Source organism: Antennarius striatus, chromosome 24 (assembly GCF_040054535.1).
Source record: "Antennarius striatus isolate MH-2024 chromosome 24, ASM4005453v1, whole genome shotgun sequence".
Taxonomy (NCBI): domain Eukaryota; kingdom Metazoa; phylum Chordata; class Actinopteri; order Lophiiformes; family Antennariidae; genus Antennarius; species Antennarius striatus.
In genome coordinates, this window is record NC_090799.1 from 5953592 (window position 1) to 6078053 (window position 124462).

At 46.8% G+C, this 124462-nt stretch overlaps 9 protein-coding genes across 15 annotated transcripts; 4 read left to right on the forward strand and 5 right to left on the reverse strand.

Moving 5' to 3' along the window:
* Window positions 1–9322: 9322 nt before the first annotated feature.
* Window positions 9323–37760, forward strand: LOC137591176 (activin receptor type-2A-like). The gene is made up of 11 exons (XM_068308998.1): window positions 9323–10257; window positions 25488–25695; window positions 26302–26435; window positions 27507–27661; window positions 32280–32423; window positions 32507–32650; window positions 33649–33794; window positions 33881–33995; window positions 34147–34285; window positions 34373–34503; window positions 34606–37760. Exons 1-11 carry the CDS (start codon window positions 10203–10205, stop codon window positions 34798–34800), a joined length of 1566 nt encoding a protein of 521 aa, XP_068165099.1. The 5' UTR covers window positions 9323–10202; the 3' UTR covers window positions 34801–37760.
* Window positions 37761–39602: 1842 nt separating this feature from the next.
* orc4 (origin recognition complex, subunit 4) lies at window positions 39603–44999 on the reverse strand. Of its 4 annotated transcripts, XM_068308999.1 has the most exons (15): window positions 44859–44999; window positions 42995–43100; window positions 42347–42420; window positions 42058–42134; window positions 41530–41620; window positions 41343–41418; window positions 41173–41258; window positions 41040–41088; window positions 40802–40953; window positions 40546–40719; window positions 40380–40466; window positions 40200–40308; window positions 40039–40134; window positions 39901–39965; window positions 39603–39826 (listed from the first exon to the last, which is right to left on the reverse strand). In XM_068308999.1, exons 3-15 carry the CDS (start codon window positions 42401–42403, stop codon window positions 39647–39649), a joined length of 1299 nt encoding a protein of 432 aa, XP_068165100.1. In that variant the 5' UTR covers window positions 42404–42420; window positions 42995–43100; window positions 44859–44999; the 3' UTR covers window positions 39603–39646. The 4 variants fall into 4 exon arrangements, with proteins under 4 accessions (XP_068165100.1, XP_068165101.1, XP_068165103.1 ...); XM_068309000.1 differs by lacking the exon at window positions 44859–44999 and having other exon boundaries at window positions 42995–43106; XM_068309002.1 differs by lacking the exons at window positions 42995–43100; window positions 44859–44999 and having other exon boundaries at window positions 41343–41453; window positions 41530–41862; window positions 42347–42390.
* mbd5 (methyl-CpG binding domain protein 5) lies at window positions 44980–62355 on the forward strand. Of its 2 annotated transcripts, none has more exons than XM_068308997.1 (10): window positions 44980–45016; window positions 49303–49910; window positions 51132–51234; window positions 52734–52905; window positions 52991–55396; window positions 57740–57966; window positions 58044–59165; window positions 59296–59369; window positions 59467–59542; window positions 59637–62355. In XM_068308997.1, exons 2-10 carry the CDS (start codon window positions 49798–49800, stop codon window positions 59697–59699), a joined length of 4356 nt encoding a protein of 1451 aa, XP_068165098.1. In that variant the 5' UTR covers window positions 44980–45016; window positions 49303–49797; the 3' UTR covers window positions 59700–62355. The 2 variants fall into 2 exon arrangements, with proteins under 2 accessions (XP_068165098.1, XP_068165097.1); XM_068308996.1 differs by having other exon boundaries at window positions 44981–45016; window positions 58041–59165.
* Window positions 62356–63545: 1190 nt separating this feature from the next.
* On the forward strand, window positions 63546–70863 carry LOC137591289 (kinesin heavy chain-like). The gene is made up of 25 exons (XM_068309190.1): window positions 63546–64220; window positions 64989–65076; window positions 65157–65230; window positions 65557–65661; window positions 65783–65831; window positions 65917–65972; window positions 66059–66146; window positions 66242–66366; window positions 66451–66555; window positions 66630–66778; window positions 66857–67005; window positions 67076–67275; window positions 67350–67418; window positions 67496–67702; window positions 67820–67972; window positions 68045–68242; window positions 68312–68423; window positions 68505–68563; window positions 68645–68754; window positions 68838–68939; window positions 69011–69071; window positions 69157–69228; window positions 69301–69622; window positions 69706–69807; window positions 69892–70863. The coding sequence occupies exons 1-24, from the start codon at window positions 64095–64097 to the stop codon at window positions 69789–69791; spliced, it is 2865 nt and encodes a 954-aa protein (XP_068165291.1). The 5' UTR covers window positions 63546–64094; the 3' UTR covers window positions 69792–69807; window positions 69892–70863.
* Window positions 70864–70954: 91 nt separating this feature from the next.
* LOC137591288 (plakophilin-4-like) lies at window positions 70955–87947 on the reverse strand. Of its 2 annotated transcripts, none has more exons than XM_068309189.1 (22): window positions 87741–87947; window positions 86919–87132; window positions 83235–83347; window positions 82996–83030; window positions 82322–82438; window positions 81892–82040; window positions 80952–81393; window positions 78141–78311; window positions 77380–77581; window positions 77176–77308; window positions 76550–76763; window positions 75435–75618; window positions 74572–74689; window positions 73727–73921; window positions 73467–73640; window positions 73224–73374; window positions 72940–73132; window positions 72786–72870; window positions 72585–72702; window positions 72370–72501; window positions 72166–72239; window positions 70955–72093 (listed from the first exon to the last, which is right to left on the reverse strand). In XM_068309189.1, the coding sequence occupies exons 2-22, from the start codon at window positions 87072–87074 to the stop codon at window positions 71836–71838; spliced, it is 3414 nt and encodes a 1137-aa protein (XP_068165290.1). In that variant the 5' UTR covers window positions 87075–87132; window positions 87741–87947; the 3' UTR covers window positions 70955–71835. The 2 variants fall into 2 exon arrangements, with proteins under 2 accessions (XP_068165290.1, XP_068165289.1); XM_068309188.1 differs by having other exon boundaries at window positions 82322–82450.
* An 884-nt stretch (window positions 87948–88831) lies between these two features.
* On the reverse strand, window positions 88832–93967 carry c24h7orf57 (chromosome 24 C7orf57 homolog). Of its 2 annotated transcripts, none has more exons than XM_068309392.1 (8): window positions 93880–93967; window positions 93072–93144; window positions 92746–92919; window positions 92170–92260; window positions 91775–91898; window positions 91300–91364; window positions 91124–91221; window positions 88832–91030 (listed from the first exon to the last, which is right to left on the reverse strand). In XM_068309392.1, exons 2-8 carry the CDS (start codon window positions 93112–93114, stop codon window positions 90972–90974), a joined length of 654 nt encoding a protein of 217 aa, XP_068165493.1. In that variant the 5' UTR covers window positions 93115–93144; window positions 93880–93967; the 3' UTR covers window positions 88832–90971. The 2 variants fall into 2 exon arrangements, with proteins under 2 accessions (XP_068165493.1, XP_068165494.1); XM_068309393.1 differs by having other exon boundaries at window positions 93072–93119; window positions 93880–93959.
* A 330-nt stretch (window positions 93968–94297) lies between these two features.
* On the reverse strand, window positions 94298–98286 carry LOC137591662 (four and a half LIM domains protein 2-like). Its single transcript, XM_068309797.1, has 6 exons — window positions 98184–98286; window positions 96948–97122; window positions 96650–96824; window positions 96375–96544; window positions 95821–96007; window positions 94298–94971 (listed from the first exon to the last, which is right to left on the reverse strand). Exons 2-6 carry the CDS (start codon window positions 97101–97103, stop codon window positions 94820–94822), a joined length of 840 nt encoding a protein of 279 aa, XP_068165898.1. The 5' UTR covers window positions 97104–97122; window positions 98184–98286; the 3' UTR covers window positions 94298–94819.
* Window positions 98287–99765: 1479 nt separating this feature from the next.
* LOC137591661 (PI-PLC X domain-containing protein 1-like) lies at window positions 99766–102175 on the forward strand. The gene is made up of 7 exons (XM_068309796.1): window positions 99766–100008; window positions 100209–100345; window positions 100527–100652; window positions 100778–100933; window positions 101078–101190; window positions 101285–101355; window positions 101666–102175. The coding sequence occupies exons 1-7, from the start codon at window positions 99906–99908 to the stop codon at window positions 102001–102003; spliced, it is 1044 nt and encodes a 347-aa protein (XP_068165897.1). The 5' UTR covers window positions 99766–99905; the 3' UTR covers window positions 102004–102175.
* Window positions 102176–102326: 151 nt separating this feature from the next.
* LOC137591660 (collagen alpha-1(XVIII) chain-like) lies at window positions 102327–117973 on the reverse strand. The gene is made up of 42 exons (XM_068309795.1): window positions 117426–117973; window positions 112527–113068; window positions 111468–111548; window positions 111334–111393; window positions 111136–111211; window positions 110329–110459; window positions 110214–110231; window positions 110038–110055; window positions 109670–109876; window positions 109576–109602; window positions 109431–109493; window positions 109272–109355; window positions 109138–109188; window positions 108918–109058; window positions 108796–108849; window positions 108669–108713; window positions 108521–108577; window positions 108116–108247; window positions 107981–108037; window positions 107871–107897; window positions 107695–107793; window positions 107579–107614; window positions 107391–107477; window positions 107085–107114; window positions 106936–106995; window positions 106793–106870; window positions 106616–106651; window positions 106484–106537; window positions 106339–106410; window positions 106208–106258; window positions 106074–106095; window positions 105906–105959; window positions 105783–105817; window positions 105579–105695; window positions 105341–105497; window positions 105180–105244; window positions 104977–105105; window positions 104863–104895; window positions 104351–104782; window positions 104063–104260; window positions 103766–103875; window positions 102327–103680 (listed from the first exon to the last, which is right to left on the reverse strand). The coding sequence occupies exons 1-42, from the start codon at window positions 117925–117927 to the stop codon at window positions 103467–103469; spliced, it is 4542 nt and encodes a 1513-aa protein (XP_068165896.1). The 5' UTR covers window positions 117928–117973; the 3' UTR covers window positions 102327–103466.
* Window positions 117974–124462: the final 6489 nt, after the last annotated feature.

The window sequence follows — 124462 nt, forward strand, 5'->3', positions numbered from 1 at the left end:
AAGCAGCAGCTCCTACCAGAGCGGACATGCTGGTAAGATATGAAGAGGATGATTGGAAGATAAGAAGATAAACAAAAAGAAAGAACGAGGGTATAACATTAAAGAGAGGAAGAGGAGAGGGAGAGAGGAGAGAGTCAAAGAGCTTTTGTGCAGCAAAAGAAAGTAGATGAAAGCCGGCATCCATCAACAAAGGAAGAAAACACGCCGGACAAAAAGCAGCACAAAACACACAAAAGAGACGTCATGAAGAAAGAGCGATAATTAACTCAAAGGATGGGGAGGAAAGAGAAGGGGAGGTGAGAAAGCGTTTCTGAAAGAGTCTCAGGTAAATGCTAAAATGGAGCGGGAAATAGACGTTTGCATCCAAACAACATGCAAATGGAGGAGACGGATTGAAAATCGGAGGGAGATCGAGACGGAGAGCATAAATAGGGGAAGAGAATGAAAAATGGAGACATCGTTGTTTTACACCAGTGATGCTTCATTCCTGAATTAGTTTTGGAAAAACGGGTCTTCAAGATCGAAGCAGCTGTACGGAAGGTCCTGAGAGACGGGAAGCAAAAAGGAAAAGCTGTTTTCTGAGTTTAAAGGAGCAGTCCGCCAACGTTTCCTAGAAATACTTGCTAGAAAATAAACCAGGACAGGAAAAAGACTAAGAAAGAGGGAGTGAAGTACATTTTGTAACCTCGGCACACGTGATCCTGTCTCTGCGGCTGATGTTACATCACATCCTTTATATTCTGCAGAAAGCATCCAACATATCGCTCAGCTTCAAGGAGGAGAAGAAGGAGGAGGAGGAGGAGGAGGCCTTCAGGTGCATCTGAATAGGTTTGTCCTGATTTATCGAACAATGGTCGCGTCCTGCGTTTGCATTATTTTTTTATACCAGCCATCATCATTAAAAGCTACTTTTGTTAATAGATGAATATTGATAGGTGGAAGCTATTCCTAACATTCCTGCCAGAGGAATAAAAACCCATCACAGTCATCATTTCCTGGAAATTAATGGTAAATGTTATTGATGTTAATAAGCTATTACGTTTGGACATCTATTATGTTAATGGTGCTTTGTTTTCAGCGTCCTGTCTGCAGCGTTTTATTGATTATGGAGGTTTTCTTGCTTCAGACTCCCTCCCCTCAAGATCTGCATCACCATCCTGAAAATTACAGCAATTTTTTTTTATTTTAAACACAGGATCTCGGACGATGGCGACTCCGCTGGGAGCAAAAGAGATTTTCACGACCCCGGAGTTTTCACACCTCCACACAAGATGCCCAGCATCGTAGGGAGGAAGAGGAGGAGGAGGGAGGAGAGGCTTCCTCCTCTCTGTAGCGCCGTGGCGACGAGCAGATGGTACAAGAGATTGGAAACATCATCTGGAGTCGGACGACCCTGGGCTAATGGCAAGCTGTGCTGCCAACGCCGTGAGGAGCTGGAGGAGTGTGACGGCGCCGCCGGCCCGCCGCTTCATGTTTGTGTACACGTGTGAAGCTCCGCCCACCCCAAAGGTGTGTCCAAGTGTGTAAAGAGTGTTACCTGCAGCAGAAGGTGATCGCCACCAGATTGAATGCAGGATGTTTCTGGACCAGAACAGAACCTTTAAATGTTGGACCAGGTCGGGTCAAGATCCACCAGATTTAAATGAGTCTCCACCATCGGGGCCCCGTCAGCTCCAGAATGAGGCCCTCAGCAGTTTAAAACATTCTTAAGTCCTATGATGTCATCACAGCAAATAAATCCTGAAGTGTTTTAAGAAGGAAAACCTCAGATGAGAGTAATCATCAAGTGTCTTGTGTGCGACTGTAAACACATGTAAACAAACACGTCAACATCGAAGTGTCACATAAACAAACATCTGAAAGAGCTTAACAGCAGCTGGCCCTTGAACGCTCACCGGTTCACCCAGGAGACAAAGAGCAGGTGTTTACACCTGTGAACAACACAAACGCAACGAAACATAAACAACACAAACAACACAAAACCAAAAACACAAACACAGCAACATGAACAGCACAAACATAAACATACCAACACAAACACAAATAACACAAATGCAACAAAACAAACACAACACGAACACAACAACACAAAAATAAATACAACACAAACATGAATACAACAACACAAACATAAACACAAATAACACAAACAGAACAGCACAAACATAAATACAACACAAACATAAACACGTCAACACAAACACAACAAAACATAAACAACACAAACATAAACACATCAACACAAACACAACAACACAAACACATCAACACAAACACATCAACACGAACATAACAGCAAAAATACAACAACACAAAAACAACAACACAAAAATGACAACACAAACACAACAACACAAAAACAACAACGCAAACACAACGCAAACACAACACAAACACCGATGGACATGTGGGCCCAGTCAGTCCAATGCTGTCAGCCACACACACACACACACACACACACACACACACACACACACACACACACACACACACACACACACACACACACACACACACACACACACACACACACACACACACACACGTGTGCGATATCTCTGTTAGTTTACACACCTCATGTCAGAACAGGACGCCTGCAGACATCCGTCATCCATCCGTCATCATCCATCCTTCATCCATCATCCCTCCTCTTCTCCGGCGTGGAGCTGCGGCGGCCTCAGGCGACTCATGAACGCTTCCCGTCTCCTCTGAGCTGAAGCCGAGGCGTTCCGGGCCGCATGTGGATCTGCTCCGGAGCCTCTCCCAGCTGGCATCCAGACCAGAACCAGGAAACCAGTTCAGCTGCCACCGATCCATTCCTGATCACGTCTTTATGACCAGTATTGATTAGTAATTACACCATAAAACACCAACAACATCAAAGAGCTTGTGGTTCTGAGCCCACCTCCTCCTGGTTCACTGAATCTTTTAGCTTCAGAGTGTGTGGCAAGTTTCAGGAAATGCCAGGGCTGCTGGGAGATCCTGTGGAGATAAGTGGCGCCAAAGGCAGCGCTGACGTAACGGTCTCTAGACCGACACCCCCCCACCGCCTTCACCTGTCTGACAGGAAGACGCAACACGACGACGAGTTGTTTACTCCTAACACGACAAGGAGGAGCGAAGCGGGACGCGAACCATTCACAGGACGGAGGACACTTCCTCTAGCACACGTGTAAACGCCGAGGCCCGTGGGCCAAATGTGGCCCCCCACATCATTTTATCTGGCCCTCGAGAGTATGAAAGGTCACAATGTGCTGTGACCAAAAACTACACGTCCCACAATGCAGTAATTAAACCCATTTTAACTGTGACTTAGATAGATAAAAATAATAAAATAATACAAAAAATATATAAAAATAAATAAAAATATTAACAATACTAACAATAATATTATTATTATTATTAGATTGACAAATATTTATTAGATTACAAATATTTATGTTATAGCAGAGAAACAGACAGATTTTTGCCCAATTTTCTGCCCAACTGTAACGTTTGTAAGTTGAATAAGTTCTAAATTCAGTTATTTAACATTTAGGAGTTGTTACATTTATTTTACAATTATTTTACATTACATCGACTGACATTTAGTTACATTTATTAGTTACATCTGGCCCTTTGAGGACAGCCGTTACGCTGATGTGTAACCTCGGTGACGATGAGTTTGACACCCCTGATTTAGCAGAACAACAAGGAAAGCACCCGGATGCATTTATAAAGTTGTTTAAACAATAATCTATTGAGAAAAACGCAGCGTTCATGTTCCCCAGAGGATGAATCCTGCTGTTATTGTATTAACTGGATGTTATCAGACGTTATTTTACCAAAGCGGGCTGTGATGGAGATCAAGAACCCACCGGAGGAAGTCATTTCTCCGCCTCAGAGCTAAAATACAGCTGGCTGGTGGAGCCACTTTACTTCTGATGGCGTTTAGACTTAAGTGAAAGCACTAAATTGTACTCAGTGGTTTCATTATCCAAAAGTAATGAATTTTAAAAAGCTTATTAGCATTTTAGCGGACTTGTACTCTCCTGAATGGAAAAGGCTGTGAGGTGAAGTGGCTGACAGAGATTCAGACTGAGGGAGACAGGAGAGGTCCTTGGCAAGCGGCTCTTACAGCTGTTGAGTGTTGTCACATGGTTCAGGAAGGCCAGAACAATTATCTATGACTGCACACACACACACACACACAATCACACACACACACAGAAACGGCGGGGATTAAGCGAGCGAGGACCCTGGTAATAGGCCTCGGTACCGTCTGATTAAACACAAACAGGAGGCAGTAATTCGTACCCTTTCATTCGTGCAAACATGTGTTCGATGCATGATGAGCGGCTGTAAGCGCAGAACGCTGCACACACACACACACACACACACAACACACAGACACGCCATATGCCTGAAAAGATGCGTGAACCTGGTTCACCGGGGTCAGAACTCGGCTGTAAAGGTTTGTCGGCGGTAAAATCCGGAGCATCTGTGATCTTCCAAACCGAGGGAGGGGTCCACAGGAGCGGCAGCCAATCAGCAAAGGTTCTGACACCTGGAGACAGTTGTCACGTGAACGGCGTCTAAGCGCGAAGGGGGCGGAGGACGACCTCCTTGAACTCGACCCGATGTGTCTGTATACTTTCGGCCATGTAGGGCCCATTCTCTCGGGTGTCGTTTCTGTTTCACATCAAAGTCCACGGACAGGAAGCGGCGTCCAAACCCCCGTTGGACGCGTCGCCAAGCCGACATGACGTGATTCCTAATTCCAGACGCCTCATGTCACGTCAGCCGCTTTTAGAAAACGCTGCTGCGGCACGGAGCTAAAATAACAGAAGAAGAAGAAGAAGAAGAGCTGCTGTTAGGTAATCATCGGTGTCACGAAGGACAAGACCATATAAACGACATGACGTCCCCCTCAGGATGGCGTCAGCGGGTAAATATAGTGCAACCACCTGGAGGGATGACACACAATCACAGGCTAACATGCTAACATGCTAATATGACAGTACCAACAGAATGACGCTCAGCAGATTCCTCCTGAGTCCAAATCAGACGACGGAATCTTTTGGTTTTCCTCCTGTTTTTACGACGTTTTTATGAACCGAGGAGCCGATCGGCTTCGCTCGACGTTTTGCGTTCTGCTCTTAACATAATATTATTTCAAACCTGAATCTGATGTGAATGTAACACTGAACCTGAGCGCCTTCATTCACAGTGTCAGGAAAAGGGATTATTAAACCGCCGGAAAACAGAGACGACCTTCACTCAGACGGTTTAACCATGAGACGGCTTTTATTCCCGCCGCCGCCTCTCAGAAAACGATTGAAACTGATTAACGTTTGAAATTGTTTTTGGATTATTTCATAACGGTCTGGATATAATTGATTAAATTCTAGCGACGGTTCAGAGAAGCCACTGGGGCGGCTGCACGCTGCCGGTGCAGTTGGCCTGATCGGTGGCAACAAGTCGTCTATAAACGTCGGGCGGTTTAGCGTTACATACCCCCAGCGTCGGGCTCTCATTGTGTGATTGCATAACGCCTGCTTCATGCTCCAAGCATGAGCTAACGCGGTGTTATTTTCAGACTAGCCTGGTCATGCCAACGCGCATTTTTTTGGGGCTGCTTGCATATAAAATTTAGAGCCGTCAGCGCCCGCGTCACTCATCCGTGTTCAGCCTGAGGATCTGCTTCTGCTGGGAGCCTCGAACGACTAAACCGAGATCTTCCTCCAGTGTTTAGCAGGTGGAAAGTGGAGGGGGGAGGGGGGAAACCACAGAGAATACAATATCTAGCTAAAACTTAAGCAAAGGTCGCCATTTGCATATAAATGCGGCGGCGGCAGGCCTTCGCTGTGACAGCATCCACCGCTGAGTTCTGAGCGGAATAAATGAAAAGCATCTGAGACCGCAGCTTTAAGCTCGCACAATAGATTCGCCCTTCGTTGGGTTTATATGATATAATCTGCACTTCTGCTCCGTGCGTCATCGTCTGGTCTTGTTCAATACTTGCATCTAAAAATATTCCCTCCCAACACAGGATATAGTGTTTATCTGACCTTTTCTTCCAGCAGAAGCATTTACATGTCTATTTGTCAGCACCTACATTGTTTCACATGCACATGCATTATCCTGGAAACCGTTGGAACCCATTCCATCCTCCTTGCTTCCGCTGATGCCGCGGTTCTCCCTGACCTTGAAGCTTTTGCGTTTGAGGGTTTTTTCAGCCGTTCTCATGCAGCACCAAGGCTCATTTTTAACATCGCTAATACCTCTTTCTTCTGTTCTGCTGCACGGTTCGTGCAAGGACACGGGCAGGCAGCTGGCTGCCAGATGAGAACTGTAATTAGGCGGGTATCCACCGGGCTTTGGTTACAGGTGTAGATCCGCCTACAGGGATGAACAAAGCTGTCAATGGAAAAGATCATTCATGCTGAAACAACAGAAAAAAGGGGAGCAAGAGGTTGGCTGGCTCTTGCTACAGAGAGCTGGAGTCAAGACAAGATAAATCGCCCTGAGTGGCATCGCGACAAGCTGAAAGCAGGCGTATAAATCATTTTCCCGGGCGCGTTTGGGGGGAAAAGAGAGGCTTTGATTTGAGCTGGAGAGCCTCTGTATAGGATGAGCAGCGCCGTGAGAGCGTTGTTGTTGGTCACGTCTCCCATCTGACACGTGATGTTCGTACGACGCAAACCTGATGCTGCACGATCACCTGAAACCACTTTCAACACGTTTGGACCTCAAGGCGGCAGCTGGAAACGCTATGTCACTGTTCTTTAACGTGAATTTGATTCTATTTTTACCTCTGACGAAATTTCAACGTGATTACGCCAAAAAAACCCAAAACAAAACACCCGAACTGGAGTTTGGATGAGAAGCTCCATCCTTCACGTTGAGGTGTCCGCTCGCCCTTCGAACGTTTCACTATGTACGCCTGCATTTTCAATGTATTTATCCCTTGTTGCACTGCAATGCACTCTGAGAGCAACCTGCTTTTTGTTAAAAGCACTTTGTCGATAAATTTGACCTCCCTCGACACTCAATACTGAGTCCATTAAGCCGCAGAGCCATGGGGCTGCTCTGTACGCCAGGGCCACTGGTTCCAGTAAGGTATATCTCCTGAGCGCTCATTAGCAAGCATCATCATATGTAATTCTGGCACGTGTAATGCCATTAGAGGGGATTTGGCATCTGATAGTTGAGTAATGGGATTAGCTGGACAGTAAATCTCCAGAACAGAACTGAAGGTCTTCCCCTGCTTCGGAGCAGGACGGACACATACCCCATCGCAGCCGTCTCACTTGGGTGTAAAAGGCCTCTTCATCACGGCTGAAGGCTCCTCGATGTGTTCCCTACATTTTAAACAGGTCGCTTTGCGAAGTTAACCCTGATGTCTTTGGAATACGCGGATGAAGGCACACAAAGCCTCTCGTATCAAGGATGAAAAAGTATATTTTGGCTACTTTCTCACTTGTAAGTTAACTCGTGACACAATTTTATTTTTTTTTAAATGTGTGAATCCTGCAGGAGGTGAAGCTTGAGTTCATGCACGCATCATGCCAAAGGCCTGTAATCAAAATAAGTTAATTATTTGTGACGCATGACCAAGAATACGGAGCGTAACCTGATTAGAAGTTGATTTAGTGACCATAAATCTGTCCATGTGTAATAAGAAATTACGATTCAGCGCGTAATCTGTCAAACGATAACCATCCCCCACTTTCCCTGAGTCACCCTTTGCAGAGAGAGTACCTTTGTGGTGAAAGTTCAGGAGTCACCTACAAAATGTACAAGGAACCCCTTCACGCCTCAGGCTCCGACCATTCAGCTCCACACAAGACACACGATGAAACGCTCTGATATAGAACAGGTGACTCAGCTTCCAACTTGGCAAAGGAATCCAGTGAGACCTTTGACCTCCTAATCGCTCAGCAGCGCTTACGGTTGGAGATCTGTTCCGGGTTATTAGAGAGATTACTGACATGCAGATCTGGGACCAGGCCAAGCCTATATCTGTACTTCATGGTATTCTCAGCATTTATTATGGAGGACCCAAGCCATGCTGACATCTGACACCAGCCAGTATAGTACATACATATAGTAGGCTATATGTAGGTGGGATATGTGGTGACCTACATGCAGTGACAAGCTATACGTACGAGTGTGCTGTTAATTTAAAATAGGAAGTATATTATGGTTCCAGCCTCATGAAATATCACTATATCTGTCTTTGGTTATCTTTGACCTCCCGCATGGGTTTTCTTGACATTTGGGGTAATTAAAGGACAGGAAATAGTCTGTTGTTTAAGAATCAAAGATATGTTGTGAACACATTTTTTTTACCAATAAAGTTGTTATTATTATTCATGCAAAAGCAGCAGTAATATTTAACTGATTCGGACCGCCCCTCTTTTCTGCCAACGGCACCCGTTTATGGAATAAAACGCGCAGCCTTTCCGAGTTAAAAACAATCCCCTGCTCGCAAAAAAGCTCTCTTCAAGTTGACTGAAGCAGACCAGGCGGACACCGGAAATTAATGTTTCTGCCTTCAAAATAAAGGGAATATTAAAGAGGCGTCGAGGAAGACATCACTGTAACAAGTACCGGTAATTCAATAAAAGATGTTTTATATCAATGATTACGTTTTCAGATCAGACCTAAAACATAAATATACTATAAACCCAAATTATTGAGCGTAATAAATACATTTCGACATGGAGCTTTATAACGACAGGGCTAAATTTGACGCAAATTGATAAAAAACAAACACCAACATAACAAAAAAACCTCCGCTTTGTCCTGTCTAGAATACAGCTTTGTCAAGTTTGTTTGCTGATTTGTGGACTACAGCTGATTTTAATTTAATTAACCTCAAAGAAGTATAGTCTGTTATGCTTATATATAGACACAATCAGTACACACACACACACACACGCAAACACACACACACACACATATTTACACTATATATATATATATATATATATATATATATATATATATATATATATATATATATATATATATATATATACACATAAATGTGTGTATGTGTATGCATGTATTTTTAGCAGTAACAGTTGTATTGTTGGCAATATTAGTATTTTTACCATATTGTTATTGTTGATTACAGTAGCAGTAGTAATAATAGTGGTAGTAACAGTTGTAGTAACAGTTGTATACAATAATATTGTTATTATAACAATAAAAGTCAAAAATCTATGGGTTATGTTACCTCACATTTTAATTTGAAAATTTTTACCGGATGCTATCAACGTGAGTTCGTCGAGCTTCACGCGCGTCAGTTACGCCATCTTGAAATTGTCCCGACTAGAGAAGGCGAGGAGGAGACGAATTTGGGAACAGCAGCTCGTCTAAAACTCACTGGCTGCCGTGTCGGTGCAGATTAACGGTACCCGTAGATGTTTTCGCCGTCGTTTGACGGTGTTTACGCTTCTTGGTTCTAGACGGTTCGACGGGGGAGGCTGTTCGGGGCACTTTGGAGCGGAGCTACGCGGCGGCGGAGCCTCCTTATCGGTTGTTTCCTTGTGGGAGCGGACGGAGCTCTGGTGGTGGTGGTCGGCATCCGCGCCGGACAGGCGGCCGAAACTGGGGCTTCAGCCCCGGACACAACAAATGCATTTGACGCTTTAAATTCGGAGATTCGAAATGCAAATTTCCAGGAGTTGTTTTTTTTGTTTGTTTTTTTTTTCTCTTTAACTCCTAAAGATGTGTAGCTGAGCTCCGTCCGGGAGAAGTTTGATCGGGGAGCCGAGTGCACTTGATTTCCAGTCCGATGGATGTTCGCCCTGCGCGGCTTGGGCTCGGCTGTCTGCACCGCTGGTCCGAACACACCGAGAGGTACCGGTGAACCCTGTCCGGGTACAAGAATGCTACAAGGACACCACAGCCCGGGCTTGAATGCCAACAAGTCGGTGTTGTAAACCTGGAAATACCTCCGACCACCTCCTTCCTTCCTTCCCTTCCTTCCTCCCCTCCTTTTCGGACTAAGAGGCTGGCGTTCCCTGGGATATATTCCGGATTAAGACCGATCTTGACATTTCAGAAATGTCATTTCTGCAGAGACATTTAATTTGACTCATTTGTTGTGAAGGTTTTTTTTTTTTTTCTGGGGAGGGGTGGGTTTTGTTTTTTTTTTGTTGTTTTTTTTTTTTATTCTTTCAAGCCTGAGGTTCGGATTCGGATGGAAAATGGGAGACGCTACCAAACTGGCCTTCGCCGTTTTCCTCATTACCTGCTCTTCAGGTGAGTGTGGGGGGGGGGTTTCTGCCGGCTAAATGCAGTGCTTATTGTTCCCTTCATTTGTCACAGTGCTTAGCTTGTTGTTATGTATGGAGAATGCGGTGCTATGCTAACCTCCCGGGAGGTAGGGAACACCGCTGCCGTCCCTCCCGACGCCGGTAAGCAAATGCATCGCACCCTGGAGGGGCTCCAGGTGGGACCAGCAAACCTTTAGAATATTATTCTGAGTATTTTCTGCACCATAAGGCGCATCTAAAAGGCTTTCATTTTCTCAAAAGCCAACAGTGCGCCTTATATATGTAAAAAAGTTTCATTTAGGCCATTCATTGAAGGTGAGCCTTATAGTATGGAAAATACAGTATATCTGACAGCAACACGTGGGAATACCCGACCCACCAGATGGAACCAATCGTAAAAGCCTGTTCTGTTCTGCTCTGTTGGGTCTTTACACGTAAAGATCTTCATCACACACGTTTGATTTAGGGGTCCATTGGGGGATTCCACTGTCTATCAGAGGAGGGCCCAGTCAGGGGTCATTGGTATTCCAGGTGTTCTTTTTGGACTTAAAAGGTTCTGATCTTCTCCGATGAGGTCAATTCCTCCAGATTGTAAATCAAAATGTTTTTTTTTTTTTTTTTTGAGCATTCAGGACTGAATCCACCGGGTCAGGACTGAGTCCCGTCTGGATTGACCTGATTGGGGTCGAGTCTCACCCTGGAGGAGCTCTGTCAGTTGGAAGCATGTTCCGTTAACAATCACTGTTTGTTTTGGTTTAAGTAGATAGACGTCTCCCATGACAACCAGAACCTAAAGGAAGTTCCACCGTTTGCTCCTCATGTTAACGGGTGGTCGTTGTGTTTTCCTTCTGTTCAGAGAGTCCAGCCCTGTTGGGGATGGCATGGAACCACACAGCTTAATGAAAGATCACAGGATTGTGAGCCGAGATCGTATTCCTGGATGAACACGGGTTTCTCCAACATTATCGGGATGCTCCGCGGCGTGGAATTAAAAGGAAGTGATGGCCCTGCCCTTATGAAACATTAGAGCGGGTCTAATTGGGCGTTAGCAGATGGAAACGGTAAAATAAAGTGTGTAACCTCGACGTAACTGTCATTTAACGGAGATCCCTGGGCGGTGTTTGAGCAGAAATGAAAAGGCTGACTGTAAGATCTGTGGTTGGTTGGAGTTTAAGACGGGTGCTGTCGGAGCTCGATAAGCCAGCACACGATTTCACTGGCTCTTTATTGACTGAAGTGGAGGAATGAATAGTTCCTACTTGAGGTGTGATGATAATTCTTTATAAAAATCCAAGATGAACAGGCGCAGCTCAAGATGACACCATAAAAACACGAGATAAAGTTGGGGTATTCAGTGCGGAGTGGTTTTATTTGAGGCCTATTGCAACATGCTGGAGAATCCCAGATAACATTGACATTCCTCTCTAAGACTAAAGCCTGCAGAGGAGCCTTCTGGTTTTTATTAAACGATTAAATTCCAGACCTCCTAATCAGTCACACAGCAAGAAAAACACCTCAAAGGTCGTTCCAGGTCGGCGTGGAAAAGATTTTGGCAGATGTAAAGGTTGATTTAGTTTCTTTGCGCGTTTCGTTCACGACAGATTGTCTGGATATTTAGGTTCCTCGTACTTCAGGTTGGATTTTATTTGATCTCGTCAGACGGACCTGCTGTCCTCAGCGGACGCTACGTGGCTGTTTTATTACCGCGTCCGGCGTTTGATGAGTTGTAAGTTCAGCCAGCTTTAAAATCAGCTGTTGTTGTAAAATAACGGTTGAAGCGTGACGTGTTTCTATGCGATCACTGGTTGTCGAGGTCATTCCCAGTTTAATTTGGTGATAAGTGGGAAAGGTCTACTCCGGTTTGTGCTCGTCTCCCCGCTGACACCTGATGAGGTCCACGCTTGTGTTGGGCCTCCTTTTTTGTCCACTGCAGCAGTTTCACACACACATTGATCCTCCTGCACACCAGTGTAAGGTTACATCAATATGGCGAGGGTGAAGCTGCTCTGTCTTTTTTTTTTTTTTTTAATTCCCAGCAGCACAACAGATCTGATGACTCCGCTTTCAGCTCTGCTTCACATCCAATTCCACTTGAAACGGTGTTTGAACTCAGTCGCTCGTCAGATCTGGATCCCGTTGAGCAGGACAGGAAACGTGAACGTTTACCGGTAGCTCCAATCCCCTCCGGTATGCTGCACACATTTTGAGAGGATTCAGGAGCGTTCAGCACTGTGGCTGGTTCGCTTCTGACAGCATCCGACTCCTGGAGCGCTCCACATAACGCTGTTTGTTAGCTTTATGATACTAGTTTAGCATTAGCACACCTGCTACCTGACTGTCGGGCGGTCTTCCGAGACGGCACGAGGCGACGTGTGTCCTCGCGATGGCTGTTTGCTGTCGGTGTCGTCTCAGTCGTAGATAACGTGTGTCACACACACACACACACCCTCAGATAAAACACAAGCCTGGAATCAGTGAACAGATGACAATCTGGAATGTGAAGCTTCAGGACAAACCGTCCTAATCTCTGTCTAAAAGTGATGTTTGCTCTGGCGGGATGACCTCATCAGTTATTTATGTTCAATTTGGTGTCGCAGCCGCTGCTCTGAAGCGATGATGAAGTTACTGCGGCGAGTGAAAACTGTTGGGAAAGCTTTGCCAGCAACGCTGAACATATTTTAGGTCGCCGTCTTTGTGATTTGGCTGTGAAGACCACGTTTCTGGTGTTTGTGTTCTCTGTAAATGGACTGTATAGTCAGAATTCTTGTTGACCCTCGACCTTCAGGCTTTTACGGCACGAGCCAGCATTCCAGACGAGCCGGGCCTGCGCAGAATCGCCCCGTTCACAATCACTGCACAATACGAACTGGTGAAATCTGTCTGACTGATGTCATGCACATGTGAGTGATGGTAATCTCACCACATCAAGATGACTGCAGTTTATTTGGAGGCAGGCGACACGGTCGCGCTTCGCCGAATGCAGGTCCTGGGGCGTGAAGGCAGATGCCTTGCCGTCACCTGATCGTACGCCTGATTGGCTGAGGTGTTCACTCAACAACAGGAAGTGTGCAGAAACATTTAGTGCGTTGATTTCAGTTGTATTTCTCTTTGTTTTGTATTCATAAACTACAGTAGTTACTTTAGTCCTGCGTGTTTAACTAATGAAGCTTCCAGTTTGTTTGTCTGGTTTGAGGACTGAAGCTGATGTGGAAGTTGGACCGAACCATCTGGAGGAATCGCAGGTCAGCTGGAAAGGCTGTCCTGTCGTGATTAAAACAAATGGACGTATGTGATGCATAACGGATTTATCTTCGATCGGACCGCACGTGAATGATTCTGGGACTTCCTGTCCAGAAGGCTGCTGGAAACTGACTTGACCACAGCTGTTTGTCACCACCCAGTGATGCTGCTGCTGATGACGGCCTCGCTTCTAGATGGAGAAGAACGTCTCCAACCTGCTTCTTCCTTTTGAAGGCCTATTACTATAAAGGTGTATATAAATCAGGAGGCAGCCTTAAATGATATGGCCTTCAGATCGTTGTTTGGTGACGGTCCCAGTGTGGCCACTGGCTGGCTGTCCTGTCCCACATTCTCCCCCGCTCCTCTAATGCGTTCTCCTGCATTATGCATCAGGCTGCAGAAGCACAGGTGTGTTTGCGGAGGCCAGATGTAGCCTGGATCTCCCACCGGGCCCAACTAGTCTGACTGCATCTTTGCAGGGCTGTGGATCATTCTCTGGTCCAGCATAAAAACAAGCACCAACTGGTCGTGGAGGTAAATTGGTGACCAGAGGACAGCGGCGTGCTGCTGGTGAAAATAATGACCCTCCAGTCAGGGCGCTGGTTAAATTTAGACTGGGGATCACTACTTCATGCTCTTTCAACACTGCAGGCAACATGGTTGAGCTTTTTTCCTTCCGTTTTGAGTCCAACCCGGTTCTGTTTGCACAGGAAGAAAGTTGTACTTTGAAGAAACTGTAGTTTTTCTGTGGTAATGAAGTGTTTTCCAAGTGGAAGCTGGGATTAATTCGACATGAAGCGAGTTAAGATCTCACCGCTGACCTCATTGCTGGGTCAAAACGTCTTCTTTTCTCATAGTTTTGTGGGGGGGGGGTTGTTTAAAGAAAAAAAATGAAGCAACCGTTCTTTATTTGTTTTTCTACAAATTTGGCCAGGGGACCAATCAGACTGTTTGTTCACACTGATGTGAGGTTGGTGTTGGTGTTAGTGCAACCGAGGTGGTCACACCCTGAGCCAGTTTTTTTCTTGAAGGGATGCCTGGAGCTGGAGAGTCGATGTGAACTCAGACGTCCTCTGGAAAAATAATGAGTGGAAGCGACTGGCAGGGAAGTGGCTGCTGCCACTGCCCGTTGTGTTGCTGCCTGTTTGCAGGAACTCCTCTGACCTCCTGTACACGATGATGCTCATTATCCATGAGGACAATAATGGGGAGGCGGGGCGATCCATTTCTCGAACAGCTGTAGGACGAGAACAGCCAACCGGCTGGGACGTGACGTTATCGTAGAGCTGAAACAACACGTCTGAGTCCCTGCTCCGTTCACACATGTTGATCTGCAGCGTCGTGTTGCTTCAGGTGTTTTTAAGTCGGTCATCTGGTGTTGGCTGCCTCTCCAGCAGATGAGAGGAAGTTAGGATATCTACTTCATCTCGCGGAGATAATTATTGTCGAGCAACTCACGCAAACCTCCGCCTTCAGTTAGAGATGAGTCACGAGATAACGCTATGCTAAGCTAGCTCATTCTCACTGGAGTTCAGCATTTTAATGTTTTCATGACTGAATGCTTTCAGATATTTATCAAGTTCGTCTGGGTGAAGTAGGATTATTGATTCATATGCAAAAAAAAAGGAAAGATAGGTAGTCAGAGACTGCAACATCCTGCTACACCGCTGAATTCAAAAATTTACCCTGACCTACACATTTTTGTGTCTCCAGTTTCCTGAAAATATTGCTTTTTGTTTTGTGATTATATCTCATCAGGTTTCAGAGATGTGTATCTAAATAGGTATAAAAGTGAAAATTTGTCCTTGACTTAGTTTTTCAAGGTCAAGGATGTAATCTCATTTTCATCCCCTTGCCTCCCTGAATATAACACCTTTTGTTTCGTTTTTCTGTCTTATCCGGTTTCTGAGATATGTGCAAAAAATGTACAAAAGCTGGAATTTGACCTTGGTCTAGTTTTCTCAAGGTCATCATCTCACTTTTATCCCCTTTGCTGCCCGAGTAATTTGCTTTTTCTCTCATCTTTCTATCTGCAATGGTTGTGAAGATATTTGGTGGACAAACGGACACGAACACAGACGATTACAATACATCACCGCTTTGAAGCGGGATGTATCAATAGCAGGTGACTCTGAATATATTTTATTTGTACACGTTTCCCAGGTAACTGAACTCCATCAAAAACAAATGAACTTCTCGTGACTTGACGACGTGTGTCATGCAGGAGAGGCGGACAGGTAACCTTTTTAAAATTACACAAAGGTGTTTCATCATGTTTTGAAAGCCCAAGGCCTCCTATAATACGCTCGCCACACAACCCGATCTCTGGCTACAATTAAGAACGCGCTGAACGGTAATTGCTGTGCAGAGGGTTCTCTTCGGCAGCGGTGGTTTGTTTCGACATGCTCCTCATATCAGCATTACCATGCGGGACCACAAACTGGAGGAGCACCAGTAGGACGCATTGGAGGAAACAGGTAGAAAATTTTGTTTGCTTTTGAGAGTCTTGACACCGTCTTGATGTTGCAAATCTTAGATCAAAGTCGGTCACGTGATCTGTGGCTCCGCCGCGTTGATGGTGTGGTTGTTAGGAGGCAGGGTGGAGCTTCGCCTGTTAGAGCCCATAAACCCTGGAGGTGAACCGGTCCCGCCGCCGCCCCTCCTCCCAGCGCGTCCTTGAGCAGAACCGCTCTGCTTATTGTAAGTTATGCTGGATAAGAGCATCAGCTAAAAGCCTAAAATGTAAATGCAGACAGAGCGCACCTCTATAATGGCAAGTCGATAAATTGCTCCTGTAACCATTACCGACTCAAATTAAAACAAATGACCGGGAATATGGCGAGTTGGAAAAACATTCAAGCGGAGCTTTTCTTTGTGAGACGTTCAGCGTCGGGGTTTGGATGCTCAGCTTCGTGTCTGCAGCAGCTGAAGTGTTGTAACCCGTAACGGCTCACTACCACCCTTTACTGTAATTAATGCATCCTGCAGATGTTGCTTTATGTGCTGGGGAGCGTTGGAGTCTAGACAGGCTGGCTGCTCAGACGGAGAGGCCCGCTTTGATCCTCGATTAAAACCTGTGAGCTCTACATTCATCAGGCTCTTGTTTCAGGCTCTCAGGGGTCCTGTTTTACCCACCGCTTTCCTGCTCCTCTTGTCTTCCTCCTTCTCTTTGGCTCCATTCCTCACCGTCCTGAAGGTCGTCTTATCGCCAAAAACAGTAAAGGTTAATGGAGTGTGAGGAGAACGGCCCGGGTCAGGGTGACCTCTGGGTTTGTGGATCCTCTCATCCCGCATCTCATAAATTTCAGATATCGTTGAGGACGAATGAAGCGGGGCCCTGAGCTTCAGCCGGTGCTCTAACAGACCTGTCATGTGAGCAAATTCACAAAAATACGACCAGCAGAATGACTTCCCTTTAAATGTGCCCCCCTGCTGATGGACAGAGATCATTGTGTCTCGTCCTGTTGACAAACAAACCCATAAAGCCTTGCACTTATAGTGTGGCTATTTCTGCACCGTCACATTCTCATCTCCCTTCAGTCGTAATATAATCACAATTAAAAATACACAAGGGTGTTTAATCCAGCCTCCATGACCACTTTACACTAAATATAAATGCAGGCCGGGAGCCGGTGAGGTGGAGTGAAGGCTGGATGGATGAGAGCGGGGGCGTTTATTGACTCCCAGCGGTTATTGCTTCGTCCCGTCCCGACCTGGCGAGTGCCGACAGTGAATGTAATAGCGTGACGCGTTAGCTGCATGTGTTAGCGTCGTGTGCTAACCGCAGCCACACACACACACTCACTCGGCGACATGGTCGGTCTCTAAAATGCCAATATTTTAGGTTATGACGATGTTGTGTAAGCATTGTAATCTCACACAGTTCATCTTTAATCCACTGTAGCTTTTCACAATAAGAGCACAGAGGGACTGAGCGATCCAGAGGGGGTTTTGTGAGATAACAGTGTTTTATCTCGCTCATAAAGAATGTTCTGGTATGCAGCCTGTGATGCGCAGTGACGAACGGCTTCGGGGCGATGTGGTCCCTGTGCAAACTGCACGGCTCTCTGCGATTCATGGCGAGGGCCCTCCCCTCCTGACCCACCAGGCAACCGGCTCCATCAACGCTAATTGAGGCGGAGGCATTTGTCGCACGGGCATTCCAGCGGGGATTAGAGGGATTGGATTCAGTTGCTGAGTGCTGTGGTTTTTAATGCCCCCACACCTACCCCCACCCTGCCACACAACCGTGTGCCCTCCTCCTGCCCAGAAAAGAGTGCAGTCTTTGTGAGCGGCTCAGCGACACTTTTAAAATAGGCCATTCATTGAATGTACGTCTTAAAATCAGATGCGCCTTATAATCTAGTGCGCCTTATATGTGAAAGGGTTTAGAATATGTCATTTGTTGAAGGTGCGCCTTATAATCCAGTTTGCCTTATAGTGCGAAAAATACTGTACTGTCTACTCAAAATAGTGTCTGACTGTTGAATCGACCGAACTGCCTCTCTATTCGTTCGCTGTGGACGCATCAACATGTCCTTTCTTCTAAAATCTCTATTTTCAAATGGAGGAAACTTCTCTGAACCCAACCGGGGTCATTTCTGTGATGATTACCTTCAGGTAGCTCCTAACTAGAGGTTGTGTCGCCACGTGACGGCGGCGTCCCTCGCCGCCCCTCGACCTAAAGCCTGTGATCATCAAACGGCTATAAATAGCTGAAAAAGTCTGACCCAGAGGCGAGAGCTGGGATTCATCCCCGACCGACGGCTCACCTTCTCCAGGCAGCGACAAATGGTGTTGCCTGCATCTAAAAACGGGGGGTCAGGGGCTCGTTGGGGGCAGATTCCTGCCTTTTTCGACTACAGCAGCGCTTATCTGTTCAATATGCAGGCATTAAATTACAACCCACTACAGCTCAATTTGTTTAGGGCTGGAGCCCAACCCACACCTGACATCTCACCAAATTTATTTGCTTGAACCCAACTTGACCCTGATGCCATGTCAGATTGTTCCTCCTCCCTGCCCCTTTATCTCTGACACACACACACACACACACACACACACACACACATAAACACACACACAAAAACAGTCCAATCTTGACAGTTTGGTCTACTTTACCTCAAAACATGACAGAACTAGTGTGAAATATGTACTGAATATGTGGAAGAGTTTTTTCTCCACCACTACTGCGTTTATTTGAGGAGCGCCAGTACGATTAGAAGTTTCCAGCTAAACGCTGATGGTTATTCATGAATGCAGCGGCTGTATTTAGTTGTCCTGTCTCGGTCGTGTGTGGGAGTGTCACATTGCATCAGTAGCAACAACAAGCATTGCTGGCGAGCCGGGAGGCCGGCGCTGCAGACAGCGTTGTGATCCGCGGCCCCGGCCCCGCTCCATTATTCAGCACCGCTCAGGAATCATCACTCACGTTTGTTTTTAAGCGTCGGTCGCACGTATTCCCCCAACAAACCCGCCCCGTTCATACATACATCACCTTAAATGTATTTCATCCGTGTCCGGATGTAGATGATAAGTTGATCCTCGGAACACATTCCATCATATTGAACAATCCCCGCTCTTGGCAGGGACACAAAAAAAAAACCTTGATGAATGGCTTGTTTACCTACTCGCAGCGCCGTGTGCAGGTCCGGCCCGCCAAAACGCCACTTCATTACCAGGCTATGGAGCCGAGCAGCACAGACCGCGCCTGTGACTGGCCGCCAAGGGGAAATGGGATATTAGTTCCTGTATTCCCCAGCAACAACACGCTGATGGAGGTCTGAGACGTCAAACGTTAACGTTATTAGACGGAAGATGACCTCATGTTGGACTTATCTCTGTATTTTTCAGTGCTCTTCATCTGCTATGATGCCTCAGAACCAGAAATAAGCCCTGTTTGGCTGCAGAAATGGTTTATTGCAGGTGTGGTGACATCTGTTGGCTCATCCGCAGTGGAAAAGCACATCCGTTGAACACTCAAAATGCGAAATTGAAAATGTTCCGGTGTGTTTTCGGAGCTGGTGAGGGGCGAGAGGCGGGTTTTCAAACAAGCCCCAGTAGATTTGGAAGTGGGTCGGGTGTTTAGACGCTGAAACGTCCGCGGCCAAAGTAGGTCGCAGTTAACCTTGATAAATGTCTCCAACGGCCGAGAGAGGAGGAACCTATATTAAAGCACATGTTGCTGTTACTTACTAATCGCATTCACGCCGCTAATATCCGTCTCGATGCGAGGACTGCAGATCGTTCCTGTGAGGACGGCGAGCAATTAAACAACACAAAAGCTCCGGTTTGTTTTCCCCAGAAGAGGCCTTTGTGCGCAGCATCTCCACGGCCTCCATACGAAGCCTGAGTGGATGTGTTTCTATACCCAGATGCGCTGACCCTGTGCTCTCACTGGCAACCATTATTAGTAATTAATGAGACTCGTTGAATAGTCTCAGTAGCACGCCGCTGTTTTTTGAGCTTTATTTTGCCTCCTTTTGTTGCCGCGTTGCTTTCCCTCCTTTTGTTGGCGCTCCTTGATAAATAGACGTCGCCCGCTTCATCATAAAGAAAACAGACTTGCATTAACGGAACACATCCAGTGTCACCTAAAGCTGTATTTCTTCCTCCTTTTCTCTGCGCTGACAAGCCTTATTATAACAGACAAAGTGACCCTGGACCACTTATGGATGACATTTCCATGCATGCATCTCGTTGGCAGTCAAAGACGCTTCTCCTTTATTGCCTGGATGTGTGCTTGTGGGTGGACGTCCGATTGTGTGTGTGTGTGTGTGTGTGTGTGTGTGTGTGTGTCCCTGCACAATGGCTTGTGTAGGCTCTGCACTGGCTGACACTGGAGGCTTGAGCCAGGCTGTGACTCAGGCAGGAGATTGATTTCCCTGCCTTATATCTGTCATATCCTCCATACTGCCAGGCAGCTCTTTCCCACCCTTGGCACACTGTGCTAAAGACAGCCGGCCTTTACTGTCACTTCATTTCAGCGACGTGATTGATTCGGGCTCTTAGCGACTGTATGTACAGCGCTGAGCTGTATTTGGAGTTCACACGGTTCACAGCTCCTTCTCACACGGCGTACTACCTGAATGGAGGCATTATCAATGGAGCTGTTAGGGTGTCGCAGCTTGCCTTGGCTACAGAACAAACACAAAAGGCCCTTTTCTCGCTTTTTCATTCGGAGCGCTGTCATATTTAGAAACGTATCAGAGTGCTGTGGTTTACATTTGGCCAAGTGTGTCTTATTATGTGTGCTCTGTGCTATCTGCACAGGAAGGAGCTGAGATCACGTCAGGCCAGCAAAACCACCAGGCCATTATTACATGTATTTACCGACAAAAATTCCAATTGAAATTGTTGAAATAATGATAACAAATTATTCATATACCAGGTAGATTTTTATTTAAACATATTAATATAAATTAAACTGATCTATCTCAGCTGTAAAATACGTATGGCGTTGTCCACAGGGATGCTAGCACGGCTAATACTTCTACTCCAGAAGTGGCTAATGAGCTAACCTTCCGCTTTGCCTCATCATATCTGTCCGTAATTATCGGCTCCCAGAAGGCCCGGCGATGGGAACAGAGCATCCATTCCATCCAGGACGAATAGAAACCAGTTGCTGGGAGGCCTGTTGAAGGGAGGTACGCTGAGTTTCCTCAACGCTTATTACCTAAAACTGAAGTGAAGAGAAGATACACCTGTGAAGATACACCTGGAAAGTCACCTCTAAAAGCATGATGGGATTTTTAGTGCACGACACTTGTGTTTGTCTGAATTTACTTGCATATCATCTAATTAAGGGGTCAGCAACTTGCGGCTCTAGAGCCGCATGTGGCTCTTTGGTGCCGTCCTAGTGGCTCCTTGGAGCTTTTTCAAAAATATACGAAAATGGAAAAAGCTGGAGAGTTTTTTTTGTTTTATTTCTTTTATTATGGTTTTCTGTGGCCTGACAAACATTCTCAACATTTTTCAATGTTTTAAAAGTCTGCATAAAAATATATATTCCCATTGGAGTGTATGGATGTGATGAACCTCGTCATTCAGATGGTGAACAAGATAATTGAAGAAACATTAAATCACCTTCACACATTGAGTGGCTGGAAAAGTTGCCCTTCATGGTGGATATGACAAGTCACCTAAACATGCTCCATAAAAGTCTCCAGCAGTCAGAAACACTGTTTTGTGATTGGAGCTCAAAGTTAACCGTTTTCACCAGGGATGGACAGCAATGCTCCTCACTTTCCCTTCACGAGTCCAGAGACCATCACACACCCCACGGGATTATTTGCAAGGAGCGATTGCTGATATGCGAGCTATAAGTTAAACTTATAGCATCAAATGTACAACTGCATAGTCATGTGGTGTCTTCTGTCTCCATGATGTGCTGCAGGAAAAATAAACCTTTAGTCATGAATGCTTCTTTTGTAGTTGTACCCTTAGTTATTTTGATAGTAGGTTAATATATCTAATATACCCTTCATATGTTGCCTTCATATAAGGCTTAAATAAGACTTTTTTTCGCAGCTCCAGTCTGATTTGATTTTAGTTGGGGTTTTTTTAATCCAAAATGGCTACTTGAACATTTTGGGTTTCCAACCCCTGGTCTAGTACATAATAATAATACAGTATTTTCCGCACTACAAGGCACACTTAAAAGCCTTTAATTTTCTCAAAAACCAACAGTGCGTCTTATAATCCAGTGGGCCTTATTTGTGAAAAAAGTTTTGAAATAGGGTATTCACTGAAGGTTCACCTTGTAATCAGATGCACTTTATAACCCAGTACTCCTTATATATGAAAAAGGTTTGAAATAGGCAATTTCATTGAAAGTGCACCTTATGGTCCAGTGCTCCTTATAGTGTGGAAAATACTGTATTTGAATAACCAAAATGCACAATAAAACATTCCAGGGGTCGTTTGCATGAAATGGATCTTTCACGTGTCAGATGTGTGGTAACAGATGTGCTTTCTGATCAGATTGTCTGTTTTCTTTTGCGTTCACATGTGTTTCCACGTTAATACAGCCATTATTCTACAGCCTTTCATCAGCCTCTTCTCTGCTCTCTCTTATTCTTTGGCCATGCGCCCTTGGTTCTGAATTGCACCTGTTGATGTGAAATAGTTTGGTGATTCAAGGGAAATGGATTTGATGAAAGAAAATGCCATCAGTTCCATTTAGGGGCCGGCTGACCTCGGCTGAAGTTGCCGCTCTCCTCTCTTGTCTGCAGCTGTTAACGCTGCAGTAAAGAGGCCTGAGGTGTCTCCAGTGCTCGGGTCGACACCGACAGCTTCACTGGATGTTGTTTTATGAAAAATCCATCCTTTATACCCTCAATGTGAGATCCACGTCTTCGTTTTTGCGAGATGCTGCGGCTGGAGGTGCGTTCAGTCTGCAGAGGAGAGCTAAGCTAACACAGGTGCTAAAGCTACACTTGTGCTCCAAGCCACAGTGTTCAGATAGACTCAGGCATGAGACGTTAAAAGCTTGTAAATCTGATGGGTAGAGCGCTGATAGAGGAGGTGCGTGTCTCAGAAACCTTCCTCAGGCTGCTGATGGTGGAAAGTTTGCAAAGGCAAACACTTTCCTGACAGCCTGCAGCCCTAAACGTACAGCATGTCTTTATTACACTAAGTAAATATGTTAAGGGTACACAGAGCCTCTTTCTTCTAGAGAACAGGGGTTTGATCAGTACCCTTGATGGCCTGAGGGGTTCCATTGGGATTCTTTCTGGCATTAAATGATTGTGGAGTGGAGCTGGTGTTGCGTGACTGTAAAACCATGCATGGATACCAGCCTACCACTCTGAGGACAGGTATGAAAGCAGAAGGCTTTGACTGCAGAGACTTACGGATAACGCCTCACTGATCACCCAAAATGCATCACCTAAGGTGATCGAATCCAATAAGCCAGACTGAAACCGTGATCCATACACGTACGTTTGAGGCTGCAGGCGTTTTGACTGGTGTCAGCATTAGTTGACACAAATATCTTCGCAACCGTTGCAGATAGAAAGATGAAACAAAAAGCACATTACTCGGGCAGCAAAGGGAATAAAAATGAGATGATGACCTTGACCTTGAGAAAACTGGGTCAAAGTCAAATTTCAAATTTTTGTACACTCAGGAACCGGATAAGATGGAAAGACGAGGGAGAAGGCCAGTGTGAGTAAGACCATAGATCAAAGCTAGTAGGTCAGAGCACTAGCTTTGATCTTTGACCTACGCAAGTAGGTCAGGGTAAAATTATGAATTCAGGGGTGTCACGGGGTATTGCAGTCTGTGACTGCATTGGTTCTCGTTTCTCCTTGAGCAGCAACAGTAATTCACAGGGAGCAGTTTTAGTGTCCTTTAGCTGAATCCGCAGCGAGCGGATTCAGCAAGACTCCTTGAAGTCTTGTCAACAGTCCAAACTGGACTAACTGCCTGGCAGGTAATGAGATATGGCAGCAGCAATGTTAAAATGACAAGCTGTCACGCAGCGTTTTCTCCTGGAGATCAGCTCCTCAGATGCGGCTGCCTGCTCCCCACCACGGAGGAGCTTTCATTTTTTCACAGGGAAGTAAAAAAGAGTTTTATTGTCGTACCTGGAGGCTGTGAGACCTGTCCTTCCACCAGCTATTGATCCAACACTAAAGTTTATATTTATCAGTGGCAGTAAAAGAAATAAATTTTTCATCCTCAGCTACAGTGTCTTGTAAAGCTCAAACTTCAAATGCTGTTTTCATCCCTCTTACCGGTTTATGCGGCAGAATACTGGATTGTCTGCTTCTTCTTTTTAAAAGCCAGCATGCTCCTTCACGTTCAGATGCTGGGCTTGCACTAGGAGCTAGTATGCCTAAACCACTGTGGCTCAGTGTAAAGGAATTGAGTAAACCACAAAAAGCCACATTCTGTGTCCAAGAAAGTGCACCGCGCCGACAAGCAACGCTCGTCACGGGGGTGTGTGGGGGGGTCACCCCCCACAAGGGGAAATTTTGTAGAAAATGGGGTTGTTTTTCTGCATTCTGGTGCATTCTGAGGGCAAAATCTTCTGTTCAGTTTACCTAAAAAAATACACTAAAGTCAACAGTTCAAGCTGAACTATCTTTATTTCTGTCCTACTTTATGCAGGTATGAATGTGAGATTCAACAATTGAATTGAAATTGAAAACAATTGAAAACTATGTGAAGATACAGTCACACAAAATATTACTCAATGTTTATTTGTAAGTTTTACTTGGACTAGAAGACACTTTAACTTTGACTTAGACACTTTCAATAATTTTGAAATCAAAGTGTCATAGTTTAGTTTGGTTTTTTTAAATTTGATAATATGATTTTTCATTTCAATTTAAAAAGGCATTAAAAATAGCAAGTGAGGTAAATACACATTTACATGCATCGTGGTTATTCCTGTTGGTCATAGGGATCAAAAGTCTAAGACTACAAAAAAGTATTGATAATATCTTTCATTTACCTTCTGATCGGTCTGTCGCCACTCCTACCCCCTCTCAGCATTCACCATTTGTTGTTCAATTAGAATTTTAACACAAAATCTACTACAAAACACTCAATTTGTTTTGATCGATCGTCCTCGCCTTGTCGTACACCAATTCGCGGGTTTAGCTTGTAAAAATAGAATCCTTTTTTTCTTCATTGGACGAGAGGAGGTCATGACCCGAGTGCATATTTAATGATCGGGAGCATTCGGGTCACTTCGGCTAAATTCCATCGGCATGCTTCGGCTATTTCCGTCGGCATGAGTGCCACCTAGCGAGAAAAAAAGTTTTCTTATGTTATAGCTTGGGGATTTTCGCAAGTCCAAAAAAGTTGTAAGTTTTAGCCTTTTTGTCCTAAAAATAAGAACGCCACTGTGCCTACACAGGCTAAAAACCTTGTCACCACTCTGGAATTGACTTTGCCTATGACGTAATGGCGATCGGCTAGCGCGAGCCCAGAGATGTTAAAGGTTGTCCTCCTGCTCCCCTCCAGGTGCCATCCTGGGGCGCTCAGAGAAGCAGGAGTGCATCTACTACAACTCCAACTGGGAGAAGGAGGGTACCAACCGCAGCGGCATCGAGCCGTGCTACGGCGAGAAAGACAAGCGGCGGCACTGCTTCGCCACGTGGAAGAACTTCTCCAACACAGTGGAGATCGTCAAGCAAGGCTGCTGGCTTGACGACATCAACTGTTACGACAGGTAAGGTGGACGATCCCTCCTACTAATGACTACGGTTGAGATGCAGGTAGAACGTGGAGATGAAGGACCACACTGCTGGTTTGGCTTTTATTTAAAAGCCAGCCATCAGAAGCGTATCCTGGTCCAGGCCCAGTGAACACATATTAATAGCTGGACCGTCAACCCTGCATCAGAGTCCGGTTTGAGCCGGTTTTGCGAGTGTTTTCCTTTGATTCTTGAGCGATAAAGTCGATGGATGTTTTGCAGCCTGCACAGTTTGGGTACCTCTGCTCAGACGGCGCCACCTCACGTCCCTGGGGAGGCCAGAGCAAGTCGAGGGCGGCTGCCACTTCCTTTGGCTTTTATCTGATGACTGTGTGAGTGTAATGAGTGTGTGTGTGCGTGCATGTGTTATTTTCTAAGTTTTTTTTTTCTTGCACATTTTCTGGTGCAGAAAGGAAGCCAAGAGGGTGGGAATGAGCGCTCATGTGTGGTCCTTCTGCAGGGAGTGCATCCAGATGATGTGTGCACTCACTCGTGCATAAACGTTTGTGATCTGCAGGGGAAGAGAGAGATTTACGATCTGGTGTTTCTTGTTGTTAATCCCAACCCCCGTGTCTTCAACAGTAACGAGTGCGTGGAGAGGAAGGAGAGTCCCGACGTGTTCTTCTGCTGCTGCGAAGGCAACATGTGCAACGAGAAGTTCCTGTACGCCCCTGAGGCTTCCCCGCAGAGCGACCCGCAGCAGTCCACCGCCTACAGTACGTACAGTCCAACACGCCTGTAGTCTGCAGGGTGACACACAGGACCCACGAGGGATGCCTGAACACAGAAGCACTCTGCTCCTGTCGATACGTTTAGTGAAGTCCATGTAGTTCCAGATGGAACGCTGTAGAACCGTGTCAGAAGATGAACTAACAATCTGAAAGCCGGTTGAGGTCTGAATCCGTCCCAGATCCTGAACTTCCTGGTGTCGCCGTCTGCAAAACTATTCCTGGATTTGAGGGAAGCGGGGAACTAGAGACATGAAAAGACATGCTGGATTTGGTGCAGCCAGAGAGCTGAACTGTTGAACTGAACTCTCCTTGAAACCGGAGATAAAATATGACACTAAAGCATGTTTTCAGACGTGATACCAGAGGATTTGAAAGTAAAGGCTGCTTTAAGGGGGGGGGGGAGACCAAGCTGAGCCGCATCGGTTTGAGTTCATTGATCAACTTGTCGCCGCCCTTAACGCTCATCATTTCAAAGCTGACCCATCCAACAGGTCGCCTGTCTCTTCACATCTTTGTAAACCTGTAAAACACCCTGCTCAGGGTTACTTTTTTTGCCTCATTATGCAGTTGTTGCAGCCCCGTCAACACCCCCCCCCCCCCGGCCTGTTCTTTCTTTTTCCTCTCTTTCATTTCCAACCCAACACGTGATGACGGCGACTGCCATCAGCAGCCGAGCGCCGGCGCTTTTGTCCTCATCAAACTGTCACACCTTGTGACGGGAGGAGCGGACTGAGCCAGCAGGCGTCACCCGGCTCCTCCTGCGGGGGTCAGCCACAGTTCAGAGCCCTGTTATTTTTGGCAGGGGGATTACGGTCGTGTCACGAGATGGATTTACTGATCCTGCTGCGTGCGTGTGTGTGTGTGTGTTTGCGTGCATCGATATGATCCCTGAGCAGCAGCAGTAAGCTGTAAGCGGGGTTAGTGCACTTAGAGATGATGCAGCATGATGCCGGGGCCAATCAGGCCTCTCCATCAGGGTTCATTCTTCTTTTTTTTTTGTGATAAAATAATCCAGGTATAGTTAAGTGTTTTTTCTCCTCTCCTCTCTCCCCACAGCCACCTCCAACCCGTTTTCCCCGAAGCCCCAGCTCTTCAGCACCCTGCTCTACTCCCTGGTTCCAATCATAGGCCTGGCTGCCGTCGTCCTCTTCTCCTTCTGGATGTGGAGGCATCACCAACTGGCCTACCCCGCCGCCCTGGTCCCCACACATGTAAGTCTGCCCAGATGTGAAAAGTATTAAGTCACAAAGAAGGGTCAGAAGTAAATGTCGATCTTACGACACAAGTAGGTTAGAACTCATTTGCTGCTCCTGTTAAAAAAAAAAAAAAAAAACCCAGACTGTTGCACTCTTTGCAGTTGGCAGCGTGTTCCAGCTTCTCAGCTGATCTTGTTTCTCGGAGGCCGAAGCAGCCCTTGACCTCTCCTGCCCCGCGTAGCAGAGATTGAGTCCGACTCTGGGAAGGAGTTTAACTTGGATAATTGCTTTTTTACAAAGGTAAAAGGAGGTTCGGTGTTCCTCCTTCTGCGCCAAACACTCCTCAGACTGGTTACTGACGAACGAGAACAAACGTTTCACATCTTCCAGTTGCGATCCCCGGCGGTGGGAAGTAACGCCAGGGAGGGAGCAACGTTGGGTATAACCGTCATCACCTGTTTGCATTGCAACGTATCAGGCAGAAGAGAATCGTTTTTACCAGACAAGGTTAAAATAATTGTTGGCGGCGGCCTGGGTTGGCCTACATTTGTCCGTGCGCTCCTGAATGTTTCATTACTTCTCTCTTATTCAAATTCCATTCTGAATATCTCCATTCCTGCTTAGTCAGAAATTCCTTCTTTTTCGCTTTCATGTCTCCACTTGAGTCGGATGATGTCGTCACCTTTCAAACCTTTTTAAAACAATTCCCGAAATCTCTTTTCCTGTAGTGCCAAGAGGAAGGCTGGGTTTTTGTGGGGTTTTTTTTTTTTTTTTTTGTGTGTGATTTGGGGGTGGGTGGTTTAGAGCTGGATTCTCTGCTGCTCTGCAGTCGGGGAAAAGAAATCCCATGCAGAGCCTCCACCATATGGAAGAGGAGTCAGGGACCTGTGCATTATTGAACAGGCTTTATATAGGCAAACAAAACTAAACACGGAGTCGCTCGCAGCGCTGCCTCAGGGTGGAGGCGGTGGCGGCGGTGTGTGGGTGGGGATAGAGGGGGAAGTTAGAGATGTGCCGCTCTCCCTGGATGTGTTTTCACTGAAGGATAAAGAGTCAGACGCTCACTTGTGAGCAGATGATGAATGAAACACGAATAGAGATGATGATGAAGAGCAGCTGATGGGGAGGAAGACGATGACTTTTTTCCGGGGTAGATCAAGATGTGCGTCGTCACACGTGCGCAGCTTCTCACTGTGCGGACGTGGAAAAAAAAAAAGAAAAGAAAGCAGGTCACTCGTACGAGAATGTATTCAGACGTCAGCACGTGTCGCCATGGCGACGGCAGCACGTGACGCAGGGACCGGTCGGCCTGTTCAGGGGCCGTGTTGGAAGAAAACGCGGTTCGCCTTTGAGAGAAACGCCCTCCTCTTCATCTGAGGAAGAGGCTTTGGCTAAAGCAGCATTAGCACACGAAATCCGAGACATCAACACAATCAGCTCATCTTTTACTTCCTGTCGGTGTTTTTAGCGAAACGACACCGCTGAAACGGTGCGACCAGTGTCAGGAGAAGCACACAGAGGTGTTTTTTTTGTTTTTTTTTACCATCTGCACACCGACTCAGCCCCTCCGCGGCGCTCCGAAGCAGATGAAATGCACGATGACAGTTTGGAAAACTTGACTGTACGCTGTCATTCCAGCCAGTCATGAGCTGCATATTTGCCACCAGGCCTCCATTCTCCACACCAGTAAGGTGTGAGGTGGAGGGCCAACCGGAATTGATTCCGTTCGAGTAAACAGACCAATAACTTTAACACGGAGAGTAAAAATATAGTTGTTGTTTTTTCTCATCCTGGAGGCGATTCTGTCTTCACCCATCTCACAGATTGATCCCGATCGAGATGTTAACTGCTTCATTATAAGACGTTTGTGACTTCTGGTCTGATGCGGCGTTCCATAAAACGCAATCAACTCTTTTAATTCTTTATAAAAGGTGATCTTCTTACGCGTTTCCCTCCAGCCTTGAGCCTCGCTGTGGATCTCCTCCGTTTGTCGAACGCGCTCTACGTTCGTCACCAGAGCGCAGACATTCCTAACTCGGCATTTCGTTTTGTTTGTTTCGTCCATTTCCATTCGCATCGCTTCCGAGCATCATCGGGGTTTCCTCCAGCCCTCAGTAACACCTCCTCCAGCCTCTGCGGGGTCACGCCAAGGGTCCCGAACCACAGCTTTAGACGCCCTGCTGCGAGGGACGCCCCATCCTCTCCTTTTATCTACTTCTATTTCATCCACTAACTGACAGAAAATAATTTCTCTGTTTGCCTCTTATGTTCCTGTTCAACAAGCATGCCTTTCACATTATGGTGGAGGTAAGAGCAGTTTCAACTGAAGTATAGCACTATTAATTCCCCCCCCCCATACTGGCTTCTGAGCTTGCTATGAATCTTTCCACGTTACCCCAGACCACCGTTCTGTTCATCTCTTTGCTTTTTTTCTAGTGCATCTTGCTTTTTCTTCTTTGTAAGAACATCCGTTGATTTTGCCTGGGTTTATCTTGCATGGTTGGATTTCTTTAGTGCATGGAGGGAATGGCCGGAGCGGCTCGGTATGCAGCCCCACCCCCACCCCACCCTTTCTGTGTGGATGTCCACCTGTAACATGTAACATGTAACATGTTGTGTCTGACTGGACTCGGTTTCCACGGCGGCGTCGGCTCTGCCTGTTTCTCCTGCTGCACACCGTGGATGAGTGCAGATACATTTTTGCATGCGTAGGAGAATCGCCACTTCCTTGGAACATTTTCAAGTCACAGAGTGTAAATTACTTAAGAGCATAAGCCTTTGCGAATGTGCTTTGGCTCACAATTGATCAGAGTGATGTAAGAATATGTGGTGAGCTGAAAACAGCCTCCGGATTCAGTTGTTTGCTCCCTTTTTGAGGTCACGACCTCAGGTTTTTAGGGTTACACCAAACGAGAAGAATCTAGAACGTGTCTTCTATCCACATACGAACCTCCTCCGATGCGACAGGTGTAACCCGATCGGATGACGAGAGACGCTTGAGGTTTTGGGGGAGAAAGGCGTGAAGCAGCAGATCATGTCTTCCTATTTCCTGCGGTCTGCTGACTCGGTGTAATGCGTCACCGTTTTGGAGCCGCGGCGATCGGACAACGGATCCGGTGACTCCCGGTGGCTTCGTCAGGTCAAAAAGTCCGGAAGATGACGAGATGGTGGAGAAACAATGCAGACGCTGCAAGCGGATAACTGCTGCGTTTGTGGCGCGGGCGGAAAGGTGATATCAGATGAGAAAAAATCCAGTTGGTGGCGCTATTGTCGACTTCAGTCGCCGCCAAACGGATCATGAAAGTCATATGTAGACAAGAATTCCGGAGCAAAGTCAGGTTCTCATCCCCGGCTGCTAGCGCTCGAGCACACAGGCTCGCGGTTGAGGTGGGGTTCAAGAGGTTCTCATCACTCCCCTAAGATCTCCATGGAAACAATATCCGCAGAGAGTGATGAGGTCAGAGCCTCGGAAGTCCCGCTATGTTCCGCTGCTAAAATAAACATTTCAAAATCGTGAGATGTGTGACTGAAATGCTAATTTTAGCCCCGGCAACATGCTGATGTTTAGCAGCTAGAATGTTTATTTCCATTCAGCCACAGTTTAAACTGATGGTCCCTTCCTACTGAGCTCCAGTAGAAGTAGGGCTGCATCATCGTTTGTTCTGTTTCTTTACGCATCGATAGAGGATTAAAATGAGAATAAAAGATGAAGTCTGTTCCTTTTTTGGGGGAGGGGGGCTGGTCTCCCAAGTTTAGTCCAGCAGATCCAGCATTTATAAAGGCCTCAGATCTTCATCACTTCATCAAAGGCCTTCTGTGCTAGACCGTTTCCTCTCCTTTTATCCTTTTGGAAATGTGACTCCCTGGTTGCATGCCCCTCTCTCTCTCCCCCCGTGTCTCTGCATCCTTGTTTGCCCTCTGTCCTTCTCTGTGAAGTCACATGTGAAAGTGATTGGCTTAATCCCCATCACCAGCTGTGTTTAGCCTACTTTACGTTCGGAGCGTTCGGCTTCCTCGCGTTCGCTTTTGTCCGTGTGGGATTAGCAGGAAAATGCGAGAGCAAGCGCGAGTTCTGACCCACTGGGTTCAGACACAGTGCTTCTTTTTTTACCCATCAGCCCCCTTCATACCATTCATGTCGCTCTGGATCTCTTACCAAAATTTCAACTGGCAGCCTTACAGTCCGCCGTCCTGCCAATGTAAACCCAAAGAAGTGAAGCCTCAAGGGGATTTGAATTCGAATAAATTCATTCAAATTCCTGAACTATAAATATGCTGCTCTTTTATGACGAGACACATTTTCGGCGTGATTTAGGAGATTTGAATAAAGCAAACAAGCGGAGCTGAGAGTAAACACGGCGGCAGCGCCGATAAGAGCAGCGTCACGTGAACGCAAGGGCACGGATGTCGTTTACAAGCTGCTAGAAGCTAGATGCCATCACCATCCTTGGATTCAGGTTGGGTCAAACTCACTTGCGAGTTGGGTGAGTCGATCAGAGGATCAGGTGGAGTTAGCTGCTCTGCTGATGATGCTCTGGTCCCAGTGTTATCTTCACGCTCTACTAGAGACCAAAGAAGACCTCTGTTCTTTGTGTTCTTTGATTACTTATTGATCGATTTGCTCTCTTCACAGGATCCGGGGCCTTCTCCACCATCCCCTCTTTTGGGACACAAGCCTCTGCAGCTGATCGAGGTGAAAGCCAGGGGGCGCTTCGGATGCGTGTGGAAGGCGCAGCTCATCAACGAATTTGTGGCAGTGAAGATCTTCCCGATCCAGGTAAGGAACGGGACATTTCTACAACAACCAGAGGAAACTTCCCGGATGAAATTAAGTTGAACGCATTCTCCGCTCTGATCCAGGACAAGCTCTCGTGGCAGAACGAGTACGAGATCTACAGCGTGAAAGGCATGAAGCACGATAACATCCTGCACTTCATCAGCGTGGAGAAAAGGAACAACAACCTGGACCTGGAGCTGTGGCTCATCACCGCCTACCACGATAAGGTACGCCGTCTGAGGTGGACACGGAGGCGATGACGTCGCGCCAGTCGATTCCCAGCATGGGAATCGTTTTGGGCTCCTCTGAACCTACAATTTTTTTCCATCAGTAGAGGCAGTAATGAACCCAATATCCAGCAGGAGGAATCTGATTACTGTCAAGAGTTGTGGTTGAGGGACCGACTGATCCATAATCATAATTTACTCCCTGCTGTTCCATTTAAACTGCATTTTGTCAGAGGATGTGGGCTTACTTCCCCTCGCTGTGCTGCAGTCACCCCTTCACAACACAGGGTGCTTTAAATACCTGTATTTTAGGGTAATTACAGTCAGAGCAGAAAGTCTCTCTGATATTTATGAAAGTTTTTTATAAGTATGTATTAGTTTTTTTTAAAAGTATTTAGGTTTACCTGAGCTCTAACTGACAAAAAGCTTTTTGTTTCCTGACAGTTTTCAGATCTGCAGCACCGCTGGAACGGTGATTGCAGAGTTCACGGCGCCCTTGACAGCTGATTTATGCCTCGATGTTCGAAGCTTCCGAGCAGATTTATGCGTTCATATTAGCGACATGTGCCAGCTTGATCTGCGGCTCCACAACTCCCTCTTTTCCGCAGATATTTACAGCTGTCTTTTTAGAGGAATCTCAGCTGGTCCTCTAGCATTTTCACAAAACTAGACCAGGATGGAAGAATCATCGAGGGAAAGGGTCGGCCAGGACGAGTCTTCATCTGTTGGAGGAGCTCGCCCCCTAGTGGCCACTCAGCTAATTACACGTGTCTTTGTCAGATTTGACCTTGTGTCATATTGACATGTTATGTAAGAACAAAGATGCTGTATAACGGATACAGGGAGGAGCTGATGCCTTTTGGGTTTGGAATCTCTGTCGTTGGAGCCAAGTAGCTGCCAAAAAAAGAACAAAACCTCCAGGGGTTTTTGTTTCCATGTTTGATCCCCCAGCATCAGCAGCACTCAGGTTTCTCTTTTCCCTGCTGGTGTTCCCTCAGGGCTCGCTGACGGACTACCTGAAGGCCAACGTGGTTTCATGGAATGAGCTGTGCCACATCACCCAGACGGCGGCCCGCGGCCTCGCCTACCTCCACGAAGACATCCCGGGACACAAGGATGGACACAAACCCTCCATCGCTCACAGGTACGCTAATAGAAACACCTGAGGGAGGCTCTTCTGGCTGCAGGAGGCTTTTAATGGCGTTTCCTTCGCATCTCTGTGTGTTTTAGGGACATTAAGAGTAAGAACGTGCTGCTGAAGAATAACCTCACTGCCTGCATAGCCGACTTTGGCCTCGCTCTGCAGTTTGAAGCGGGAAAATCAGCAGGAGACACACACGGACAGGTAAAGTTCTAGTAGCTGTTTCAATGGGCCCCCCACGGGGTCCTCCTGTGTAGAGCAGGTGGGAGTACCAGACATCGCCTACAGGTGGCAGCGTGGCACGCCTTCACAGGCTTCTCTCTTCTTCTGTTTCCGTCCCGGTGTCGACGTTAAGGTGGGAACGCGTCGCTACATGGCTCCTGAAGTCCTGGAAGGCGCCATCAATTTCCAGCGCGACTCCTTCCTGCGAATCGACATGTACGCCTTCGGCCTGGTCCTGTGGGAGCTGGTGGCGAGGTGCACGGCCGCCGACGGTGAGTCCGGTGCATGAAAACGTCGAAACCCGCGGCCCTGAGCGAAGACCCGTCTGATGTAACACACTTGCGGTGATGCGTTTGCAGGCCCGGTGGATGAGTACATGCTCCCGTTCGAGGAGGAGGTGGGTCAGCATCCGTCTCTGGAGGACATGCAGGAGGTGGTGGTTCATAAGAAGCTGAGGCCCTGCCTGAGAGACTGCTGGCAGAAACACACGGTGAGGAGACAGGATTCCAATATGTTCCCCATCTACGTTGATCGATCTATCGATCTATAGCGACACAAACAGGAAGTGTTTTAAACGGCGTTTCCGTTCCAGGGTCTGGCGATGCTCTGCGAGACCATCGAGGACTGCTGGGACCACGAGGCCGAGGCCCGCCTGTCCGCCGGCTGCGTCGAGGAACGCATCGGCCAAATGCAGCGACAAGCCCCCGTCATCGGCCCGGAAGAGATCGTCACCGTCGTCACCATGGTGACCAACGTGGACCTCCCTCCAAAGGAGTCCAGCTTATGATCGGCCGATCCGACCGCATCAAAAACGGGGATGAGCGGCCGACCCTGGTTGGTCGGCGTGGTGTGTGTGGTTTTCTTCTTCTTTTTTTTTTTTTTTTTCGGTTTTTACTTTCGGTTTTTCTTTCAGTGCAGGCCGCTACTCGCGTTCAGGAAACACCCCTGCGCCCTAACCTCACGACCACATCCGTCGATACCCACCTCATTTTGATACGCGTGCCTGAGGATTTCTAACCGACGGGACTCCCCAAGAACCGTTCAGGATGTTACGGCGACGGAAGAGACGGGACACTTTTATCACGTATTGATTTTTCTACCGTCACACGGGAGAGCAGCCGGTCCGGCCCTGGTGGAGATCCGAGTGCCGATCTCAGAACTCTCACAGCATTTTAGTGTTAAAAAAAAAAAAAGGAGGAGCGCCCCCTCTGGATACAGTCGATGTTTTCTTGTGTTTTTTTTTTTTTTTAACAGACGACTATCGTTTTGCCAATAAGCAACAGCTTCTGAATGTTTATAGTGTTAATGCTGCTGTACATAGTGTGTCACGGACCCTGACGACTTGGTAATCAAGCTTATTTTAAAGGGTTGAGGGGGGGGGAAAGGAAGGGAGGGGAGGGTCCATTTTCAAGCATTAACAACGATAAAAACCATAAACCTCCTTCAACCAAGGTATACCTCATGTGAGACGAACGCGGTTTTAGATTCGCCTCCTTGTTCGCAGTCACGCGTCACGCATCGCACTCTCCACGACTCCTAACGTCAGGCGATCTGACGGGGAGGCCATACGCCCGTCGACCAGTTTTCTCCCTCGTTCCTTCCCCCTTTTCTCTTCAGCTCCGGTTTGATTTCAGCGACTTTCTCTTTAGTTTTTCTAGTTTTTCTTCTGGTAATAATCTTTTAGAAAAAAGAAAAAAAAATCCCATGATGAAGTTTTGTTTTTCATTTTGGTTTGCCGTGTCTGTTGTCAGAGGTGTAATAATATCCACCACTGACAAACCCTGAGATCTGTATTTACAGTATATGTATTTATAGCCATCCGGATTAGCGCTGGGTGTCGGGGGGCCTCCGATGCTGAAGCGCTTCGCGCTCTGGATCGGTCGGACCCGGGTCCGGTTCTGGAGGGAGGGGGGGTACATGTATTTCGCTGAGCCAGCTTGCTTTTGCTTTGATTGCACACATCTCTGGATTTCTATCACGAGTGTTCTGCTCTGTTTTGATACACCTCAGGAATCTTTGCCACTCACCTCCCCCTCCTCCTCCTCTTCCTCCTCCTCCTCTTCCTCATCATCCTCCTCTTGCTGAGTCTTGCTTTCCTTTCCTCGCCTCATCTCGTCCAACATGGTGCTTTCAAGGGCTGCTCGGAAATGACAAGTTGTTTTTTTTCCTTGCATTCCATTTGCAGAAGAGACTCAATGACTTTCAGTTTTAAAAATTCACTCTGCAAATTCTGAACAGACTTCCAGTCGCTTCAATCTTTATTGGTTATTTATTGACGATGGTAGCCTCAGTTAGCAAAATGCTCAAATTTTAGTTTTTTTAAACTCCTGCCGACTCTTCAGCTCTGAAGAACACGACGAATCACCGAGTTGAGACGAGGAATCTACCTTCCCTTTCATCCTGGCGCCATTTCTATGTGCCCATATTAGTTCCTCTTGTAGATGTCAGGCAAAAAAAACAAAACAAAAACGGATGTATCTGTCACTGTTGCGACGGCAGCAATGAGTTTTTAATTTTCCTCTGAGGAACATCGAACACTGGTGCCGGCAGACCTGCAGTCTCTCCTCAAGCTTTGGGACGGTTTTTTCACGGGATGCAGTTTAAAGTCAAGCGTTTCAACAAAAAAAAAACCAAAAAAATGAAGTTGCGCCGATAGAAATACTTAGAAACACGAAGAAACTTCTTCTTTTTTTGCCAGACCGTTTTCACATTCAGGGCAAGACGTGCTTTCATCATTACATGCTAGACATGTAGCGCAGCCAAGTGAACAACCGGAACACAGGAAATACTTAAGCTGCAATATTTTCTGCTGTTGTTTCTCTTTCTTTTTTTTAAAATTAAAAGATTTTATTGAGCTCGTGTAGCTCAATATTGTCTAACTAGAGCTCTTTTTTTTTTTTTTTTAACGACTAAGCATCTTTAGATCTCAGAAACCGTCTTAAGCTTGTTTCTCTGCAGCGTGAGGACAGGAATCAGGACCCGTATGAGACTTATCATCATAAAGGTACCACGGACCTGAAGGAAGTAGAAGCCATCATCTTATTTACTTGTAGCACGAGTACCTATATTTGCAAATAACTATCAGCCATGATCTAAGGTCCTAATGAAGCTTAAGACGTCAGGGACGCTCGGTTCTGCCCCCCTCCGCCCCCCCCAGCAGCTCTTGGATCAGCACTACCTCGTTCACAGGGTGTTAAAGGGGTAGAAAGTCAACTAAAATCTTTACGTTAGGGATTCCCAAGTTGTTCAAAACGTTGTGCAGCTGGAGTGAAGCTCCAGTCGAAATGAGAAAGAAGTTTCCTCGTGTTTTTAGCTCGATGCAATTTTCCTTCTGTGTAAACTTCGACCGATTGGCTCAGTATTACCGTTATCGTCCCGGGTTTGTGCTCTCGAATGCAAAAAACAACAACAGCAACAACAAAAAACCCTTCAGTGTTTTCAACGTTTTGAGTTTAAACTGCTTCCGGAAGCCGACCCAAAACGACAAAAAAAAAAAAAAAACCACCATTCAGGGATTCAGTACTATGCTTTTCTAAGTTCTCGCAAGTTATATGCAACCGGTGCCGCAAAACCTACCCTACACACACCGCCGTAGGATCAGCTGCAGGAGCGACTCAATACACACAGATATCTTGTAGCATTTTCATTTTTTAAATCCTCGCATATTGATGTGTTGTATTTATTTGTTTGATTTACAGGCTCCAGGTTTTTTGGGATCAGAGCTCAACGAAAGAGTTGAGGCACGATTTTAAGGTCGGGGTGGTGTGGGCGGGGGGGGGGGTGGGTGTGTGTGTGGTTGTAATTCAGGAAATACTTTCTTTAATTCAAAAAGAACAACTGTAACATGCTTCTTTCTATCAGTCTATGGACAAACAACCGAGAATGAATGTTCTTCTGACCCCTGGATCTCAGTATTGTGTGTGTTTTGATGGATCGAGCCCCCCCCCCCCCCCCCCCCCCCCGCGCCCTGTGGAACTTGTAAAGGGCTCTGGTGGCTGGTTTTGGTGTGATTGTGCCACCCTCGCCGTAGAAACTTATTAAAAAAAAACCCACGTTCTGAGATCCGTTCATGACAGACACGCTTCAAGGAGAGTTTGCGCTTCATCCTGAAGCTTGCCTTTCCCACGATTCAAAGCAGCGCCGAAATTTCCCAGCATTCATCAGCTCCTTGAACCCACTCACGTCTCCTCTGGTTCTCTGGCCTGCCTGTTTCGAAACTGTTCGGAGGGGGGGGGGGGGACCCAGCGAGGTCACGTTATGGATGGAAAGTGTAGAAAGCGCCGACCAATCACAAGCTCCCGTTTAAAGGTGTGTGAATGGACGCAGGCTTCACGGCTCAGCCTCCCGTCGCTGTGCATAGAAAACTACCAGTGAAACATTTGTGTCTTGTTGCCCCTCCAGGCGCTGTACAGACATGACAACATAAATACTTGTATTAACTATATACTCTGAGCTGAAACTTTATAAGTGTGTGTTGAACTTCAATGTTTCCTCCACATCCATTCTTATCTTTTTTCTGGTGTTTTTGACGCAGCAGCGAGGCGAAAAAAAACCCTCCCTTCACCGTGCGAAACGTAAAAAGGTGCGCTTTGTGTAAGCTTAAAAAAAGCTGGTGTACTTTGTGAGGCATCTAAGAAAGCACTAAAAAAAAAAAAAAGTAAATCACATCCAACCTGAGGGGAGGGGGGGGTGTTTAAGGAGCCCGTCTGGGTCCCCCTGAGAGTCTGAAGAATCCCCCCAAAGCTCTCAAAAGAGCATTTGCAATATGTGTTAACGCAATCAGCCACTACAGGGATTTCATTCCAGCATCTCAGTCTCCTGCTCTCCCCCCCCCACGTTTGGTGAGAATCTTAGAGGAATCATTGAACTCCAGTGACTGACACCCCCCCCACACACACACACACGCACACACACACACCAAGAATGTCTTGGCAGCAGGATACGTCTGGCTGCCAGGGCTGAAATTTCTACAAAAAAAAATATAGAAATAAAAAATGAGACACTACAAGCATTTTTGACCCCACATTTCTCAAAGCTCTGGAGTTGCAGCGCTGATCCAGGATCTGCAGAGGTCGTGTTCACAGGGTTTCTGGTGTCCCGAGAAGAAAATCGGGACATCTTTGCCATTTTCACTCTCCATACATGTTATATCTTACAATAAATGTGAAACTAAAAAAAGGAAATAAAGTCGGGAATTTCAAACTGGGGGGGGGGGGGAACACCAAAATCATCCCAAGATTTCTCAAATCTGCTGGGGTTTGACCTCTGACCTCCTGTTGGAGGAAGTATTACATCAGAAAACTCTTTCAGAAACCCTGGAAGCGTGACCCCAGAGGAGACTGGTCCCTGCCCAGCGCCGCCACTCACAGCAACTGGTTTTTCAGCTGAAGTGATCCACGTGTTGTAAATAAATGTGTTTTTAGATTGTGACTGTTTCTTTCATTGATGCCGCAGAATGCGTTACTACTCTGCCCCCTACAGGCAGCTGAGGTAATGCAGAATGACTCATTGGATGGAATTCCCATATTCCCTTAATGGGAAATCAAAGTTTTACCAAACCACAAGCGTTAGAGCTAAAAATGAGTTTTATCTGTATATTTATTAAACTATTTGGTGAAATAGAAGACAATGCATCAGAACACTGATGTGGCCCACTGCTTGACATCGATGGGGCATTGTGGGTACTTCTGCAGGGCCTCAGTGATCTGGCTGTGGTCCAGCATGAGCCTCATGAGCTGGTACTCCCTCTGGGTTTTGGACGCCGCGCCGTCGACGGGTCGGATCAGCTCCAGCTGCTGCAGGTGTTCGAAGGCCTGAGGACGGAGGAGAGAGACTGAATCAAAGACTAATCCTTAAACGTTTCCGATCGGGACAAACGGCTCCAAACCTTCATGATGACAGGCTGCTCAAAGTTGTACATGGAGTGTGACCTCTTCAGGAATTTCTTAAACTCTGGAAGAAACAATATAAAGTCACGTCGCCGCCGTGGAGAAGGTGTGGCTTTGGATCTGCAGCGGCGTCCTACCGTTGTGAACCATCTGCAGGTTGAAGGGCTCGCCGTCGTAGATGGTGCTGAGATGTTTCATAGCGATGATCAAACACAGCTCCAAGATGGACAAACCTGAACAAAATAGGGAAATAAGAACGGATCCAAACCCTTCAGAGTAAAAATTCATCTGTTTTTACCATGTAGCATGTTAGCCGTAGCGTCTCCTAAACACAGCCTGCTGGCCTCCTGCAGGTCTGCAGGTTTGATGGCAGGTTTGGCCACAGAGACGCGACTCAGACACAGCATCTAGAAACAAAACGGTTCATATGAAAGCTGAACGAGGCGGGAGGAGCTGCGAGGTTTGTGATCGGTTGTACCAGCAGGACGTGCAGCGATCGGAAATCTTTGCTGTTGTTGAAGTGTCTCCGTAAGATCTCCTCCACGGATTTATCTTCGCTCAGAGCCTGGAGAACGAAAAAAAAACAGTAAAGATGCAGCGTGTTTCCTCCAGCTGGAGATGCATCCATCGGACCTGTGATTCACCTTAACGCTGGCGTTCCAGTCCTGAGCAAACTTCAGGTCGGGGAAGTCGTCCGGCAGGCTGAGCTGGGCTCCGACCCGCTGCTGGTACTGGGGGAACGTGGCGCCGCTCTGCAGGTGGATCTGACGGTGGGAGAATCGCGACTTCACCCTCTTCTCCAACAGCTCCAGGACGTCCTGCGCGGAAAGAAACCACTGTTAATGTGTTGTATAGTCATCTTCAATATGAACTTTATTGATAATCAGGGCGGAGACGCACCAGTCTGCAGGTGACGCCCACCACGGAGATGGGAGCCTGGGCAGACTGGGAGACGTCAAACAGGTTGTAGAGCAGCGTCTGGTTCTTGTGGTGGGCGAACAGGTCGAACTCGTCCAGGACGAACAGCACCGGCCGGCTGCTGCTGCGATCACCTGGTGGGAAACCAAAACATGTCATCTGAACCCCCCCCTAAAAAAACAACAACCAAAAACTCGTAATTTATTATTAGTGGCCTCACCTTTCTTCAGAGCCTCCAGCAAGAACACCAAATTCTCTGCAAAACTTCCCTGCAATAACGCAAAAAAAACAAAAAACGGTTTTGATCCGATTTATTCCATCATTTATGACATCGTTTATTTCCGTACACTCACAAACACTCTGTCGCCAACGACGTTCTCCAGATGGAGCTGCCGCGTTATTTCTTTTAGCGCTATTCTGTCGTCAGTCTGCAGGAGGCCTGTGGAGAACAAGGGGGAAATGTATCTGAGTATTTCATCCAAAACTACTCCATTACTCTGGATGAGGAGACCCGGGTCGTTACCATTGAGGTGAACCTGCAGCAGATTCTTCTGCACTTCTTTTTCCTCAAGCAGCTCTCTCAGCACACACTTCAGCAGCTGCAGACTCACCAACACACACCTCCCATCAGACACTAAAACCCCCAGGACGTGAAGCACTCATTCATCATCTTTTACCCATAAGTCTATTTTCTGGTTGCAGAGGCTCACCATCGTCTTTCCTGCTCCTCTGGGACCAACAATCAGCACGGAGTTGCTCTCCCCGTGGACGGCTGTCCGCCTCAGCAGCTCCAGGAGGTGTCTGGAAACACAATGTTTGGACTACAATACCCATGATGCTCCTCCAGTTGTCATTGCAGTAAAAAATGGATATTTATGTTCTTTTATAATGCTCTTCCCCCTGCTTTGGGTCAGTAAGCCCTTCAGCTGAAGCTCCAGGAGGCTCCAGACAGCAACACCTGGGATGCTGCTTTCGGTCACCCGGGAAACGGAGCTCCTCCGGCCCACAAACTGGGACAGCGCTGTCAGACGGGCGAGACTGAACTGGGTCACAGAAACACTCCCGCTGCAATTTCTTGTTAAACCCAAGGGTTTTATTTCTTTAACCCTGCTTGTACCATTATTTTTCTTTCTACAGCCCCTTCTTCTCCACAACAATGAAATGCAGTGATTAAATATGGAGGAAAAAAAACAAAACACTGATCTCAACACAGAGGAATAAGCCACTGATGAGCCTACTTGTGTTGAGCTTCCACTCCCTCTGGTTTAACAGGAAGCTTCTGACAGCAAATCCGCTCCCTTAAGATCTCCTGAAGCTGAAAATGAAGACAGATATGGACGTCACAGAGAACAGTAATAAAATGACACCGAATTCATCATCTGTGCGCTGTCAAGGGATTTAACATCTCTGTAGTTTGTGTCACACAAAATAACAACTAGAAACTGGGCCAAAAAAAACAACAACAACAAACGGAGGATTTTAAATCTCTTGAGTTGAAATATTTGGCATAAGACAATAAATACAAACCTTTGTGATGCATTCTCCTACCGGCAGATGAGCATCTTTCACCTTCCTCTTGCTCATGTTGCCGTGACAATAACCTGCATGGCATACAGTTCATTGGTTAGAACAGAATGGTGGCGTCTAGAATTAAAGTAAATACACAGTAAAAGCGAAATAAAATAACATCTTATGTTGTATTTGGGGAAATAAACTTGAGTTGAGACATTTAAATTGTTGCTGTTTGATTAAGTTAATGCAAACAGCAAATACATAGTTTAGGTGTTATCAGTAATATTAAATCCCAATTATTTTGCATTGTGACAAATGCTCCATATAGGGTTTGATAAATTCTAAAATTAATTCACACATATTTTAATAACATTTTATGGATTATTTTTATGCCGAATTATAGGGTAAATTGGATTTATTCAAAAATTATCCAACATGTGAAGTCAAGGTTTAGAAACATTTAGCATCGAACAGGAATGCTTTAATCACTAAGTTTATGAATGAGGTTTAGTATCGCTCTGACCCGGACTACTTAACTACGTGCTACATCCGCTAACTAGCATCACGCTAAGTCTCAGCGACGCAAAAACAGTTCGACTGGTTACTTAAGGTGAAACTAGTCTGACAAGTGATGAATATAACAAATATAACCAGGACACATACCAGAGGAACGAAGCAGCGACCAGGAAACGATCTCAACCTTCGCGGGAATACTGCTCTGACAGCTATGACGACTTCCGGCTTTGGTTGAGTTCCCGGCTCTGATTGGCTGAGAGTCAACACAGACCCAAACACAGCAGAGGGGCTTTGTTGGACATTACCCACGTTTGTTTTATTGCATACAGTATACTGTATCTAAAAGTTGTCAACAGGTTTAACTAAATTTGGTGCAGAAGCGGATCCGGATCAAAGAAGTATTCTGAGTTGTGTTCAGGTACAGATGCGGATTGTGGATCATTTAATTACACACTTCATTACTGTGTGCATTACTATCCACTCCTCTGTTTGTGATAGTAATTGTTGTTTCAAATAAAATGTATTCTTCTTCATAAACAAATAATTAATATTCAAACAACAACCAAATCTTAATTTTAGATAATTTGCGCTTTATGAATAATAATAATAATTGTTTGTTCCGTTCTTTTATTTTTATTTGGAGTGCATTCTATTGCTCTGAGTCACAATAGAAAAAGTAATTATTTGTAACTGTGTGTGTGTGTGTGTGTGTGTGTGTGTGTGTGTGTGTGTGTGTGTGTGTGTGTGTGTGTGTGTGTGTGTGTGTGTGTGTGTGTGTGTGTGTGTGTGTGTTTGGCCTGCTTCACAACATTCATTCATTCACATTAATGATGACGCTCTGGAGATACTTTAATGTTTCCTTTGGCGTTTGGTTGACTGATGAAAAAAGCCTCAGTAAGCCAGTGGAAACCTCACAAATCATCTCTCTGTCACCGCTCACGTTTATCCTGTCACATTATTCTAAAATACAGCTCTCCATTCTCACATTGAGCTCTGTGTTTGCCCTTAAAAATACATGAAGCGATCCTTTTACAGCAGCCATACAACAAATTCATTTAACGTCTCCTCGGGTTTGACCTTCAGACAAAATTCAAAACCAAGCTGCATCTTATTTTCACTTCAGATGGCTGAACTATTTCTTATTTTTTTCAGTTTGCCTGACCTTTATTTATCCATGGGATATTTATGTTGTTTGTTGTTGCATTTTTTTCTGCCCTGTGCTTTTGCTTTTTAGATATTTTACCATAATTATAAAAAGTCTTTTGTGTCCTTCTTTTAATTAATATCAGTGTAGTATTGATCTCGTATACTATTTATCTTATTAAAACATCATAATTCCGAGAAAAAATTAAAGGTGTTTCATCCTTTCTATGATTATAAATTTGAATTAAATGTGGTTAGCACATTATTAAATAAATTAAATATTCTACAACCATTGCATAAACATTTAGAATCCTCACTAATTTAAGAAATTATATTAAATATTCCTAAATATTTTTCATTATTATCATAACAAACCGGTGATAATATCACTGTAAGTAATTACGTGTAAACCGACTACCTGAAACTTGGTGGATCCATTGAACTCTGTACTAGACAGATGGATCTATGATTGTTTTTTTTTACCTTACAGAACTCTGACATTTCTGTGATGTATCTGCTTTCTTGGAAACTTGATGATCACTGAAGTTAAATAAAATCAGGCTTTTGTCAGGCCTTATCAGAATTATATGCTCCTCTGGGTGCCCTTCCAGTGTCATCATCTCATACAAAAAAATTCTAAAACATTTGATGTGCATGGGAGTGTAGCCAGGTAAATGGAGGATTTTTTTAATTTCATTCAGTCACAAGATTAAACCAAGTCAAATAAGAAATACCTAATCCATTTCCATTTAGAACACCTGAAAGGACCCCGGGCCCTTTTGTGGGAACCAGTAAACTCCACTACGTCCTGTCTCGAGTCCCCCCTCCCATATACTGACTCTGTCCATTTTAAAAAAAATTATTTTACCTCGACTTTCTTTTTCGCAGAGCTTCCCAGCTCCTGAACTCTGGAGGTGCATCACCTTTCTCATCTGCTGGATACTCTGGACGCGCATGCGCAGTACGGCTCTCCATCATTTCCAATATCCCAGTGTAGGAGAACCAGCAGAGGCAGAGAACTAATGGGTAGGCTTCTTATTCTTATTTTTCTTATTCCATAACGGTTCTGTTGCACGCTTATTTCACTGTTTCAGTGCCGGTATGAATTATCCGGGAGGCCCGGGTCGGAGCGGACTGTTTACTGCTAGATTTGACGCAGACAGAGACGTTAGTGCCTGAAAAGCGTCCCCCTCTTCTTCTTCGCACTCTGCAAACGCAACGGGCTTACAGTTAGCATGCTAGGCTAACCCGTGCTAACTCTGCTAACTCGGCCTGGCGCTGGCCTCGCCTGGCTCGAAACCAAACGCGGGCCTAATTGCTTTTTACTTCGGCAATTTGAAATCGGAATGTGAGCTGCGTTTGCTCAATGTGCGTGAGCCCGGTCACGACTAGCCATTTAAATTCTGAAACGGTTATTAGCGTGGGACGAGCTCGCCCTCTTATTCATTTTCGTTACAACAAGCTAGTTGGCTAGCTAGCTAGCCAGCTAGCTAACGGTAGCCAGACAGCTGACGCTCGCTATGCTAACCCCCAGCTAGTGTCCACTAGTGAGGGCTGATTCCGCTTGTTGACACGGTCACTTCCAACGCCGAGGCCCACGGACGATGGAGCCGGAGCTCCTCGTTTCCCCGCGTCTTAAAATCAACGCTAAGCAACCTCTTAGCGACAGACATTGGCGGCTAAACCGTTAATAAATCAACACTTGGCATAGTTGATCAGCAGTCTGGCTAATGTTCACCTAGCTGCTTTGCCATTATCTGACGTTGAGCCACTGTGGTTGCTTTGGTGATGAACCCAAGCGTCTGTCAGGATGTCCAGTTTGAGGAAAAGGTCTTGTCATCCAGCTAGGTTCTTCTAGCTGTCAACTTTGAAGGCTGCTGCAGGACAATGTGGCTAATTTACAGCTAGCCGTAGCCATGGGGTTACACCAGGAGTTAAATGCTAGGTAGGGAATTAACAGACCAGATGCTAAAGCAGAGGTTCAGACAGAGGACACCAGGACCCACTACTCTACCATCTGGATGTGGCACAGATTCTATCCTAAATGTTTTCCTTTAGCATACCCAGGAGTATACTGTATGAACAAACAGTGTGTGACATGCACAAGTAACTTCCATTGGTTGTCTTTGACAACATCTGACAGAACAGAGTGGGTAAAAACACACACTTTCGGCTTTATTCAGTCAGTGTAACATGCAAAATTATATTTAAAAACCATGTATCACATGCATGTAGTCTTCTTTAAAAGAATATGTTATCAGTAGATGTGTCTGCAGATTAATGATGGTGTTGTTGTTCCAGAAATATTGAAATCATGACAAAAATCATTTGACAAAAATGATTTGATTTCATGTAGTTTATGCACCCTAGTTCGTGAGATTTTCCAGAGATTATTAACAGGATCAGCTGAGCAGGAATACATGAAGAGAGAATTATTTCTCTCCCCAGGTAGCCTCTCAAAGTTCTGATTTCACCTCATTCTAAATTTGACCGGTGTCTTTAAAAAGAGTATTTAAAAAACTATTTAAGTATAAATAGTTTATCTTCACTGTTATGCTTGTTAAATTTAAAGATGGAATAAACTCGCTGTCAATGTGAAAAACCTGCTCTGACTTTCATGTTTCTTCTTGTGTGGTTAAGCAATGATTTCATTTATTTTATGTCATTATGCTTATCCAAACAAACAGTCTTTTCATGAATGTAATTTCATGATTTATTGACACAGTAAATCCAGGAATAAACAGGAACACTGCCACATGTTCCTCAGGGAAATGACAGGCCCTGTTGACTTAAAATAATTTTAGTGATGTGATGTTGTTTATCTGCACCTTTAGGGTTAGGGTAGCTGTGGTTTGTAATGTGAATATTTCTGAACAAACGTCAACATAAAAGCAGAACAGTGTGTTTTCTTCAGTGAAGAATAAAGGCTTCTGGTCTGTGCAGGTGAACTGATGCTGCCATCCAAACGCCGGATGCTTTTGCTCTGTGTTTTAAGCTCGTGATCTGCACCATGAGTCAGAGGTGAAGTTATCCGGCTGCTGCAAGTTTGTTTACTTGTTGTGGTTGGAATGAGTCAAGACAATTAGGATTATAATGAGTTTGGATTGGATAGACCTTCAGCAGAATATTGCAAACTTCAAAATGTGAACCGCTTAAAAGAATAAATTCAGCATACGTCCTCATGGTTGTTGTTTGTCAGGTGAAGTTTTGTTAGTCCCTCAAACATTTCTGAAGCTATAAAGATGGAAAACAACCTAAAACCATGAAGTGATTTGGTGCATCCTGCATGGCATAACTCTGCAGAAGATATTAAAACTCTCAATTGATTTTGAAAAGTTCTTATTGCAGAGCTAGCACTGTTAGCTCCTAGGTTACGGCCCAAATAAAGTGTAAAAAATGTTTTTCATTATGGTTTGGAGACTTGGATTGCACCATATCATCTACACTGAATGAATTTGCATGTTTTAAACCCATCTTTGTTTGGATGAATTGTGCAATATGAAATAAAATGCAAACAAGCTACTTTGTTTGATTATAGTCTTTTAAGTCTGGAAACTGAAACAGAACATTTCATTTAAAAAGCTGCCATCCTTAATGGATTGCTAACTCAGTTACTCAACCTTTGGCTTTGGCTCCACTTGTCATTTTGATGTAATTTCTAATCACAGACATTTTTTTCTTTCATTCTGAGACGACATTCCTGTGACTGTTTTTCTTATGTCCGCATTATTTATTTTGAGTCCATTCCAAACAGTTCATATGACATGTGCAGCTGGCCTGAGTCCAAACTTCTGTCACATGCAAATAATAGATACGTCTAATGTTATGCTGGGGTGGAAAATGGAATTTCTAATAGGTCAGATTTACCTTCCCAGGTGACACACAGTGTGTCACTATCAGTTAAATCCCAGTCAGTGTCGTCTGTGTTGGTCTCAGGGTTTCTGACCGTACGTTGCAGGTCCTTCACAAGAGGATCAATAAAGTGTTCCTTATTCTGAATTTCACTTGATGTTATCTCTGAGGGACCTCTGTTCCCTCAACTTTATTTCTGACACTTTATATTTTGGATGCTTCAGATATATATCCAGGCTTTAAAGCTAGGTCATCATTCATTAATACCTAGCTGGAAAAGACGGCATCATAAAATATCTGTATTAAGACATGTCATCTGTAGGAAGAGTCAAATTCACTGTGCTATTTGCTCGTATTTGCCCTTTCTCTCCGACGGGTTCTTGTTGTGAAGATTAAATAAAAAAAGCCCAAAAAGTGTCATATGAGTGGAGAGCCAGCAGTAAAAGGTTACAGATTGGATATCCCTGTCCCCGATTAGAAAATCGATGAAAGTTTAGATTTATGCTTTCACATTAGTAAGGTGGCAGATTTAGGAAGCCTTGCTATAAGCAAAAAATCCGAACATTTGGCGCAATAATCCAGTCTGTGTCCTTCTCATCTCTTATTCCAGCTGAGACAGAAAACCAGATAGAAGCAGAAAAGAAGGAGTTCAAACAATCATCAGAGCCAGAGACATCCTAGGTCATGCTGTAGTAAAATAGAAAAAAAAGAAGAAGCTTTTTTCCTCACAGGTGATCACAGCAGGAAGAATTATATTATCTATGTTACCTCAGCATTTTCCAAACATGGGCTTCTGGGAAATGAGATTTTAATGATGTGTGTTTTTTTTTCTCACACTGCACACCTCTCCTGAGATGAGGTGCGACTGTTGCTGCCGTGTATTTCCAGATAAACAGCATACGTTTTATGCGCTGCCTGGTTTTTACTGTTCTGAGGGTGGCGCTGCCCTCCTCACCTCACATCCTCTGTGCTGTTGTCAGCGGGCAGCTATGAGTCAGCAGCATCAGCCTCACCTGGATCTCCATCACTCACATACTGGATTTTATCTCTAGATTCCAGCTGGAGTTGTTACTAATATTTAAATTCCTCTCTCGGAGAATCGCTCCCCGTTCTGACACAGTTAAAAAAAAACAAAAAACGGTTGGAACAAGTTTCATTTTCAACCTGCAGTATTTGGACCGTGACATGAAAAAAGCTGAATGAATTGATCAGGTTTGGCTGTAAAGAAGTCCAGGTTCTCTCCTTCTGCTGAACTGGAAATATTACACCGATGATGTCCCAGTAGGAATGCAGAAATGCTAGCCAGTTCAGCATCAATAGTGTTAACATTGAACAGGACAGTGGAAGTAATTGGTTGTCAATGAAATCACTCGTGCGTGTCTTTTATTCTCAGTGCATTATGAACTTGTGGATTTAACTCGTGAGTTCATTTGCCCTCTCCCTCTGTTCTGACCACACAGGAACCATGGGAATACCATTACCCAACTGTGTTTGGGAACCAATATGTTGAACACACTCCAGCTGTCCACCTGAGGGGCTGTACCCTATAGGTCAGAGATTAAAGTCAAGATTTTCCCCTTGAAAGCGTCGCTCAAACCCAATCCTAACTTGTCTTCTTCAACCGGCATCTTCCCGAGTCGGATGGCTCCGATTGACGAGATGCAGTAATGGAGGTCCACTCATCATTCAGCGCCGTAGCCATGAAGCAGCTCAAAGGGTGGGGTCTGCTGTGAGCTCGCCTCACCCTACCCGCCCGACCACCCTCCCGTCGGCTCCGCCTGAGAGCAACGTCCACGTTTCCGACACAGTCCTGCGGCGTCGCCCACCTCCACCACCCTCCACCTCCTCCTGCACCACGGCTTTGGAAGACGGAACATGACGGCGCGTTGCGAAGACACTTGTTGATGTATGATAGAAATACCTCTTGAGGTGTCGAGCGTAAAACCGGTGGAGCAATGAATGGCGGAAAGGACTGTGAGGCGGGAGATGAGAGGCAGGCCGTCCCTGTCCAGGTCCCCATTGGCTGGCAGCGCAAGGCAGAGCACAGTGGGGGGGTCGTGTACGTAAGGTGAGTCAGTTCCTCAAAACATGCTTTAAACGTGTTTGACAGGAAGTAAATCCATCCAGATGACAATGGATAGACACCCTCCTCGGTCGCTGCAGTGGCTCATGGTTAATTGCAGTGGCTCATGGTTAATTGCATAATTGTTAGATTGATGCTGCAGCAGGTGAGCAGAGACCTGTTGCCTTCTGTGTGTGGAGTCCTCCCATCTTCTGCTGGAGTTTAGCTGCCGTGTATTTGGAATCTTAACAGCTGTAAAATCTGTTTTGGGAGGCTGTGGTAAAGTGACAATAAGATGCAAAACAGGAAAACAGTTTAGAAGGAAAAAAAGATGCCACATTCTCCTCGATTCTGAGCCTGACTGGAGGATTTCATTCATGAGAGCAGGGATTCCCACTAATGAGTGGGATTGTTTACCGGTCAACTAGAAGTTGGTGTTCCTCACCACCATGTGAATTTGTAAGCCACAATGAAGTAAAGCAGTTGGCTGGCGTCAGGTTTATTTTGGGTGTTGGAAAGAATCCTGTGTGCTTCTGCGGCTGTGGCCTGATACCGTCACCGTACACTTCCATGTGCTCCTGTTCTTCTACGCTGGAAGCTGCGTTTGCTTCAGGGATGTGCATCTGTCCGTCCTGACATCCCCTGATGATTCAACCACAGGTTGCATTGTCTCAGATGTCGGTGTATGTAAGGGCTGGACCGGTTTGAAAAACAACCAGAAGCTGGAGGCGTTTGTCGGATTTCACCCTTTTTCTTTTTTTTCCCCTCTCTATCCTTCTCATTTGAAATTGGTCAAAACCCTTCTCCTTCCTCACGGTCACTTTTTCAATCATAGGTTTTATTTCATATGGATGGAAGAATTCCTCTGTGGTTCTGCACTGTGGAGTGGGAGGATTTTGCTATTTGATTTCATATTTGCAGTCCTGTAAATCCTGCAGCATCGCCTGATTTCAACGAGCTGCTAACCCACCGAAAAGAATCCCTTGGTTGTGGAACATTTATGTGGGCAAAGGTTCTCTCTTCTTCATCCAAGTCAGGAATAAATTCTGGATACCTCCACATAAAAATATTAGTATGAATGCAATATGTTATTTTTCAGCATTCCGGTCTAAAAATAGCGAGCGATGTGCAGAAACTAATAAGTGCAGCAGCATAAAGCAGGATGTATTTGTGCTGTGGAGCCTCACCAGTTGAAATGGCACCTCTAATGTTGTTTTCCGTGTGCAGCCCCAGTGGTTCGTTGCTGTCCAGCTTGGAGCAGGTGAAGACCTACCTGCTGACAGATGGAACCTGCAAATGTGGCCTGGAGTGCCCACTCATCCTCCACAAGGTAATTATTTTGTCCTGATTCATTTAAAACGCAGCAGTCGGGCAACAGACAAACAGCTGCCTCTTAGCTGGACTCCAGAACATTGAAGCTCATCACAAAAAAAAACCGCTGTTGTTCAAAAGCACAGACAGATTGATTAAAACCTGTTGGTCAGGTGGTTGAGTTTTTAACCACGAGCTGGACACATCAGATGCTCTAGGAGGTAAAAAATTCCACGCTTCACCTTGCAGGTCGTCTGGACAGGTATTTTTGAGAAATTCATAGCGTTGACAGTCTGTCCGCTTCAGACAAATTAAGGGATCTTTAAATTAAATGCCATTCAGTTCTTTGTTCCATTTGGTAGCTGCTTATGAGAAACGGTGTGTGTGTGTGTGTGTGTGTGGTACGGATTGTGATGTTTTAATCCAGAGCTGATGATCAGATATGAGTCGTGTCCCGTCTTCCAGATCAGACAAATGGCTTGTTTGACATCCGTTCCTGAAGCTTGGAGGGAGGGAAAGGAAAGGTGAAGGAACGGAGAGAAATTCAACATGTGTGAGGGGGGAGTGGTGTCACATGTGTTCGTGTTAGTGTTGGCTTTCTGTATATTAAGTCTGGTTTTTTTGCTCTTTGCATTCTGCATCTCTTTTTTGTGCACTAATCCTGTTTTATGTGCCTTCAATTGCCCCTTTGGGGACAAATACATTTTTTTGAATTGAAAGGAAAACATGCTTCTGACAATTTGATGTTTTTGTTGCTGTTCGGTTCTAAAAAGGCAGCAATTCCATTTTTCCTCCCACAAAATGAGTAAAGTGTTGGAAAAAACGTACCGTCGGTTGCTGCTGTCTGTTCGTGGGGGGTGGGCCCGACCGAATGCTCAGCATGTATGAAGTGATTTAGGAGCCATCTTCAAACGTGGGGTGTTGGGAGGTGTCCGCTGTATCACATCACATGTTGTAATCTGAGTGATTATCCCTCTGGAAGCTAAATCTGTCCCCAACGCCACGTCTGTCAGGCCAGTCCATTGACAGTCTGATGGCGTTCAGTCTGGGGAAAATGTTGACTTCTCTGCTCTATTATTTATGTCTCAATAAAGACGATGTAAACAACCCAAACCCAAAACATTCTCCTCTGACCGCTTCTCCACATTTCCTTTAAATTGTCTTTTTTAGACAGAAAATGATTAGAGCACTGCGGGTTGATGCGGTGACTGTTGTGACCCTGCTTCTTTTGTGTCTGAGACTTTGTTCTTAACTGCTCTGAGACATATAGTGTCTATGAAATTTCCAATTATTTGGGAAGTGTATTGCTTATGTTGAACTGCTAGCATGAACTATTGACAGGGTGTCTTGAATCAAGCATTGTGCTTTTCAAGTTGTGAATGAGAGGAGTTTAAAGTTTATATTCACGAAAGTGTCAGATTTGTTCTCTCTCACTCGTTCCGTCAGTACAAGTAAACAGTGATTGTTCGAGGTTAAGTTGTGTCTTCTCACATCACCGTTCTTTCTATTCATCCTCAGGTGTTTAACTTCGACCCCGGGGCAGCTGTCAAGCAACGGACGGCGGAGGACGTGAAAGCAGATGAAGACGTCACCAAACTCTGCATTCACAAGAGGAAGCTTCTGGCTGTGGCCACACTGCACAAGAGCATGGAGAGGCACCCGCCTCTGACACTGACCAGTCCAGGTGGAGGTACGACTTTACCCCACATATCATTGGCTGTCCTGCCCTGGCGCTCATTTAGTTTCAACTCAAATTTGCTGTGTTTGGTTTCAAGGTACATCATCTGCGGTCGCTGCGCATCCAGTGACTCAACGAGCAATAAGGACTAAACTTCACGATGGCCTGCCCAATGCTGTCAGCACAGACTGCAAAAACCCGTTCAAGATGATGATGGCTGCTGGACAACAGCAGCAGCAGAGGTTGTATCCAGCCCAGGATCTAGGTGGAACCCAACAGCTGGAGCTTTACTCTGGGTACCCCAGGCCACAGAGGCTGGGCGGTGGGGAGCTGGGGCCAAAATCCCCTTATCGAGTCGGTTACGGAGGCATGCTGAGTCCACCTCCCTCCAGTGCTAAGCTGTACAGAGATGGCTCACAGTCGCCCAGTGCAGACACTTTAGGCAGCCCTGAAGGCTTTCCAAGGACCAATCCTTGTGGGTTTCCAGGAGCTGGCAGTCCTGGCTCCGCCTCTATCCATGGGAACACGAGGACACCTCTTTCCCCACCTAATGTAATGCTCCACGGTCCGCTTCCGGGCCAGTCATCCTGCACCATGACAGGGAGGACTAGTACGCCCCTCTCCCCTACGGCCACTGCCAAAAGCCCAGTCATGAACATGAACATGCCTCGGGGGAACTTTCCTCCCGGTATGGAAATGCCCCGTGCAGCTTTTCACCATAAAACACAGCCCCCTGTGCATCCTGTCCCGCCTCCATCCATACCGCCATCCTGTGCCCTGCAGAAGAGGCAGTTGACCTCTGAAAAAGACCCCTTAGGAATCCTTGACCCCATCCCCAACAAGCCCATCAGCCAGCTGCCCACCAACACCCCAAACCCCTCCAACTTCCAACCCAACATCCACTCTCAGGTACCAATGATGAATGTAAACATACCCCCACCCGCCATCGTACCATTGCCAAGCAACTTACCTTTACCCACAGTGAAGCCCGGTCCCGTGGGGCACGGCGGCCACGTTCAAAGGACTCAACAGGGTGGTCCGGCTTCTTCCATGTCCCCTTCCCCTGTCACTTCCCCTGTCCACATCGCCGGACCTACCCACGGGAGAATGGAGGCGTCTCCTCATCGCTCGCGCTCCTCCTCCACTTCCTCTGACCACGGGAGCTTTGCGATGCCATCAGGCCACCAGGCCCCATGTGGTACCATGAAGGCCCCTCCCCGTTCCCCAAGGTCGGCGATGGGGTCTCCCAAGCCAGCCATGCCCTCGAGCCCCTCAACCAACAAAACTGACCCCCTCCACCAATACAAAGACTCCCAGCTGCTGCCCGGAATGGGAAACTCCATCGGCACCCAGCAGCATAGCAGCCCAATGTACTCTCCCACCTCTTCCTCATCATCGTCATCTTCTTTGGCAGCCCCCAGCACTTCCCAGAAGGGTCACCCAGGACTTCTGGGGATGCCCCTCAATCAGCTCCTCAACCAACAGAACGCCGCTTCCTTCCCTGCCAGCAGCCTCTTGTCAGCTGCAGCCAAAGCACAGCTAGCGAATCAAAACAAAGTCAGCGCTGCCGGCAACAGCACTGCCAGCACGGCCGGGGGCGGCGGCGGGATCGCAGGCATGGGGGCAGGTGGAGGGGGCAACGGAGGAGGTGTGGGCCACCCAGGCTCCATGAGTGGCCCTCGAGGCATGGAAGGACACAGCACTTTAAACCCAATGCTCCCACCAAACTCCACCATGCTGCTCAACACTACTGAGGGCCAGAGTGGCCGGGCGGCCCTGAGGGACAAGCTCATGGCCCAGCAGAGGGACCCCATGCGCAAACGGAGGCAGTCGTCAGGTGGCGCCGCCGCGAACCACGACGGAGGTAACAACATGGTTTACAACATGCTGAGCAAACGAGGCATGGGTGGGCCCCACATGGCGGGGCCCAGTGCCACCGAGCAGCTCCGGAAAGTGGGCCGATTGGGAAACCTTCCTCCGAACACGTCCATGGCCCAGCTGCTCCAGTCCATGAGCTGCCAGAGCTCCCACAACCTGGCCGGGAGCAGCCATCGTCCGGGTCTTAGCCCCGGCCCGGGGCCCGGTCCCCAAGGAGCCGCGCAGCTTCATTACAGCGACAATACAGGTATGGTTCCTGGTGGCCCTCAGCAGAGCCTTCTAGTGCAGCAGAGGCTGCGGGGCCCAGGAGACCCCATGCAGCAGTGCCAGAACATGGACACCTCCGGGGGCCACCTCGTCTCTCGTCCAGGCCAGTTTCCCGACATCATGGCCCAAATGCAGGCATCCTCCATGGGTAACTGCGGACCTCTGGGGCCGGGAGGCGGCCCCGTAGGTCCTGATGGCATGCCAATGGTTTGCCCTAACCCCAACCCCCCACCGCTGTCCCATCCTGGTCCCCACCCCGCGCAGCAGAGCCTCCATCACGGTATGGGGAGGACTAACATGGTGGTGATGTCACACGGAGGAGCCGACGGAGGCTGTACGCAGACCCTCTCTGAGAAAGGTGAGATCATCACTCCAATACACACAGATGGGTGTGAGAGGGAGGCGGGGCTAAGAGTCCACCCGTACAGACGTCCAATCAAGCTTTGAGAGGGGCGTGGTTTAACCTGTAGTAGGTGGACTGGGCGGAGTTGATTACCTTTTCCATTATATTCAGCAGGATTAGTCTAAAACTGAACGGGTTTTTTATATTTTAAGGCTTTTGATTTTGGATTAAAATTAACAACCTTTTTTTTTTTTATTTGGGGAACTTTAATCATTGTTCCTGTATTTTTTTGGACATCTTTGTGATCATTAAATCTGATGGTTGATACCAACCGACTGTCCAACCGGACCCCTCTCTCTGGTTGGATGACGCCGAATCCTGGTCCTTGATTGTGACGAGCTGGTGTTTGGATGAAGGTGGCTCTGAACTGAGACTAGAGGATGTCGGTGACGGAGCCCAGACAGTCGGGCTCCTCCAGCGTCTGAGATAATGAGTCGGCTCCTTCATCCGTTGAAGCTCGGCTAATTGTCAGTCAGCCAGTGCTCCTCTTTTGTTTTATTTGTATGCTAGCATCCGTCACTCGCGTAAGAAGATGGAAATGTGATGTGGATCATGCTTTAAGGGAAGCACCCCTGATAGGGTGCTCAGCGAGCTGGTCGCTATAGTAACGATAGACCCTGAATAGAGACCAGAGTGAAGCCTTTAATGAGGGTTTAGGCCTGTGAGTGTGTGCACGTCTGTGACGGCTTGTGTATTACAGTATGTGCTGTTGTGTTTGCGTGTGTGTGTGTGTGCGCGCGTGTGTGTGTGTGTGTGTGTATTTGTGTGTGTGTGAATGACTGTGCTTTTTCTGTTTGTGTCGCTTTTGAAAGCTTTGAAAAGGCCCCGGATCATTTTGCTGTCCTGCTGCTGCAGGACTGTACGATGGGTTTTATGTATTCATGGTGCATCTCCGAGGCCCCCCCCCCCCGGTGGGGTCGGTGATGGAGATGTCTCCCGTGATGTGCTGCAGGACCCCCCCGGTCGTACCACCAGCTGTCCTCCTGATACTTTACATTTCTCTGACATCGTCATTGAGGTTCAGGTGGCTGCCGATCGGGAGGTGGGCAGCCTCTGAGGTTCGTCTCCGGCTCTGTAAGGGTGGCAGGAAGGCAATCATTTGTGATCGGCGATGGCACCCCAGCGTCGTTTTTGTCTTTCCTGTTGTGATTTATCTCCCAGTGTTGGACTGATTGGGGTGTAAACAGATTATTAACACAAGATAAATACTTTTTTAACATTTGCAGCCCAAATAACGTGAGTGAATTGTTCGCCTTTAGCAGCATCTGCAGTCAGAATACTTATATAGATAGATCTCTGTGACGACCGGAGAGTGGCGACACATGTTCTACTGTACTTTGAGCTAATTTGGATGATGTGTTATAGATCTAAGAGCGCTGAAAGCTCTTTGAGGGTGCCTTCTTAGCATCAGCCTCTAACCATCTGTTTCTAGACAGCCAGCAAGGCCCCCCCCCCTCCACAAAATACCCCAAAGTTCATTGTATACCCCCCAGGCCTCCTCCAGCCCAGCTGACTGCCCCCCATCCCCCAGCCGGCTAAAATCACACCACCCGACCCGTCGTAGCGCCCCCCTCCCTCCTCATCCACCCACCCAACTCCCCCAACAAGCTTCCTGGCAGTGGACAGCACCACCAATCATCACTCGGTTCCTATGGTAACCTCCCCCGGCAACAGCCGTCACTATATCATAGCAGCAGCAGAGGATGTGGGGAGAGGACGGGGGGAGGGGGTCTGGCCGAGTCGCAGTTCACGGTGTTGGAGAGAGAGAGAGAGAGGAGAAGAAAGAAAAGGGGGGGAGAAAAAAAATGGAGAACACACACAGCTGCCCTTCAGCGACGCGGCATCGCACCAGCTGCTCCAGTCGACCACTCATCCTCACACACACACACACACACACACACACACACACACACACACACCCAGCAGCGCTCGGCCTCGCAGACTCTCTGCCCCGGCTTTGTCTGCGCGGCGCCGCCGCCGGGCTCCATTCACGCCCACATCTGTGGCCTTTTCTCTGGCGTTTCGTCCTCCGCGAACGCGTCTGCCCTACGCCGGGTGTTTGGCAACACGTCCGTTCGGCGCCGTGGATTGTTCATGTGCGACTTCCGGTGCAATCGTGAGGTTTCTGGCGTCCCCGTCTGCTGGTAAACGGAACAATTAGAGGGGTGTGAAGCACAAAGGCAGTGAAACAGAGACTTTATGACTCATTTTTATCAAACTGGTGTCTTGAACATGTGACACAAGCTGATCAGGTGACGAAGGCATCGTTCTGACCCTCCCCTCTGGATGGCGTTGCAGGAAACCCCTCGTCTCTCGGATGCGGGATGGGCCTGCAGCAACACGTCGGTGCCGGCGGAGGTCAGATGTACCAGCAGCAGGTCCACCAGAGCATGCAGCAGGGGGTCGGCCCCCACCCGGCCTACCAGGTGCAGCAGCACTTCTCCGACAACCCGCCCTACACAGACGGAGGCGGCGGCGGCGCTCCCCCCCCCGGCTCCATGTCCTGCCTGTACCAGAACTACCAGGTATGTGGAGTCCGGTCGGTTCCGTCGTTTCGGGACGTCTCTGTGGTGTCGTGACCTTTCCTCTATGTCCGCAGCAGGGGATGATGTCGCACCAACAGTTCGGGGAGGGGCAGCAGCCCCAGAGTGATGGTCTTCCAGCCGGCTCCGACAGGGGCCCCGGTGGGGGTCCAGAGTCTGTGGATGCCATTTACAGAGCTGTGGTGGACGCCGCCAGCAAAGGCATGCACGTGACCATCACCACCACGGTGAGCGGGACCACCCAGGCCAGCCCAGTGCCTGCCCTCAGCGCCATGAGTGCCTTCACCGCCTCCATCGGGGAGCCCGTCAGCCTCCCCAAAGCGGTGAACCCCGTCCTGCACAGGCACCCGGAAGGGGAGGGGCTGTCCCAGCAAGCCAGGCAGAGGCAGGTGAGGCTGGGGCGGGGTCAGAGGAACCTGGATCCGGGGAAGAGCACACCGGACGGCCACGAGGCCGGCGACTACTTCCGCTCCCCCGGCCGCGGGACTCCCAGGGGTCCGTGGGACGGGGAGACGCAGCACGCCGGAGGCTTCGACGCCCACAGCAACAACAGCTCCTGGGGAGGCGAGGAGTTTCTGGAGTGCTCGACTCAAGTGAGGAGCAGTCCTTGCATGGAGCGACCCGCCAGCTTGGCCCCCGCCCCGCCTTGTCCCACCGAGGGGTCCAACGACCACGGGCTGGCCATGGCCCACGACAAGGGCTTCCTGGACGACGGCTACGGCTTCAACAACTGCAGTCGGACTCCGGCCGGCTACAAGGACCGCCTGGAGCAAAAGGCGGAGCGCTGCGCCCACATCAACGGCGCCACCCCCCACTTCAACACCCGGGGTTACGGAGAAGTCCTGGGGCCCCCCCGGCAGGAGCTGACAGGGGACGACCAGTCGCCCAGCTCCTCCACCAGCCTGGAGGGGCCGCTGGCGTCAGCCAAAGACTACAGCCACTACAACGGCCACTTCAACGGGATGGTGCCCAGCCCCTCGGACACCAAGAGCCTGAGCAGCGAGGAGGACCTGCGGCAGCCGGACTCGCCCTCCTCCGACCTGCTCCACTACCGCTCCCGGACCTTCAACATGGGGGAGCTGGTGTGGGGCCAGCTCAAAGGCTTCCCGCCCTGGCCCGCGAAGCTGGCCGGGGACGAACAAATGCACAGCGCCGCCATGCAGCTGCGCGACCCGGCCAAGGTGAGAAACGATTTCATAACAGAAGAGGCGACAATTCTATTTTTCTTTTCTTTTTTTGGGGGGGGGGGGTGGGGGGTGAGAAAATGTGCTGGTGCCCCCAAACACTGAGTGTCGCTTCTGTTTCCTGCAGGTAGAGCCAGAGAAGCTAAAAACACTAACCCACGACCTAGAGGCACTAGACCGCGCCGCCAAAAGAGGCCTAAAGTAAGTAGACGAGACACGCTACCGAAGCTGATTCCTCCCCCCGATGTGGGGGATCGATGGAGCAGGTGATTGATTATCGTGTGATGTCGTCCCACAGACCGGGCAAACTGAATAATCATTTGGAAGCTGCTATCCACGAGGCCATGAGCGAGCTGGACAAGATGTCGGCCACAGTGAGTATCCGAGCTTCTCCTCCACATCACCAAGCCATGCTTTTCACGTCTATCCTCACCCAGACGTCTCCCCCTCTGTGTGTGTGCGCTTCAGATCCCGTCCAGGGATCGTCAGGTGAAGCTCCCCAAGCCTAAGAGGAGGAAGATATCCAGATAACATTGAATGTGTCGGCCCAAGAACGTCGTCAAAGCCTTCGGAGTCCTGGTCCGTTCGGCCTTGACGCGGTCTGAGCTCTCTCCACAGGTGCTACATGGACTCTGAGTGGTACACCCCTGTTTCCATGATATCAACTTGACTTACTGACTGACTACAGAAGGTGCTGGAACTTCCAATCGCCCTACAGTTTTACCTGTAGAGGGGGGAAAAAAAGAACAGTTGAGGAAAACGTCAGAAATGGTTGCAATTTGTCTACAGCTCACTGAATTAACTATTTTTTTCTAGTATAAGACGGTAAAAACAAACAAAAAAAAAAGCTACAAGCATTACCTTACATATTTAAGAAAAATAGACAGTCCAAATATTTCTGATACATTTTCAATATGTATATAGATAATCCTGAAATTTCATGCTATTAAGAATTGTATGTAAATATTGTACAATGTCATGTACAAGCATACCTAATGCACATTTTATCTTTTATTGTACAAACAAAGCAGAAGTGAACCAATGTGTTGGTTTCTATTCAGAAGTGTGGCTGTGACGGCCTCATGCATAGGATAAATAAGAATACAACCTAAAGCTTTTATATGACGAACTGTAAGTCGTGCTCTTTACGTTTTAATTTAAAGGGAACAGTAGGCGCCAGCGTTGAGTTCACTCACCCCCCACCACTGAAAGTGTTCATTTGTATTGAAAAAAGAAAAACCAGAATGAACTTTACCAGCAGAAAGTGTTCAAACGTTCTGATCCGGCTTCCTCTGCTCCGTCAGCAGAGATGGAGGGAAAGTCCAACCTGGTGTTGATGCCGCGTAAACCTGATTGGCTTGTCATGTGGACGGGCCAATCAGGATGGAATCAACTCCAAACACCTCAAGTCCAAACATCCCATCACCTTTTTTTTTCTTTTTTTTTTTTTACAGCTGCATTGCATTCTGGTCCATTTCTTCCTATGAAATATCATAGTTGAAACTCAGCACAATTTGATTACAACTAAACCATTATAGAGCTGGAAACTCCAGAGCAAGTGAGGCAGACCCTGAACGCATCGCCAGGTGTTTCTAGGGTGGACTTTCCTTCGGCTGCAGCCGAGTCACAGGAGTTCAGTCTTCGATCGTGTTCTTGTTGTGGAGCTCTTGTAAAGTGGGTTTTCACGACTAGTCCTTCTGGCCTCAGCGATAGCTTTAGGTAGCGTCACGTCTAGATGATCACGAGGAACACTAACGCGCAGTCCAAGCATTTCTTTTTTTTTCTTCGGGGCCTTGTGTTTTTGTTGTTGTTTTTTTTACTTATTGATGTAAATTATTTATGTACAGTGCTCCATATTTATTTTAAGCTTTACAAATATACTAGATGGCAATAATACTACCAGGAGTTGAGAACTCAAGCCTTATATGTGTATATGTATGTTTGTTTTTAACACTTGATAGATCATATATTCGTCACAGATGTGATGTTCCCTTTTATTTAAGCGTCACAGGTCAGACTTGGTCGTCATGAAGCGTCTCTGCCGACGGCGTCACGCCACATTAACACTACTAGCTGCCATCACTTGGTTTGTCTTGGACTCAGCAGTCAGGGGTGGAGCACACACACACACACACACACACACACACACACAACAACCTGCAGAATCATCAAGTGCAATATTGCAAACCGACGGCAAAGATCAGCCTCTCTGTCAAATTCAATCTGCATTTCTAGCTAACAAGTGAGAGAGAAAGAGATTCTTTCTCAGCCAGTAAAACTCTAAGAAACGACTGGCCTCAAAAAGCAACCTGAGAATTACACTTAACTTTACAGCAGCAGGTTGTGTTTTCTATTAGGACACAACAGTTTTCTCATTTCTACCTACCACGGGACAAATGGAGGGCATTTTGATGACGTGCTGAATTGTTTGCAGCCTTCAGAATTATCAGTATTGAGAGGTTGAATCATTTTTAATGTCAAATGTCTGCTTCAAAGCGTGAAAAAAAAAAAAACGTTAGGTCGTTTGACAAATTTCAATTTTTTTTTTCAGGGTGCACATTTAACAACCTCATGGTTGAGTTTGTACTGTAATCCATGGCGTGGAAATCCTGCCATTTTCAAAAATGTGACGTTCTGTCTGGAGAACACGAGTTCTTTCGGTAAAGTTCATTCTGCTTCTTACCCGTTCTTTTGTGCAATGACATGCAGGAACCCAGCCTCACGCGGGGAACCCATGTGTATGGATCTGTTTCATGTTCTTTGTGATCAAGAGTTTTGAGATGGTCTGTGCTCTCTCTTCTTCCTCGTCCCATTTGTGTGCGTGTTGAAGTTTGAGTGATTTTTTTTATTTTCTCTTTTCTCTTACTCTCGTTGTCAGTATTTTATTTTACAACTTGTAATTAAGTATATATTTCCCCACTAATATATACTTAACAGAAAATAGACATGCGTGAAGTATGATGTGCACTTGATTGCTCTGTTTATTTTTCTTTTTGCATTACTGTGGGCTAGGGATAGTTTGTTCCATTATTTTGAGATTGTTTGGACTTTTTTTAAAAGTTTGATGTAAGCAGCAGTTTTTTGTAAATATTGTGAAACATTACAGGTCATGCAGTGATGTAACATTTTGAATAATGTTGCACAGATGTTTAAGATATTAAAAACATGGTCACTCTTACTTGAACAATCAGCTGTGCGATGTGTATTTATGTTCCACGTTCCCTCAACAGTTTATTCTACATTTAAGGACCGCTTCACTCAGTTAACAATTAACCAACACCCAATTAATGAATCGATCCATGTAGAACCACAGTTTCTTGTTGCACACTGCCCTCTAGCGGAATAACAGCAGAATGTTCCCAAGGGAATAAGGAAAATTAAGGGAAGTCATTATGAACTGGTGGCTGGAAATAAGTTAATTTTATTTATAAAGTAAAGTATATAAAATACTTATAAATGTTTTAATGCGCTTCCTAAAGCGACATAGAATACTCGGATAAACAGGCTGTCACGGCAGAATTCTGACTCGACGTCAAAAGGTCCATTTAGTGGGTTCTGATTCTTATTCTAATTCATCAAGGGTTAAACTCTGCTGACTGATTGTAGAAATTTATTTAAAACCGCTTTAAATTATTTAAAGTGGTTTATTAATGAATGAATTATTTAATTCATTAATAATAAAAATCACAGCCAGTGACAATCAAATTGGTTTTGGCTCCTCCTTCTCTGATGGAAATTGCATTGCATCACTTCCTGTTTCCTGTTGTACGTCTATAGTAATTGTTGCTATATTCGGTCCTTTAAATTATAAATTAAATAAATTATAATTGTTCGGTGGAAGATCGCAGTCGTCTCATATTCACTTCGCCTTACCGTGAATCTCGCGATATTTGGCTCCACTTAACCTAGCTGCTAATCGGGTGAACACAAACTAACTTCCTGTTTCCAACACACTTCCTGTTTCATCCCGTGACGTAGCCACTCATCAGTAGCAGGTTTAAAAACGTGATGAAGCTTTGCATGAAGTGGTATTTCCCGTGATTCTTAGCGCGCCCTCTCCTCTTCCCATTCAGTTCGTCACTGACATTGCTCGTGCCACCTGGTCTTTGTGCTTAATCATCCCTCGGGTTACTATGGAAACGAGCCACTCCCGGGCTGATGGTTGACACCCATTAACAACATCAGCATCACTGTCATCATCATCATCATCATCATCATCATCATCATCATCATCATCATCAGGCTGACTACCTGTTAGCTTAATGTTTACCGTGATTCATCACACATTAATCACGCGTGGGGCGCGCGTGCACCGGAGTGACGGTGGTGCTGATGCAAGGCCCGGGCGCGCGCCGCGTCATCGCGCCGGGAGCGCGCCTTGCTGGGAAGGCAGGACGATGCGGCGGTCTCTGCGTCTCGTCTCCTGGCTCTGCACACCGGACAGCGCTCACGACGTTCGCCCCCGCCGCTAGGACCTGCGTCAGTCCGCCTTCTGCAGACGTCTCACCGCCGCGGGTAGAGGCTCCGTTCACCGAAGACCGACCGGTGGATCCGGGGTGGCCATGGCGCAGCCGAGGGAACCCGGACGCATTCGGCTCGGGTGAAGGGCGCGTTCCACATCGGATAAACGAGGAGGTCCCGAAACTTTCCAGTGGCGTGGGGGCCAGCTGGGCCAGTGTTTTATCCACGGGGACGCGATTCGGCTGATGGTGATGGTTTGAATCCCTTCTTTTATTAATTGTGGTCGTGGACGCGCAGTCCCTCACCGAGGCCCCGCCGGACGGCCCTTGATCCCCACTGCGGGTACCACCCTGCTTAAATCGGACTGGTCATCGACCTCTCCCCCATCCTCCCCCCCTGTTATTTGTTTATTTGTTTGTACCCGCATCATTTGCAGGAGCGGTGTAAACAGAACTCGCAGCAGACATGATGGATGCGTCGGAGTGCGGGGTGAGGGTGATGTGTCGATTCAGGCCCCTGAACGAGGCCGAGATCACCAGAGGAGACAAGTACATCCCAAAATTCAAAGAGGACGACACGGTGGTCATAACGGTGTGTGTGTGTGTGTGTGTGTGTGTGTGTGTGTGTGTGTGTGTGTGTGTGTGTGTGTGTGTGTGTGTGTGTGTGTGTGTGTGTAATGTTGTTTCTATGGAGCTGGGTGTAGGGTGGGGGTGCAGGGTGCGCAGTGGTCCTGCAGCAGACCTGTGGCGTGGATTTAGGACGCGTTTACATGATATTCTTATTAAGAGTTTTAAATTAGTTTTAATATTTTTTAAAAGATAGGATGAAACCGCAAGTCAAAGCTCCGTCAGGAAATATCACTTTGAATTTATGGAGATTGGAAATAAAGGGACCAGAGAAGCTCTGGGTTGGTGTTTTCCCACCGGCACTTGAATGCAGCATTATTCTCATCTATTATTGTCATTTTAGGAGACAATATGTCGTGAAACTATAGGATTCCTTCAGTGGATTCAGGTCCTAACTCTGTCCCAGTTGACAGTCTGTCGTCCTCCATCATCCATCCAGCTGACCTCCAACTACCACAGAAACGTGCAAATGTTCACGTCTGCTGCTGCCTTCGAGTGCTGAGAGCTGCTTTTCTCCACAAAGAGGCTTTACCACCTCAGACGGTTGATGGATGGTCACTCTGGAAGAGCTGGAGGCCACAGGGCTTCCGTTGGCATGACAACAACCTTCAGGAAGCTGGTCCGGCCTCCAGCTGCTCTTGTCGCCCGCCGGGGGGGGGTCCTGAAGTGGAAGCGTTTATTGATCGTTGATCTGTCAGCTGTCGCTAACCGCGTCCTGTGTCGCTCTGAACAGAACAAACCCTACGTGTTCGACCGCGTGCTGCCCCCCAACACGTCACAGGAACACGTGTACGACCAGTGCGCCAAGCAGATCGTCAAAGGTAAGGAGGCTGAACGCCTGACCCTGCTGCACGTCTCAATGGACGCCATGACAGTTTGGTGTGACCTTGTGTTGCTCCAGATGTTCTGGGTGGTTACAACGGGACCATCTTCGCCTACGGGCAGACGTCCTCCGGGAAGACACACACCATGGAGGTGAGGGAGTCCACCGATCATCCAGCTCCAGGCTCACAGTCGATTTATGTTCTATCAATAATAAATCCAATCATGCTTGTTGAGAGTTAACTACCCTGATGGGGGTAACACACCCAGAAGCCCAAATCTGTGAGTTCCAAAGGCTTCAGAACTTTGATTCTCTGACGGTTTCCTCCAGCTGGTAGATTAATCCTCCCAAACAACAGCCTCATTTCAGATCTGATCTGTGAGTCTGCAGTGGAGATTAGTCACATTTAATCCCCCCCCCCCAGCCCCATCCGCTCCAAACGTTAAACCCGTTCACATGTCTCCTCTGCTGAGCTCAGGGCAAACTGCACGACCCCCAGCTGATGGGAATCATCCCCCGCATCGCCCACGACATCTTCGACCACATCTACTCCATGGACGAGAACCTGGAGTTTCACATCAAGGCAGGAAATGTTCACTCATCTGATCTAAAATAATTACGTCTCATAATTAATAATAATTCTTGGCAGATGATGGTTGTGTTTGATGAAGTACAAATTAAAAGTCTGGAGTTTCTGTCCGCAGGTGTCTTATTTTGAAATCTACCTGGACAAGATCAGAGACTTACTGGACGGTAAAGAAAGACAACTTATGTGGAGTTAGTTCCATAGACGATCGTTTTATTTTATTTATAAAAACCATGCTTGTTCTGTCTGAAGTGTCGAAGACGAACCTCTCTGTGCACGAGGACAAGAACAGAGTGCCGTACGTGAAGGTTGGCATGAACTTTTTGTGAAGGTCACCTTCTCAGCTGTCATGTTTCAGATGCCTGGTCTCCATGGTGACTCTTTTGTGTGTCAGGGATGTACAGAGCGATTCGTGTCCAGTCCGGAGGAAGTGATGGACGTCATTGACGAGGGCAAAGCCAACCGACATGTGGCGGTAACCAGTACGTAGCTCCTCTTTCTCCTTGATGAGGATCTTCTATCTTCGTAGATGTAGAGAAGAGAGGAAGTGGAAACTTTTGAATCCGTCTCCCCACAGACATGAACGAGCACAGTTCCCGCAGCCACAGCATCTTCCTCATCAACATCAAGCAGGAAAACGTGGAAACGGAGAAGAAGCTGTCTGGGAAGCTCTACCTGGTGGACCTGGCGGGCAGCGAGAAGGTGCTCCTGAGCTCCAGCAACGGGTGATGGCTGCCGGGTGGGGGGTAACACCTGGTGAAACGTGCATTCTGATTGGTTGGGCAGGTCAGTAAGACGGGAGCTGAGGGCGCTGTGTTGGACGAGGCCAAGAACATCAACAAGTCTCTGTCGGCGTTGGGGAACGTCATCTCAGCTCTGGCTGAAGGAACGGTGGGTTAGCGTCGGTGAGATCCTCGCTCACGTCTGTGAGGGTTGAAGTTCATGTGTGTGACTCCGTGTTGCAGAAGACACACGTGCCCTACAGGGACAGTAAGATGACACGGATCCTCCAGGACTCTCTGGGCGGGAACTGTCGCACCACCATTATCATCTGCTGCTCGCCGTCCGTCTACAACGAGGCCGAGACCAAGTCCACCCTCATGTTCGGACAGAGGTATGACACTTTTTCTCCTTTGATTCCCATCTGATGGACTCAAAAGCCCAAACTAACTGGACTCTATCTCCGGTTCAGAGCCAAGACCATCAAGAACACGGTGTCGGTGAACCTGGAGCTGACGGCTGAGGAGTGGAAGAAGAAATACGAGAAGGAGAAAGAGAAGAACAAGAATCTGAAGAGCGTCATCCAGCGGCTGGAGGCCGAACTCAGTCGCTGGAGAAACGGTGAGTTGATGGAGATCCTCCTGGATTCTCCTGAGGAGGTCTCAGTAACAGGAAGGGGGTTTCGTTCCAGGGGAGAACGTTCCTGAGGAGGAGCAGCAGAGCTCTAAAGATCAGAAGAACGCTGATCCGTGTGATAACACGCCCATCATCGACAACCTGTCGGCTGCCGAAGGAGGTGGAGGAGGAGGAGGAGGAGTCTCCGTCACCAGCGATGAGCGGAGAAAATACGAGGAGGACATCAGTAACCTGTACAAGCAGCTGGATGACAAGGTGAGTCTGGTCCTCCTCTGACATCCGTCATCACAGCAGGAGAAGAAGGATTTAACCGAATATCACGTCCACAGGACGAGGAGATCAACCAACACAGCCAGCTGGCCGAGAAGCTGAAGGAGCAGATGATGGACCAGGAGGAGGTTGGACTTGTTGTGTGTTTCCTCTGTCTGCCTGAAGGAGAGCTCAGCTTTAACGTCGACTCTGATCTCCCCCGCAGCTCCTGGCGTCTACGCGCCGCGACTACGAGAAGATCCAGGAGGAGCTTTGCCGTCTGCAGACGGACAACGAGCTGGCCAAGGAGGAGGTGAAGGAGGTGCTGCAGGCCCTGGAGGAGCTGGCGGTAAACTACGACCAGAAGAGCCAAGAGGTGGAGGAGAGAGACCGGATCAACCTTCAGCTGACCGAGGAGCTGCAGCAGAAGGCGGTGAGTGAGCGTCCTCCTCATCGGAAAACCCCCGGACAGCAAGGAGGAGCCGTCGGTGACGTGATGGTGTGTGCGTGTGTGTGTGTGTGTGTGTGTGTGTGTGTGTGTGGTGGACAGACGCTGCTGTCGGCCGTGCAGAAGGAGCTCAGCCAGCTGCATGAGCTGAACGGCCTGCAGAGGAAGAGAGCCTCCGAGGTCCTCAACCTCCTGCTGCGGGACCTCAGCGACATCGGCGCCATCATCGGCACCAGTGACGTCAAGCTGGCGGCGGTAAGAGAGAAACACGTGCACACGCTAACCAGTCAACCCCCTCGCGGGCTAAACTCCACCTCCACTTCTCAGTCGTCAGAGACGAAGGGGAACGGCTCGGCGGTGGAGGAGGAGTTCACCGCCGCTCGCCTCTACATCTGTAAGATGAAGTCAGAGGTGAAGTCTCTGGTGAACCGCGGCAGGCAGCTGGAGAGCACTCAGGCCGAAGCCCAGCGCAAGATCCAGGCCAACGAGAAGGAGCTGGGCTCCTGTCAGCTGCTCGTATCTCAGGTAACGTCTCTGCCGACGACTTCACATCCCTCTCAGGGGAGAGGGCTGAACTCTCCTCTTTGTCTGCAGCATCAGGCCAAGATCAGATCCCTGACTGACTACATGCAGAACATGGAGCAGAAGAAGAGGCAGCTGGAGGAGAGTCAGGACGCCCTCACCGAGGAGCTCGCTCGACTCCAGGGTCAGGGTCACACACACATCCTGGACGTTCATTCATTCATCCGCCGATCAGTGGTGAACGTGTCTTCTGTGGTGCTTTCAGAGAAAGGACACGAGGAGAAGCAGAACATCAGCAGACTGGTTGGAGATGAAGACATCAAGGTGAGGAGAGGTGGACCTGAATCTTCCTGGATGGACGCAGTCTGGTGAACCTGAGTGTGTGTTTTTGTTTGATGTCTCCAGAAGACGCTGGCGGAGCAGCTGGAGAACCACAGAGAGGCTCACCAGAAGCAGCTGGGTCGCCTCCGGGACGAGATCGAAGACAAGCAGAGGATGCTGGACGAGCTGAGGGAGTAAGGACATCATTGGCGAGACAAAGAGGAGCGGTGTGGTGGAATCCCCTTCTTCATTCTGTCCTCTCTGCTTCCTCTTCCAGCCTGAACCAGGGTCTGCACCTGGAGCAGGAGAGACACGCGTCAGACTACGACAAACTGAAGGCCCAGGAGCAGGAGAAGGAGGAGAAGCTGCAGAAGCTCATGTAGGAGCGTCTGATGGTGTGATGTGGGGATGTGAGTTTGAATGGTGGCTCTAACAGATGACTTTGTCCAGGCTGCTGAACGAACAGAGGGAGCAGGCCAGGGACGACCTGAAGGGCCTGGAGGAGACGGTGGTGAGTGGAGAACCATCACCTTTCAGTTCCTCCTCTTACATCACCTCCTTAAACGTTCTGATCATCCACGTTGTTTCATCTACAGGCCAGAGAGCTGCAGACTCTTCACAACCTGCGCAAACTCTTCGTTCAGGACCTCACCATGCGGGTCAAAAAGGTACCCCTGCCTTCCAGTGGGCGTGGCTTACCTGCGGACCCTCCGTGTTGAACCCGTGTTCCGTGTTTTCAGAGCGTGGAGCTGGACTGTGAGGAAGGGCTTGGAAACGTGGCCCAAAAGCAGAAGATCTCCTTCCTGGAGAACAACTTAGAGCAGCTAACCAAGGTGCACAAGCAGCTGGTTCGGGATAACGCCGACCTCCGCTGCGAGCTGCCCAAGCTGGAGAAGCGTCTGCGGGCAACGGCCGAGCGAGTCAAAGCCCTGGAGAACGCCCTGAAGGAGGCCAAGGAGAACGCCATGAGGGACCGTAAGCGCTACCAGCAGGAGGTGGATCGAATTAAGGAGGCCGTCCGGGCCAAGAACATGGCCAGGAGGGGGCTGTCTGCCCAAATCGGTGAGAACCATGTCAGATTTAAGATTTAAAATTGAGACAAATAGAATAATAAACAAAGAATTTTTTTGTTCTTTTTACTTCAGCAAAGCCGGTTCGCCCGGGCCAGCATCCGCTGTCGTCCCCCATCAGCACCTCCATCAGGGGGGGCGGCGTCTACAGCCACAGCTAAACCAACAACTAACGCTGTGAGTTCGAAATCCGTTCGTTTTGCTTCAGATGAGCAACATTCTAACTGTGAAAACAGAAAATATGAGCTTTATTTCCTGCAGACCAACAACTCTACGCATGTCCACCGCCGCACCTGGAACCACGAGCCCCACCCCTTACCATTGGAGCACCAATGAGAGGACACCATGACAGACTGTCACATACATCTAAAGATGTTTCATCTCCCCCGGTGTAGACGTTTACGGCCCCTCCCTCTCAGACGATGTAAACGAATCTATCAGGAACCAATCAAATCAGTTCTCTGTTCCTATTGGTTAGATTTGTTTTGTAATTATGCAGTAAAATAAATGAAGGGAACTTTTGAGGTTGAGGACCCGAGCTTCTGTAGAGAAATCAGATAAAAGATGACGTGTTTGATCACTTTCCTCACTTCCTGCTGCCTCCTTTGACAATCACCTAAATTAAAAACGGGACTTTTTTCTTCAAAAAGTAAAAAAGTCATGACATTTAAATTCCTTCCCTGGATTTATTTGAACATCCGCACAATTTGAGGATGCGGTGACGTTCAGAGGATTTGTCCGTTTAGTCCTGCAGGGACGCTGATCAGCCAATCAGTTGTTCAGGATTGCAGCAAATTCCTCCTTAAAACACATTAAGATCTTCTTTTTGCCCCCCCCCCTCCCTTTCCATTCATTTTCCTCCTTTCATCCAAGGTGGGGTTAGTGATGGCAGCAGGATCACCAGGGTATCTCATCATCCTGATGTGTCCCAGCATTCCCAGTCTAGATGAGAAATGTAATGATTTCTGGGTCCACCCTGGCGTCTCCTCCCAGTGGGACCTTCCCAGAATGCCTTATGTTAGCATGTGGGGTTTTTTTGCTGAGAGCTGTTTGTTCGTTTGACCTTTGATTGTTTCTGAGTGATCGGGGTGGCCGCACTCTCAAGATCAATAACCGAATGTACTGCACGGACAGGAGCTTGTTTAAAAGGCATGCTCAGGGAGGACAAACAGGATTTATTTCTATACTCCATTAATTTATCTCAGTTTTCACTGTTGCATCATATCTCTGACTCTACCTGCATTTAATGCTAATAAAGATATAGCTATTTAACTTTCATTCTGCTCATGGTTTTGTCAAAATAAGGTGCAAATCATGACTTCCAGATATAATCTTTAATCCCTATACATATATTTCCCTCTGTAACATTGCACATTATCATCAGGTTGAGACAGAACAGACAGATTTTGGTTGGGTCACGAGTAAATTAATAAAAATAATCCATAAATAATAGAAAAATCTCCTCCACACAACCACATATAAAGTTCTACACATTGAATACAACCATATAACAGGACAGTTAAACCATTGCATCTGTACAAATAGAGTTTCACGTGTTTTTGTCACATATTTCACATACTTTATGAGATACTGCACTTTTGGCCAACATATTGAAAAGCAAAGGGTTACAGGTGTAACCCCCGTTCTCCCAGTCTTTACAGGTTCTCTTCTGTGAGTCTCCACACCCAGGAGAAATAATAGATTTATATCTGAGTTAATCGTATTTGTCCCAGGTGTGGCCTTCTTGACGGATCTTCAGTTTTCAGTTCCTTTTGTCGCGCGTTTACGAAGATGCCGGCGAACAATATTAATGTCATAAAGCCAACAGACTGCACACTGTTACTGCAGAGAAGAATGAAATCAGTCGACCTCAATAAACACTCTGGTGAACAACAAGGTCGGGGCGGGGTTTCCTCTTTAAGATCACCTTCTGAAAAAGCTGCCTCGGATGTTAAAGGTGACAACACCACAAAGAAAGTGGAACCTTGCTTTCCAGGTCTCTGGAGTCACAAGAGGTTCACACTTATCTGCATTAGAACTTCATGAGAAGCTGCACGCTGCAAACCGAGCCCTGCTCATTCAGTAGCTTCAACACAGATGCACACACATTCACATGCATCTTCATTCTGTCACGCAGCCTCCACACACACACAAACAAACACCCACGGAAACAAACGGCCAACACATACACTGTCCGCTTGGTTTTTACACCCAGGAGTCGGGGGAGCCGTTGAACTTGTTGGCCCGGTTTGAAGGCCTCCGTGTGGTGGAGTAGAAGTCCACGTAGTTGGTGTTGGCTTTGAACCGGAGCGACTGGCCGGCGTAGCCGTCGGGGGAGGACGGGGTCAGGTGGACGGGTTCGTCCTCGTAGGGCTCCTCTCCGTAACCTTGAGGGGAGGACAGGTACATTCGGTAGCTGTTGTAGTTCTTCCTGTCGGGTTCATCATAGAATGGCTCTGTGTGCTGGAAGACAAAAGAGCAACGTCAGGACTGACCCAAAGACCTGGTTCCGCCAAACGTAGGGGGTTCTCTTACCTGGGACCTCCTCAGATCCTCTCCTGACTGGGAGGAATACGTCCTAATGAAATATGGAGTTTTCTTCTCAGACCCTGAAGTTGAAAAAGTAAAGTCGACTTGTCAACATGATTGATGGTTTGATGTTAAAAACCCTTTGTGAGCTTTGAGGAGTGGTCCGAACATAGATCCCTGAGGGACACCCCAACACCAGCCGGGACCCACCTGTGTGCTGCTGCTTGTGTAAACTGTTGTCTCCATAATACGTGTCAAATTGCATAGATGACTGCGCCCTCTGGTAGTTTGTACTGTGTCTTCTTATTCCCAGCATCGCCGGCGAGGATGTTGCACTACCGCCTTGAGGAACAAAAACAGTTCCAATTTTTTTCACTGTAAGACTTGTTGTATTTTAAACTCATTTTTAGGCTGGAATCGCTCACCTGATTGGACGACAGGCGACATCTGCAGTGGGCTGGTGGGCAGGGTCGGCTGTGAAAGGTAGCGGTCTCGCTCCAGAGTGGAGACGGGGGTGACGAAGTGGGTGTAGTTCCAGCCGTCCTGAGTGAACACGAGTATTTGTGAGGACAAAGAGAAGAAGCTCTTCTTGTGTGGAACATCTTCTGACACTAAACAAGAGGAACCTGTTTGTAGAGGCTCCTCAGCTCCCGGTACTGCCACAGCGTGTTCAACACCTGAGCTGCCGCCTTCACCACCTTCATGGAATACCTGCAACATCTCACACGTGAGTCACCGCCCAGCCCGGCTGATCCACGTCTACACACGTGTCCTTCCTACCCTTTCCCTCGTCCTTTGCTGATGTCCACCAGCTTCTCGATGCCCCCGCTGTCGGCTAAGGCTTTGGCGTTCTCCATGTTGCGGCTGGTGACCTCGTGCAGCGTGCAGCAGACGGACGCCACCGTGTCGTCCGACAGCACCGACGGGTTGCTGACGGGCAGCCGGTTGACCAGGTCCCTCATGGCGTACTTTCCTTCAGGGTGACACACAGAATCTGGACTTCACTCAAACTGGTCAGAACTATGTTTTCTGTACGGATCTGGGCGTGTTTTGCCTGTTTGGACCTATTAGCTCCTTGTTGCGGCTGTCCAGCGCCATGTTGCGGAGAGCGGTGGCGACAGAGCAGACGACCCGGTCGTTGTCCATCCTCAGCAGCTCCACCAGGATGGGCAGACCTTTCTCCTTACGCACCGCAGCCCGGATGTAGGATGAGAACTACACACACACACACACACACACACACATGGTTTCATTTGCTAAATGTTCCTGTCCTACAGAAAGCCCGGTTCAGTGATGGATGCCCCAACCTTCCAGTTTCCAGCAGAGAGGTTCTGCAGCGATCCAGCGGCGCCCTCCAGCGTGGCGGGGTTGGAGCTCTCCGCCAGCAGGTTGAGGTACGGCTTCACCACCATTGGATGCCAGAGCAGCTCCGCCCCCCTCAGGGTCTGGGAGAACCCTGGGATCGGCGTGACACCGTCCCACTGCACAAAACACAAACACAAAGCTGCACACACACGTCTAAAACACTCTCCTTTACCAGCTGAAGTGAAACCAGATATAGCTCCACCTTCTCATCTGGCCAGCCCCCTCTCTTCCTGCCACGCCTCCTCTTGCCCCAGCACAGGTAATCCAGCTCCTTGGCCGGGGAGGAGAAGCCCAGCAGGGCATCCAGCTCCTGGTTGCCGAGGAGACGGGAAGAAGGCATCTCCACCTCCAGCCGGTAGGAGAGGTTCCTCAGGGTGCAAACGCTGTTCTCCACAATCTGCAGACATTCATTTTGAATTCAGTGAATTCAAAAATGAAGAACACGATCCAGTCTTTCTATATTTTGTACCAGATGGGTGCCATGCACTGCTGACCACTAGGGGGCGCCACAGTAATACATACAGTATATCCTGTTCGGGTGATTCTAATCATTCTAAACACTATTGATGAATGAATATTGATCCCAGTCAGTTAGTTCCCTTTCCATTCGAGCACAAACTGTCAGATAGGAACGCAGCTTTCACATTTTACGTTTTTACACAACCTGCACAAAGTATTATAAGATTGTGAACATTTAATAAAAGCGTGCAAGCTATCATGCTCTTAATCATAGAAACAACGAAGGTGCTCTTGGATCTGGGCTGCTCATAACATCTGATAATGAGATAATGGATCAAAGGAGATCAATATTTTGATTTACAAAGACTTCTTTCAGGAGAAATTATTTTCCTATGTGCAGAATTATGACTGTAATGTCCTATAAGTAAAAGGTATCACGTGCTCTGGAGATTGTACTGATGATGGTCCAATCCAACCTCCCTGCTTCTATCAGTGGTAAAAATGTAGATGAATGTGTTATAGGAATCTAGACCTGCAGATCAATAGATCAATAGATCAATATGTATGGATGAATGAACCCTGCAGCACCTTGCTGTCGTAGTCGGAGGTGTTGACGCAGACTTTGAGAACATGAAGCAGCGAGTCGACCAGACCCTCGCAGCATCGCAGCTGACTCCTCGCCTCCTCCCCTGCTGAGCTCAGGTTCCTCACACACACACGCACACACACATACACACACACACACACACACACACACACATGAATTCAGACGGAGCTGCAGTGTGTGAATCCCCCCACAGGGTGGCTTAAAAACCTGCCCGGATACAGTAAAGGAGGGAGCTGATCCTCCAATAGAAGGCTTTGGCCGTTGCTAATGGAACGCTGGCATGAGAAGACTGCACAACAGCACACGACTCCCACAATGCATTTCTATACTATTAATCTACAGCCTCGGTCTGAATGGTGAGGAACGCCAGAGGCGTGTGTGTGTGCACACAGAGCATCTCTGCAGCAGAGACGCTGCAGAGGCTGGTGTGTGTGCGTGTGTGTGTGTGTGTGTGTGTGTGTGTGTGTGTGTGTGTGTGTGTGTGTGTGTGTGTGCGTGTGTGAATGTGGTGACATGCATGTTATTGCATCAATACTGTAGGTGTGAATGAACATCCAGCAGCTGAGATGATGGGTTCGGATCCAACTGGCCTGAATGACCTCAGCTGATTGTCAGGCTTCATGTGGAGTGTGGTCCTTTCACCAGTTCACCATGAAACACACCATGAAGACACGACGTCCAATCACAGCCCCTGACCTCCTCCTGACACTCTTCAACAGGTGAAGTGAAAACCTTCAGTTCATGTTTGTTATTGGTCATTATTTCTTCATCCAAACGGACCCCCGTGGACCTCCTCGGGTTCTATCATTACGTGTGAAGCAGAGGGTGCGTTTGATTCCCTCACCTCAGACAGCCGGTGGTGTTCCGCAGCAGCAGGGAGGACTGGAACTTGACTTTGTGCTCATCCCGGTGGGACACGTTGCTCCAGCCCGAGTGGGGGATGACCACGGTGTTGGTCAGCGTGGTCAGGGCGTCACGGATGATGGTCATCTTCACCGCGTCACATGACGACAGGTTCCACAGGACGCCTGCGGAGTCAGTTTAAAACGGGGTTATTCTGGCTCTGGACGGAGCAGAACCTCTCCAGCATTGTCCCGCCCACAGCGCCATCTGATTGGCTACACGCAGAAACACGGCACAGGTAACAGCCAATCAGCAGTAAAGCTGTGAGGTGTCTCCAGGTATCCGTTATCAACCTCCATGACCGTGAACAACCAGTGTCGGTATTCTATCGATATCAGCTTCAGCCTTAGCCTCAACGTCAGCCTCAGCTTCACCTTCAGACTCAAACTCAGACTTAGCTTCAGCCTCAGCTTCAGCCTCAGCCTCAGTTTCAGCTGTGGTTTGTGTGGCTTGCTGCAGCTCTCAGCTCTTTTCGAAGCCTGACAGCTTAGCATCTGTCCTGAGCAGCTCCTCCATCAACACAGACTGCTGACTGTTGAAGCCGCTGCCGCTCTCGCCTCCCACACAACATGAAGCACCGCCAGTCAGCCAGCAGCTTGTCAGCCAGTCAGCCAGCAACCAGTCAGCCAGCAGCTATTCAACCAGCAGCTAGTCAGCCAGCAGCCAACAGAACCTGACTTTACCCCTTCAGCTTTAACCCAACAGAACCGTTCTGCAGAGACCCCGGACAGACGACCCCTCTGAGGCGTTCTGAAGCCGGCGAAGACACGCCCTCCTCCACGGCGCTCTTAAAATAACTGAAACAACCTGCAGCCTGAGCTTCAAACCGACTGATCTTATTTTTAGATTTCAGGCTCTCTCTTCTTTTTACGTTGGTGTCATTGATCTGCGGTGAACAATCACAGACACCAGATGTCATCTCTGAACCCAGTTCTGCTGAACAACGGCAGCGATTTTTAGCAAGAAAACACAAATGAAACAAACTTTTTTTTTTTTGCACTATTTCACGGTGAAGAATAAAAAGGCGTGTGGAACACCAAACCCCGCCGGACCCACCGGTGACGAGCTCGCGGACTTCGTTGTCGGTGGTTTTCCTGAGGAGACGCAGGAGGGCGGGAACGCCGCCGCAGTTCCTCAGCGCCACCTTGTTGTTGTCGGTGGCTTTGCCGTAAACTAGGTTCCTCAGGGCCCCGCAGGCGCTCTTCTGCACCTCGGCCACCTTGTGATCCAGCTGGTCCACCAGGTGCTGGATCCCCCCCAGGTGACACACCTGCAGACCAGGTGAGAGACGGGGGTCACGGTTGTGTTTTATCTTCTACCTGTGAAGCTAAAAAAACCCCTAAAATAACACGTCTGTTTGCTGGTGTGTGATGGTGCAGATGAACGCCTCCATTGTGCGGAGCAGAGGGGGAGGGGGGCGCTGCGCTTCCAGCGTGTCGGAGAGTTGGAACATTTGGCGCCAGCGTTATTTAAAGTTCGATTTTAGCAGATGGCGCTTTGGCTCCCGGTTTGGCAGCGAGGAGCTTAAAAAATAAAAGTCAGATTTGAAACCCTAAGCTGAGAGTAAAGCGATGGAGACGACAGATCTGAGTCGATGCGGGAGGGATTTAAGACAGCTTCCTGTTTCCTGTGAAGTTAGGAATCAACCAAAACCTGGTATTTTTATTGTCCTGTCACCTCACCTCCACTTTGACGCGGTTGTCTCCGTAACAAAGGTGCTGCAGGTAGGCGGCGGCGTTGGCCTGGACGGACGGGAAGTGGTGCTGCAGCATGTGGATGACCTCCGGCAGCTCGGGGTCACGCCAGGCGAACTCCCTGCAGGGAGAGGAAGACTGTCAGGACCGGTTCAGACCAGATGGGGCTCCTGATGTGTCCCGACAGGTTACCGGGGGTCCTTATGGATGCTTTCTATGGACGGGGTGCGTGTGGCCACCCGGTCCGCCAGTCCCGAGTGGCGATGGGTGAAGACGGGCTCGCCGGAGACCCGGTAGGTGTCGGCGTAGAGCGCCGCGGTGCTCAGCCCGTAGCTGCTTCTTTGGTACGGCAGCGTGCCGCAGTGGCTGCTGGTCCGAGGGAGGGTCCCCATACCTGAAGGGGAGGGGAGGACACTTCAGAATATATCACAGGCCCTTTAAAGCGTTTTAAGCCAGTTAAAAACCGGCTTTTAATCCCAACTCGACAGAAACGGCTCCTCAGATGTCTCCGTCGGACCCTGCAGAGTTTTCTTTCGGCTTAAATTGTTGTGAAGGCTTCAATTAAGAAGCGGCAGACAAACATGAAAGGTTTAAGCCTAATTAAGTTCAGACCTCAGGGAGCGATAATAACAGCAACTTCCTCTGCCTGCTAACTTTCAGATAAATAATCTTCAGAGTGTGCATGAAGTCTGGGATGTGAGCTGGTTTCACTCCTTTGGAAGCAAACGGGGTCGCTAATATTTTTATCTCGCGGAATTAGAAGCTCACAGTTGTTTATCGACCTCTGAGTTCTTTGAAAACACGCGTGCGAATGTCTGAATTTGTAAAAACATCAAAGTCTCACTCATGTTCACAAGCAGAAAAATATTTGTGAGCGTGCAAAAAGTTTTTGTTGCTTTTGCAGGAACATTTTCACGCGTCGCGCATCTGACACAACACAACGGCGGCAGTACCTGTGTTGTTCCTGTAGAGGGAGCCCTGGGGGTCATGGGTGGGGCTGTGGAACAGGGGACTGTGGAAGGTTGGCTCATCAAAAACGGGCGTCATGTGACAGTCAGGGGACAACGCCGCCCTGAGCTCCGGATCGATCTGCCCAGCGTGAGCGGCGTAGGAGCTGTGAAGCCCTGCAGGGAGACAGGAAGTCATAAAAGACCGTTGAACAGAAGGAAATAACAAACCTAGACCCCCACCAGCTCCTCCAAAATCCAGATAAGAGACCGACTGGTGGAGAAAATAAACACGTTTGTGAGTATGCACGAGAAAAAGCTGCATAAAACCAGCAGACGCTGGATTAAAAACTCCTTCTATCTGACTCAAATCGCGTTCATATGGCATTGTTTGGCTCCCGTACTGATAATCTGTAGGTGAGGCCATGCAAACGGAGATTACACCAAACATAACCCTGGCTCCAGCACCTGAAAGACGCTCTACCAAGCTCCTTGGTCAATCTGAATCAGGAAGTAAAACGAGCAGAGAATAAGGATTCTCCTTCCTCTAATCTGGGAAGATCAGAGTGGAGGATTGGCAATCTGGTCCTCATCCTGGAAGTTGCTGGTGGCTTTCCCTCGGCTCCACAGAACAGCACAGATCATCTGTTAGCTTATGCAAACGCTTTAGCTGCTCACCTGGATCCCACCAATGCTCAGAGCCTAATCTTAATCTATCGCTATTTGCCTGTAATCTGAGATTATGCTAGATCTGCAGGAGATCTGGGAATAAGGATTTAGCCTACGTATTAGGCCACTTAGCGGCAACGAAGGACGGGAGGGAAGCATTTTATTTTGTTGACGCGCGTCTACATGACGCTCGGGGGAAAATGAAAGCAGGCATCACTAATCACAGCCTGATAAAGCCTTCAAGTGGCGTCAGCTGATAATCACATGCTGATGCTTCGCAGGGCTTTGTGATAGAAACCCATCTATATGGGTCAGTGGGAGCGGCTTAGCAAAGTGACAGAGGACAGGACGGAGGAATAAATCTGCATCACTGCAGCATCAGCAGCGCTTCCACGACGATAAATCCTCCGGCGCGGCAGCGTGCGGCCAGGAAGTTAACCAGAGAGGACAAGCTGCGAGAGATGTGTTGGTCTCCAGCATCCATCTTCAGCGCAGCTGGTTTTTGAAGAACATCAGTCAGAAGAGTCGACTGAAAACCAGATTCATTGAACCGCCTGGAAGCAAAAGGAATAATCCCCTCTCAAGTTTCTAATCCAGCTTCAGTTGTCTTTACCACAAAGTCAAAGGATGGATTTCCAGGGATGTCAGAAAACGTCTCCTCTTCATCATTGTCATCCTCTCGGCTCCATCGTTTATTTGAGGTTTTAACGTCATCGTGACCTTGTGTCAGCGGTGAAGTCGCTGACGGCGAATGAACGATCATGAAACCCGGAGCGGCGTCTGGTTTGATGCGACCGAATCGACTTGAAATGCACATGTTCCATTTCAAACCCTGGGGGGTGTGTGTGTGTGTGGGGGGGGGAGGTTGTTGCCAAGGTAACAGCTGATCTAAATGAATGCATTTATCAAGCAAAAGGCCATTAGTTTACCAGTCGGCTGGTCTTCGTATTTGTGTGAAGTATGATAACTGAGACGAGGTGCTTTAATTATGAGCTCCTGCTAAATCGAATGTGTTTCTGTACTTCGTTAAAAACATCTCTGATCATTTATTTTAGTTACAAAATGATGCTCTGCACGACTTCATGAATATTAATTGTCCCAAACAGGGCTTTGAAATACTTCAGGAGGAAACACTGGAACACACTGCTGCTTCCCTTTTCCTCCCTTTTCCCCAGTTTCATGTAAAGATCAATAGATTCTGACGGGGTTTGGTCGCCCCGCCGTCTATTTGAATATGCATGAAGAAGCGCTTTTTACAATGGGGATGAAGCGCTAGACGGCCAGATTAGAATGACATCTGAATTCCGAACGTTACATTCCATATTTTTCATATTTGGCGAGCATCAAACGAGGTCAGATCAATCCCAGCAGCAGCATCCTCCAGATCCTGAAGACGATTTGACTAAAAAAAAAAAAAGTCCATTTAAGGAGCTCCCTGAGATAAAAGCACCTGCAACACGCAGCTCTATCGAATAAATCCCTCCGCTTTAGAGGGACAGGAAGCCTAGCTCAGTGTGCAGGAATATTAAATCAGTCATGTGTCCACAGGAAACAAAGGAAAGAGGAAATAATGCTGCACATCTCCATCAGGTGACTGAAGCTCTCCGGTCCAGACTTTGACCCGGTTGCATCTCTTGGGGTGAACTGACCTCTACCTGATTGAAAGATGGAGCAGAGTGGAGAACAAGGCTGCACCTTCCACTCAATATGAGTTCTATTATCTTATGTACAGTATGTTCCGCACTATAAGGCGCACCTGATTATAAGACGCATATTCAATGAACAGCACATTCCAAAACACTTTCATATATAAAGCACACCTTCAGTGAGGTTTTTTTTGCACATAAAACGCACCCAACTATAAGGCGCACCTTCAACGAGTGACATATTCCAAAAACATTTTCATTATAAGGCACACTGTCGGCTTTTGAGAAAATTAAAGGCTTTTAGGTGCACCTTATAGTGCGGAAAATACTGTAATATAATACCAAACCGCTGTCACAAAGATCTGGAGTCGCATTAGATGAAGAGACGTGTGTGTAAAGCTTTTATCATGTCGCTGAATGAACTCCCCCCTCAGGGGTTAAACCGCCATCAGTGAGGTCCAGTGATTCTAAGAAGATGACCATATATGGTGGTGGGACTGACCTATGAGGCTGTCCGGGCGGGGCAGGGCGCTCCTCTGGTAAAGGCCGTAGGGGTCGGCCCCGTAGGCCAGCGGCTGGTTCTGCCTGGGCAGCGTGGAGCCGTAGTGCTGCGGCACCGCCGTCATCCCGGAACGCCCTGTCAAGCCCCTCCCCTCCACCAGGGAGAGGGTGGAGCCCAGGCGACACACGCCTCCTCCCCCGCCGCCCAAGGCCTGCACGGCATCCATCGGGGAGGTCGGCGAGGGGCATGAAGGCGGCATGCTGGTCCCCGGGAACACGGCTGCCAGGGGTTTGGGTTCGGAGAGGATGGGCGAATCGTAGGCGCTGCCGAGAGACGTCCGCAGGGAGATGCGGGAGGGCGAGACGGTTCCCGCGGTCCCACATCCTGGAGACTGGCTCCTGGACGGCAGGGAGGCCATCCGGCGCAGCATCCGACCCGACACCTGAGAAAACACAGTTTTAGGAGGTTCAGAATTAACAACCGAGGAATCCGTGGACGTCCACAAGCTGCTTGGTTTAAAGAAATTCAAACGGGCTCACTATTAGCTGTCATTCCTGTTTTACCCATCATGCAAAGCACATATAATTATTACCTCAATGAAAGCAGCTGACAGCGTTTTGAGTCGCAGCGATTCTCAGGTACGGCTCCGTTTAATACTAAAAGGTTTTAGCGATGTTCTTCATCATTAATGACAGTAATTGCGTCTACGCCCGTCATCGCCGGGGGCTGGGGGGTGGGGTATTACGCACAAAAACATTCCAGGTGACAGTCGGGAAAATAATTGCATGTGGGAAGCAGCCTGGATGTGATTTGTCATATGAAACAGTGAGGTGTGTGTGATCTTCGTCAAATTATAAATATGCAAAATTCCAGCATGAAGGTTAGGAGTTAATTCTTGGGGGTGAAGCTCAGACGACGTCAAACCAGGAGTTCTTCCTACCTGCCCAGAGGCCTGGCCCTCGGCTCGAGGGCTCCTGGAGATGGAGGCTCTGGGCTCCGATCGCACCACGTTCTGGTTGCTATAGTAACTGACGCTGCTGTCCTGGTAGCCGCTGTCTGAGTACGAGGTCATCTGGGCCGAGTGACCTCCTGAGCGAGAGAGGAGAGAGGGAGAGGAAGCATCGCTAGCGATGTGATCTGTGGTTTTTTTAAGGTTTCATGCTTCTTCTGCATTCAGCCTTCCTCCTGGAACAACCTCCATTACTGCACAGCTTCACCGGGATGCCCTACTTTCTTCTGTACGACAAGGAGCGGGTGCGTGGGGATATTTTTATACGGACTCTAAAAGTTCAGCAGTGTAGGCGACGGACTTCATGCAAACCTAAACACACTATAGACGTCAGACCATAAGGTGTGTACATTTAACAGACCCTCACTGTCATGCAGGGAGGCGCGGTCCGGTTCCGGCAGGTACAGCCCCTCCTCCGCCTCCAGGTGCCGACCGGGACGTCCAGACGCCTCCATGACTCCGCCCCCTGACTCTCCTCCTGCCAAACCATCTGCTTTCATGTTATAAGCAGCCCGACGTCCAGCGTGAGGCATATATATTTAGACACACATCTATCCTTTCCAAATGGAACCGAGGATAAATCTGTTTGGAGATTTAATCCTCGCGTTCTTGAGGGAAAAAAACCCCACAAAAACATTGCAGTGACTCTTTTAAAAAAACACAAGAATAAAGGATCTTAAAGCTGCGCTTTTGTTTCGTTGAATGCGGACAGTGAGGAATGAGTTAGGAGTCACAGCGGTTAACCTTGACAGAATAGTAAATGGGTCCATTTCAACATACACCAGAGGAAACATCGTTTGGCTTTGCTTCATCGACCTCCGCTGCACGCTGGCAATTTTCAGCCATTTGGAAGTTAAACTGAATTTTCTACATGAGAATAAATGTTTGCTTTCAAGTCAAATTGTGCAGATTTGGCATCATTTTAGCTTTAAAAGAACACCTGACCTCCTGAATTTGAAATCTGGAGCGACAATCTTAAAAAAACCCAGAAATCTCCACGTGATAAATGTTGAAAGTAAAAGTAGGAAGTCCTACCTGCAGACCTCCACGCAAACGACTTCTCTGATGAGCTATGAGAACAAAACGAAATCAGAGTCATTCTTTGACATTCGACAAGTCCAGGAAGTGTTTTCAAGAGAAAAGAAAAGAATTAAATGAAGAATATGCAACATTAAAATGATCCTTCGTGCCAAAATACCAGCTAATGTGTTTTATTTGTTTTTGCAGGAGATGCAGTATTGATGAGGAAACATGCATCTTGTTATCAAACCCACCTGCTGCTGTCTCCTGCCGGGGACTCGGCTCCCAGCATGCATCTCTCCAGCTGGCTCGCCACGATCTGGCGCTCCTCCTCCAGCTCCCGAGTCAGTCGCTCAAACTGGAGCTCCTGCAGGAAGTGAAGGTGGCGGTGTCTCTTCAATAAGCTGTATTGTATTTAAGGTCATGTGACCCCTCGTGATGCCTTCACTGGCTCGGTGATTTTTCGTTCGTGTTTGATTACAACTAAATAAAATGTTGATTTTCAGAAGAAAAAGTTTTTAAGGAGCGAAAGTATTGAAGAACTGAAAACATCACGCAACAACAAATGAATTATCAAAAAAAAGGCAAAACAGGAAGTGAATGAATGAAAACACAAGATGAGGTCTGGTGGGAGAAGCACATCGACTACAGTATGAATGAAACCCGGGTGGAGAGTTGACACTGCTGCTCTCGGCTCCTCCGTCTCCTGCAGAGACGGGACAGGAACACACTGGCCTCCTCGTGTCAGCCCCCCCCCCCGGGTACCGCATGCCCTCCAGGGGAAGAATCGGTCCCCCGTGACGTCTGGCGCTGCCAGCACCAGCTGGGGGCCCCCCTCGGAACCATTCGCTCCAGTTTATTGTGCGACGAGCGGCAACCTCAAACCTCCTTGCCTTTCCCGTCTCTCCCCCGTGTCTAATCACAGCCGGGTTTATCCAGACTGCATCTCTGACATCCGTGAAATGTTCGGCCTAGTTTCCGCATGTCGCCGCTCGCCCATCTTAAAAGGGAGAAATCGCCGTTAAAGGCTGAAAACACCGGCTTGATGCAGAAAAAAAACTCATTTCTCTTGCTCTCAGGATGTTTGTCCACGCCAGAAACTCGTCAGACTTGATATTAAATGACTTCCTGTCAATCCTAGAAGGTGGACAACACAAGTGGCCGTTCTCTACTGTTCTCTAGGAGAATAACAAAATAAAGGTTTGTCAGCAGGATCCTATCTCGACGGTCTGACCCGTGTAATTCTAGTTACTACACCCACAACAGTCTCCGGCAACCAGGACGCCGCGCTTCCTGCTTTCTCCCTCTAGCTTGGTACCGTCTGCCAACAAATATAGATGGATTAAAACTCCTCAGTCTGTTCACACGCCCACCTTTGATGGAAAGGAAAAAGATCTTTATTTTTAGGGATACGAACTTGAGTTTCTACGCTGTGGATCAAGACAGAATTCTAAGGGGACTAGCGTCTACCAGGCCTGCATGCATTCAAGCAGTTCCTGTGACAAAACCGGGCCAACAGTGGGGGCTTTGGGGGAGTTAACCCCTTATATTCAGCGTGTGACCCCCTTCGACTCCCAGGAAACGCCGCCGTGCATGCAGCTCCATCCATCATCCACATGCTTGGTAAATCTGCGTTGGCGGCGCGTTCAGGGTTTCTGAAGCTCATCGCCGGAGCATGGAGAGCGCTGACGTGGCCCAGTTGTTGTTGTTTTATTGAGCCCACCCCCCACCCCCCACCTCCGTCGCGCTACCCTGTGTTTTGCTGAGCGTGCATGTTCTTTTTCAGCACCGCCATGCGTCACGTTCACCCTGTCTTTTTACACCCGAGAGCCACCACCGCCGCCCCCACCCCCAATCGGCAACCGAGCAAGTCCTGAGAGGAATATGGAGGGAAGATTCTGTTACACTCTGACATGAAGTGGTCTGACTGTGTCCGGTCCTGCTTGTCTCCTTTAGAAACGTTGCAGCCGGAGCTTTATTATCATTAGGTTTTCACAGGCAGGAGTCTGTGAGGATGTCACAAAAAAAAAAAAAAACCCTGAATAATTCCCATGAATCTTGGGCGCCAAGGCGAATTCCGGATTCGATTCGGATAAAGAGGCGGATCCTTTTTCTTTTTTTTTTAAGTCTCTTTAACAGAACCCCTCAGGGCGGCCATGTTCAAGGCTCGCATGTCTCATCGGAACCTGGATGTGGGTTTAATTTCATTATAAAAAGGACTGTTGGGCATCTTTTCATCTCGGATAATCTGAATAAGAATCTCTGCCGGTAGCATCTGTTCAGCTAAGCTAACAGGATGTCAAACTTTTTTTTCTTTTTTTTCTTTTTTGGACAAAGCAAGCCTTAGAAGCACAAAATGACCCTTGGCACATTAAAAATTCATATTTTGACAGCTCTGTAAACTGTTTAGATCTGATACCGGGGGCATATTTCATTCTAGGTTTCACAGGACGATGCGAAAACAAGCAGCGACAGACATCTTATTTTTCATTTTGGAGCGTTTTGGCTGCAAGCTGTTGTCCCAACATCTAATCAATCACCCTGTGTTTGCCAGGGAGGCAAAAAAAAAAAAAAAAGCAGATCTCCGAGTCAGCCCCGTCCTCGCCCCGCTCATGTCGATCACTCGCCTTAATTTTAATGGGCTAAATGAGAGCAAAGCGGAGAAAACATCGGGCCTGCAGTAGAATGGCAGGCAAGAACCGATGTGCTCTATTTAGCACGTCTAATTTGACATTTCTGCAGAGGAACTGCAGGCGGTAGATTTGATGCTTCCCTGCATCTCAACACAGACGACGGTAAAGTCGTCTGATTATATACCGCCTCGACAAACCGCCTCAGACGAGCTGCACGATATCATCTTTGCGTCCAAGTTGAGGATTGCTGTATAGCGCAGGGTGTGTGTGTGGTTTTTTTTTTCTGTTTTGTTCACAAGTAATCACTCATATCTTGTTATCGCCATTCCCCTCCCCTTGATTGCAGGAATCAGGCCTTTTCTCTTGAACGGCTGCTGGGATCACCAGGTAAACAACTCAAATGAGGGTTTTTATTCATCAATGTTTGATCAAGAGGGGGTTTTTTTTTTTTTTTTTTGTTTTAATCTGCTTGGCAGCGAGGAATCACGCGGATTAAAAAGTAAAAGCAGATTCTCTTTTCTTGGACATCATAAGGATTTAAATAGCGGCGTGTCAAATTCAGTGTCAAACACTCAGGGACTAAGTTGAAGAACATGGCCACTGTCCATGGCATAATTAAGAGAAGTGTCCCGTGTTGATGAGATATTTTATCAGCGGGGAAGGAGACAGATGGAGAGGAGCTTCCTCTGTTGTCATTGTCCCCATTAATATGGAGCAGATCTGACGTTTGCAGCGAGTGTCAGCTGCAAAAAAAAAAAAACCCCAAAAAACAAAAACGTAGTGGCAGGAAAACATGTCAACATCTCCGACTGTATGAACAAGTCAGCCCCCCCCCTCCAAAAAAATATGTCAGTCATGCATTAATTAAACTACATCATAGAACCACGGGAAGACTGTCGAGAGACGTCTGGGGGGGGGAGGGGGTTCTCGTGGGTGCAGAACGACGGGAGAAAGTCCTAATTGAGGAAATTGGAATGTAATTATAATTATTAAGAAATTTAATAGACGAATTAAAGGCGGCTCAGGGTGGAGATCTATTATACGTCAGGCGCCTTTGGAGATAATCGGGACTCGCTCGGCTAATTTAGAATGGATCACGTGGTTTATTATGTGTTGAGGGGTGGAGCCACAGGAGAGCCACGCCCTCTCATCAGACAGAGGAAGGTAATTGGCTTGTAAGTATCCGCTGAACACGCCTCCTGGGTGCACACCGTGAGACAAACGGTTCACCAGGAGTCAGGAAACACCCTCAATCTGAGCGCCACCATTAAATCTGAGGTGTAAACAACAACAAAATCCTCCTACCTGCTCTTTGACAGAAGCCAGGAGGTTATTGGTGGTGGTGGTGGTGGAGGCGGCAGCAGCAGCCGCGGCGGTGTTGGCGTTCTGCGGGAGGCCGTGACCGCTTGGCCCCTCTCTGACCGCCACGGGCCCTTCCCCCTCGGCGTCCCCTTCCTCCATCTCCACCTCACCGAGATAGTCCAGAGCCGGCTGGCTGCTGTGGACGCCCTGACGGACCCTGTAGGTGCAGGACACAACAACCAACGTGAAAATGACTTCACGCAGACAAAAGGACTTTTTATCACTAGAATAATCCTGCGAGGGGCTTTGCTTTGACCTTAACCTCCGTGCTGCTCTGTTGTTGTTTAAAGCTCTAGAGAGCTGCGGAGCCTCTTGGTGATGGGTTTGACCTTACTCTAGAATAATATTACCATGGAGACCTCCAGTGTGGCTTTTAATGCAGCTTCACTATAACATGTCAGCTGGGATCCACAGTGATAACATCCATCCTGAGGCTGACAGGGGGCTTTAACCCTTTGTTGGTGCATGTTATCTCACATGCGGTGGCATTTCTTTACCTTAAAGGTTACGGCGTTGCAGGTGCGCATGCAGGCTGCACGGGCAGCGTTGATCACATCCAGACAGGCTTTGGTCAAACGTGCCCATCCGTCACTCCACCACCATCCGGCAGCCAAGGACGAGGTCACACCGACCCGCCTGGACCGGAGTCCTGGAGCGCAACCCGGTGTCGTCGCCCCCCCCACCCCACACCCCCTCACCACGGTGTGTGAGCGTGGATCAAGCCGCGTTACCGGCGAGCGGCGGCGGCTGTCAGGGCACACTCACCGGCCAGATGTTGCTGTGAGAAGGCAGGCCACAGCTGGCTCGATCCGTCCCGTTACGCATCCATCGTCTCCCTCCCTCCAGCCGCTACATCCCTCACGCGCCGACGCGCAAACAAACAAACAAACAAACAAGACGCTAAATAGTCACGCGCCGACGCGCAAAACAAACAAACAAACAAACAAACAAACGGGGACACGAAATCGCCCACACGCTCCTCGTGCAGTTTTTCCTCTCATCCAGTGTGGGGCTTCGATGCACCCATCCGCGCCTTGGCGTCCGCTCGGCACCGAGCCTATGACCCACCTCCCTACCCGCCCCGCTGGTGATCAGCGGCGTGACGTCACCGTGCAGCTATGGATCCTTTTTCGATAGGGTGATCGATGCGCTGATGAATGTGTGTGTGTATGTGTGTGTATGTGTGTGTGTGTGTGTGTGTGTGTGTGCATGCGTTGCTGTTAAGGCTGCACGGATGCAGCGCAGTGATGCTGGGGGAGGAAGGATGCAGCCTGCAGCGCGCGTGTACGCGTGTGTGCGTGTGCGCGCATGTGCGTGTTTTCTCCTCCCTCGCTGCAGGCCTTGTTGGTCCCAAAGGTTAATTTAATAGTAAAAGTTTATGAAGTGCTTCAGTCCGATTAGGATTTTATGGAAGTGGGTTCTTTTGGCGTATGTTTTACATTTAGAGTGATCTAATATTAGACAGCAGGGTGACACCAGTGAAGGAGAACAAACTGTATTCACAACTTTTATTTTTAAGGCAAACAATAAAGTCAGATGAGATAAATAATGATTATTTTGACGACCAACTACATTTGTAATAAAATCATAGTGTACATACTCCCTTAAGCCAAATACAAAATGTATTTCACTGAAATCAAGGAAAAATAAAAGCCTCTTCAGCAGTGTTGTGGAAATAGTTTGGAGTCTTTTTAGAGACATGAGGGGAAACAATTAAAAGCTTCCCATCCTCCATTGTTGAATAGAATGAAGAAAAGTCAGCTAATCATCTTTTTTTTAAATGACTGGTTTTGCATGAATTCATGTGCAGTCACTAGAAATACCGTTCATTCGGAATGAAGAGAATGACACCCGGGTACATGCACATGCCATTTATTTAAACAATAACAGAGTGTGCAGAAATCAAGTTGAACGGGTCTTACACTTGGATGAGTCGAGCTGCCTTCATTTTACTCCTCTGGTACAAAAAAAAAAAAAAACACACAAAAAAAACGAAAATAGTTCAGGTAAACATTTTTTAAAAAAAAAAAAGAGCTTTAACTTCAGGGAGGACTCTGCAGACTGAAGCCACTAAGGAGATTGTTGGTAAAATGGCACGGAATCACTTGGGAGAAGAGCAAGACACACTTTTAACAGTAAAATACTGCAACCTGAATGTTCAGTAACTAAAAATAAAACAGTTGTCCAAAGCAAACAATACAAACGACGATACATTCGCCATCCTTCATACTGCAAGTTCATACCTAGTGTCACTAAAACACAGGAAAGCGTCTGGTTTGACCAACGCTCAACACTTTTCTAAATCACAGACAAACTGGACATAACTGCAGAACATAGTGTTAGAAATACTGACAACCGACACCCAGCTGAATATAACACGTCTTTTCTTCTCAGATGAGAGCCGGTCCTGCAGGTGATGAAGGTGTTGAATTTTAAAGGTAGGAACAGTTTAATCTGGATGTTTTACACAAATAAATCCTTGTAAGAGCATTTTCTTCAGGTGATAAACGTCCCTGTGGAATTAGGATTAAAGAAAATATAACTGTTAAGTGACTCAAGGCCAAACTATCCATCAAATGTTTTGGAAACGCATTACTTCTGCAGATGAGGAAGAGTGACTTCAATCGTCTGCTGCGGTTTGGGAACAAGAAGGTCAGCTTTGTCAAGCTGAAGCGTTCAGCAGAGAAAAGCAAGTCTTCTACACGTACATATTTCATTCTGCTCATCCTTGTTCTCAGTAAAGACATTCCATTTACAGACACGCCAAATATTTTCACCTTCACGTCAGCTGATTTTTTTTTTTATTCAGCGAAACAGTGTGAAAGCGCTTCAGAAGGCCTGATGTAGAAGAATGTCTAATTAATCCCACATGAACGCAGTGGATGGAGTGTGAAGTACATCCGAACTCCACATTTTCAAGTACTTAACACATTCCTGATGTTATATTCAATTAAATGAATGCAGCGTGAGCCTGTTTTACATCTAGAGGGAAAGTTAAAACACTTTAGGCTTTTCATCTGCTAAGGTCGTTTGTTTTTTTTAAGGACATTCCTTTAAATCTTTTTCAGGATCTCTTCATCATTATCTGGTCTGAACAGAATCAGCTCCCATCACATGGATGAATGTCACAAGATGGTTTGGGTAGAAGCAGGATGTGTGTACCAATAAATCCTCCTGTTTATGTCCAAAAAGGAGATGCTTGGTTGGCATGTTCAGAACTCACTACAGAGATTTAATTACACCCAACTAAAAATCTGGACAAAGAGCCAGTAATATCACACTAAATGGTGAGACATGCACCAACCCATATCTGTCCTTTGCAGCCTGTGGCGTCACACAAATTACTGTACTACTAATTACAAGATTAGAATTCAAAATGTTAGTGAAACTTGAGCAAAAACAGGCATTTTAACATATTTAATCTGAAGCATTTTACTGGAAGATGGAATAAATTTAACTGGACTATCAAGATGAAGTATAATTCATAGAAGAGCTGAGCACCATTAAAAAAATCATTTTTGGCCCATTTTAACCATCAAAGCTCTGCGTCTGTGGAGGAGAACCCACTTTAACGTGAGATCACAGCTGGATCTCCTATCGTACGCACCCCTGCAGCCAGAAACATAAAGCTCTAATATCCTTACGGACAGCAGGAGCCCTTGATCAAAACAAATATGATTTCACATCACTGGAACCACTTCATGAGCACAAACACTGAGAATATTCACTAACTCGATCTTCATACTAACAGGAGGGAAAGCAAGCGCGTTCCTAGCCTGTGAACAACTCGCCTCTCAAATCGAGAAATGACTAAAATAAAATACATCGAGCACAGACACTTCAACCTAATTAGTGTACCGTTTTTGCAAACTAAAATAAATACAGAGCATAGTACCAGTGCATAAATATGGGTACAAAACAGTCAGTGGATGTACAATAAATGCGAATGAATGTGAGGAGTAGCGCGTTCATGAACTTGTGTTGCGGCGAGGGACACTACTCCAGGTCGTCCATGTCCTCCATCAGGATGGTGCTCGTCTGCTCCGAGGTCATGCCTGGAAAACAAAGTTATAAGATTAAAGTTAAGGTTTTCAGATGCTCACAAAAGACCGACACATCTCCACCAATGATCATCGAGGGTTCTCTACTTGAGGCATCGTCGTCATTAGAAGACTTCTTCTGCTCAACGTAGCCATGACTCAGCAGCTTGGACATGCTGACCGGAGGAGCTTTCTTATCATAAGACCTGAGGAGGCAACAGGAGGCAAAAGTTAGCATCATGGCTGACTGGATTTTCATTTTATTAGGGAGGGGATTTACTCACGTTCTCTTGAACTGGTTGGTCATAGACAGAGCCTCCATCTGCCCGGTAACATCGTCAGGAGAAACCTGTGACGATGACAAACACGATCTGACTGTAGCAGTCACATGACCAACCTGTCTGATTGAGTCACTTTGTTTAAAGCTAATAGGGCAAAAATTGAAACAATGCAGGAAAACTGAAAAATGAGGATGAAATTGTTTTCTGCAAGATGTCAGTTTTTACTTAAAGTAGAAGAAAGTTGGAGTTAGTCAGGTGCTTCCTCTGTACTTACCTGAGACATTTATCAATATCTCCTCAAGGCTATCCTTCAGAAAATGCACCAGCAGAAAATTCAATCCACTTGAACAGAAGTGTGAAAGCGATGATGGCGCACAATCAGGTGACAAAAAGATAAGGTGATGGTAAAAATAAATGGATAAACAAAAAGATGGAAGACACAGATCAACGTAGGGGGTGATCGCTTTAGTCCATTCACCTTGTCAGGGGAAATTCCCTCAGTCTCTCTCCCCCAGGACAAATTGCTGTCAGTGCCAAAAGGTGCAGTCAAAGTCTGCACCTGCTTCTTCATCTGGCCGTTGGGAGATGTTGCTTTGCTTTCGCTGTAAGAATAAAACCACGGTGATAAACGATGTGAGCAGCGGCTGAAGCCTGAACACGTGGGCTGTGTTTTATCTGGGGGATAATGTGGATTATAAATGGTATTAAAATTATCTACTTTACCAAAGACTTTGTTCAAAGTCAAACCCAGAGATAAAATTCTTCCTTTAATGGAGTTCATACTTGTCTGATAGTCTTAACCTTTTCTACACCTTGAATACAACAGTAAACAGACCCGGAGTAGGACGCCCGTGGTGGGCCAGGGATTCTTACCTTGGTGACTCATCAACTCCAAACCAGTTAGTGGATCGATTGTACTGCTTCCTTGGTTTGTCATCAGCATCCACATCATGACTCAGCAGACCTGCATAGGGTGACACAGCATTCAAATCACCAGCAAAGTACTCAGGTATTATGTCAAGTTTAACTTGTGTTCTGTTCCGCTAAGGGTCTGTTTTCCATCAATGCGACTGCAATGCAACAGTGCAAAAGAAATATTCTGCTCAAGATGTTTGGCGTACATTCCGCAGTGGACACTGAGGGGCAGAAGATTTAACCCTTTACCCCTGAGAAGTGGAGTCAAATATCAGTGTTTCAACAATAAAAGGAAATGACTAGGGTTCCATAACTCAGGAAAAAGAAAAAGCATTGGAACAGCAACCCTTCTTTCACGTTAGAAACAGGTAAGTGGTCAGAATTTGCATTTCAAAGAGAAGAGCAACAAAGGCCAACATCCTCCACTTTCACATTGCTTCCAAAGCAATTTTTCCTTTCAGTACATTCAGTAACGCATGGCTCTGAAAGGCAAGTGTACAAACACTAAAAATGTAAGTCCCCAGAAACTTTTACCTTTGTGCCCCCCTCCCTTTGCCAGTTTGACATATTCAGAGTCCGTCTCAAATATTCCAACTCGCCGTCCACTGATCCTCTCCACTGGATTGCTTTCATCAATGCTCTGGGACAGACCAGGGATCTGCGAGGTCGGTCCGGTCACACCAGCAGTCATGATCCCAGGCTTTATGCCTGAACAGGAAGAGATATGCATTGGTTTGATTTGCTGTGTATCTCCTATTTTCAGCCATTTCCTTGAGATTCTTGGAAACTGATTCATTTCAAATATTCAAAAGATAATTCCAGTGATGGAAATGCTTTGGACTTTGGAAATTCAGTCTTACCACCAGGCTTGGTCCTTCGATGGTTGGGTACGGCGGCACTCATTTCAACTGAAGGCACAACACAATCTGATGACTAAAGGAAAGAGTTTCAGCTTGTTGAACTCAATTTGAAGGCGAACTTGCTTTGTCAGAGTTTCAGCTGAAGATATGCCTTCTTACAATTCTACATTCAAAGACTTCTTGGTCAGATTTCCCACACTTATCGTCCACATACTTGACATTCTTACAAAACAACAATAATTCAGGGAAAATGTTATGTTTACTATAGGACCAAAACGTTCACACAAGATATCAGATATTAACGCTGCAAAAGATGCCGTAATAGATTTTTAAATGCAGTCTGCGCGGAATCAAACCCATAACAGCGACCTGACCGCCTCCATTCATTAAAACTTTAATGCAGTCTTAAAAATAATTCACTGAAAAATCGCTAATCCGTGTTTATCGTTAATTTACCTGCGTGACACCACCTAATTTTACCGATAGATACCGATAAATGTAATGCATTAACGTGTACTAAAATAGACACTGGAATAAGTGCAATAAGAATTAAATACACATATTGTAGAACGCATGCACATAAAACAGTATATAAAAAATATAAGCAGTGGATGCTCAGATTAAATAAATGTCTAGTTTTACGTAGCTATCTAGCTTAACAAAGCCTTGCTAATATGGCTAGCCGCCTAGCAAGGTCCCGCAGTGTCTTAACATTATTTTCCCCTTCAAATAATAAGTTAAGGGCTAACAATGCTACTCGCACAAATATTTAAAAAAATATTACGTTATCTGTTATATGTTTTCTTACTTGCAATTACAGGTAATGTTTTAGCTATAAAATTCCGTCAGCCTCCCCTCCGGTATCCAAGAATGGACAGCACAGACTTCCTGTGGCACCTGCTGCTGACTTCCGGTGACGTTTAGTAAAACATAAATCGTCTAAATACGAAGAGTCCATATTTTTAATGTAAAATTAGCGGCCCCGTCGTTCACTTATGAGGCAAAAAGTCGAGATTTGAAATGGGACAGAGTGAGAACTCTTAAATCGGTGACGTCATTATGTCCAAAGGTGAATTTATAAAGAGACGATCTTTGATGTTTTTCTTGGTCAAATTTAGTGTCTGGAGAAAATTTTTTTAACAGTCTAGTACCTTTAACACCTTTCAGCCATTGATTTGTCACTTTTTGTGGTAATTTAATAGAACAAAATTAAAACTATTGTGTTGTCTTCATTTTATTTCTTTTTCACAAGCATTAGTTCAGAACAAAATCATATCTGCAGAAAGCCTTCAAATTAGAAACCAATCTTTATTAGGCTCAACATATTCTGATTAAATTAAACATATTTAACATTAGAACAAGCATTATTAGTAGTAATACATGAACTTTTAATAAACTTTAAAGGAATAACCTGAAAATCAAGCCCTAGACTCACTGTCCTGTGTTGTCCTAGTGTAGACCCTGTATTTGTGAACACAGTGGAACAATGACAATACGTATATGTTTAAAATGAAAGAGTCATAATGAATGTCAAAGAAAGCAGTAAATGCTAACATAAAGCTTTTCATTGATGATTCTGAGAGAAACTCAAACCAGCTGGTTGATATTAAAACGGCATCATCAGTGCATCAAACACCTCATCAGGAAGAACAGATTAATGCATGGAAAACCAATACATTATACAAGTAATGTACCAAAGCTAGTTAGGAGGATATTGCCACTGCAAACGATTTCCTTCTGGAGATCACTCAGGCGTTTCTGCCGCATTCGGAGCAGAGGATGTCATCTTTGCAAGTCAGGAAACCTTTTCCGACCAGAGACTCGCTGCACTTCTTGCATTTGAAGCAGTCGGTGTGCCACTGACGCTGCTCAAAGGAAATATAGTTGCTGCCCTTGAGACCTGAGACAAGAGCAAACACACACTTTTAGGACCTTGCCTCCTTCTAGTTGACCCCACAGTGAGCAACTTTGGAGGAATGTCTGAAACTGAAGAGACAATAAATATGTTTTCCTTTTTTGGATTTAATTTCTTCCTCTGAATCATGCCCTGCTGCCAGTTTCTTGTTGATCTATGGTGTTATTTAGTCTGGGGGGAGATGATTCAAATTACAAATTATTAGATTACAACTGTAATGTAATAATCCTGTAACTGATGGTGATCAGATGCGCAGGATGCAAAGAGATCTCAAAGACGCTGTTTGTATATTTTTTTGAAAGTTGAATTGTCACATGTGACATATTTATGTTTATACATTATTCATTTTCAGTTGTTTATGTTGCTCCCATAATCTTGAACAATAGAGAAATGATCTTAACTGTTAATATCTTGCACTCAAACAACCCCAAATCACTGGATCACCCTAAACTGATTTTTTAAATCTGATTGTCTCCAGGCCATTTATGTAAGCCTGTTTATGTGAACAGCATCATAATAAAATCATCAATCAAATTATGGAGAATGAGTTTATCCTGAATACCCAAGTAAATCTTGGAATCATTGGACTGGACCTGCCTGTCTGATTTGGAAACTTAGATAAAATAGATCAAAGCATATTGATGAAACAAATCAAATTACGGTAGCTAAATCTGGTGATGTGTCATCTTTCATAATATTATACAAGACACTTTCAGTGACAGTTCAGTTGGCTTTTTTGGAGATTCCATTAAAGCTAAAATTTCATTTTGGAGAGCTTGTCCTAGCTAAAATTCACAGAAAGTTCTCCTGGAAAGAATGAGAGATGACATTTACTGCCGACTGGGCGGTCGCAGCTGGCACACTTCTTGAAGAAGACGCTGCAGAAGCAGTCGAGACAGAAGGTGGAATCATCCCGAGTGGTGAAGCGCTGGCTGGCCAGCTGCTGCTTGCACTCGCAACAGACGAAGCACTCTTTATGCCAGGGCTGGTCAAGGTAGTTCACTCCTCCGGTCATGATGGGCTGGAATAGACGTTATATTAAATTATCCACAACCTCAGCCTGAAGTAATGACCCACAGGATATTTTTCAGCTGTGCAAGTCTGGAGTGTTCCACCCAGGTGATGGTTGAAGGGAAGAATGTTAATGATTGCTTCTCAAATAGAATGTTGAGCTTTTCATTATAGGATGGATGGGTAGCTCATTAGTGACCTCTCCACAGCCTCACAAGCATTAGTTACGAACAAAATCATATCTGCAGAAATTCATCCATCATCTTCAAAGACACAAACACAAATTGATTGCAGGAACAAATGCAATCAGAGCCTGGAAACGAGTGGATGTGAATCTGTGTGTGTGTGTGTGTGTGTGTGTGTGTGTGTGGTTTTACCTTCTCGCACTGGATGCACTGCTCGGAAAAATCTTTCTTATAACAAGGCAGGCAGTAGTTTTTGCCGTCTTTTATCAGGAAATGACTGATGCCTATGGGCTGGAGGCAGCCGTTGCAGGTGAAGCAGTCCTCATGCCAGCTGTTACCCTTATGCTCCATTTTTTTACATCCTGGTTGGGCGGAAACAGAGGGACAGGAAAAGGAAATGTTAAAAAGTGGAAATCATCATCCACACTTGAAATGCTGACTCACCGGTTCTGGTGTGATCCTCTCACCTGGTCTGATGGGCTTCAGGCATGCGTAGCACTTGGAAGAGTACTTGTTGCTGTAGCACTCGACGCACATCAGATTGCCGTCCTTGTTGGTAAAAGGCAGATCCACCAGAGATCGGCTGCAGGTGGTGCAGAGGAAGCATTCGCTGTGCCAGTGGCGGTCGTTGTAGGACAGATCCTGAAGAGAGAAAATAAAGCAGACAGGAGTTCATGAATGAATTGGAGCTGAAATGTGGTTTTGTGCCTCCATCTTCAGGTGATCTGTCACAATAAAGAGAATATAGGATGCTAAAAGATTTACCTTGCTGGTGCAGCCGATTAGTTTTTGGCACACCTCACAGTTGCTGCAGAAAAGGCTCTCAAAGCACTGGATGCAGTGAGGCTTCGCATCGTTCAGGATGTACTTCTTGCAGTACAAGGACTCCTTACACTCTGCACAGTTGAAGTATTCTCCCATTCTAACTCCAATCACCTCTCTGACGGTGAGATAAAACAAACAAACAAACAAAAAAAAACACATTCCAGCAACTTGCATCACGCCTCCACGCTAGGTAGAGAAAGCAACCCTTGTGATAACTCAATTTCATAAACTGTCTCCGGTCGTAGGCTGAATTCCACCCGGTTCACTAATGAGCGTGATGCGACCCATAAATCCGGTTTAACAAGAGTCATCTGAAGATGACCACCACCCCCCTCCCTGACCCCGACAGACTTATAATGAAACCATAAAGCTGCACGTTGTGTCTAAATTAGCTTCCTACTCCATCTATTCTGATGTGACATAAAGGTACAGTTAGTGCAGCAGCAGGAAAAAGGCTTTACTCTCTGTCTGCCTGCTGTAAGACTAATTGAATAAAGCACATTAGGTAGAAGACAAAGGATACTACTGACTGGAAATACAACTGGAGCAGTTTGACAGTGACAAGTTTTCATGTCACTTTAGAGACGCAGCATCGATGAGGACCTGTTATTACATTCACTGCCGTTGAACGGTTTGGACGCCCTTTGACAGGATTCAATGGGATTGTCTGATCTTGTCATAAAAAGATCTCATACGAGCCACGGGGGTTTGGGTTTCCTATATCCATCTGAATTTCCCCAATTTATTCTGGCCTTCTGGCTTGAGAGAGTACGCTCCTGATACTGCTGTAGTTTTCAGTACAGATTATGCACATTTCACTGGGATTATCAGAATCAAAATCTGTAGCTATATTATAAAATAAAATAAAAAAATATCTGTGAATAATAAATAGCACTAGTCTGAAGTTAAATCCTGAGTTTTTAAATAAATGATGTTTATTTATAACATTTACTACTAAGTATTTCTATGTCAGTTGTACTTCTGGCTCAAATCCTGTTGATCATAAAGACACAGATCATTTAAGACTGAGGATATACAGTCATTACGCCGGCTTGTCTTTGCTTTTGTTTTGCTTCAAATATGTGTAATGAATTATAAACATGGATGGGTTAAGTTCTCCATAAAAATCACAAAATATCTACAAATGATGACAATAAAAGCGAAAAAGCGTCTTACTTCTTTCTGAAGTGTGGGATGAGGAGCCTGTTCGCAGACCGGGTCCAGAAGTGTCTACTGAGCCCTGAGGTCCATCAGCCTTTTAAGCTAAGGGAGCCACCAGTGGAAGCAGTGGTGTGAAGGGTGGGCAGGTCCGAGCCTGTTTAAACTGCTATAAATCCAGATCAAGATGCTGGAGTCCTCGTCCAATCAAATGAAAATGCATAAAGTTACAGAGAAAACATCTCCCAGTTTCGAGTCAGGAATTAATTGAGGTGTAATGTGATAAAAGAATGAATGTGCTCTTTTAACCTAAGCTCTAAGAACTGATATCTCTTCATGTAACAAATAACATACCAGCTGAGAGGATGATCATACACGGATGTCAGCTGCTTCCTCATTTCCTTTAAATAAAATGCAATTACAATATAGAAATACTTTCAAATCCTGCACCTGGAAATACACACCCCAGTGATGTCAAAGGTCCTGTTTGACCAGGTTAGACATTTATGAGATGAGGCAGCGCTTTAAACAAGAGTATATATTTAAATATACCTGAAACAAAGAAAGACATATTAGTTTGGAATTTTTAATCTAGAAATGCTTCACTTTGATCATAAAACAGGATAATCTAATCACCTCCTCCATTTGGAACCACTTCTGTGAAATTTATCTCTGACCTCTTGACACTTTAAGAGTTCTCTTTTGAAGAAAACAATGACAGATGTATGCTGAAAGAATAATAACAAGAAAAAACAATTTATTGATCTTGATTTGATTACATTTAATCGGATGATTGCCTGTATGAAAGTCAGTTGATCCATTAGTTCAGGTTGGAGACAATGTGCTCTTCATTTGCAGCAGAGAGCTATGGTCATTTTCTCTTTATTCCAAACAACATCATCTGATAATAGTCATACTGTATAACATTTCATCATTTAACCATGTACATTTGATGACGTACGGTGAAGTTTGTTCATCTCTCCACGTGTGTGGACTGATATCTGTATGACTGAAGAGAAACTACTTCAAACTGAGTGAGTGTTTGTCGTGTTACGGCATAAATGTGATATTCTGTGCCATCATGGCAGTACAACAAATCATCATGCATGGTCATCCTTTTATGGCATACATACTGTAGATGTGCACAAATGTATAGCATAATCTAATTGTTTAACTGTGGTAATGAGAGAAGAGATCATGTGGTGGTGAGGTATTAGGTCATTAAGCCTTTTGTTGGGGAACAATACTAATGATTATTATAATAAAGTATTTGATTTAAGTGGTTCAAACTGAGTGACTTGGTTTAAATTTGTATTTGCAGCATTTTTCTGATTTTAATTGACTTTTTTATAGTAGAATTTTATGTATTTGACTTCATTAAATGTAGCTCCAGTCGTAATTTTTCTTACTCACAGGTATAGTCTCTCATTCTAACTATTGCTGAAGTTTTTTTTGACAAAAGCATGTGTAGATGCAATCTTACCACTACTCTTTTCATCACCTTTGTCATTTTATTACCGTGACTCTTATTGTGAAGGCAGACTTCCGTGACAGTACTTATCTACTTTTATTCTGAAAGTCTTTACAGGAAGCTGAATCCTGTTATGGCCGCTGGCAGTGTATTTACACCAGGAAGCTAACAAAGCGTATTTGAGTACGAAATGAGGAAATGCAGGTCGTTAAACTTTCGTCCCAGAAGCAGGAATCATGTGAGTAAAGCTGGAACAAGTTTTAAACAGCATGGAGGACGAAGAGAAGCCGCCGCTCGCTGCAAACCACGACTGGATGTCCCGTTTGCCCGCAAAGCTGCTGGACGTCCCGCTGTGGAATCTGGCCGTACCCGGTAGAACACGATACATGTTTATGCGTTCATAGTGGAACATATTGATAACCCAAGTCTTTAAATCATTCCCCGTTATATGTAAAACATGTGACCAATATTATGTCAGAGTGTCTTTTGTTCCCTGTTTGAGTCACTTTTCATCGTGGCCAAAAGTCAGTGGACACCCTGTTGATGTGAATGTCCTCTTTCTGTCATCGCAGGGAGCCACGACAGCATGTCTTTCTGCCTGGATGTCTCCTCTCCTGTCCAGCAGTCGGAGCCCTACCTCATCAGAGTCCTTGACAGGTTGTTCCCCTGCTGCACCCGACCCTGTGTCCTCCGCTGGGCCACCACACAGGTAGGGGGCCAGCTGCTGAGGGCCCAAAGTAGGGGACCGAGACATCAGCGTAATGCTGCAGGATTTTGCTTTTTAAAAGCTGATCAAGAGGACAATATTATCTTTTAACTTATTGATCTTGATTTTTCCACTTCCTCCTGTGTGTGTGTGGGTGTGTGTGCGTGTGTTTGTGTGTGAGTAGCAGTCCGTCCTCAGTGATCAGTGCGAGCTTGGTATTCGTTTCCTTGATCTCCGGATTGCCAAGAAGCCAAAGGGAGGTGGCACGTTGTTCTTTGCCCACGGCATCTACACACTGATGACAGTGAAGGTACACGCATCCGCACGAGAGATTAACACACTCATGGTGCTGTTAGTGACAGCTGAGAGGAACATTGATGTTGAATATGACTCTTATCTGTGTGTTTGCGTCCATGTATGTGTGTGTGTGAGCAGGAGGCTCTTTCTGAACTGGCTACCTGGTTGGACGCTCATCCGAAAGAGATTGTCATCATTTCCTGCTCGCACTTTGACTCCCTCACTGATGAAGATCACGTCCGACTCGCCGACTTCATCCTCAGGCTGTTTGGAAAGAAACTCTGTTCCTCAAAGGTTAACCTAACTGTTAATTAATCCACAGTAAATGTGATGTCTGATCAGTAAAATAATCAAACGGGCTCAATTTGCTGGCGTCAGCTTTTTAATTGTGAGGTTTCGCTGCTTTTAACCTGATTTTTAAATCGGCTGTTTTTGTAGGAGACGCCCACCCTGCGCTCCTGTTGGTCCTCAGGTCAGCAGGTTGTTCTTTCCTATGACAACCAGCAGATGACGCTGCAGCACCCAGAGCTGTGGCCTGGAGTACCTTACTGGTAAATGCACAACAGAGATGTTTAAAGATCACCTAAACCAACGTTCATGCGTCACACGTGACTCGACTGACCTCACGGGGCGTTCTGTCTTCAGGTACGCTGACAGCCCAGACCCGATGAAGGTCCTCGCCTACCTGGAGCAGCACAAACACAGCGGACGACCAGGTAGAAACCTTAAAATCAATACTAATGCATTAATGCATGCGCCGTACAGAAGCCCTGTTTTTGTTCAACGTCGACAATGAGCAAAAAAAATACCAAAAGTAAAGGTAGTGTGCGCAGAATGGCTTTCAGGAGTCATTTATTATTTCTTGATCATTAACATTAATTATTATAGGGTGTAAGGTAATAGGTCGAATCTAATTTTAACTGCTTCAAGTTCTGTTTTGTTGTTTATTTAACATCTTTGTTTTAAACATGTTAAATAAACGTGTTATTTTTTTGAGTCTGAACCCCATGTTCTTTTTTTTTCCAGCTGGTTTTTACGCCATCGGCTTGAACCTGACAGAAGACGTTCCTTATGTCGTCCTCCACCCCTTCCAGAACATGAGGAAGATGACCGTCAGGGCTCTCTCACTGCTGCTCCACTGGACGAGCGAGCAGATCCCCGGGAGTGAGGGGGGCGGAGTCAACATCCTCTGCTGCGACTTTGTGGATGTCAGTCAGTTCTGCTCACTCGTGATTGGCCTAAACTACAAACTGCTGCGTGGAGCCGGTCCATTCGCTGCCGATCCCATCTGCATGGTTCCAGGAGCCTCTCAATGGGATGTCAGTGGCTGTTGCCATAGCAACCACACTGGAGATCCAGTATAAGGAACAAATCCAAGAAGTTAGTTTGCTGTATTTCTCTTTCATTCTGGATAGCAATCAGGGATCATTTTTATGTTATTGCTGCACAAATGAGCCTTAATGTAAATTATTTTCATGTCATACGTGACTCACACTGACTCTTATTTAAATATATTCAAGCACAGTAAATGATTAAACATGCTAATGTGCTATGAATCTGTAATAATCAAATTGAACATGTAAAATAATAAGTTTTTTTCCACATTCAACACAGAATGCTAGTTTTACTGTTGGGTTAAAAGCCTTAAAATCCAGAGAAGTCTTGATACAAAACCTGAGAACAGAACTCACAAATTCCACACAGGTTTATTCAATAAGATGCAGAATTTCAAAGCGGTAAAAAAACAGCTTCTCAAACAGTTATTAAAAATCTTATTTCGTTTGTTATGGCATTGTTAGTACAAAAAAAAAGTCCCGTAACTGTTCTCAATAAGCACTACACACCCTCGTGTCTGAATGTGTTCTAAAATGGTTCTTTTGTAAAACCATTCACATCGCACATTACAGGTGAACTAGAAAATGCAGTTTGTAAAAAAATAAATATCCCTTTGTTGCTGGAAATATCTTCTTGACAGTCGCTGGATAAAAAAATGTTGTTACCCAGGTGCTGCAGGTTACAGACGACATCTCTGTAGAGGGGAAATATATTTAAAAACCTATACTTTAATATTTTGATTTTGGCTCATGACTCTCTTGCACTGACAAATACTTTTTAAAAAAGTATCATTTACATGGCTTTTCAGGTACTTTTGCTGAGTTGAAATGTTCCTACCAGAACAAGGTAATAAAGGTCAAAAGGTCAAAAAATAAAAACGTTCCAATGACTGCATGAATGTTATATTACAGTCCAAGGATCATGGTCTGGAAAGAGTTAAAGATTGATGCAAATCCACGTAAAATATTTCCTTCTCCACGTATCAGTGGGTTTGAGCTTTAAACAGGAAGCTAACCAACCCGCATTCCTGCAGCGTGTTCTGTTAATTCCAAGAGTAAGCGAGGTTTGAGAGACATATCTCATCACAGGCTGAACAAAACCAGCACTCTGCTTGCTAGCACCGAGCTAGCAGGCTACCTCTTATATTTAAATCAACATTTTAGCAACTGCTAGCTTGCAAATCACAAAGAAGTTAAAAACATTCACAGGAAATGACGCTTGTAGAAACACAGTCAGCTCTTAAAGCCCTGAAAGGTGTGCACTTCCAATATGGCTGCCGGAGTGTGTTGCTGGATGTCACCTGAGTTTCACTTGGGTTCAACATGAGGACTGATCCTGTGAAGCACCATATGTGGGGATGTGGGGGGGGGGGTAACAAACACAACTAATAATTCAGAAGAAAATAACTTATTTACAGCACCATGGTGGGTGTGGTGAGAGAAAACATGGTTGCCTGCTTTGGCTCTCCCTCTGGACAGTGTTGTGAGTGTTTCTATCTCCGAGTGTGACCGGCATAGCTGTTCTCAATGCACAGCACCACGTAGGAGCTGGAGCAGCGGCTGGAGCTCTGCTGGAGGAGGCTGCCGCTCTGCAGCGACGACGCCATGCCCTTCTGCTCCTGGTCGCCCAAGCGCCACGTCTCACAGAAATTGTCGTCTTGCCGCTGCCCGGCGCTGTTCGACCCGTGCCACGTCATCTTCTCTGGCCTGGGATGAATTAGAGAGCAGCAGGGGGTTATTTTGTCTGTCGGATGTGTTTGTGCTGCCTGAAGAGGTGACGATATTCCCTCACCATGTGCTGTCGCTCAGAACGTCTTTACCATCGAAGGAATAGATCGGCACGTCGTGCTTCATTCGGCCGTCGTTAAAGATGGAGTCCCAGTTGTCAAACAGAACCTCGTCCTGAGAAAGACGGAGATTTAATCGCATTAAACTCTCAACCTTATGTCAACATCCAAAAGAATCTGAATTAGGTCTAGTTACATAGAATATGAGAATATCCTCGGTTTAATCTTTGTGCTATGCTAATATAATCCTGGTTGTAGCTTCATAGTTATAGCTCGGTGAATAGAGTGGATAATCTGGATACCTTCAGGTTGACGATTGGTATGCGGTCCCGGTCGGCCTTGCGGACGATGCTGTGCAGATCTTGTAGCCTGGAGGACAAGAAGGCCCGGAAAGTTCCCTTCATCCCGATGGCCTGCGCCTGAGTGAAGCACAGGAAGTCTGCGCCGCGGATGCCCCGCATGCCGCCAGTCTGAGGGGTGTTCAGGGCGATCAGGTGGAGCTGCAGAAACAAGGCCAGTGGTAATATTTAATATTCCAGTGAAATGTTCAGCAGATGTGAGAGTGCTGGTTCTCATCCGGTCTGTCTTACCCCTGGACCAGATGAATGATGGTGGACTGGAAGCTCAGGCTCAGGTGGAGGTGGTCTTCGGTGAGGCGTGACTGGGTACCGGCCGTCTGGGTATGAAGGGCGCTCGTGACCCGTGTGGATGGAGTACCGACCATCTGGCTGATCATAGCGCTCAGAATAACTGGGGTACCTGGGATCTGTGGGCGAGGGGTACCGCGGGTCTGGCTGGTGGCGGGAGTCTGGCTGGTAGCGGGGATCAGAGTGGGTTGGATATCTGGGGTCGGGGTATGACGGGTGCGAAGGGTGTTTTGTGTCGGGCTGTGATGGTTGTCTAGTGTCGGGCTGGACCGGGTGCTCGGGGGTCCTATGGTGGTCGTGGCTGGAGGTGTTTTGGTGGTGATCTTGGGAGTAGGGGACGACTGGCGGTGATTCAGCAGTTGCAATTTCATTATCCTGAAAGTAATATGCTGGATTAGCATTAAAGCAGGATGTTTAACATGTGAAGAAAACCATAGAAGAAGAATCTGACTCACGTCCACGTTGGGTAATTCAATATATTGTCCAAGCTGGAAACAGAGAGGAGTTTACATGACGAATGTGAACAAAAGAGAAAGGAATTCTGGGTCAGTGAGGGGTGAAGGTTTTACATGGACTTGACGAACTCCATCCCGGACGCGCACGTAGAGGTCAGTTTGTTCAATGACATACACCAGCGAGCCCTCAGGCTGGCGCCGGGCTGTGGTCGTCATGGTGTCAAAAGACCTCAGCACCGTCACCTAGCAACGCACAAACACGTTCATCGTTACGGGTGTGTTATCATCACAGGTGGGAAAAAACTTATGTCACTCACCCCTGATGTGTGTACAGGTAGGCCAGGCGCTCCAGGTGGTCCTGGAGGTCCAGGGATGCTGATGGCTGCCATTCATAGAGGGGGGGAGGGAGGGGTCACATCAGATTACATGACGCCAGACTTCATCTTTAATATTTTGGTGTGTCATGAGTATTTCTCACTCTGTGTTCCCCTGTCAGCTCCCTGATGGAACGATCCTGGTGGTCCTGGTGGCCCTGGCGGCCCTTGTGGTCCAGGTCGCCCATCATAGCCTCTACCTGGAAGCCCAGGCGGCCCTGGAGGGCCCGGTGGACCGAGCTCGGGTTCACCTTTGGGACCCTAATGGAACAGGTCCAGGTGGGGGTTTAGATTGTGATTTCTCCAAAGTGATCTGACAGATTTGTTTCTGAGTGAGTTTACCGGAGGGCCAGGCTCTCCTGGTGGTCCAGCCACACCCCCTCCATACCGGTGGTTATAATATCCTCCACCGGGTTCTCCTTTCTCTCCTTTTGAACCGGTTTCACCTTTCATCTCATTCTGGCCAAACAAACATGTAAATAATATAAAGACCCTGAGGAATGCTGATTATTGATCTATAATCTATGACCCAGATTGGAGGCCTACCCTTAAAGCATGGAGGTCAAACGTTGATCCCAAACCTGGATCAGAGACAAACGCTTTATTTGAATCCGCCGACATCATATAAACATTTTTATAATATGTGTGCATAGATGGGAGTCTGTGTACCTGTCGCGTCTAGTGCCCCTGGTGGTCCGCGGTCGCCTTTCTCTCCTTTAACAGCTGCAAACGAGATGGAAAGCAGAAACATTTGAGCGTAGACATTTTTCCAAGCTTTCACCTGCTTCCTGTTTTTCTGACTTTCTTTTTCACTCATGAAATATGAAATGAATTTACCTGGGAAGGATCTGGAGAACAGCTGAAATCAAAGGTGATTAATTATTCATCCACAACGCATGAATCAGCGAATTCTAATCCCTCCTGATATAAAAAATAATGCTTTCCAAAGAGAGTGGAGAGTTTAGACTCACATCAAAGGGAGGTCCAGGAGGTCCTGGGGGCCCTGGTGGACCTGGAGGACCCTGGAAAAGAACACATATGATTGGCTCCTGTGTGATAATGAGGATTCTGGACACAGATGGGACAAACCAGTGACACTCACAGGATAAGAAAACCCAGACCCACCGCCTACATCTCCCTTCGCTCCTTTGGCGCCATTCAGCCCGGGACGACCCTACAATAAACTCAGTATTAACACCGTTAAAGAATCTGTGTTTCCAAAGATGGTGTTATGAAATTCAACTTACCGGCCTGCCTGGAAACCCAATCTCTCCCTTTGGACCTGGAGAACCATGTGAACCCTGAAAGTAAATACAGACTCTCAGGTTTTTAAACTCATTCAAAGATGTATTATATGGTAGATAAATCTATTTACATACTGGAGGTCCCACAGGGCCTGGAGGTCCAAATCCACCCTGTAAATGAAGAAAACATCATCAGACATTTAAAACAAGGTCCCATGACAAACTTTGGAAGTGTTGGTCTTTAAATAGAAATCTTAAAGAACAGTATTTCTGATGTAGATGAGCACTACTCTAGTTTTAAAAGGTTCTTACCTCCGGTCCTGCTAGACCTCCAAAGTACAGAGGTCTTCCATCGGGCCCCACGATGATACCAGGTTCTCCTTTCTGACCCTGAACCAAACAGAAAAAATTACAACCACAAATAAACCAAAGTAGATGTCTGAATAGAATCTTACCTTAGGTGCATATCCTGGGGGACCGGGGTCTCCTTGGTTTCCTTTCGGTCCCATGGGCCCCTAAATGCAAACAGAACACTGACTTCCTCCTGTTTTTATCATGTGGTGATGATGATGATGATGATGATGATGGTGGTGCTGATACATACTGGGAATCCTGTGTGACCTGGGATACCACCCTGTGGAGGACAGAAGGACAACACATGAAGAGGAAGAACATGGGTTGTTCAGATGAGTGAGAACGGTTTCAGTGCGGAGAGACTGATGGCAACCGTCAGGTGACCACTCACCTGCCACCCCTCGCTCCAATAAAGGTCATTAAACTACGGCAAGACAGAGGGAGGGTAGTTAGTGGGGGGGGTAGTGACTGTTAGTGGATGGGTGGGTGAAGCACGCATTTAGTACGGCTGGCTCGTGAGGTTAAACTCATTACTGTTGCTATGGTAACCACTTACATCTCCACCCGACTGGTAGATGATTTGCCCAGGAGGTCCGGGAGGCCCCGGAGGTCCGGGTCGCCCGCCATCTCGCCCTGGAAGACCCTACCACACACACACAAAAAAAACACTCCAGTACATCAGAACAGGTGAAGGAAGCTCAAAATCTTTCTCAAAAGCATCCAAAGGGGTAAAAATGGACTCACTGCGTCTCCTTTCAACCCCCTCTCTCCCTTTTCACCCTAAAACGTGAAGACAACTTTGAAGCAGAGTCGGATTTACACGCGTGTTCCATGTGAAGAACGGAAATCAGGCTTCCTACCGGCTGTCCAGGGAACCCGTTCATGCCGGGGATCCCAGGAGTACCCCTGGACCCCTCTGCTCCTTTGTCTCCATGGAGGCCCGGTAAACCCGGTTTACCCTGTGTATCACAGTGACATCACTGAAACTCCTCCCAACGAAGGCCTACAAATACATTGAACAATGGGTTGTACTTACAGGTAGGCCTGCAATACCAGGTGGGCCCTAGAAGACAAAACACAGGTTACATGAAAAGGAGGAGGGGGTGCTGTAAAGAGGTCACGGATCTCATGTGGGTGACTGGGTACCTGTGGTCCAGGTGGGCCTCTGAGTCCAGGTGAACCATTTGTGATGTCAACTCCAACCTGTAAGACGAGACGATAAGCCCGCTTGTCACCCAGTCTGCTTGTGAAGCTGCTCCTTTGGGACAATCAGGTACTTACAAAACCCTCGCCGTATGGGGGCCCTGGTGGCCCAGGTGGACCCTGAGGTCCAGGAGGTCCCATGGGACCTGGAAGCCCAGCCAGCCCACTCTGACCTGGTGTACCAGGCCTTCCTGGCACACCTTCATCACCCTGAGGTGAGATAGAGGAAATGAATGACCAGAATTAGAATGATGAGGATGTTGAGGATGTTAATGATGGTGATGATGATAAAGAAGACATCCAGGATGATGAGAAGAAAAGTGAAGTTGCTCTTGGTGAGTTTGAGGAGGGTGGAGTTTAATTTTTCAGATTTAAAGTGAAGAGAAAGAAAATGAAAATTCATTAAAGGGAAAGGATGAACCAAAGCAGAGACCCCGCCCCCATCCCTGCCCCCCCCCCCCAGTACCTGCCACCATTACACACCGTAGAGGATGGAGTTAAGTAAGAGAACAGGTCCGAGAAAAAGTCTTGGCTTTCTTGCTAGAGGAACAAACATGGAAGACAGAATCTGTGTGGATCCACAAACGTTTCATTTTCCTTTCGGACATGTGGGGCAGATGTTTGGACTCACCTTCTCTCCAGACGGTCCTGGGAGGCCCAGCTCACCTTCATCACCCTGGAGGTCAAACATCAGAGGGACGTTAACCACATCTGTGGAAGCCACTGATGGTGTCTTACAGTCTTTGGAGGATTCTCACCTTAATGCCTCTGAATCCTGGTGGACCAGGAGGACCAGGAGGACCAGGAAGACCCTGAAACAGCACACAGATGGTAAGAATCCCCCATCGCCTCTGGTCATGTCCTATTTAAAAGAACTTACCGGCAGACCGGGGGCTCCATCCATTCCAGGCGGTCCCGGAGGTCCAAAGGCTACTGGACCATCTGGTCCCAATACCACTGAAGTCCCAGGAGGGCCAGGAGGACCGGGGGGTCCAGGGAGGCCTGGAGGTCCATGTATGCCCTGGGTAAAAAACCACAAAGTGGTGGATTGTGTAAAAACCTGTTTGGAACCCTTTATATTTAAATGATTGTCTACGTACCCGGACTTTGTCCCAATCCGGGAATCCTGAGCCCTCCATGTCGATGAAGGTCTATGATAAAATAAATCAGTCCAAAGCAGCGAGGAATAGGGTGTAAAATAATCAGTACAAAGGTGTTTGCAGTGTGGACATACGGGGCGGTCACCAGCACCAGGTCCAGGAGGTCCTGGTGGACCAGGGGGCCCTCTAGGTCCTGGTTGGCTATCTCCAGTTTCACCCTGGAAACAGGGAATCAATTAATACCACCTTCAATAAAAGGAGTTCGAGATTCTGCTTCCAGTCTGTGTGATGACCTTTTGGCCTTTGGGGCCAGAAATTCCTGGACTTCCTGGGAAACCTCGAGGCCCAAGAGGACCCTGGTCAGATGAGAAAGAACAGATCAGTGACCCTGTTTTATATAAATATGATAGTTTGCTTGATAAAAGCAGAGATGCTTACAGCAACGCCATCCTCTCCTGGATCGCCCTAGAAGACAAAGATCAGTGAGTGACAGCCAGAATAGAAGTCAGTTTTCCTGAGACTCGGTTCTCACAGGTTCTCCATTAACTCCTGCAGCTCCTGGTGATCCATCTGGCCCTGGTGGCCCGGGTGGTCCAGGAGGGCCAGATACCTGCTGCACAACAGATCCGTCCCCAAGTCGAACCACTTCAGCTGCAGGTCCAGGAGGGCCGGGGCGCCCCTGGGGTCCCTGAGCCCCACGTTCTCCTTTGTTGCCGGGGAATCCGAATCCGGAGCTCCCCTAGTGAAGGAGAGGAGCAAATATCAAAAGGATTTATGATCGCACATCACCAAACCCCCTGGGGTGTTTTGGGTGAAAATGTAATAATAATAATAATAATAATAATAATAATATAAATCATTTTATATCTTGATATATAAAAAGTTTTGTAGGTAACTTACCTTTGTACCTTTGTCTCCCTGGTAAAAAGAAAAAACACAATTGTTTCATGCAGTTGATCACACAGATTTATATACCTTCTGTCCTGGTGTCTTAAGATCAACAGCGCCAGAAAAAAGTTTTCATTCATGTTCTCAATGAAATGAGCTTTTTTACCCCTCCATGACATTTTACTTACTTTTGCACCTTTTCCCCCCTGAAAACAAAATAAAGTTGAATATTTAGTTGAATCATTACAAGCATGAACATTAAACGTGAATAACGAGCCACAGATGGACAGACTGATCTTCTACCTGCACTTCTCCACCCAGAGAGACGGAACCAGACCTGGACCCGGAATCTCCCTTTGGCCCTGCAGAGCCCATGTCCCCCTTCGAGCCTTTCTCTCCTCTGTCACCTTTAGGGCCAGCGGGACCTGCAGGACCTGTCACATCAAACAAGTTGATCAGTTAGGAACATCATCATCATCGCCACACGAAAGAAACAGCTGGGAGAAGAGATGGTGTGTTCATAATTGGACCGTTTTCTCCCCTCCAGCGCCCTCTAGTGGACACATTTAGGTTGGTGCAAAGGTTATATCTGTGGTTCTCAGTCTAGTTTAGCTTTCCTGGATGTGTCCCAACACCATGATAGTGATATGGGAAGTTACGCAAAGGGCATTCCTGGATCCACTTTTGTCTGGATCTGCATCTACATCTGATGGCTTCCCTTCCATCTAAAGCTTGATTATCTCATCATGTGTGGATCGAGATTCTTTTCCTGCGTTTTTAATTGTTAATTTTTTAAAGGAAATTTTAAAGCTGAAGGATAATTTCCATCTCCCTCCTGCAGGACCCCCACCCCCTTCACTTCTTAAAGTTGCCACAAGGGGAAGCTGAAGATCCTGAAATGAGGCTGATTCGCTGAAACCTTGCAGCAAAACTCCCCTCATCAGGTCCAGACAGGCTTCAATGGGACATATTTCTATTCAAAATCACAGTGATTCTGCAGGACGGTTCTTTGGCTTTGGCTGCTGCATGAATAAAACCTTCCATTACATCTGTTTTCCTGCTGTGTGCTGAATGTGTGTTTTGGCAGCGACACACCAAAGGTTTGTTTACCTGTTTCCCTGAGTTTGCTTCCTTGAGAGGTTATCACAGGTGGTTCAGGCATGGGGCGGAGGGACGCAGGCGTGGTCTGGAAAAAGAAGATAATACAATAAGAGAGAATGTGTTGCCATCATCCCTGAGACTGCCAGCTCTTTGTTCTCCAGCTGGTTTGTTGTTTAGCTCGATAAAAACAACTGGATGGGTTCCCACCTTCACAGTGTGTCCACTCTGCGTCCTGATGCCTTCACCGCTGCCAAAGTCGCCAGACGCCTAGAAGACAGAGGAAGATGTTCAAGAAACGCATTCATGCAATTTGACTCTTGTCCTTAAAGACAAACTCTCACAGCATCTGAGTCATCCTCATCGTCACACAGACGCTCAGCAGCCCGAGGGTTTCCCACCAGTTTCAGCTCGGACATCTCACCCTAAAAGACACAAACATGTCATCAGGACATTTGATTTCACTGTTATGGAAACCCTTTGTGTTTAGAGACAGTTTTATTAGCTTCTCCAGAGGGAACTGACTCATGCAGCTGCTTTTGCCCCTCTTAATCCTCGACCAGTTTCTGGTTCCTCACCACCAGGAAGAAAATATGGAGTCAAGGTGGGCTTTATGATGTGTGACAGCTGAGAATATTTTACCTTGGAGACCAGTTTGTACCTTAAAAAGGTATTTTATTATGTCAGCTGCACAGAAAAGAACATTTTTCTTAAGTTCTCACCTTTTTTTTGGTCACCTGGGTCACCGGCTGTCAGAGGTCAAAGGTGACAGGGGTGGGAAAATAGATTTACAAGCACGGCATGGGTTAAGACTGCCCTTCCTGTTGCCTGACAGGAAGCGGCCTTGAGGTACCACAGGGAAATGTTCAGAAGTGGTTTGACCGCATCAGATGTAAACTTACAGAGCATTATCTGGCCTTATTCAGGTCCCTTGGGGGACATTTGTAGGAAGATTCATTTCTGTTTTTCATTCATGTCCGTCAGAAACATAATGAGCCAACATCTCTGGAGTATGAGAACTTCCCCCATTCTTACCCTAGAGATTATGGCTCAAAAACTAACATGTTTTCCCAAAAGTAAGTTGCAAAAATAAACTACATTGTTAACTGATTGGTTTCTTTGGAGAGCCGAACCTCACGTGTTTAGCTATCAATCTTATGTGTGGTTGAGGATGCTCCAGTGTTGGATCTCCATGTTTACTCCATAAAAGAATGGATGCTTCACACACAGCCTCCTTGTGTCTAAATTAGGAAGACAACTATTGAGATCTGCATCAGCTCATAAAGATCGTATCACAGAGTGGTCCTCCTTATCTACATGCATCAGAAGGTTACCATATACAGACTGCACAGCCCATTGAAGCACTGACTCAGAGATACAACACTTTCGTATTCAAGAATTACCTGGAACTTTGCATCGTCAGCTCCTCCTGCCTGTCCCACAAAGACACCCGCCCCGGTGTCCAGCTCCATGGGATCCGGCGAACGCTCAAACTTCACCACCTGAGGCTCAGAGTCGCATCCCTGGTAGAAGGTCACCTGATCCTCAAAGACTGACAGCGAGAAGCGGGACCAGGTGTTCACCAGGCTCGGCACGTCGAAGCTGGCCGCCTCGTAGGAAGCTTCAGAGTCGGGTTCGGTGTAGAAGAACTGCACCTTCTGACGGCCGGACTTGACCGCGCTCAGCTTGACGCCGATGTACATGATGTTCTGGGGCCCGTCGGTGATGGAGAAGAGGACAGAGGAGGTGAGGGTGGAGGGCTTGACGTGGAAGACAAGGGAGAACTGGCGGTAAAAAGGATTGGGAATGTGGACCACGGCCGGCTGGCCTGACACCGCTCCTGACGTGAAGATGTAGGAGGCCTCCCCTCCTGGCCCGTAGACCCTGGTGATGTCATCCGGTGGAGGGTCCCCGATTAGCTGAAGTAGGGTGACGCCGCTCTCCACTGCAGGACAGGCAGAAAGATTCAGACTGAGAAGGATTCAGGAAAGAACTCGTCAAAGGTCCATGCCGATGTCAATAGGATCCAGGAATTCTTTCATTTTCAACATATACAGAACATATTTTGTTATTTTATTGTTATGAGTGCGCTTGGAGAGAGAATCAGCCTGAAGCTCAGAAATGATCAGCAAATCACAAGTTCTTTGGAAGAGAGAAGTTAGAAAGTAGAATGCAAGTACCTCCAACTTGAACATCAGGAAAACGTTGTTCCTTGACTTTTAACTTGAATAAATAATATGAAATTAGTTTTTTAACATGTATGAACTATTAAAATCAATTAAAAGTTTATGAATATTAAACTTGTAATTGATACTTCTTCTAAAGATAATAAATTTAATGGCTCAAACTTCTGACTGTCTTGCTACAGTAGCCTGTGAGGGTCAAATTAATGGAAACGTTGTGATATTTTGGTTCCCAGAGTTTCAGATCGCCCAAAGGGACTGATGGTTACGTTCTCATGGACCGGCATCACGAGGGACACGGTTTTGGCCTGGCAGAAGCTTCCAGTCGGGGATCTCCTGAGGACGGCCTGTCGTCCCAGATTCATGGCTGAGATTCACTCTGTGCGTTACGGGGTCACAGAGGTCAGCAGCCGTGGGGTTTGTAGATGATGTGAACGTATTAAACATGGCTAATAACATTTCAGTTTATATTAGGAGTAATCCTAATCCAAACAGGACCAATCAACAGGTGATGTCTTAAGGAAGGGGCAGGGCTTATGTCTTGGTATGAACTTCTTCCTGCATGTACTCTGGAACAAGAAGTTCTCTAAGGGACAACCGCCCAAGTCAGAACTGGCGGGAGGAATCTGAACACATGTCCTCACACACACTGAATGCTGCCTGTGTTATCTCCACGACCGCGTCCCGTGGGATTTTGTCCAATGGGAGCTGAGGAAGGCTGCGCCAGGTGGTCAACTTCCCACTGGAGGCACCTGCTATTGGTTAATCTGACAGTGACACAGCTGTCGCAGCTGTTTCTCCAACCAGGTGGGTGAAGAATGGAGAATATTTGATAACTGACAAGAAGGAGACTTCCTCTTGTGAATGCGTTTATTGAAGTTTGGCATCTGGAAGCTGTCCAGTCCCACCACAGCTCTCCCACTAACCAGAGCACTCGGGAAAAAGCTCCCATGACTTAGAACAATTTGTGCCAGTGATTGTTTCTTTGTTGGACTCAAATTTCAGCCTCAGGCTCCTTGAATGTACTTCATGAGAACCAAAAAGCATTCTGGGAAGAGGAGGAAATTGAACTAAGAACCGGAAAATGTGTATAACTACCAATTAAATGTCAAATTAAATCTTATAATTAAATGTTGTGGACATTATTTCAAATTGGGACATAGTTTTGTGGTAGATTTTGTTCATTGATTACTCTACTAGCTAGAATAATCATTTATCAGCTGAGAGATGCCGCCTCATCACCTTAACCCAGGTGTCTGCTCATGGCCTCCTCCTTGTCTTCACGCTAGCACGATTTATTGTGTGGAAGAACAACAAACAGCAATGTTTCACAGCCCTGAAGGCAAATAAAAGGATGAGCTCATGTATTCTGTTCCACTGGATTACTGAAGTACCACATCTGCATGTTCCAGCGTTTCACCACAGAGAAACTCAATGCCTGTTTTACTGTGAGAAGAAAAGAGACGGACAGATGGACAGAGAGGCAGAGGAAGGAAATGCGTGTCAGATGTCCATGGGAAAGTGGACCATGAGGGAGTCCGATAGGATGAAGAGCCGGTCCCAAAAAATCTGAACGGACACAAAATGTCAGTAAGAACAGGCGGAAATGTCAACACATGACAAATGCGCTCCTGCAGGAAATCAGGAGGAACATAAACAGAATGAAAGCTTCTGAATGTACAACAGGCCAGATTTTAATCCCTTTAACTAATACTCTGGGACACATTGACTGGTTTCTGCTCAGTGAGAGGAGGAACAGTGGAGTCCATGCAGTAAAAACAAAACAAAACGCTAGAGTCATATGCAAGTGGCATCACAAGTGCTCTTCAAACCCAGGAATAACACTGAACTCTTTAAACTCAGTTAAAAAAAACAAAAACAGAATTGAGTTCACTCTGGATCGCTGCAACCTAAAATTTCTGCAAAGAAATTTGTTTGTAGTCTATAATCAAATAAAAGCAGGAAGTTTTTTTGCGTGCAAAAGGTTGAGGAACGTTACGCCTCAGTCAAAGCATGCCTCAACCAGAGCTTACTACCTCCGTCTGCAGGCTGCAGGCCTTATTTGGAGAAGTAAGCACTGGAATAACAAACTAATCTAATGGTGTAATCATACACCGTAAGAACCTCCATCTGTTTCTCCACCTTTAATTGGGTTACAGAATAACGTACAGCCTTTAAATCCCTCCATTCACACCAGCAACAAGCGGCAATTAAGCCACCAGGTTGGACCTTCCGCTGCAGCGCTGTCCTCCTGGGACCGACCCAGCTGGAAGTCCATTTGGCATCAGTTGACACTTCAAACCGAGGTGGCACAGCCGGTGACACCCGTGACACCCTCTGCTCCCCCAGCCAGACCCCCTAATCCATGTCTGAATACACACAGAGCAAATTAAAGTTGACAGATGAGGGATTAGCAATTCTTTGAGTGTGGATGCTTTGCTTTTTTTTTGGAGCAGTTTTTTTTTTTCTGCAGGCCTGACACCATGTAGTTATATCAGCCAGAAGACTGAGCGTATTTATTTTCATATCATGCATTTTCTTTTTTGTTCCAGTTTAGTCCTGACATTGCTGTAGAAACAGTTTACAGTCTTTGTGCTAAGCTATCGTAGCTCCAGCTACATATTTCCTGCACATTCCAGGTTAATGACCAGAATCAATTTGCATCTCAGACACAAGCATCACTGCGCCCTGACAGTGAATAACTTTCCTCATAGAGCGGGCAGTTCCCCCACATGCGTAAAAAACCCCCTTGCTCCATTCTTTGTGTCTGCTCATCTCCCAACACTTGATAAACACCCATTAAGTGTTGCTGGGTGGGCGACCGGCCGCGCCCTTTGACCTCTCTGCAGACTTCCAGCCACCCCGTCTCACCCAACTCACAAGGCTCTCTTGTTACTATGGGGTGACGCCGTCACCCTTTTCTGCTGAACCGAGCACACAATCGCCAGAACCTTCTCTTCTGATTGAATCATTTTCCCGCCCACAGCCGCGATCGTAAAATGCCATCCTCCAAACTACAGATGGTCCGATTGTTTCCGTCGCTCTGGAAGACGAAGCATCTTCTCGCCTCAAAAATGCACACGGAATTCCACTCCAGCTGATCAGCAACTGAAATATGATGATGAGTAGATAACCCAGGACAGAAAGGCGTGGCTGGCATGCAGGAGTAGGGCATGATGGGAGAAATGGAGTCGTTATTGCTGCTATGTGAAAAGAGAATAGAGGCCAATGAAAGTCAGTCACTATCTGTATTTTATAAATTGTGTTTTATGAGTTAAAATTGAACAAATCCATTAATGAAGCTTGTTTTATGAACAGCCTTTGGACATGGAGCTGGAAGCACATGATAAGCAGGTTACTTGATGTTGCTTTGGGATTTCTCCTTACTTTACACTAGTAGTGTGAACTGTCTTCAAAAATATAAAATGAATGTTGTAAAGTCTTCAAAGAACCTGTAATGTTGCCGTTGCTGACCATTGCTGACTTTTAACATCAAAATTGTGTTGTTGTTGCAATCCTGCACAAAGACAATCACATGAAGGTGGCATGCAGCCTGGGGAGGCGACGTGAGCCGTTGTGTCATGCGTTTCGTGCTAAACAACAGGTGCTGCAAGTGTGCAACAGACAGTGAGTGACACCAAACAGGAACTGCACCATCTGTACCCTTGGTTTTGCATGTTTTAACACGCTAATTGCTAAATTGTTAGTGCTTTAAATTTTTTCGGTTCAATTTCTCTGCAGACCGTTGGGAGGGGATGAGCATGATTCATTGGCTCTAGTGATGACATGTGAGTCAGATGAGTCTGAAAGCTCTATGTTTGAAACTATGTATACCCAGGTAGATTTGCAAAGGTTCTATGCTATTCTAAGATTCATTATTATTTAAGCGTTAATTATTGCAAAGGATGAAGACAACAGCCCTAAAGGTCACCGGTGATGTAAAGTACTTACAACCGCATTCAGGTGTCAACATGCAAAACCTATGAAGGGCAAAGATATCCAAGGACAGCCACAATGTGCAAACACACAGACTGGTGCTCAAACATCGACACAAGGTTGATGGACATCGGGTTCAAAATGTATCTCCAGACCGGATACATTCTAACCCGCCGGGGTTACCTCTCCAGGTACTAACTGACACACACGCAGGATGCCCGTGCTCCTGCGCCGGGTCGGGTAGGAGGTCACACTCCACTGGCAGACGGCCGTTTTCCAGAGACGCCCAGCAGCTGTCCTGCAGAACATGGCAGTAGCTGCGACAGGGCAGGTGCAGGGGCGTGGCAGAGGAAGAACACCTGGGCGCCAGTAGGAGGCAGAGGAACCACTCTGCACTGTGGTGACACCCCTTCCTCGAGAGCCACGCCCACTCCTGTAGGACCACCCCCACCTCTTCTACAGATGTGTGGTTGAAAAAATTGGGCAGTGTGAAATGTGTTGACCATTTGCCGGAGCAAATGGGCCAATCAGAAGGCACTGGGAGACAAGGTTGGCCAGAACCATTGATGCGGCTATCGTGGGAGGTTAGCGTAGCATCCGGACCACCCTCAACAGTCCCATTAAGAACATCACCTATCATCCTGGTTAAATTACCAGGCAGGACTTTATCACTGTGGAAGAACATCACAGACTGTATAACAGACCCAAGATCAGACCTGGACCCTGATCCTAACCCTGAGACATCCTCTACCTCCATCCCAGACCCCTCCTCCACCCTCTCCCCTCTGAAGTGGTTTGCATTACCCGTCACGTTAGGGTTAGCAGTCTCCACCTTCTCTGTCAGGCCTCCATCAGTAGTCCTGGCGGTCGGGGATGCGTCCCACGCCTCGACAATCTTACGGATCCCCGTGGCCACGTTGATGATTTCTTCCCCAACTCCAGACAAATCATCATCCTCCTCCTCTTCCCTCTTCTTTTCCACTGACAAGGTGGCACCTGTCACTACTGTTGGCATGGCGGCGCCTGTCGTTCCATTGGGCGCAGTGGTATTTGTCTCTCCCGTCTCCACCGGGGTCTGTGTGGTTGTTTCTTCTGGTGTGAACCACAACCAGGCCTCCAAGTCCCCGGCAAAGAGAACCAAGAGGAGACCCCACGTCTGGATCCACATGCTGCCGGATCTTACAACAATCCTGCAGCAGAACTCCACTCAGTCGTCTCTCTGTTAGCCAATCAGTCGCCAGTTCAGTCCGAGCTGTTCAAGGGCCACTGAGCATCGGCTGAATGAAAGCAAGGACATAAAACTCTTCTCGGAGACCCACCCAGTGGACGGCTGCAGCAACCTCCCTCATGAAAAAGCACTGACATGGATGGGGGGACTCCCAAGTGTGGAGGCAGGCTCACTCCGCTGATGATGAAAACCATTGGCTGCTCAGAAGTTGCCCCAAACACACACCGAAACTCCTCCTCCAGTGAGTTGATGACCGGTTCCCCTAAAACGTTTCCCTCATTGTGCAGAAAAGGCATGCAGGACGTTGGTGTCACCACAACGACACCGACGTCCTGCACAGAAATAACCTCACACTTATATGTAGACCATAATAAGCCAGTTTATTCCACAGTGTGCACATTCCATGTGGTTGAGTGTGTAGGGATATGAAGTTAAGAACACAGTGTTGGGCTGCAGCCTCCTCTGCCATCAGCCAATCCAGGAAGCAGAAGTCTTTTGTAAGGTGGGGTTTTTATCGGATGTCCCACCGACTGATGGATGTGCTGCTGTTGATGCCTTATTACAAAACAGACTAAAAATTCATCTTTATTTTTGGGTCAGGTGAAATAAAAACAGTTTAGAAAGCGCTGGAATAAGGGTGCCGACAGGATGGGAATATGAGGCTAATGCTAACACTAATGTGCTGCAGTAGACAGGAAGTGGTTTCATTTTGTTTTATTCATCAACTTGTTTAAAGAGTGGAAAAGTGATGTTGTGTTCCGACATGGTGCTTTTGTGCTGAACAGACACAGTAGTGTGAGGATGACTGATAGACGGCAGCTGAGATATGATGGCAGCTGGGCAGGGCGTATCTAATTGGATCGATGCCTTAAGCTCCGCTCCCGAAGGAGTGGACTCCATTGCCTCATCGGAGAAAATCCTCTGAAAATGTACCACTTCCTGATTCCCACAGATGAGCGATAAGAAAAGGGAGGGATCCCCCCACACCAACATCTTCTCCCAGGCCGTCTCCTCCTCCATATGGCCCTGTGTGCCCCCCCATCCTCCAGCTACCCGCCTCATCTCCCAAGCTAGAACTTCCAGCTGTTATACATTCCAGCTCTCAGACCTCCCACACCCACGCAGCATGACATTTGGAGATTTGGAAACTGCCACAACTTCAAAATTTGTGCATTCATACGACAATGCTGCCGCTCTGCTGCTGTTCAGTTTGGCGAGCAGATTGTAGGCTTTGGGGGGGTGGGGGGGTGGGGGGTGCAGCAGATAAAGAGGCTCTGCAGATTGCAAAGACGAAATGATGCAGAATGAAAGAGCGATACCAACTCATGCATGAGTAAAGATAAGTACATGCACACATAATGGAGCTGCAGTATCTCATTCCTTCATTCATCAATGATTCAGAAACACAGCAGTTACTACAACATGATGCCAAAGCAGAAACCTTAACTTACCCCTTCAGATATTACATAAATCACGTTAGTTTGAAAGATAATATTTCAATGTTGTTTCTAGAATTAGAATTACAATCCTAAGGTTTTTATTTCATTATACACAATGCACAATGAAATTTAAAAGACAACTTTGCTGCTGCAAAACACAGGTAAAAAGAATACTGCCCCCAAGTGGAGGAAGACACCATTACAACCCAGGTTGAGTAAAGACAAGACTGTCAGCCCTGTTGAGATAACATGTTCTTTAATATCTGGGATGCAAAAGGCAAAGCTGTTGACTAACAGGAGAAAAACTCACTGATGTCTAAATGTCAGGAGAGGATAATGTTTGCTTGTGTGAAGATAGATATTTAAGAAGATAGATATTTAAGCACCAAACAGAGGTTCTGTGTAGAGGTAATCTATCGGACATTTCTAGTTCCTACTATCATTGTAATTCCTCAGTTATCCTGAAGAACAGTTTGTTGTGGCTGCAGTCATGACTCCTGGATCCATGTAGACTAAATATGGAACAGAACCGCACCAAAATCCAGATAAAAATATCTTTTCTGATGTGCTGAGAGCTTCTGACACCACGATTTACAAATTCTGACAGCGAGCAGACATATTTTCATACACAAAATATGAATATAAAAGCAGAGGACTGATGTTTCCCAGTAACTCCTGCTGAGTGTTTTCATTTGTTCTTGTAAAAATAAGATGAAGAAACATTGATTTTGGTCACATCTCATCAGTACCTCAGCGCTAATGCCCTGCAGACTCTCCCACATGCACGGTAACCCTCCTCTGCATTTCCTTCACTTTTCATCACCTTCAGCTGACAGCTGCTCGGACCTGCCAGGGCCACGAGGAGGGTAAGTAAACACATCACGGCATTCTGCCTCTCTGAGTTAGTGAACGTCGGTCCAAGATGGCAGCTGGTGCTTTCCACGCAGCTCCATACATTCAAGCTGCACATTAAAGCTCCAGAGGGAAACCTAAACAGTCAGATATCATCAGTTTGTGACATTTACTGCATTTCCCCCCTCAGTTAGTCCCTTTCAGCAACTCAAGAAAATGTGAATCATCTGAAAACATGCTGATTTTATTCTTCGAGAAGCATTATTGCGTAAGGAAGTCGGTCTTATTGCCCTTGGATAACCGTTCACATCTGTTTCAAGACTTTATGCTAAGCTAAAATCCTTATACTTGCACTCAAAATGAGAGCTGGAGCAGTGTTTTTACATTTAACTCAGGGCTGCAAAACATTTCATTCATAATTTTTTTTTTTAATAACTGAATAATCTGCAGGTTGAGCTTTTGAAAAAGCATCTGTTCTTATGCTGGAGGGAAAGCTGAGACTTCCACCACCTACAGAGACCCTTTCTCCCAGCATCCTGGACAGTTCTGTTTATTATTAGAGGTGTTTGAGACAGGAGGAGGTGAACAGAGGCGGCAGCTGTCTGTAAGCAGCAGTTGTGAAGATGGAAACGCAACCAGTCACAGTGTGATTACATCCCGCTGACAGGTACGAGCCCCCACCTCTCGCTAAGGCCAAATCCCAAATATGGAGATGTTCGATCGATTCCAACTAATCCCGAAAAACGAGGAAAACAAAAGTCATTTCCAGCAAACTCTTGAAAATCCTGGGATGTTTTCTTTCTTTCTTTCCTTTCATGTTGCAAATTAGGATCATTTTTGTCAATTAGATTTAAATTACTTGATGGATTAACAAAGTGGAAAAGCAGGAGACCCTTGAGGGCAGTCGTTTAACTCCTACAGTTACCGGGAGGTTTGCATGAACCATGATGGGGACCGGAGACAAACTAGACCCAGCAGCGTTGGACTGAAATCTTTCAAACAAACACAAACAACTTCTGAAACCGCACATCAGGAAGGTTTTCAAGCAATTTCCTCTCATTAACTCTGCCTTGTGTTCTGGAATTGTGGTTAGACTGGTTTTACTGGGGCGGACACAGCCTGTAGATTCAAGCATTGGACATTGTCATGCATAAAAAACCTCAGAAATGAAAATAAACCAGCCCTCAACAGGATCTTAGGGCTAAAAACTATTTATTTGTGCAAAAGTTGGGTAAATATCTTTTAGACAGAATCGTATCACAAACTTACAAATCTTTCCATCATCAGTAAATCACTGACACTCCTCCTGGATTCCTATCTGTGCTTGTTGTGTTTTCCAATCATCAAATAACTCAAACTTTGCCCCCGGAGGACATCCTGGCAGCGGTGCAGCAGAAACACCCATAACACCACCACCACCACCCCCCCCCCAACACCAGCCTCCTCCCCTGTGATCTGTCCAAGTGGGTTATGAAGCTTCGGTGCACGATCCATTAAACAACGCAGGGCGCGTGAAGACAAGACGGTCTGCTGTGGGGAATCCCACGTGTCGGTGCAGACGTGAGGAATAATTCGAAGGTGAGAACGCCGACATGAACGCCATACGGGGACAAGAAATGAAAAGTCAGAGTAATTATGAGCTTTTAAAGGTGGTTTCACTCCTGGACTTTAAATTGATCCCCCGTCTGTCCATTTCACCTGTCAGAGCTGCATTTTAGCCTCCAGAGACGTTGTCATGACATCCAGTCTTTTTAAATTCCTGCTACCCAGATATCGTATTTAAGACAATGATAGAACCCCTTAACGACAGCGTCTGTCAAAAGCAGCTCCAACCTGACCTGACCTTGAGAATCTGCGACGTTTGACATCCATTAGACATCCGTCACTTCCCCGATCGCCTCCTCAGGCAGTTCGCTGCTCTGAATGTTAACTACTGTCCTCACTGTGTCGCGTCCAGTCATGTGTGTGTGTGTGTGTGTGTGTGTGTGTTTGTGTCCAGGTTGGTTAAACCGCTCAATCATAGGGGTAGTAGAGACTTGATGTACACATGAGTAAACTCTGCCCAACAACAGCAAAGTGAGCCTGGGAGCTTCTTCTTTGTTGGTGTCACAGGCTGGTTGATTAACGGAGCTTCTTGGCCTCGGTGCTAAAGATGATTCAAAGCGCTTCTTCTTCTAGTCTCACGCGAGAATTACAACCTCAAAGGAAGGGACAATGGATGAGTCACAGGAGTCATCGGGTTGAGGGCAGCTCAGCTCCAAAACCTCTTTATGCAAGTTCAAAATGAGCGAGCCTGTAAATCAAGGCTCCATGTCCGACTGGTGTCAACAATGCGCTTCTGTTTGCGGGGGGTTGCAGTCGGAGATACGGCCTCGACTTGTGCATTCATGCACGAGGACGTTACATCACACACAAACGTACTGCTTCTTGAAGTTCATGTCCCTCCCATACATCCTGAATAAAGTGTGTAGAGCATCCATACGTCCACATGCTGCATCCAGAAACACTCCATGATATAACCCTTATCTCAGCACGCTACGTGGGGTAGATAAGCAGACAAGCAGGTGTGGGGGGGGGGGGGCGACGACAAACTACCATTATCACCAGTATGCAGCTGAGGAAACAAAGCTTCCCCAGTCCCAGAGCAGCTTTTGAGCAGCATGATCTGATAACCTGCAAAAGATACAAACATCCTCTCATCCCTCAGCATGAGGTCATCCGGTGCGAACACCTCTACGCTCGCGCAAAAAGGCGTTTGATGTTGCGTTTGTTACTGTCTGCAGGTCTTATCTGGAGGGGGGGGGGGGGACACAGGATAAAAAGCTGCCATCACAGATACAACAGCAAGTGGGGGGAATCCTCCTCACAGCTAAATGTAACACTCCTGGATGGAGTTAGAATCAGCTGAAGCTCAAGTGTCAAGACAAGCCTGGAGGAGGTTGAGTCAGGACGAGAAAAATCGTATGTAAAATTAATACATGGTTAAATATCTTTGAGTTGAATTATTGGAGATAAAGCGCTATTTGTTTTTTTCCACACAGAAGCAGACAATCAAATTTCACACGTTGCTTTTATGGAGCTTCAGGCAACAAAAAAAAAAAAAAAGCAAAACAGATTTTTAATGCCACAAATGGGCCTCGTGTTCAGACAGGCTGGAACCAGCTGTGCATCCAGACAGAAGCTATAAAATAATCTCCCTGACATTTTTCTTTTGGTGTAATTACGTCTAAGGTTCCCCAGTATTACATCCCGTCAGTGTTCGCCATGACAACAGCCGCAGCGCTCTGTTTGCATTAGTCCCAATTCCTTGTCTTTCTGGATAAAATATAGCGTCATATATCCAGTAAATGCGACCACCCCAGGGAAAAATCTCTGCTTATGCTAGAGCATCATTCACAAAGTGCTTGTATGTAGAGGCAGTAAATCTGAATGCTGAATATGTGTTTCCAGAAAAGTAGATGACATACGTTCTCATAAATCCACCCAAACTTAAATTTCAGACACCAGTAAGGCCTGAAACCCCAATAAATCTCGTCTTGGCGTGAGAGTTGTTGGGTTTAAATCTCTCATCTTCCACCGGACAAGAAGAACTGGAGGCGATTTTAGCAGCAGCAGTGGCGATGGCGGCGGCGACAACTAATGCACACCGTTCACCTTCCCAGTGGGAAGAATCCTGCAGAGAGCATCATCCGGGTTGATTA

Coding starts and splice junctions, on each gene's coding strand:
- LOC137591176 (XM_068308998.1), top strand. CDS start 10,203: ATGGGAGACGCTACCAAACTGGCCTTCGCCGTTTTCCTCATTACCTGC. Junction 26,436..27,506: donor GCAGCAGTCCACCGCCTACA/GTACGTACAGTC, acceptor CTCTCCCCACAG/CCACCTCCAACCCGTTTTCC. Junction 32,424..32,506: donor TGAAGATCTTCCCGATCCAG/GTAAGGAACGGG, acceptor GCTCTGATCCAG/GACAAGCTCTCGTGGCAGAA.
- orc4 (XM_068308999.1), bottom strand. CDS start 42,403: ATGAGCAAGAGGAAGGTGAAAGATGCTCATCTGCCGGTAGGAGAATGC. Junction 40,467..40,545: donor ACTGGAACGCCAGCGTTAAG/GTGAATCACAGG, acceptor TTCGTTCTCCAG/GCTCTGAGCGAAGATAAATC. Junction 40,309..40,379: donor GATCGCTGCACGTCCTGCTG/GTACAACCGATC, acceptor TTTTGTTTCTAG/ATGCTGTGTCTGAGTCGCGT.
- mbd5 (XM_068308996.1), top strand. CDS start 49,798: ATGAATGGCGGAAAGGACTGTGAGGCGGGAGATGAGAGGCAGGCCGTC. Junction 49,911..51,131: donor GGGGGGGTCGTGTACGTAAG/GTGAGTCAGTTC, acceptor TTCCGTGTGCAG/CCCCAGTGGTTCGTTGCTGT. Junction 57,967..58,040: donor GCCTGTACCAGAACTACCAG/GTATGTGGAGTC, acceptor CTATGTCCGCAG/CAGGGGATGATGTCGCACCA.
- LOC137591289 (XM_068309190.1), top strand. CDS start 64,095: ATGATGGATGCGTCGGAGTGCGGGGTGAGGGTGATGTGTCGATTCAGG. Junction 66,556..66,629: donor CAGCTCTGGCTGAAGGAACG/GTGGGTTAGCGT, acceptor TCCGTGTTGCAG/AAGACACACGTGCCCTACAG. Junction 69,623..69,705: donor GGGGCTGTCTGCCCAAATCG/GTGAGAACCATG, acceptor TTTTTACTTCAG/CAAAGCCGGTTCGCCCGGGC.
- LOC137591288 (XM_068309188.1), bottom strand. CDS start 87,074: ATGGAGGAAGGGGACGCCGAGGGGGAAGGGCCCGTGGCGGTCAGAGAG. Junction 81,394..81,891: donor AGGGCCAGGCCTCTGGGCAG/GTAGGAAGAACT, acceptor GTGTTTTCTCAG/GTGTCGGGTCGGATGCTGCG. Junction 76,764..77,175: donor ACAACCGCGTCAAAGTGGAG/GTGAGGTGACAG, acceptor CCTGGTCTGCAG/GTGTGTCACCTGGGGGGGAT.
- c24h7orf57 (XM_068309392.1), bottom strand. CDS start 93,114: ATGAGTGCCGCCGTACCCAACCATCGAAGGACCAAGCCTGGTG. Junction 92,920..93,071: donor TCGAAGGACCAAGCCTGGTG/GTAAGACTGAAT, acceptor CTTCCTGTTCAG/GCATAAAGCCTGGGATCATG. Junction 91,222..91,299: donor ACCAACCAGTTCAAGAGAAC/GTGAGTAAATCC, acceptor TTGCCTCCTCAG/GTCTTATGATAAGAAAGCTC.
- LOC137591662 (XM_068309797.1), bottom strand. CDS start 97,103: ATGGGAGAATACTTCAACTGTGCAGAGTGTAAGGAGTCCTTGTACTGC. Junction 96,545..96,649: donor CCTGAAGCCCATCAGACCAG/GTGAGAGGATCA, acceptor CCGCCCAACCAG/GATGTAAAAAAATGGAGCAT. Junction 96,008..96,374: donor AGTGCATCCAGTGCGAGAAG/GTAAAACCACAC, acceptor CGTCTATTCCAG/CCCATCATGACCGGAGGAGT.
- LOC137591661 (XM_068309796.1), top strand. CDS start 99,906: ATGGAGGACGAAGAGAAGCCGCCGCTCGCTGCAAACCACGACTGGATG. Junction 100,934..101,077: donor AGAAACTCTGTTCCTCAAAG/GTTAACCTAACT, acceptor CTGTTTTTGTAG/GAGACGCCCACCCTGCGCTC. Junction 101,191..101,284: donor TGGCCTGGAGTACCTTACTG/GTAAATGCACAA, acceptor TTCTGTCTTCAG/GTACGCTGACAGCCCAGACC.
- LOC137591660 (XM_068309795.1), bottom strand. CDS start 117,927: ATGTTCTTCCACAGTGATAAAGTCCTGCCTGGTAATTTAACCAGGATG. Junction 108,248..108,520: donor ACTTAACTCCATCCTCTACG/GTGTGTAATGGT, acceptor ATCTCACCTCAG/GGTGATGAAGGTGTGCCAGG. Junction 104,896..104,976: donor ATGGAGTTCGTCAAGTCCAT/GTAAAACCTTCA, acceptor CTCTGTTTCCAG/CTTGGACAATATATTGAATT.